Source organism: Octopus sinensis, linkage group LG3, assembly GCF_006345805.1.
Source record: "Octopus sinensis linkage group LG3, ASM634580v1, whole genome shotgun sequence".
NCBI classification, from domain to species: Eukaryota; Metazoa; Mollusca; class Cephalopoda; order Octopoda; family Octopodidae; genus Octopus; species Octopus sinensis.
The window spans coordinates 168,637,136-168,779,635 of NC_042999.1; the positions used below are offsets into that span (position 1 = coordinate 168,637,136).

Genomic DNA, 142,500 nt, shown 5'->3' on the forward strand with positions numbered 1-142,500 from the left:
GTTTATCATATTCTTCTTACCAACAGTCAAACTTTTCCTAACTGGCCAGAGTTTTTGTTCTCATTGCTTGTCTTACTTGGCTATCCCATAAACACAGATATTTTATATAACCTCCTTGTTGGCCAAGTAAAAAGTTGACCATTTTTAAATCCACACACGTGACCCATTTGTGTTCATCATACTTAAGTAAATTTAATACAACTTTTATGTGATCATAATTCTCTTTTAAGAGCACAGACTGACCAATAGAAAGTGTACCAAGCAAGTTTCCATTATAGAGTAATACACATATTAGACTCTTCTTTGAACTATCTATTTAACAGTCCTGCCACGTCACAACAGTAAACAAAATCTTTTCCAGTTGTAAAGAATGCCAAGAGATATTTTCCCTTGTTCTGATAAAAAGTCATGTTTGTTTCTTTCTGCAACAAATTCTTCTCTTTAAGCCTAGAAGCTAACAGTTCTGTTAACTCTTTTGACAGTCTTAGGTCTCTAACTAAATCATTAAGTTCTGCCTGGTTGAAGTTTTCACATTCTTTGGTTGATGTTTCTACAAAGTCTATACCACTGTCATGTTCATGATTTATATCTACTTCCTATATATCATCACTTTCACCTTGAAGTGAAGGCAGATCATTGAAAACGGGTACTGGTATTTCATCTGAGTGAATCAGTGGATGAATTGCCGAATCCAGATTTGGGTAACTTATTTTCTGTCAAGTTTTCTTGCCATAACAAGAAATCTTTGAGAGACAAAAGTAGCAATCATTTACAGGGTTCTTTGGCTCCCACCATATCACAGGAATGACAAATGTTAGCTGTTTCCTTGTGCCCTTTGTCCATTGGCTTAGATTTTCAACATAGGATTTACATACATTGTGCAGGCCCACAAATTATCCTGATCACCAACTTTCATCTTTTAAATAAGCCAAGTAGGATCTTTTTACAATGTCACTAATGTTTATTCTTTGACTTGGTACAGTAAAACACCCACATATAAAACAAAAAAAAGCCGGGGGAATTCAAACATTTCAAACATGGAGCTATAGGTGGAGCCAATATGGGCCAACCCATAGACAACTAACTAAACATGATAGAAAAAAACTATTGCCATTTTAAAACTTATTGACCCCAAATTACCCCAAAACAAGCCTCAAACTTAGGTCAGTAGAAAAAAAGTTAAAATTTATTGGTCAATATCATAAAAGTCATTAAATATGACTAAGGTGTTAGAAAACCTACATGTGCTTTAATTAGAGCATTTTAGCTCTTATTTCTAGCAATGTAGTTGTTCTAACACCCTTGTCATACACACACACACACACACACACCACACACACACACACACACACATATAAAGTTAATCCAAAACAAGAAAACAAAAAAATAACAACGCAAGGACGTGGAACAAATAAAGTATTATTGGACGCTCAGGAAAGAAGGAAAGAAGGAGGGTTTGACGTTTCGAGCGGAGCTCTTCATCGGAAACATAGGAGAAGGAAAGATCCCGAGAAGGGAAGACAGGGGGAAAAAAATCGCTAGTGATACAGATATATATATACACTCACAATTGTCACTGACAGTGACTGAGTGTGCAGGGTAGCACTTACACTGCTAGAAATAAGAGTTAAAAACACTTAGAGCAACAAGAAAGCACATTTTCATTCACTGACAAGGAAGATACTGCTCCACAGTGAACAAAATCACTATACAATAGTTCTAGTTTGCTTTGAACCAAGCTGGTTGAAAGACCCTGAATGAAGTTGCACAGAAGAGTATGCCTGGTTCCATATGCAACTGCTCATACTTTGTGGATCGGAAACACATATAAGTTGTCATAACTATCAAAATATGCTGTATGATGTTGTGAAATAAAAGGAAATCAATTTTGACAATGTACCAGTCTCCATATTTTCTATCATTATAATTATTGCATATTACATATATATATATATATTATATATATATATATATATATATATATATATTCTTTTACGTTTTTCAATCATGTTACTAGCCATGCTGGAACATACATCATTCATGGGATAACCAAAATACCATTGGTTTCATGTTGAGAGAGATATCTTTCAATAACACTAAAGACTGCCACATGACACGTTGGTGTTCATTTCCATCTTCTATAAAAACAAAATCACAAGAGATCATACGAGATTTGAGTAAACAAATACATGTCTCAAGTGGGAACAACTCCCAAATTATTATCTCCCTTCTGTTAAGTTTGAGTTTAAATTTTATAAATATGTTCATACACACACATAACCATACCACCATTATGCATATTTAATATGTGCACTAAGTAGTCCATATTTACATGCACGTGTGTACCCGATTGCGAAGTTTCACATTTTTCACATATCATTGTAAATTCATAAGATTGTATGTTTATTTATCCAGAAGTTTGTGCAATATTCATTCTGTAAATCATTTGGTGTTATACGCTTACGCAGACATATACATCTATGTACATGCACACACAAACACACAAAAATATGCACACATGTTTATACACCCTTCTTTGCATCTGAATGTTGTTCATGTTTGGATGTGTACTCATAAATGTGTAGTTTCACATTCCTTTCACATATTTTAACATCCAGCTTGCTTCCTGGGATTGTAAGCTCGTAGAGTTGTAGGTTCATAAATCTACGTACATTGTGTGGTGTCATGGATATGTGATTCCCATATATTTAAACCCTATCATAAACCAAATAAGGATATATCATACATCAACATAGGCTCCAATTATCCACCCTCAATCATAAAAACATGTTGATAACATTAGCAGGTGTGGTCCCAACCTATCCTCTGATACAGCCTCTTTTGAAAAAGCTACCCCATCCTACAACATCGCTTTAGAAAGAATAACAAACTATATTGATAGAGCAAGAAGAAGCAGGCAGAGGAAAACTTTATGGTACACTGCCCCATATAGAATGTAGCCACTAACATAGCTAGAAAATTCCTAAAATCAATAGATAACCACTTCTCACACTCACATAAATACTATAAAATCTTCAATAGAAATAGGGTCAATTATATTCAACCACAGTAAAAATAATATTAGGAATATCCCCCAAAGAGTATGTAATTGTAGATCTCTGCATGGCTGTCCCCTGAACACCAGGTGCCAGGAGAAAGATTACAGATCTGAATGGAGTAACTAAAACAGGAATGACCCTCAAAGAAAGGTATATGCAACATTTGGCTTTGTTCAGAGACAAAAATAAACAACACGCAACATCCCAATCTAATATGGTATGGATACTGAAAGACAGGAAATGAATAAACTAGAGCATTATTACTAAGGCCAACAAATACAGGGGACAGGTTAGCAAATGTAAATTTTACATCACAGATAAGTTCAACATTATTACGTCAAATGCAAATATTTTAAATATTAGAGATAAGATCTCTCCTCCATGCATAAGTAACAGTTTGCAATCTAAAATTTCAAGCAGGACACACCACCAACTTTACCACTGCCCCATCTGCAACCTGGATAAGTTTTTTTACTCTGAAAAGCAATTATATGAACTTTATGCATAAAAGATACATGCTCCCATAAACTTGTGCTGAGTGTCCTTCATTACACAAATATATAGGCATCACACATATCCATGACACCACACAATATGCACAAATTTATGAACCCACAACTCCATGAGTTTAAAACCCCAGGAATAATCCCAGGAACCAAGTTGGATGTCAGAACATATGAAAGGAATGTGAAACTCCCCAAATATGAGTACATATTCAAACACTAACAAAATGCATAATGCAGATGCAAAGATGTGTGTGTGTGTGTGTATAAAAGTATAAATATAGGCATAGATGGGATGGATGCAGATGCCTTCAAAAGAGAACTAAATCCTGCTATCAAGAATCCCAAATAAACCAACTTCAAGAACTGCAAATGAGGCCAGCAACATCATTCCTTCATTCACCAAATACCAACTATTAAAGGAGGATTAATGAAAATGTAGCTGAAAGAAATAGAAGAGAAAATACACACACACACACACGTGTGTGTGTGTGCATCAAAATGCCCAATAGGTAGGACAATTCAAGAGTTATAGAAGGTGCATGACCTGGGAAGACACATAAGTAATGATTCAGCATTCCATGTGCATATTACTAAAATGGCAACAATGTCGGTGGCACGTAAAAAGCACCATCCGAATCGTGGCCGAAGCCAATGCCGCCTCGACTGGCTTCCGTGCAGGTGGCACGTAAAATGCACCAATCCGACCGTGGCCGATGCCAGCCTCGCCTGGCACCAGTGCAGGTGGCACGTAAAAAGCACCCACTACACTCACGGAGTGGTTGGCGTTAGGAAGGGCATCCAACTGTAGAAACATTGCCAGATAAGACCGGAGCCTGGTGCAGCCTTCTAGCTTCCCAGATCCCCGGTCGAACCGTCCAACCCATGCCAGCATGGAAAAGCGGACGTTAAACGATGATGATGATGATGATGATGTGCAGCTGAGTGGCTGGCTGGGTTTTGAGGTCATTCAGAACCAAGAAAAAGGATACCATGCTACTCTTATAGAAAAAAAGTTCCCTCAGCTGCCAACTGTAGTTGCCACAAAGTGTTGGTCTAACTGTGGAACTCAAGGCAATCCAATACCACTACACCAAGAAGATTGATTTGCTCTAACAGACAAGCCACTAGGCGAGGCAAGAACTGGAAGACTGTTTCATCAAGAGAGGGCACACATATATTTGGAAGATCTGGAAGGTCTAGCTCCCAACCATACCAACCTACCTTTGAACCAGACTCCACTGCATTGTATCAAAGACATTGTTCTCTCTATCAAGAGTAAGGACACAGTATTGTAAAAGCTTGGGTTTCAAAGGCCCACAACTTTCCAACATTCTGCCAAACAACCTCAGAGATCTCTGAGGTGAATATGTGGCTGTTTCAAAAAATATTTGGACAAATTTTTATCTGAGGAACAAGATGAACCCACATTACAGCAGGGAACACAAGGAAGAGCAACTCTATTTAACTCACTTCTCTACCAGGACCAATTCCAGAAAGCCAGGAAGCATACACTAGAATGGATGCAGCCTTTGGTTGAAATCAACAAAAACAAACACACATTAAAATATATATATCAATACACAGACAGACAAGTACCAATATGCATGAAATTTGTTGAAGCAGATTGTCAGGTGCCAAGGCTTTTGATAAAGTTGATTGCAGAATTATATGTCAGAAACTTCATGGCTTTGACATAGAAGACTAGGAGAGTAGCTGCATGTCTTTTAGAAGATGATAGTCAGACAGTTACAGCCACATGTGCTCTTTTCAAGGGAACATCATTTCAGAGTGGATACCCTTAGAAAACAACTGTACCAGAAACACTACTGTTCGTAGTGACTCTCAGATATGCAGTCAGTTATTCAGCTAGACACTCTCACCAGCTCAGCTGGCAATACAAAAGTATCATAAGCAGTCAAGAGCCTTGATCAATACACAAAACTACAGAAAGACCTGAATGCAATTTGCAAATGAAATTGCCAGAAACTTGACAACCTTTCTATTGCTGGTGTCATAAGAAAATACATTGAGAACACTCTACAAAATGGTTGGTGTTAGGAAGGTATCCAGCAATAAAAATCAAGCCAGAACTGTGATGTGCGATGAGCAGAAGTAGAAACCTTGCCTACCCCAGTATGATGACAGTAACTCAGAACAAGAACTGACTCAGATCATAATGAAATCCAACCTGTGCTAGTATTGAAAATGGACTGAAATGATGTACGAGTGTGTGTGCGTGTGAGAGAGAGAGAGTGTGTGTGTGTGTGTGTGTACACACACACACATCTACATCACAAGCATTTCAAAAATCATTCATATCAAAGGGAATTTTATTAAATGGACATGTTGAAGACACAAATACGAAAAAAGCCATTTACAAACACCAGTGGTCATGCATAGAGGAAGGTGACCTTACTTGCCATGATAAATGAGGGATAAATTTGCTACAGGAAATAGGAAATAAAGCCTCTTGTATGCTACTCAATTACTCCGAATGTATCTATATTTTGTATGAGTGTATTTGTACATAATTAGATGTTCACTGAAAGGTGAATACTCAAACCTGAAAATATAAAAGAAATACCTTGCAATATTAGATACATATTCATAAATATATTTAAAAAAATAACGTTACATATCAATGTATGATGTACACTAAAATAACTATTTGGTTGTCCTAATTTTTTAAATTTTATTTTAATCCTCATTTTGCATTTAATATTTTTTTTAGTCAGTCATTCTTCTTGATTGTTTATGACTCCCTGCCAACGTTTCCCAAGCTTTTCAATGCCTTGATGATAGAAGTTGCCAGATCTTGACTCAATTCATCACACCATGTTTTAAGCTCCATCATTATTGAATAATACTCATAGACTGCTGGAGAGTAACTGGAATAGGTGATAATCTGAAAGCATTATATCAAGAGATTATGGTGGTGTGGTAGAACTTCCCAACCGAGCTCTTGAACAGCATCTTTGATCAAATTAGCAATATCATAGTGGTCATTGCTACATTGAAGAAGCACATTGAAGAAGCCAGCTAGGCTGTTTCAGCTAGACATGAAACTTTGCATTGATTGTGTTGTTGTTGCTAAGCAGTTTGTAGTGGATTAGCATTTCTCAACCCCATCAAATATAGGAGGCAGCTCTGGCTTGGCTTGAGGAGCTGCTTGCTTGTTGGGACTCGGCTATTCTCTCTGTTTCATTATTGAAGTAAAGACACTATTTTTCATTGCCAGTGATGATGTGATCTGTGTCCACAAGTAGCTTGGTGTCAAGTGAGCAAACAGGCAGCAATAGAGGAGTGCTGGAATTTGTATTTTGTTCAGTGTGTAGCTCCATGCACTGAGTTTTTGGACCTTACTCCATGAGTGAAGGTAACAGGCAGCAGTATCAGGAGCACATCCATCTGCTGGGTCAATTCCCAAAGGGACTGGTGCAGATCCTCATGGATGAGCTTGCTTAATCAATCCTCATTGAACTGTGTAGGTCAGCCAGAACATGGAGCCTGTGAGGGTGAATTTCTCCCCACTTGGAGCATGCAAACCATTTCAGTGCAGTTCTTTCAATAACAGCCACTTCCCCATACACAGCACAAATGTCATAGGCAACTTTGGTACTCTGATTGAAAGCAAAGAAAAGCAGATATCAAAAATGCTAATTTTTTTTCTACTTAACACTCCATTGTTATATATCTGACAAGAGATAAAATTTATACAAATTTTGAAAACATTCAACAAAAGCTGCAGAGGAAGAATAAAACTAGAAAACAAAAACATAAAACACCATGATAAAAAATATTTTTGAATTAATTCAAATGACATTGGAAAGAAATGAATGAATTTGTTTGACAAGCCGTTATTTGCAATACTTATGTTCAAATGAGACTAAAATTTCCTTCATTAGTGTACTATCCTACAATTTTGTTATAGTATCTTGTGGAAGTATAAAGAAATAGCATGAAAAGAAACTTTGAAACATTCATTTTTTTTTAGCATGTGTAAAATAACAATGAACAACGGTGGCAAACTTATAAATATATACATTTGAAATTAGTTATTACATAGAACATTTTGGATTTTCAAGATTATTAAATTAATCTTTCTCGGGTTATTTTAAATTTCTAAATCATTGTTTCAACTGTCTTCAGTTTTTATTTTTACATTCATTATCTAAACTTTACAATTTTATCTTTGAAAATGGTTTATAAATTCACTAATTTTCTATATATTAGGCACAGGAGTGGCTGTGTGGTAAGTAGCTTGCTAACCAACCACATGGTTCCGGGTTCAGTCCCACTGCATGGCACCTTGGCCAAGTGTCTTCTACTATAGCCTCGGGCCGACCAAAGCCTTGTGAGTGGATTTGGTAGACGGAAACTGAAAGAAGCCCGTCGTATATATGTATATATATGTATGTGTGTGTATGTGTTTGTGTGTCTGTGTTTGTCCCCTTAGCATTGCTTGACAGCCAATGCTGGTGTGTTTATGTCCCCGTTACTTAGCGGTTCAGCAAAAGAGACCGATAGAATAAGTTCTGGGCTTACAAAAGAATAAGTCCTGGGGGTCGATTTGCTCAACTAAAGGCGGTGCTCCAGCATGGCTGCAGTCAAATGACTGAAACAAGTAAAAGAGTAAAAAAGAGTATATATTCTTTATCTAAGTTTAGACTCAGAACTTTGATTTTTAATGAAGTTCTTCAACATACTTATTCGCTATACAACACTGCAACATCACAGTAAACAATACTAACCTGTTATAAAATGAGTAAACAGCTAGTGTATATTACATTTACTCATACAAAGTAATCAGTCTGAAACATGAATTATAACTGGTATTGCGTTGGACAAAGCATATCTCTAAAATTGTCAAGAAGGCCGAGGGTGTCTTGGCATCACTCAGCAAGACTTTTGTTAGCCGCTCTCCAGCCATCTATTTAAAACTGTATACAGCTATGGTACGACCACACTTGGAATTCGCATCATCAGTTTGGAATCCCTATCTTGCTCAGAACATTGACCTCCTGGAATCTGTCCAGAGACGTGCAACCAAACGCATACCCTCCATCAGACACCTACCATATTCTGAGCGCCTTGTTTCCCTGGGCATGGATTCACTGAAGCTCCGGCGTCTGGCGACGGACCAACCACCTCACCAACAACAACACTGAACACCTTTTTGATCTCCATGTGTCTAACACACGTGGACATGCCTACAAAGTCAGAAAACAGCACAGCTCCCATGACTTTCGGAAACATTTTTTCACGCTCAGGGTTGCTGAAGCGTGGAATAAACTGCCTGCATCAGTTGTTGACTGCCATGACACTGCATCCTTTAAGGCCCTCATGCTTCCCGAAATCCGTCGAAACTACACCTGATTATATATACACTTTAGATGAGTTGTAGTGCACCTGAGCACTGTACACAATTATTATTATTATTATTGCTGACTTCTCATATGCTTTGGATTGTAAAATGGGATTGTTTAGGACATGTTTCAGTAAATATTTTGAGTTACTATTTGAAATTATATACTCTTACTCTCTTTTACTCTTTTACTTGTTTCAGTCATTTGACTGCGGCCATGCTGGAGCACCGCCTTTAGTCGAGCAAATCGACCCCGGGACTTATTCTTTTTGTAAGCCCAGTACTTATTCTATCGGTCTCTTTTTGGTTATCAAGCAATGCTAGGGGAACAAACATAGACACACAACACACACACACACAACACACACACACACACATACATATATATATATATATATATACATATATACGACAGGCTTCTTTCAGTTTCCGTCTACCAAATCCACTCATAAGGCATTGGTCGGCCGGGGCTATAGCAGAAGACACTTGCCCAAGATGCCACGCAGTGGGACTGAACCCGGAACCATGTGGTTGGTTAGCAAGCTACTTACCACACAGCCACTCCTGCGCCTGTTGCAAATAGAAGTAACTCCTTTGAGAATGTTATGAAGTAGAAGAAATGACATGTAAATAAAAGAAAACTGTCACACACACACACAAATAAAATGGATAAATTTTCAAATAAATGACTTTATTAGCAATTATTTAATTTGGTATCTTAGGTGAAGAGAAACAATTATTCAAAAGACAATCTGCATATATACCAGAATAACTATGATGTACCTGAACTGTTGGAGGATTATAATTGTAGTGAGGATTATAATTATACAGCTAATGTATGTCAATAATGAGATTACTAAAAAAAATGATAGATTAGCTATTCATGGTTTGGAACTTTTAGAAAATCTGATGAGAAGTAATCTTCTCTCTCTATATAAACGGCAGTTTGTCTGTCTGTGTGTCTGTCAGGTTGTACCCTCACCCTGACCACAGCTTTCAACCGATTCTGATGAAACTTGACACACACATAGCCCAATGTCATAATTCAAAACTAACACAGCGAAAATTTTGAAAAGTTCCCCCAGTTCTGAAAAAAATCGATAAATTCGACATGGGGTCGAGAATCAGAAACACAAACCACAGACTGTCTAGGGGACGCAACTCGACCTTTTTAACTCTCAAAAAAATTTACCATAATTTTTTTCCCATTTTTTTCTATTTTTTGGCTATAACTCTCTAAAAATGCTTTATAGTTATTTCCCTTACAAACCCGAGCAACGCTGGGCAATACTGCTAGTTGTGGTTAAAGAAAGGAATGAGAGGATTGGATGAAATTTAAAATGTTTAATATATTACAAAACTACTTGACCAATTGCACACCTAGGAACAATTAAAGAATTGGTAGAAAATGTCATAAAAAATGGAAATAACTTCAATACCAGTACAGGCACAGTACTTAATCTGCATAATGATAGTTGCTTGTCATGTGATTAATGACAAGCAACTATCATTACTGAATTATTACTGACCTCGGTTGTAAGAATTCATGTTCAAATATATAACTAGTAAAATGTACTATGAATAGGTGTAGTTTATTGGTGGATAAAGTAAAGAGAATCAAGTCTTTATCAGTATCTTAGCAAGCTGAATTATTAACTTGCTAGCCTAAAATTAATTTTTTTTCAATTTTGTTACTCGTACCGCTGTGAGTCATATTTCACAGACAAGTAAATCTTCAGTGAAAAGCATGGTTGGTGTTGAAAAGCATGGGTTCTTTGTCAGTCGAATAAACCTTACTACACACCATGAAGACAGGAATGGCAAAGTCTAATGTAGCAATAAAACTAAACATTGTAAGACATTTATTCTGAGTCTTCAAGTTTTCAAATTTCCCTTCTATGTACAATTGAAAAGGGTTTTGTTAATTTGCAGTGAGAAGCTAACCTTTTCAAATGACAATTGACTTCAATAAGTTTGTATTCTATGTATTCTACCCAAAGGAAATGATGTCTCTCATCTTGCTAGATGATTTATAAAACTGAGATAAGATTCAATACTATCAGCTGTCTAGTAATTGTTATGAATGATATGGTAATAAAAGGAAATAAGTCGTCGTTTAAGTGATTGTTCAAACAAAACTGAATATCTTACTGATATTTGAATCAGTGAGTCATAGGCAGTTACTCATAAAGACACAGGTACCATATTAAATATATGAAAACAGAATTCATATTCCTTGCAATTTTGCTTTGTATGTACAAACTAGCAGTATCGCCCGGCGTTGCTCGGGTTTGTAAGGGAAATAACTATAAAGCATTTTTAGAGAGTTATAGCCAAAAGATGTAACAAAAATGATGGTAAATTTTTTTTTAGTTAAAAAGGTCGAGTTGCGTCCCCTAGACAGTCTGTGGTTTGTGTTTCTGATTCTCGACCCCATGTCGAATTTATCGATTTTTTTCAGAACTGGGGGAACTTTTCAAAATTTTCGCTGCGTTAGTTTTGAATTATGACATTGGGCTATGTGTGTGTTAAGTTTCATCAGAATCGGTTGAAAGCCATGGTCAGGGTGAGGGTACAACCTAACAGACACACAGAAACACACACAGACAAACTGCCGTTTATATATAGAGAGATATACATAATATCTATATCAAAAGGTTTGATTGATTTAGATTTATCACTTCTTTCATAAATTTGTCAATACAGTTAAGGGTTAACAAGCTATTTCTGTAGAGAATCTGTAAAAGCATACGGCTTGCTTTTCTTAAGTGTTGTTGACTACTTTTTAACCTTTTATTTGTATTGTGTTACTTTGTAATGTAAAGCATTCGGTGTATGTAGGTGATTTTGTCCTCATTTTTTAATCCTTCTCATTAAAGGTTGACTGACTTTAAACAGGACATTCTACTAAGGATGATTGTGGTTTTAAATACGATATTTCAATAAACACAAAGAGCATAAAAAATACAACAAAGAGCACAACAGATCTTCCTCATTTTTTCACCAGGATAAAGCAATATATTTGAACTGATGGCCCTGAACCTATATGTTATCTTGCAAATTTTATTGCCACTAGCCTTTCTTTTAATTGCAGCTCTCCTGCTCTGAAAGCAGAAAATACTCTCATTTAACAGAAAGTGATTAAGCAAACTCAAGTCCTTCGGGAGGATATTGAAGAGCTGTGGACCTCTGAAGTCCAGGCTATCACAGTATCTTGTCCTACATCTTGATGGCAAATTTGGAGTCCTTGGCACTATGCAGTGACGCCCAGTTCTAGTATTTGTGTAACTCTCGATGCCAAAGTTTGGGACAAGTCCTTCCAGGATCTTCCAGATGTATATTATGTCATATCTTTCTCAACTACACTCTAAGGAATAGAGTCTTAATCTCTTGAGTCTTTCCCAATAGCTTATATGCTGCACAGAGGCTATCTTCGTGTAACTTTGTTGGATCGCCTCCAGTTTTGAGATTAATTTGACACTGGTTGGTGACCATAACTGAGAGCAATAGTCAAAGTGGCTTAGGACAAGTGTCCTCCAGAGGACCATCATGGTTTCCTGGTCTCTTGTTCTAAAAGCTCTAAGAATCCATCCGGTCAGCCGCCTACATTTCATTGCCAATTTAACAACATGCACCTGAAAGTTTGCATCATCACTCATGTAAATACCCAGGTCTCGCACTGATTGTACCTCCGGGATTGCAATCCCTCCAGGTCCAGTGCATTTATTGGGTAATGCATTTACTTTTGCATGCTGATAGCATAAAGCTTGAAACTTTTCAGCATTGAACTGCATGCTATTCTTTTCAGCCCACTTGTATATTTCTTCCAGCTCACATTGCAGGTGCTTAGTGTCTTCAGGGTTCTGTATTGCCTGTGAAACTTTTGCATCATCTGCATAACTTGTGATCATGGCTCTTTACGTGGCTGAGGGCATGCCTGAGAGGGCCATTATGAACAGTAGTGGTCCCAAAACAGTGTCTTGCGGAACGCCGCTCACTATTTGCGTGTTATTGGAGGTGACCCCATTGGCTACTACCACCTGACTTCTATCCTTCAGAAAGTCATGAAACCATTCTCCCAATTTTCCAACTATGCCAAAATCACACAGTTTGTGACATATCATTCCATGATCGACTTTATCAAAGGCCTTTGCAAAGTTGAGATATATCACTTCCACATTTGAGTGGTTGAGCAGTTGTTTCAGCACCCAGTCATAGTGTTGTAGGAGCTGAGTTAGGCAGCTTCTTCCTTGTCGGAAACCATGTTGGGTGTCAGGCAGCAAGTTATTTTCTTCAAGGAAGGCGATTAGTTTCCTTCTGACTATTCGTTCCATGACCTTGCTGATGTGTGAGGTCAGAGAGATTGGTCTGTAGTTCTTGGCCTCCGCTCTGCTACCTCCTTTATGAATAGGGCATATTTTACCCTCCTTCAGTTTTCTTGGAAGTTTGCCAGCTGCAAGGAAGCTCTGAAAGAGGAACTGCAGTGGTCTTGCTAGGACTCTCTTACTTACTTTTAGAAGGATTGATGGGAATTCATCTGGGCCAGTAGCTGAGTTTGTTTTCATTTCATCAATAGCCTTTATTACATCGTCTTCCTTTATATTGATGTAATCAATCATCGCTGCCTCTGATTTTACATCTGCAGTGGTAAAGAAGTCAGTTGGGTTGCTGACTTGAAAATGCCCTAGGGGTGGAGTGAAAATACTCTTGAATTGCTCATTTAGTATTTCACTTATCTTCGTTGGATTTCCTGTGAGTGTGCCTTCTTTTTCAAGGAGTGGCCCTATCCTACAGTGCACCATAGCTGTTTCTTTGGCAAACTTGTAGAAAGCTCTGGGGTTAGATTTTATGTTGTCTATAGCCCAGGCTTCTTTGTCTGCTCTTTCTTTTCATGGGAGAGTTGCAGACATTTTTCAATTTCCAACAGTTTTATCTTTAGGCGGGACATTTTACTGCTTTCAATTTGTTTGTTTAGGCAATTTGAAACTTTTGTATGCCGTCTCATAAGAATTTTCCTCTCTCTGGGGATTTTGTTCTTGTGTACAGTGGCCTTTCTCTCTGGGACACATTTGTAGCATATGGCTTGCATTACAGACATGAATTGTTGAAGTTTCATGTCGATGTCTGGCGAGGAGAGACATTTAGGCCAGTTATCTTTGAGGATTTCTTTCTCAATTTGTTTCCAGTTTGCCTTATGGAAGTTCAAGCTGGAAAGATTCTGAGAGTTTCATGTAGACTGCATGTCCATGCTTTCCTTTAGCCTGTACATGGTCAACTCTACCATGTTGTGATCCGAGAGTAGTGTCGGTGTCACTTTCACATTATGGATGAGATCCATATTATTTGTGAAGCAGAGATCCAGTATGTTACCTGCCCTGGTTGGTTGGAGTATTATTTGCTCCATGTATAGAGTGTTGATAAGGTTCAGGAGGGACCTCGCCTGTCCTCATTCGCATCGTGTCATTCCTGGGAGAGAAAGGCCCTCGGGCCATCTGACATTGGGCAGATTGAAGTCTCCCATAAGAAGTACACTTATGTGTTATTGTAACGTGACTAGAACTTCTATTTTTGTAAGGCAGTCTTCAAACTTGCCTACATGGCTTGGAGCATCTGGAGGACGATATGTAGTACATATAACTACACCGAGTTGCCTTATATGTACAATTAGTGTGTCACACACTGAATTTGAGTATGACAAAAGGACCTGGGGTGTGAGGTCCTCGCAGATATACATAGCAGCTCCACCATGACTCCTTTCTTTTCTGTCGGTCCGTAGTACAACATACTGTGGTATGTGTATTTCTGCATTTGCTATGTCCGGTTTCAGGTGTGTTTCCATAAGTGCTATGCATAAGGCTTGATTGCATGCAACAAGGTCTCTCAAGGGATTTTTGTCCTGTTACTGAGTGTTAGCAGTCCTCTGATGTTCAGTAGGAGCATCGAGGTGATGTGTGTGTTGTTGCCAGTGGTGTCCACTTTGGGGCTATTTGCTGTGGCGGTCTTGTGTATTGTGGATAGTCCCATCTGTGAGTTTGAGTTTGATGGAGCCAGGTTAGCTGCTGTACAATCTTTTGTGCCATGCACAAAAAAGATTCTTCTTCAGCAGCTGCCCTTTCAATAACATGTTGATGGTTTGTAACACGCACTACATCTGCGTACTTCCGTTTTAGGGCAGGTGGTGCGTAGTCCTTTCCTTTTCCTTTTGGCAGTTAGTTTCTGCCTGTTTCATGTTTATGTGACAGGGTCTTTGGTGTGCAAAACGGCAGCCTGCACCTTCCTCTCCATGCCAGCAGACACCTTTCATGTAGAATTTACACATTCGTGTGTGCTGTCTCTTTCTATCCTTTTTGGTACATGGATAGTCAGGTTTGCTTCTATCCTTGGCTTCTATCCTTGGTTTTGTTTGAGTTTTAGTTTTGCCTTCTTTGGCTGTTTCATCTTTTGTTTTTCTTTTAGTTTTTCTTTCTTTTACTTCTTTTTTGGCTCTTTCATCTCCATGGTTTTGGCTTTTGATGCTGGTAGGGGCACTTGCACTTAGGTTTACTTCCCGGGCAGGTTTCTCACTTGAATCTCCTTTGTTTTCCTGGGTGTTTACCAAGGGGGGTGGGCATCTTTCATCTGCACCCGTGCCTCCATCCTTGCCATCTTTGTTTTGTTCGATGTGAAAGATAGCATCAATATATATACGTACGTACGTACATACGTATGTATGTATGTATATATGTATATGTATGTATGTATGTATGTATATATGTATATATTTATGTATATATATATATGTATATGTATACATATATATGTATATATATATATATATGTATGTATATATATGTATATATATATATATATATATATATATATATATATATATATAATATATATATATATATATGTATGTATGTATGTATATATATGTGTATATATATATATATATATATATATATATATATATATATATGTACGTATATGTATACCTATGTATATGTGTATATATGTATGTATATATGTATGTATGTATATATATGTATGTATATATATATGTATATGTATATATATAAGATTTGGAGGCTTATATCAGAAACTAAGAAATCTTGAGTGTAATTGTTAAAGTTACATTATTTTCTTTTGAAAAGGGAATAAATATCATTGATAGGGGTAACAAATCACCTCTAATTAACATCATGGAAAGGAAGAGGAGAAAAGATTTGGACAATAAGGCAGACATGTTGCTCAGTTGATTGTTTTACAAGTAACATCAGAGCTCTATCTGAAAATATTATTTGTTATTTAATAGTCTGGTTCAAAATAATGACACAAAAAATAGCAATGAAAGCAATAGAGAGAGAAATAGTAATCGTAACTGAAGAATGAGAAGTCAGCAAAAATACACTTTTGCACTTGAAAAGTTCTAAACAAGTTACAAAGGTTTTGGCAATTTGCATGAAATATCCCGCTTCACAAAAGCTACACAAATGAATAGCCTTTGTGAACTGGGTATGCTATGTGATTATTCACTCTAAAATGTTAACACTTATATATGAAAATGTTTTCAAAAGCTTTCTTCCATTTTAATTATTTAAATTGTTATTACTATTTCAGATTTTTATTGAATCAATGATGTTTATATGAAAACAATAATTCCAGTACCATGAGAACAAAAACAATGCCAACAATTGCAGCCTCATAGAGAGACATACTCCTGCTTTTCACAAGTATTCCAGTAATTGGAATTCATTTGCTTTTCTGTGTCATTAAATAGCACTTATGAAGGAAAAGGACAGTATTCAAGTGGGATAGTAGCTCCACATACAATCTGTATCAGTCTATCTGAAATACTACCATATTTTCCAATCTTTTTAAACTTACAAATTACATTTTTCTCAAAAAAGTCAAATGAAAATAATGTTTTTTTTTGACACATTCTACCAGTATACGAAGTTTCAAATTGTTTAGGTAACTAGAAATTCCGTCCATCAAAAGGAAAAGATCCCAGTGTTATTTATTTTTTACATTAATCTTAATCTTATTTCGGCCAGAGTTCTTTCGTCACACTCTTGTGACCGCATCAGTGGTCCTTTGCTTTCTTCTTTCTTACTAACGGCCAGTCATTTTGTATTTTGTATTTCTATTGTATATGTCTTCATTTGTGCATGCGTATACCTCAATGTGTGTCTATGTTTAGTTAGTGTGTGTGTGTGTGGAAGTGCCTGTAATATTTGTATCTCCTGTTTCATGTAAAAAGCACCCACTACACTCACGGAGGGGTTGGCGTCAGGAAGGGCATCCAGCTGTAGAAACACTGCCAGATAAGACTGGAGCCTGGTGCAGCCTTCTGGCTTCCCAGATCCCCGGTCGAACCGTCCAACCCATGCTAGCATGGAGAACGGACGTTAAACGATGATGATGATGATGATGTGCTTGAGGACACCTATTGAGTCAAGTACATCAACATCAAAACTCAAATGGAAATTGTAGCAGTGATACCTGTGCCAGCCCCACCTTGACTGGCTTACGTGCCAGTGGCACATAATAAGCACCAACCAATCATGGCCGTTGCCAGCCTCGCCTGGACCTGTGCCGGTGGCACATAAAAAGCACCCACTACACTCACAGAGTAGTTGGCGTTAGGAAGGGCATCCAGCTGTAGAAACACTGCCAGATCAGACTGGAGCCTGGTGCAGCCTCCTGGCTTCCCAGACCCCGGTCGAACTGTCCAACCCATGCTAGCATGGAAAACGGACGTTAAACGATGATGATGAGGATGATGACATACTCTTTGGACTAAACTTTTACACGTTAGGCCACTGGAAATGAAAATTTTAATTAATTTCCATTTCCCTTTGATATGATTATATATATATAGGCTACCAAATAAACTATGTTTTGGGCACAACAACTCTTTGTTACTACTAAAATAACCTCAGAAATGAGGTTGGGTCACACAATTTTAAGGTCAATTTTAAGCCAGGAAGTGGAAAGCAGAAGCAGAAACTGACGACATCTTGTCTTCTCTTATACACAGAGAAAGGACTTGGTTTTGGCGCAGATCAGTTCTGACCGTTTGCAAGCATGATGCGGAGTGAACGCAGATCTGTTGTTAGCAACAGCGTCAAAACAAGAGAAGCAGAGATAAGAGAGCTTCATTTGATCCGATGTGTTCATCAAGGTCAGATGACGAGATGGGAAGAAAATGCTGCTAAGAGGAAGATAAGTTGGGATGAGATGTGGAAGTGGATGACATCTCGGCTGAGTTTCCTGATTCGTTCATCTTATGTTTTGCCATCACCTATGAATCTAGTAAGATGGAACGTCTTAGAGAATGACATCTGCAAATGTGGAAGGGTCGGTACACTGAAACATATTCTTTCCAACTGCTCACTAGCATTGAACGGGTTTACATGGAGACACAACTTGGTCGTTAAGGTTATCTTCAATGCTATAAAGAACCAAATTCATCTCAACAACACTGAAGAAAAATGATTAAAAGTACCATCAAGAGATTTCATTACCTTCGTGCGACCAGGTCAGCAGATCCGTTTCAAGAAGATCAAGAAACTTTCTGAGAGAAATGAAAAGTGGAACGGCTATTGGGAGGTAACTGCAGATTTACCTGGGTGCCAGGTTTTCTTTCCCATCCCAATTACAAAAAAACCAGATATTTTGATGTGGTGTGAAAGAAAGAAAGTTGTAAATATAGTCAAGTTAACGGTTCTTCATGAAGATAATATGGACGCCGCTCGGGCTCGAAAATTGAACCGTTATAAAAACCTCCTCGAGGAATGTGAAGATGTAGGCTGGAAAGCGGAACATTTTGCTATCAAAGTCAGATGTAGAGGGTTTGTTGGACACAGCGTGAGACGACTGTTGTTATCGCTAGGCCTAACTCATCGTAAAGTCAATACCACCATGACTGATATCCAATCTACAGTGGAGAAGGCTAGCCACTTGATTTGGTTAAAAAGAGATGATGAGCGATGGCTAGAAGTATATTGAGTTCTTCATAACCAGCTGATCTAGCAAGTGGGGCCTCATATCAGTGAGGGGGGCCAGTGCGCATTGATGCCGCTGAGAGGTAGGCCCCGAAACAGCGCGCATTCTCTCCTGATGACCCCATACACTTGCTAGCTTCCAGTATACAGAGCTTTTAACTGGTAGCACTTGCATGTGCAAGTTGTTTGCAAGACAAAATAACCTCAGAAATGAGGTTGGGTCACACAATTTTAAGGTCATTTTCGAGCAATATTTCAATTTGCTTTTAATGTTTCACTTTTGTCTGGTGTTTCACACATGTGTAGAATTCAAATCAACAAACATTTATGAAAATGTATACATAAATATTGTATTAAAATAAGCCACAACCAAAAAAATTTCCTTAAAAGATATCCATTTCTCTATATGTTATATGGACATACGGTCACTCACTCTCTCTCTCTCTCTCACATGCACACATACATACAAAAAAGATGTATGCATATGTATTTATGTATGTGTATATGAAATGAATATCACTTATACAGGCAAAAAATACATACACAACAAACCCCTTCACTCCCTCAGTCTCTCTCATGCACACATGTCCATTTCATATACATGTACATACATCTTTCATTTTCTCTTTCTTTCACTGTCTGCTCTGACTTTAAAGCAAACATTGCTTTTTCACTTTCTCCTGTCTTCAAAGCATAAAATTTTTTTTTAAATGTTATGGAAATTAATGACCAATCATATGAACTCATATGATCAAGTTGACAACTTTGCTGCTTCAAACGTAAGAATGCCATAAAATAACTTCCTTTGGCACACACACACACACACACACACACACACACACACACACACACTATGGTTAAAATTTCTGTGAAATTGTTATTTCTTGCTGTGTGCATGCGCAAAATTACAGCTCAAATCCAATTGAAATTACCTTTTGCTATTCTGTAATTTATGTTTGTGATGAGTGTATTTAAAAACCTGGTCTTCGATATAAACTTAAAAGGAAAATTTCCTTGAAATCCTGTCCTTTACCTGTTATTTCTAGCATGTCCAAGATTACTGGCTTAATGGAAGTTATTGTTTGTTTAAAAGTGAAGTGGGGAAGGTACAATTTGCATGAAAGTACTTTCTGCTCTTAAGAAGGATTACAAACTATTTCATCATAGAAACTATATCATCATTTGCGCTCCCTTTTATTTTTTTTCTAAATTTCTTCATATTCCTATGCTTTCGATACAAGAGATAGGGATTTCACCCAAAAAACATTAATTTTTTAAATTTTCTCCCTCCACACTCCAATTTCTTCATTTTTTTTTTTTTTACTTTTCTCCCAAATTTTGTTCAAGAGGAAAAAAATGGAGTACAAATCTTTAATAATTTTCTTCTTCCTTTTTTTCTTAAAGAAATCCCAAAATCTCCTTCCCAAACATCCAACCATCACCTCACCACTTTCAAAAACCTACAAACTCCTAATGTTTCACAATTAGCTTTTTGGAAAGCGGGGTAGTTTATTCATAAATAATGTTGTTTACCTGTTGTTTCTAGCATGTCGGGTTTTCTGGTATTTTTTACGTCTGCTATTTCAGTACAATTCTATGCATGCATGAAATATCAGATGAAAGTGAAACATTGGGAGGTTTTAGCTTTTTGAAAGTGAGTAGGTGATGGGTAGGTGAGGTGAGGGAAGGGGCATTGAGTGTTTCTTTAAGAAAAATTAAACTCTCAAAAAAATATATATTTCCCAGATTTGTAATCTCTATTTTTCAGAGAATAAAAAAAATATTCAAAAAAGTTACAAATTAAGAAATTGCGGTGGAGACGGATGGTGGGGGAGCTAAAATTTTGAAAACGTGATTTCTGGGCAAAATCATATTAACCCCCTTTTATATGATGAAATAGTTTGTAATCCTTTATGCAAATTGTACCTTCCTCACTTCACTTTTAAACAAACAATAACATCCATTAAGCCAGTACTCCAGTTCACTATATACCAGCTGTACCGCTTCTGTCCATGAGAAACAAACAACTAATGCAATGTGGATGTCGGGCATAACACCCGGGCAACGCCGAGATGCATTTCTAGTGTGTTATAAAATGGCCGTTTAATTGAATCTACAAGATATTTTTGCTTTTGTTAAGTAGAATTACAGAGTAAATTTTCAATGCATAGACACTAATGTTTTTATGGTGTTTCTTGCGATAATGGTAGAAAACAGGTCAACTTTGAAAAAAATTTTTAATGCTTGTTTACTAGAATTTTTGTTCAAAGATAGTTTTCTTACAAATTATCAATGTTTATAAATTTTTAGAAATAAATTTCATGATTATAAAACTAATTTAAAACAATATTTAAAAGTTCATTATAATTTAATAAATGTCACAATTTTTATTTAAATCAAAGACACCGTTTTTGTTTTGTTTTTTTTTCAAACTCGACCTTTTTCTACTATCAACTATTTATTTCAAAAGTGGAGAATATTTTTCACTAATAAAGTCCGGGGAGGGAGGCACAGAAATATTAAAGATTGCAAAGAAACGGGGTATGAGCTAAAAAAAAAAAAAAAGGTTGGAAACCACTCATCGAATGTATCCTTTCATGTTTTTAAATGGTATAGCGATTCGGATGCTAAAACTAGCAGATATACTACTATAGTAGATTACAGGAATTATACACACATGGGTTTCATAAATAGTTGCTCAAACTAAATACTATAATTTCTTTCTAAGCCGAAGGGTCGGTTCGATACACTATATTCTTTGACGTCTCGCAGCAATTGAACCTACTGAACATATTCAAAAGATACCATCACCAATATCAATAGGATCAGTTTCATTACTAACGTTCTCCTAAATACCATGAACGTCAAAAAACCCTTGCTCTTTCTCGTAGCTTTTGTGAAAAGAAAAATCAGACAAATGGTTCTATATGCTGTTTTCTATATTTCACTTTCCTTATATTGATTTAAAGAGTACGTTTCTATTTTTTTCTCCAATAAATCAAATGTTCATTTATTTCTACAATAAATTTAATGTTCTGAGTTAGATGTAGTTTTCACTTCTAATCCCGCAAACCCGCAGCGGTTGTGTTTGCTTTCTATTTCTCCAAATCCAATAAACCAAGTACCAATAATTTACTTTAGTTTAATTCCAACGGAGAATAGCAAAATCAAACTAAATATGAGTTATTAAATAGGAAAATTGTTACGTTCAACATGTCAACCAACTTGAAATCTCAGTTTTTCATTTCAATTATATACATACACAGAACACTATGCATATGACACTTTGGATGGGCCTCAGTCACCTATCTCCGGACTCATTTCTACGTACAACACATGCTAATCAAGAATCTTGATCATATTCGACAAAGAACGAAGAATTAACAAGATATGAGCATATGTATTGTGCGTGTATTTGGAGTATGCAAATAACCCAGAATAAGCATGGGTGTGGCTCATTTCTTACATCTGATTTTTTAAAAAAAAGCTTGGGGTAAAGAAACAGGGCATTCTTTCGATATAACTCGACAAAATTGAAACATTTCACTTTGGGTATTTCCGTTGAAGCAAATGACAGTTCTATTCTGTTTTCTGCTTGGAAATTTGCGGATTTTACCTACACACATGAAACAGGTAAGAAGAAATACGCAAGGCTTTTTTTCCCTTCAAGTTTAAAATGAGACATTGCTGGCATAATTTTGGAAATAGCCCAAGTGAAATGTTTTGATTTTGTCGAGTTATATCGAAAGAATGTCAGAAACAGATATCCAAATGCACCTATTTTTCTCTTTAATTAAAAGAGGATGACAGTTTACGTTCTACGGGATAGAAATGAGCTTAATGTCAATTAGGGAGAGCAAATTGTTACGTTCGAGTATTCAAGTTTAGCAAGCAGTAGTTAACAGGTAGCAATGTTTTTCGACTGCAATGTAAATATATGATGAGCAAGGTGATTGCAGTTTGCACCTGTAGTATCGATGTAAATCATGCGAGCTGATTAAAAAGGTATAATTTTCGAGATACGAAAATAATAAGTGTTGAATGAAAGAGAATGAACTGCTACTCGTCTCTGAGAACGGGAAAAGTAATAAGCGAAGGGGGAGGTTACCTTTAAGTGACATTCCTGAAATTATAAACAAATGCATATGACTAAATACATGTCATTTCTTCCTTAATACAACTGTGTATATAATAGATATTTCTATCAATATTTAGCATTAAAATGTGATTTTTTTTCTTTTCTTATGATATGAAAACGGAAAACATCTGATTAATCTGGTTTCCAGAAAATAGAATAAGAAATTGAAGTTTCTCACATTTTGTTTTTTAGATGAATTAATATTCATTTCATTAAACAATACCAGGGTGGCGTGAAAATGGACTGAATTACTATTTTTAGGACTTATTTTAGAATAATGTTCACTGTTGAAGTGAGAAGACGGCACAGGAAATATTTTTTTAAAAAATCGAATCGAAATTAATAGATGATTCATGCAAGACTCTAAAGGAAACTCTGATTTTTGATAAACAGTTATTTCGTAATCGAGGTTTTCTATATCAAAATACATTCTTTTATTCTTTTACTTGTTTCAGTCATTAGACTGCGGTCATGTTGGAGCACCGCCGTGAATTTTTAGTCGAATGAATCGACCCCCAGATATATATATATATGTATATATATCTTCATATCTTTCATTCATCAAGTAAACCACGACAAAAATATTTGGCAAATTTCTTAAAAGAATCAAGACTAATTTACATCATGCATATGTCGAAGAAAAATTCCAACACTCAATTAGTTATTATTATTGAAAATCTGCATTATATAAAGTAGAGAAAAACCTCACATGATTTTAAAAAAATATTTCTTTGCTTTAAAATGCTAGTCGCCTGGTGGGGAAATGAAATTAAAATAGAGCGTGTTAATGTATAATGATAATTATATCTGCTAATTGAAAATGGGATTAGCTGAAGATGATTTGCGGAATGCAGAATTCAATGAATGACAATTGACGGCAAACAAAAATCTGTAAAAGCGAAAGTGTTGTTTAAGGGTCGTTTTTTTTTTTTGCTTATGGCATTCAAAAAAAATTGTTACTGCTGATAAGGGAGAGGAAAATCTTTACTAGAAGAATACATGAAGAATTTCTAGAAAACAGAAATAAAAGCCTGTTTTATGCAACATTCAGGGAACGAGTGATAATTTTTTTACATGTTACAAACCTAGTGGACAGTCCATCTTTGTAGGTTTTTTTTTTTAAATTTAAATGTAATCACTCATATTTTCTTATAATAATTTCTTTTAATTTTAATTCGTCAACCAGAAGATTATTTCTGCTTTGTCAAGGCTAATTTCAAACGAAAAAAATGCCTATTAATATATGTTTGTGAATGCATTAATGTTGTTTAATCTTCCATCAGCTTTGGTCGAGCAAAACCTACGATCAAAGTAGATTCCATAAGAAATTCTATGTCGTGTTTAGAGTTTCGGGGTTAATGCACTGAAATCAGTAGTTCCCTTTTTTTAAGAAAGTAGGGCCTGACTCGAACAAGGTTTGGCAACTATTGCTACTAGATTGAACGAAGATGTCGAGGTTCTGCCAATGGCGCGTGTGAATGCATTAATACGGGTGGATTAATAGGATGAGGAGTGGAAACTGAAAGAACGAGAAGAGATTTGTTGAAAAGACTACTTTCAAGCTAGATACCGTAAAGAATGGCATTAAAACAATGATGGTCACTGCTGAGATCATATCGAGTTCACTAGAAACTGGCCACCAATCAGCTCAAAAGCAATACAGAAAACGCGTGAACAAAAAATTCAGGGTTGCAAAATCAATCAGTTCGTTAAACATTGATAATTAATTGTATGGCTTTTGGAGAAAGTAATTATGGGACAGCTAAAACGAAACGATAGACATGACATAGTCGTCGTATGAGTACACTGCTTAGTTCTCATTTAACTTAGTGATATACTGAAATATTGAACATAAAGAATAATGATAAATCAATAAAATATTCCTACCTTATTTCAAGAAGTACAAGTCAATAATTATTTTCTTGTTTGTATTTTCTTTGAATAAATACTGAAGTCAGTGAATATATTCCTTTTCTTATAACGTGGAGGGAGCTCGCCTTCTTTGTAGGATAGCAATCCGCGAAAAAGCACTGGAGACGTAAAAGGATGTGATTATATAGAAAGGTGGAAGAGAGTATCGAAAGTCAGGTGCGCGCTGCTGACTGCAAGGGAACAGAGGAGACGAGCAACGTTACTGCTTCGCAATGTATGGGTAACCATAGCGTAATAAATTATATATGGATCATCAAAAGCGTTAGAAATTATGTATGGATCATCAAAAGGAACACTATTAAACGAATTTCTTACTCTTTTACTTGTTTCAGTCATTTGACTGCGGCCATGCTGGAGCACCTCCTTTAATCGAGCAAATCGACCCCGGGACTTATTCTTTGTAAGCCCAGTACTTATTCTATCGGTCTCTTTTTGCCGAACCGCTAAGTGACGGGGACATAAACACACCAGCATCGGTTGTCAAGCAATGCTAGGGGGACAAACACAGACACACAAACACATACGCACATATATATATATATATATATATATAATATATATATATATATATATATATATATATACATATATACGACGGGCTTCTTTCAGTTTCCGTCTACCAAATCCACTCACAAGGCTTTGGTCGGCCCGAGGCTATAGTAGAAGACACTTGCCCAAGGTGCCACGCAGTGGGACTGAACCTGGAACCATGTGGTTCATAAGCAAGCTACTTACCACACAGCCACTACAAAAGGAATCTTTTAATTTTTCATGTCATCTGCAAGAGCTACAATTTTTTGCTATGATATCCAATAAGGCTTCCTACCTAAATATGTAAATATAGACATGAAACTGGAAAGATGTACAATGACTTTGTCATTTATTGATGCTTGCATTGATATTCTGGAAGTTGAAGGCTTCCTTTGACTTTGGTAGTCAGAAGCCAAGAGAGGGATGAAGACAGCACTGTTAACCGTGAACCATTGAGTCTTTAATGGTTGGGAAGCATTTTCAGAATATCATTTTTTTTTTTAGATAACAGGCGCAGGAGTGGCTGTGTGGTAAGTAGCTTGCTAACCAACCACATGGTTCTGGGTTCAGTCCCACTGTGTGGCACCTTGGGCAAGTGTCTTCTGCTATAGCCCTGGGCCAACCAATGCCTTGTGAGTGGATTTGGTAGACGGAAACTGAAAGAAGCCTGTCGTATATATGTATATATATATATGTGTATGTGTGTGTGTTTGTGTGTCTGTGTTTGTCCCCCTAGCATTGCTTGACAACCGATGCTGGTGTGTTTACGTCCCCGTCACTTAGCGGTTCGGCAAAAGAGACCGATAGAATAAGTACTGGGCTTACAAAGAATAAGTCCCGGGGTCGATTAGATCGACTAAAGGCGATGCTCCAGCATGGCCGCAGTCAAATGACTGAAACAAGTAAAAGAGAAAGAGAAAGATGTGTAGATTGTAAACGGGAGCAGGGAGTTGGTTGATGAAAGTTATAGTGGGCAGTGATCAGTCCAGCAGTGAGAATTTAGTCCTGAGTTGGAACCTATTGGTCATTATTGCATTATATCTATTTAGTCCTGAGTTGGAACCTTTACTGATTTGGGTAGGGGGTGATGTGGGATCAAATTACATTATAGTGACTCTCTTCACCTTTAATTCTAATAATTGAAATGATAAGGAATCGAGAATTTATCTATCAGCATACTATACATCTCACGTGGAGGTGCAATGGCCCAGTGGTTAGGGCAGCGGACTCGCGGTCATAGGATCGTGGTTTCGATTCCCAGACCGGGCGTTGTGAGTGTTTATTGAGCGAAAACACCTAAAGCTCCACAAGGCTCCGGCAGGGGATGGTGGTGATCCCTGCTGTACTCTTTCACCACAACTTTCTCTCACTCCACTCTTACTTCCTGTTTCTGTTGTACCTGTATTTCAAGGAACCGGCCTTATCCCCGAGAACTACGTTAAGGGTACACGTGTCTGTGGAGTGCTCAGCCACTTACACGTTAATTTCACGAGCAGGCTGTTCCGTTGATTCGGATCAACCGGAACCCTCATCGTCGTAACCGACGGAGTGCTTCCATCCATCACTTCTGTCCTTATCTCTAACTATTTAACACTCCTCTCACACCCTTGTGAACTTATCCACCCACACTTCTCAATTTTCTGTCACTATTCTCTCTTCTACTCACTTTCTTACACCTTGTGGGTACATCCAGATACCTCATCATCACCATATTTATCCATCTTTACAGTTGCTCTTACCCACCCTTATATAATGCAGTGTAGGCAACAAATTTCAATTAAAAAAAAATATTTTTTTTGTTACATACACATAAACTACTGATTCCTGCCAAATTTCTGATGCTAACTTCAGATCTGATATCTGAATTTTTCGATCACATCCAGATTTTGTATAACTGAAAACCCCTATTTATCATTTTTTTTCTCACCTGGTTCTATTACAAAAGCCATATAAGCTACTTTTCTGTGCACCGTTTTATGCATATATGTATATACATATTTAAATAATTAGTGAATAAAGATATCTTTCCTCCTTTATTCTGGCTGAAGACAGACAGCGGAATTCTGATGGCAGAGTTACCAGCCCTGTGCCCAACCATCCACCCAAAGCACATTAGTATTTTGTTGTTACTACTGAAAGGCAATTTCCTGTTCTCTTTAGTCACTTGTAGGATGACACGCTTTCCTTCTGCAGGGACCCACAATAATCTCTCATCATATTTGGGTTGAAATTACCTTGGTATCTGTTTTCCATAATTGAGATCTGTTGGTGGAAGTACTTACCATGCTCATCACTCACAGCCCCAAGGTTGACCAGGAAGAAGCCAAGATGACAATGTAAAAAAATGCATTTTTAAAGACAATCTGCATCACATATTTTCGTAGGATTTAAGCATGTTTTCTACGAGTTCATGGTGGTTTGTGGCTTCCAAGAAAATTTTTGACAGCTTCAACAAAAGATGTCCATGCTCCTAGTTCATTCTCATTTAGATCAGATGGAACCAATGAGTCATAGATGACACTGCATGTCTGTGGTCCAGTGAAAACTCCAGCTTCTAGCTTAGCATTTGTCAATATTCCTTTGAATTTATCCTTTAAATAATCAGAAGCCACTACCTTGATGATCCATACCCATCACAAAATTTTTCATAAATCCAGGTTTAATGTGAAGTGGTGGAAAATGTACTTTCTGAGGGTCAATGAGTGCTGGGTGTTTCACATTGTGTTTACCAACAACATATTCAGTTCTAGGTTGCGTCATGTCTTTTGCACTGGTCCTTGTTGTCACTGCAGTCACATAGACACGAAAAGCACCTATGCTTTGTGAAGCCCAACTGTATTCCAAGAAGTAATGATACAACTTTAGGGTCCCCACAAACATTTGGTCCTTATATTTGATGAGTCTTAGCAGCAGTTCCATTGATTCATAAGTCTCATTAAGGCCAGTGGCATGTGCTACAGTATTGAAGGATTTTCATTATCATTGTGTAAGTATTATAGCTTTAATTGTTGTTGTTAGGCCTAGTGGTTAGGGCAGTGGACTCGCGGTCGCAGGATCGCGGTTTCGATTCCCAGACTGGGCGTTGTGTGTGTTTATTGAGCGAAAACACCTAAAAGCTCCACGAGGCTAGAGATAATTTACAGTCTCCATTCTTTAGGATCATAGCAAAAGCCAATCCTTTCCATCAGGTCACTGATATCATGGCAGAAACAAACATTTTCCTCCTGTAAGTAAAATTATAAAATGGTGATGGCAGAAATGGGAAACTTTGGCTGGAGAAAATTCCATTCTTGAAGTCTGGAACCAAGCAACTCTGCCTTACCTTTTGGTAATTCCAAATCACACACTAAGTCATCTAACTTCGTTTGACTTAACAGATGTGGGTAAATAGTTGCATCTGGAAAATATATGCATTTTCCCCTATTTCTATATCTCTAGCAGAATCATCAGATCAACAGCTGTCTGTTGTCACTGGTGATGGATTTGTTTCATCATGTGGCACTAGTTTTATTGCTGATTCAGTTTGGGTACTCTTTTACTCTTTACTCTTTTACTTGTTTCAGTCATTTGACTGCGGCCATGCTGGAGCACCGCCTTCAGTCGAGCAACTCGAACCTGGGACTTATTCTTTTGTAAGCCCAGTACTTATTCTATCGGTCTCTTTTGCCGAACCGCTAAGTAACGGGGACATAAGCACACCAGCATCGGTTGTCAAGCAATGCTAGGGGGACAAACACAGACACACAAACACACACACACACATATATATATATATACATACATATATACGACAGGCTTCTTTCAGTTTCCGTCTACCAAATCCACTCACAAGGCTTTGGTCGGCCCGAGGCTATAATAGAAGACACTTACCCAAGGTGCCACACAGTGGGACTGAACCCGGAACCATGTGGTTGGTAAACAAGCTACTTACCACACAGCCATGATTTTTTTTTTTTGTTTTTCTTTGTGAAACCAGCAATCTTGGTCCAACAAAAATAACAATCACTGAAATGATTTTCTAGCCCACACTAAACTATAGGGACTGAGAACAGCATGGCTTTTTTTTTTTTTTACTATTCGTCTAAGCTATTAACATTGCATTGCAATAGGCACAGCAAATATGTGCTGTCCAGTCCTGCTTTTGCTCTCCTAACTCCCAGTTAAAATAATACTTGTAGCCAAGTTTAATCTTTGTTGTTATGTCTTTACATTGTGTCTTAAGTGTATATTGTCCTTAGATACAGCAACGGTTGTCTGGTTGATTTACACAAGTATGTCTATTTGATTGCATTTTAATTACCTTACAATATACTCTTTTACTCTTTTACTTGTTTCAGTCATTTGACTGCGGCCATGCTGGAGCACCACCTTTAGTCGAGCAAATCGACCCCGGGACTTATTCTTTGCAAGCCCAGTACTTATTCTATCGGTCTCCTTTGCCGAACCGCTAAGTGACGGGGACGTAAACACACCAGCATCGGTTGTCAAGCAATGCTAGGGGGACAAACACAGACACACAAACACACACACATACACATATATATATATACATATATACGACAGGCTTCTTTCAGTTTCCGTCTACCAAATCCACTCACAAGGCATTGGTCGGCCCGGGGCTATAGCAGAAGACACTTGCCCAAGGTGCCACGTAGTGGGACTGAACCCGGAACCATGTGGTTGGTTAGCAAGCTACTTACCACACAGCCACTCCTGCGCCTATCTGGAAAAAAAAAAAACATAGTAATAATTATGGTGTACAAAATAAAAAGAAATATACACGATAGTACAAAACAAATGCTATAAAATCACAAGTTAGCACAGCCTGTTACTTACTTACCAGCAGAGAGTTTCAACAACCACACTATTTGACTGTCACACGTAGGCAACCTTAGTTGAGTCAATGTTTTAATATGGGTCATCTAGATTTTCCTCCCCTGGCCACATCGTTAACAACGAGGTGGCACCCATGAGATAGGGACAACCAAGACGCGCACAACCAAGAACGGCCTCTTTAGCACCTCCTACACAGCCTGATGCTAACTGCATCGTCTTCCTCTCTGTTCCTGTTACTGGACGAGCCTGCCGCGTTGATTTGAATTTAGCTGAATCCACTATAGCAGTCATGGAAGGCGGCAAGACAAAAACCTTTTCTTATTCAACTTCCATTCTGTTCTGTTAAATGTTAATCTACAAGCTGTGTATAAATGCTCTCATCCTGGATTGGAATAAATACACCAGGTACATGAAGGCTTCGAAAACTCATAGGAATTGTTGTTGTTTCTCACTGGATCAATTCCTACAGCTATCGAAGGATGACCGGACATTATATTAAATTAGGGGGCTAAAAGCTCGCTAAAGAAACTATCCCCCGGATAGTTTCTTTAAAAAAAAAAACAACCAAAAAAGAAAACAAAAAGGCAGGAGATACGTGTTGAAACAAGCAAAAAAAAGAAAAGTATTTTAAATACCTTGTTCTCCTTTTTGACATCCACGTGTGTGAAGATTCTGTTGTTGACAACATGGTGAGTGGTTTTCGTCCGCATTCCTTGACCATGTGCCTCATGCATGCATCCTAATGCTTTGCTTCGTTTTCACCTGGATTTTACCTGCTCGCTGCCATCACTCAACATTCTTCGATTTCGTCACCGTTACCAGCCTTTAGTGGTGATGTGTGGCTCTGGTTTTCCCAGTCAGACTCCTACTTCATGGCAAGCGACATTTCGTCTGAGCGGCAGCAACTGCATATCCTACTGAGTTCCACCCCTCCATCACTGGCAAATAGTCTCAAGGATATCATCATTGACACCCCTAAAGATGCCACATATGCATCCGTCAAGAGTGAGATCATTTACAGGATGGCTGTACCCGAGAGTAAGCGTTTCCGCACGTTAATTTGTGACCAGCATTTGGATGGCAGGATGCTGACTCAACAGCTCCTTGCTAAAACAGCTTTTCTCCCGTTTGCCTTTGCATGTGCAGGGGATTCTCGCCCCTAGCATGGACGCCACTCCTATTGACCAGTTGGCCTTATCTGCTGATAGAATTTTGGAGTACACTGGAAATGGAACTGCAGACAACAAATTGGCTGCTGTGTCTCCTTCTCCCTCAACAGTCGCAGCTTCATTTCAGCAGCCTGATTCTACTCAGGCGGACACTCTACAGGCTATTAGGGAACTTACCAAGCAGGTGAAGAGCCTATGTGCCACTCAGAATTCGCCACGACGGCGAATGTTCAGCTGGTCACCTTCCTCCAGGCGACGTGCTTTACCTCCTGCCCTCTCGTCAGACTTATACTAGTATCATCGTCGTTTTGGACGGAATGCTAGGAAGTGAATTCAACCGTGCTCTTATTTGAGCCAGGGAAACTCCACTACTGGATACTAAGCACGGCGGCTGCTCCTAGTACACATCCCCAGAGCCGTGCATTTTTCGTTAAAGATCATTCATCAAGCAAATATTTCCTGGTAGATTCCGGTGCAGCTTGTTGTATTTGGCCACTGAAATTCAAGGACAAGCCTCCTCTATCAGATGTTACCCTGCAAGCTGTCAACCGCTCACCCATTTCAACATACGGTTAGGTTTCTCTTTCTCTGGATTTGGCCCTTCAATGAGACTTCAAGTGGATTTTTATCATCGCTGATCTGCCCTATCCAATCCTAGGTGCAGATTTTCTCCATCATTTTTTCCCTCATGGTTGATATACGTAAGCAGAGACTGGTAGACAGCACCACTGATCTCCATATTCCTGGACGAATGGCGAATACTCCTGCAGCCAGCCCAGTTTTCTTCAAAGCCGCAGCTGGTGATCAGTATCAGGCTATTTTGGCCTCTTTCCCAGAAATGACCAAACTAAACTTCCAGGTGGATAACCCTGCTCACTCGACAAGGCATTTTATTGCTACAGCTGGGCCTCCTGTTTTTTCTCGACCTTGTCGCCTATCTCCAGAGACGCTTAAGGCAGTCAAGACGGAGTTTGAACACATGCTCCAGCTAGGGATTATCCGCCCCTCCACCTGCCAATGGGCCTCACCATTGCACATGGTCCCCAAAGGATCAGGCAACTGGTGCCCTACTGGAGATTTCCGACACCTTAATGCTATGACTGTCCCGGATCATTATGCAATCCCTCCTCTCCAGGACTTTGCTTCATCTTTACAGGGGTCTACAGTGTGTCTCTAAGCTCGATCTGGTTCAGGCCTATCATCAGATACCTGTGTACCCGGAAGACATACCGAAAACTGCTGTGACAACACCGTTTGGCACTTCTGAATTTTTGTCAATGCCGTTCGGGCTGCGGAATGCTGCTAGTACATTCCAGCGCTTTATAGATGAGGTCATTCATGGGCTGGACTTCATCTATGCTTATATCGATGATCTGTTGATTGCCAGTTCTAGTACTGATGAGCATGTACAACATTTAAAGCTGCTTTTCCAGCGCCTGACACAATTCAGAGTTAGAATAAATCCAGCTAAATGTGTTTTTGGATCCTCTTCCCTTGGCCACCTCATCGATGAAGTGGGTATTAGGCCTCTTCTTGAAAAAGTCCGGGTCATCTAAGAACTTCCTCCTCCTACCTCACTCCGGCAGCTCAGTCATTGCCTGGGATTATTGAACTTTTACAGATGATTTATCCCTCACTGTGCGGAGCACCTTGCTCCTCTTACTGAGCTTTTAAAGGATCGCAAGAACAAAAATGAAGCTATTTCATTCTCACCTTCCCAAATGGATGCTTTTCAAACGGTAAAGCGTGAACTTGCACAAGCCTCACTGTTAGCGCACCCTGTTTATGGTGCAAAGCTTTCGCTTGTGGGAGACGCATCAAATACAGCTGTCGGCGCTGTGTTGCAACAGTTCCATCAAGAGCATATGCAACCTTTGGCATTTTCCTCTCGGCAGCTGCAACCCGCCGAGACCCATTATAGTACTTTTGGACGTGAATTATTGGCAATTTACCTGGCAGTAAAACACTTCCGTCATTATCTTGAAGGGGGACAGTTTACCTTCTACACGGACCATAAACCCCTTACATTTGCCTTACGGTCTAAGCCTGAAAAATATTCGCTGAGGGAAACAAGACATCTCGATTTTGTTGCCCAGTTTACCAGCGACATTCAGCATATCTCGGGAACCCAGAACACTCCTGCTGGGGCCTTGTCCCGTTTGCCAATCAACTAATTCGCACCCACTTCTGCAATTGACTTAACGGTTTTAGCCTCAGACCAGCCTTCTTTGGACTCATTTGATACCACATCTGCTGAATTTGCAACATGTAAATTCAAGTACCTGCCTATACCAACTGCCGACAGGAGCATCTTGTGCGACATATCGACGGAGTCACCTCGCCCCTTCATTCCGGAGAAGCACCACAAGGTTGTCTTCTATGCTTTGCATAGGCTGGCTCATCCTGGCATCGCGGCCTCGGTAAAACTCATTACAGCTAGATTTCTCTGGCCAAACATGAGACCAAATGGTCTCACGCTTGTCTTCAATGCCAAAAATCTAAAGTGCACAAGTATATATGGGCACCTTTCGGCACTTTTAACTCTCAGGACACCTGTTTCTCTCATGTGCATATTGATATTGTGGGACCGTGGAATATCAGTCAGGGATTCACATATATCTTGACTTGTATTGATCACTTCAGCCGATTGCCTAAAGTGATTCCGTTAACAGATGTTACTGCTGAATCGGTAGCGCGAGCTCTAGTATCAGGATGGATATTGCACTATAGTGTTCCCACCACCATCACTACATACCGTGGCAGGCAGTTCGAGTCACACCTCTTTTCCAAGTTGGCAAAAATCATCAGGGCTCAACGGATTAGGACTACCAGTTACCATCCAGCTTCGAACGGTATGGTGGAAAGCTGAAAGCTGCTTTACGAGCCTCTCTTGACACCCAGCATTGGACAGAGTATCTTCCTATTGTTTTCCTTGGTATCCAAACATCAGTTAAGGAAGACCTTGGTTTCTCTCCAGCTGAGCTGCTTTATGGTACCCCATTGTCCTTGCCGGGGCAGATGCTCGCACCAGTTGATCTTACTACTCAAGATCCGGCCCTTTATGTTAACCACCTGCGTGCATACTTTCAGGAGCTTCCACCAATAAACACTCAGCAGCAGACAATAAAATCTTTGGTCCCCAAGGATATTGCCTCGTGGACTCACGTTTTTGTACGTAAGGATGCAGTGAGAGGTCCCCTCACTCCTCCTTACTCAGGACCCTATCGCGTGTTGGCACGCAACGATAAACATTTCCCCATAAACTTGAATGGTTCCTGAGAAATAGTCTCGGTTGATAGACTTAAACAGGCCTAAACAGATGCGCTCACACCAGAGCCTCATACTCCCCCATCCTTCACTATACAACAGGAAAATGCTGCCCCACTGCATCCACCAACAGTTCAGTTACACGCATCTTCCCCACACCCACCAACATACGTCATACCCGCAGTGTGTGTCATGTTAATTGGTCTCAAAAACTTTGTAAAACTATTTTTATATGAAACTCAGATTCTGTTTGTTTTTTTCCTTTCCTGTTTAATGCATTTATTCTGTTTTTCCTTTTCATGTATATACTTGTTTACCTTGCCTTTGCATCCACTAATTTTGGCATGGCATTTGCAGCCTTGTACATTTCAAAGGCTTTTTCTTTCTGTGTATATTATATGTTGTTTCAATGTTCGTGCACACATACACCACACTCTAGGATTTTAGTTGTTTTCTCCTTGCTCCTACATGCTAGTACTTCCAGCCTCTGCAAGCGACCCACCGTTCTTGCACGCTTACGACACTAGCCTCTTGTAAGTGACCTCCCGCTCTTGCTAACTTAAAATACTTTGACTCTTGCATCCTATGATTTCCAGTTTCCTGGACAGTTGTTATCGTGTTTGCATGTCAGGCGTCTTCTGCCTCAGTCTTGCACTGGCTGGCACATCCTGCACACGACCTTAACATTGCATAACATACATTCATACAGATTCTGCAACTTTTCATTTACCTATTCTTGTGTTTGCATGCATTGTTCGCGTTTTGCCGTGTTCCATGATAGTCATTCGCATGCCCTCAGTATCTCCGCTCAGCCTTGTGAAACGCAAGGCAATTATCTCCTTCGGTGCCTACAGTTTTACTCCTTGTCTTTTTGACCTTTTCTCTTCTTTCGCTCTTGGAGAGGGTTATGTAGGCCACATTAGTTGAATCAATGTTTTAATATGGGTCATCTAGAGTTTCCTCCCCTCGTCCCATCCTTAACAACGAGGTGGCACCCATGAGATAGGGACAACCAAGACGCGCACAACCAAGAACGGCCTCTTTAGCACCTCCTACACAGCCTGATGCTAACTGCATCGTCTTCCTCTCTGTTCCTGTTACTGGACGAGCCCGCCGCGTTGATTTGAATTTAGCTGAATCCACTATAGCAGTCATGGAAGGCGGCAAGACAAAAACCTTTTCTTATTCAACTTCCATTCTGTTCTGTTAAATGTTAATCTACAAGCTGTGTATAAATGCTCTCATCCTGGATTGGAATAAATACACCAGGTACATGAAGGCTTCGAAAACTCATAGGAATTGTTGTTGTTTCTCACTGGATCAATTCCTACAGCTATCGAAGGATGACCGGACATTATATTAAATTATTATTATATTAATAAGGCGGCGTTGGCAGACTCGTTAGCGCGCCGGGCGAAATGATTAGCGGTATTTTGTCTGTCGTTACATTCTGAGTTCAAATTCCGCCGAGGTCGACTTTACCTTTCGTCCTTTCGGGGTCGATAAATAAAGTACCAGTTTCGCACTGGGGTCGATGTAATCGACTTAATACCTTTGTCTGTCCTTGTTTAGCCCCTTGTGGGCAATAAAGAAATTTATGTTAAATTAGTGGGCTAAAAGCTCGCTAAACACGTAATGACTGACTGTTGATCTGTTACTCAGTGTTGCCAACTCAAGATAAATTTTATTGATCAAAATCATTAGAACCTGTATATAGTTGGCAAACAAAAATTGCTCTAACCTTGAAAAGCAAGTTTCATATTACAGGCACTAACCCTATTAAAACCAAAGTCTGGATGTGGTAGAAATTTTAGTTAATGATTTGCATTTTACACAAAATCTAGACATGCTAGAAAAAAATCTAATTATAGATTTGAAATTAGCTAGGAACACCCATTTGGTCTTCTGTAACAAAATCTTTGTTGCTTTGTGTTATATAAGGGTGAGTTGAGAATAATGATCATACGTTAACCTACCAATACCTGGCATAAAGCCACAATGTCTACTGCACCGTCATTCAATAGAGGAATTTTTTTGTCTTGTGAGTTACATAGTGACCTCAGTAGCACCAGTTCCATGCCACTGGCACAGGTGCCAGACGGGGCACATATATATATATATATATATGCACTCAGTACTCCCTGTAAAGTGATTAGCATTAGGAAGGGCATCCAACCAGAGAAACCATGCCAAAGAGGTTTGTCAAATCCTACTGAATCATCCAACTCATGCCAACATGAAAGATGGATGTTAAGTTGACAATGACATGTGCATGTGCGTAAACTGTTTGAAAAATATGAACTAAAGTTCATATAGGCGCAGGAGTGGCTGTGTGGTAAGTAGCTTGCTGACCAACCACATGGTTCCGGGTTCAGTGCCACTGCGTGGCATCTTGGGCAAGTGTCTTCTGCTATAGCCCCGGGCCGACCAATGCCTTGTGAGTGTATTTGGTAGACGGAAACTGAAAGAAACCTGTCGTATATATGTGTATGTGTGTGTGTGTGTTTGTGTGTCTGTGTTTGTCCCCCTAGCATTGCTTGACAACCGATGCTGGTGTGTTTACGTCCCCGTCACTTAGCAGTTCGACAAAAGAGACCGATAGAATAAGTATTGGGCTTACAAAGAATAAGTCTCGGGGTCGATTTGCTCGACTAAAGGCGGTGCTCCAGCATGGCCGCAGTCAAATGACTGAAACAAGTAAAAGAGTAAGAGTAAAGAGTATAGTCATATGATATTGTAATTGTTTTTATAATTTGTTCAAGAACTATACAGGGAAATAGCATTATCACTGGTATATAGAACCCCTTGATTTGTAACTGGCTTGATAAGTCTAACATATGAAACTCTCAGCCTTTGAGTCACTCTGTTGCTTCTACTAAATAATATATATACATATATATATATGCCCCGGCTAGCACCTGTGCTGGTGGCACGTAAAAAGCACCCACTGTGGTTGGCGTTAGGAAGGGCATCCAGCCGTAGAAACACTGCCAGATCAGACTGGTCCTGGTGCAGCCTTCTGGCTTCCCAGACCCCAGTTGAACCGTCCAACCCATGCTAGCATGGAAAGCGTATGCTAAATGGTGATGATGATGATATATAGGCATAGGAGTGGCTGTGTGGTAAGTAGCTTGCTTACGAACCACATGGTTCTGGGTTCAGTCCCACTGCATGGCACCTTGAGCAAGTGTCTTCTAGTATAGCCTTGGGCCAACCAAAGCCTTGTGAGTGGATTTGGTAGATGGAAACTGAAAGAAGCCCATCGTATATATGTATATATATGTATGTGTGTGTATGTTTGTGTGTCTGTGTTTGCCCCACCAACATCGTTTGACAACCAATGCTGGCGTGTTTACGTCCCCCGTAACTTAGCAGTTCAGCAAAAGAGACTGATAGAATAAGTACTAGGCTTACAAAGAATAAGATCGAGTTGCTTGACTAAAGGTGGTGCTCCAGCATGGCCACAGTTAAATGACTATATACAAGTAAAAGAGTAATGTATATATATATATATATAGATGCACATATACAAACGCACATATACACACACACGGCACCATGACAAATACCAATCACACACCATGACAAATACATGCGAGCAAACACATACACACACTAACAAACATTAACCATACACAAACGTGCACACATATATATACACACACCATCCTACCAAATATAAAACACACAGAGACGCATTTACTTACACCACAATAAACCCTGGGACCAATCAAAAACGGCCCACAAACACAAACACGTATATATATATATATATATATATATATATATATATACACACACACACACACTCACACCATTCTGACCTCCATACAGACGCACATATACACCCACATGCGCACACACAGCACCATGACAAATACCAATCACATACATACACACACACAACACCAAGACAATCACACACACACATCTCAGACACAACATGCACTCTCCCATACACACATAACATCCCCACCAACACAAGAATACACACGCACCCACAGATCACACATACAAACAAACACATACACTAGCGCACACACAACACTAACAAACATTAACCATACACACACACACACAAACGGGCACACATATACACACACCATCCTACCAAATTTTAAAAACACACGCAGACACATCTATTTACACCACAATAAACCCTGGGACCAATCAAAAATGGCCCACACACACAAACACATGTATATATATATATATATATATAAACACACTCACACCATCCTGACCTCTAAAGCCAATCCCCCAAATCGTTGCTACTTGAAAGGGAAACAAAAAACTTCTTTTCAATTCCACATTACTCCCCCACAAAAAAAACACACCTACATTGTCCCTTGAAATAAAAAATAGTCTTTTACGATAACATGGTGGACTAGGTCAGTTTGAGCTTCCCTACTACTAAAATGTAAACTTTTTTGAACTTATAATATTCTGTTTTTTGTATGTATATACAGATACAATACTAATATTCCACTGAACTTTTTAATAATTCCTTCTGGAAACTGTCTTTAACATTTTCTTAAGAATGTATATATATATTGTAATCTTTTGTGCCCAATATTTTAATGAACTTGTTCGACTTTTTTATATTTTCCGAAGATTTTCCCTTGTAAACATGTTCTTATTATCAAAGAATGTATATGTATATTGTAATATTTTGTGACAACCAGTACCTAACACAACCAAGCTTTTACATGTTACTTTTGACAATCTTTTTTTAAAAAAGTGAAACCGGTAAAGTAAATAAACATCTTTTAAAATTGCATTTTCAAACCTTCTTTCATATATAATTCCACTTGTGCAGTACCTTACAACTCCACTTTGTTATATATATATATTTATATATATAAAACTCAACTTGTGTGTCTGTGTGTTTAACTTCCCGGCACATCTCCTCCTAGCCAACAAATCATAGAACCACCAACAATGGGTCACTTAAAGTTTAGGCGAATGAAAATTGAACTGCGCTATTTCTGTTCCGAAATTCATCTCGCAAGTGCAAAAAACGATAATGTGTTTGTTTAGGCCTTATCCCATGCATTGAATTGTGAACTTTACTCAGTCAGCTGTTTGACGTGAACTGTGTTCACCACGCGTGCAAGCATGAGTAAATTGCATGAAAAATAAAAAAATCAAGATATAAAAAAGAATCGCCGTAAACATTGTAGAAATTCGGCCAAGAAATGAATTTTCGGGATGTAGACTGGAGGGTTTTTTTGTATTAATCGTTTGGACTTTGTGAACACATACCAATTGTTTTCATAACATTTTTAACGCTTTAAATTAAATGTGACCATTTTGTGTTGAGTCTGCAGTTTGAATCACTTTAACCAAATTTTAGCAGGCCAAATTTTTGTTCATCACGATACATCGCCAGCAACTCCCTGAAACTCTCCCCTGAAATCCCTGTTGAGAAATCTATATATATAAAACTCAACTTGTGTGTCTTTGTGTTTAACTTTTGGATTTACCAAGTTTCATTATTAAGGATGGAAAGTAGTGTGTAGCAAATCTATCTCTATATATAAAACTGAAATGCGTTTTTACCGCTTGGATCGCTTTCAATGCCACTACGTCCTGTCCGATACGCTCCAAAATTTACAGGGACATGTAGAATGAGGTGACAATGCCCGTGGGCTACCTTAGAAATCCCTATCTTAAAAGGTGTGGTTGCTAGGGGCCATCTTCCTCACTCACGCTATTTCCTACATTCCCGCCTAACTCTCCTTCATTTATAACTTTGACATTTCCACTCCCATTATTTAATGTAAGAATATTTTCACTCACTCTATCTCTTAGCTTCCCATAACTTTTACTCATGTATCTGTCTGCATTCATACAGAGAAACAAATATTCCATCGCCATCGCCACCGCATTCTATTGTCTACCTGTCAACGTGCCCATCGACCAAATACAAACAGAACACACCGAGCGTTTATATATATGTGTGTGTGTTCTATATATAAATATGTATATATACAAAGTGTATATGTCTGTATTTATGTATATTAAACTTTTTAATACTTTTTGATAGTTACGTAAAGGGAACTGGTTGCTTTTCTACACTTTTTGGGTGCAACTTGGGTGCGAGACAGATAATTTTCTCTGTTAATTACGTGACCAACAGGGGTCTAACAGGGGGAAATTATGCCTAAACATGAGCGCAGCGCATGTGAACATCCAACGTGCTTTGAGTCGGGAGAAGAATTGAGCTGACGCAGACGTGTTGCAAAACAAGGGAGTACATGTGCAGAACAGAGGTGCATGAGTGCAATAGGGCTTGCTAGGCTGAAATACAGTGTACAGTATTGAATATCCCAGTGATTAATGCAGTAAGGCTGAGGCTGCCAGCCAGTGCTTGAGCTATTATATGCCTCGGTCGTGCAGGAACAAAAGTATGGCATGCTGGCGCGTTGTAAGGGACAAACAACTTTCTCTATGTATACGTGACCGACCTAGGGTCTTACAGAGATGAGTTGTGTTTACAAGGGCACATTGAGCATGGAAAACAAGCAAGAAAGGCATGTGTGGCGTATGAATGTGACAGAGATAGCATTTGTGTGTGTATTAACTATGTGTGTTCGTGTGTGCGACAGAAGTACAAACAAGGTGTATGTGGGCAAAACAAAATACAGTGCATAGGAAAAGTCTCTCAGGGTATTTCAGACAAGATGGAGTTAATTTCCCAGTTCGTAGTAAAGTACATAATAGCAGTTCGTTCTGTAACAGGATGTTCGGATCACAAGTGCAGATGCCGGTTGAACACATGTTGTGTAGTGGTTGTGGCTTCAATGCTGTGCCAGGTTACATTGGTACAGAAGATCTCGCAGGTAGTGCTGTGCTGTTAACCTCGGTGAAAATCATAACAGCGTGAAAGCTAAACCTGAATGAGTGCTATGTACATATTAGTGTTGCTGGAGATGAAGGCGACGGAGATGGAGACGACGTGAAGGTGAAGGACGACGATGGTGATGGCGACGTTGAGATGAAGGCGTCAGTGGCGTTGCTGGAGTATGTTAGCGTCGTCATTGGCTGGAGCAGGAACATGACTGGCTGGTCTGGTCGTCTGTCGCTGGAACTGGAACATGGTTGAGTAAGCTCTGTGTGGATGAAGACTGCGGCGGATTGATTGGTTCAGACTAGGTAGAAACTAGATTTTAGCTAAGTGTTCTATGGTCTATGACCAGAACTCGGGAAACTTGGTTGAGTGTTCTATGGTCTATAACCAGAACTCAGGAAACTTGGTTGAGTGTTCTATGGTCTATGACTAGAACTCGGGAAACTTGCTTGACTGTTCTATGGTCTATGACCAGAACTCGGGAAACTTGGTTGAGTGTTCTATGGTCTATGACCAGAACTCGGGAAACTTGGTTGAGTCCTCATCTTATAAAATGTGGCCCCAGTAGACCCAAATGAAATCGGGTTATATTAACCAAAATGTGAAAAGGGGTCTAAATGGGGCTGGAAGGGGATTAAAATTTAAAGGAGCGGGTGTTTAGCAATTCTCTGTTACATCAAGCTAAAAAATTTGTGGCAGCCTTTTAATCGTCAATGTGTTGCCGTCCATGATGAAGAAGTTTTGAATGCTTGCCATGGTGAGTCTACTGTCATGAGAAAGAATCGATTCAAAACTTGGTTTTTAGGGATTTTCTTTTACATCAAGTTCAAAATTTTACGCCAGCCGTTGAACTGTCAATACGTTGCTGTCCGTCGTTAAGAAATGCCAGCCATGGTGACTCTACTTTCCTCAGATTCTATCCTTTCAAACTTTGGTTTCCAATATTTTATTATTTTCATTCAGCTCGCAAGTTCGTCTGTCCCTTTTAAATGTTAGTGTTTTGCTGTCTGCCTTGAAGCAGACCTTTCCGTTGTTACTGCCTGATATTTATGATTGATCTTTCTAAATATTTTATTTCTCAACTTACTCAAGATCTTTTGTTGTTTATAAATGGGAGAGAGATAGATAAAGATAGAGAGTAAGAGAAAGCGAGGGAGAGTCCGAGAGAAAGGAAGAGTAAGAGAGTGGGAAAAGTGAGAGAGAAAGGAGAGAGAAACAAAGAGGGAGAATCATCATCATCATCGTTTAACGTCCGTTTTCCGTGCTAGCACGGGTTGGACAGTTTGACCGGGATCTGGGAAGCCAGGAGGCTGCACCAGGCTCCAGTCTGATCTGGCAGTGTTTCTACAGGTGGATGCCCTTCCTAACACCAACCACTCTGTGAGTATAGTGGGTGCTTTTTTCGTGCCGCCGACACAGGTGCCAGGGGGGCTGGCAGCGGCAATGATCGGTTGGCGCTTTTTATGTGCCACCGGCACAGAAGCCAGTCAAGGCTGCGCTGCAATCGGCCACGTTCGGATGGTGCTTTTTACGTGCTGAAAGGAAGCAACAGAAAGTAACAACCACACTCTTACCCGCGCGTAGAGCTGGTCACCTTCAGTATATATATAAAACTTAAGTTGTCTATGTGTGGCAGGTTTGGTAGCCTTCAACTAACATAATCTCCTTCAAGACCCTGCAGCGTAAGTTGACCAAAATTGAGGATATGATAGAATTGGACCATATTAACACCAAAACTTATTTACATCAAAAAGGTGCTTTTTTTCTATGAAAATCCTTACTTTTTACAATTTTTTGACTGCTGTGTCGCCATTTTTCGGCGTATTTCAAACAGAAAAATGTGTCAAAACAAACCTCAGCAATGCCGGGCGATACCGCTAGTATACACACATATATATATATATATATATATATATATATATGTTAGAAGGTTTGGATGTGATGTACAGATATTATATATATATATATATATATTAGAAGATTAGTTTTGCAAAATAGAACAGCGACAATTATCTCTGCTTATGGCCCTGCAAGCGGATCTATCAAATGAACAAAAGGACTGCTTTTATGATATCCTTCCGCAGGCTATCTCAAAGAGGAATAACAATGATCTCATCTTCGTGGCTGGTGATTTCAGAAGACATGTTGGGCAGCAGCCAGGTATGTTCCATAGTGCACATGGGGACCATGGAATAGGTTCTCGAAATGAAGAGAGGACAAGGCTACTGGAGTTTTGTGATGTGAATAACCTATCGATTTGCAATACCAACTTGAGGAAGCTAGACAGCCACCTGATTACCTATCAATCAGATGACCACACTAGCCAGATCGATTGCATTCTCACCAGACAGTGAGATACATGGTTGCTCATAAATGCAAAGATCTTCTCTGGTGAAGAATGTACCCTGCAGCATAGACTAGTCGTAAATAACATTAGACCTCAGGCCAGAAGGGTACCACAAAAAAGACCGATCTAGAAGCTTAGGGATCCTCTATATGGTCATCAGAGATATAGAGAATACCAAACGAGTTCCCTATGGATACCGTATTTATTACAACGAGTGGCTTGTAAACGTATCTAACTCACTTTCGCTCGTTAGATACGTTTACAAGCCACTCGTTGTAATAAATACGGTATCCATAGGGAATGAGTTTGGTATTTTATTTATTACACACGAATAAACGACCATATTTTATAAACCCAATAACTAAATTCTTCACGTTTAGTTGTAACTTATGAATGACAAAAGTAGTGCTGTCACCGTGACCTCAGGTCATCACCATGGATTGACCAATCAGAAGCAGCGCTGTCACCGTGACCTCGGGTCATCACCATGGATTGACCAATCAGAAGCAGCGCTCGCAGTATCTGACATATGTTAGATACCAAAAATATCTCAAAGTGTTCTCACTCACATGTGTGTAATAATTAGGGATATCCAAGTTAATAAATTTGATAAGGAGGAGGAGACACTACAGACTTGTAACATAGAGGGCAACTGAGAATTCCTACGGGACAGCTTGCTAAGTGCCACAGACCAAATCTGTGAATGGTGTAAAGTCCCATCTAGACTAAAGGTGATGTGGTGGTGGAATGATGCTGTAGACAAGGCCATTAGGGCAAAGAAACAAGTCTGGAAGGACTGGAAGTAGCATGGAATTGTATTAGACAGCCAGAAGGGAAACTAGGAGGCAGGTGTATTTAGTCAGGGAAGTAGTAGAAAAAAAGATTGCCACTGCTCTGTGATGTGAAGACCAGAGACTTGAAGTGCTTTGGATTACAAGACAGTGTGCGAGAGAAAATTGTGATGTGGTAGGAGAGAAATGTGTCTGCATGGATGATGGTTCACTTGCATTTAATAATTCTGCAAGGAAAGGGGCTTGGAAATGCCATTATGAAAGGCTGCTAAATGAAGAGAATGAATGGGAGAGGGAGAGTCTGCCAAATGTTGACCCAACTGAGGGACCAGCTAACTGAATTGACAGTAGATAAAGCAATTAAGGATATGGAGGTAGGAAAAGTCCCTAGCCCAACAGGAATCACTGCTGAGATGCTTAGAATATATGGTGGTGTATGTTATGGCCTAGTCACCCATATAGTTAACCAGGTGGTACACAAAGGAGTCGTACATAATGTTGACATGGGGAAAGCCTTTGACAGTTCTCCAGCTCCCTTACCTGGAGGTCAGTGTGGAAACTAGGGATAGATCAGTGGATGGTGAGAGCTGAACAGACCATGTACAAGGATACTGTCAGTAAGGTGAGGGTTGGCAAAGAATCCAGAGTACAAGTAGGGGTTCACCAATGAACAGTCTGCATTCTCGTCTTGTTCCTCATAGTCCTCCAAGTAATGACAGGAATTTAAGACGGGCTACCCCTGGGAGCTCCTCTATGCTGAGACCTTGTTCTTATAGCTGAATCATTACCAGAACTAGAGAAGTTTCAGATATGGAAGCAAAGTCTAGAATCAAAGGGCCTTAGAGTTAACCTAGCAAAAACCAAAGTCCTAGTAAGTAGGAAAGCAGACAAATCACAAACCCCTCAGGTAGATGGCCCTACTCAATCTGTAGGAAAGGTGTAAGTAGAAATTCCATAAGATGTACCCAGTGTAAGCTATGGACACATAAGAGGTACAACAATATCAGAGGAAGGTTAGCAGGGTAACTAGTTCTTGTGTGTGGATGGTGCAGATACAATTAAAACTAAAAATGTGCAGAAGATAGACTCCATCAAATGCAAGGAGGAAAAACTAGAAGCAGTTGATAACTTCCATTACCTAGGTGACCAAGTCAGTAGTGGTGGTGGTGGATGCCTCTCCCTCAGAGTGAAAGTCAGATTGTATCGTACCTGTGTGCGAACAACCAAGCTACACAGCAATAAAACATGGGCTGTGACTGCAGAGGAGATGTGAAGGCTTGAAAGAAACGAAGCTGATTTGCTTATCTGGATGTATAATGTTACTCTTTACTCCTTTACTCTTTTACTTGTTTCAGTCATTTGACTGCGGCCATGCTGGAGCACCACCTTTAGTCGAGCAAATCGACCCCAGGACTTATTCTTTGTAAGCCCAGTACTTATTCTATCGGTCTCTTTTACTGAACCGCTAAGTGATGGGGACGTAAACACACCAGCATTGGTTGTCGAGCAATGCTAGGGGGACAAACACAGACACACAAACACATATACACACACATATATATATATATACATATATACGACGGGCTCCTTTCAGTTTCCGTCTACTAAATCCACTCACAAGGCATTGGTCGGCCCGGGGCTATAGCAGAAGACACTTGCCCAAGATGCCACGCAGTGGGACTGAACCCGGAACCATGTGGTTGGTTAGCAAGCTACTTACCACACAGCCACTTAGTGTGCATTTACAACAGAGTGTAAATATCTTGAGAGAAAAACTGGGCATAAGAGGCATCAAATGTAATGTACAAGAGAGACAAAATCTATACCATTGGAAGGAAGCTGTGGAAGAGGGAGACCTAGGAAGACATGGGACGAGGTGATGAAGCATGATCTTCGAACATTGGGCCTCACAGAGGTAATGACTAGTGATTGAGACCTTTGATGATATGCCATGTTTGAGAAGTCCTGACAAGCCACTGGTCTCTTTTGATCGTTGGGCATCACAGCGGCAATGCGGTCAATGTTGGTGTCACATAACTAGCACCTGTGCTTGCAGCACATAAGAAGCACCTTTTAAATGGTGGACCTCATGGAGGCAATGACAAATGACCAAGACCTTTGGCAATATGCTGTGCTTGAGAATAAGACCAATTGAGCCAAGTGAAATTGTAGTTGTGGTAGATACTGGTCTCATGCAACTGGCACATTAAAGCACTAATTACAGTCTCGGAGTGTTTGGCGTTATGAAGGGCATCCAGTTGTAGAAACCACGTCAAATTGGACTAGAGTCTAGTGAAGCCTCTTAGCTTACCAGTCCTGGTCAAACTGTCCAACCCATGCTGGCATGGACTATAGACATTAAATGATGATGATGATAGGTGAAGTGGTGGTGGAACAAGGAGGTGGACAGTGATATAAAAGCAAAGAGACAGGCCTGGAAGGACTGGGAAAATGGTGGAAGCAGAGCATTATAACAGGGAGCCAGAGGGAGGCTAGGCAATAGGTTTACATAGCAAAAGGAAAAGTGGAAGGTTAAAAGTTAACCAATGTTCTACAGTGTGAGGATCAGAAGCATGAGGTGTTCAAGATTGCAAAGCAGTGTATCAGAGAGAATAGAGATGTGGTGGGTGAGAAATGTGTGCAAATGGATAATATTGATAATATTAGCGGTTGGGAGGCAGTTGCCGGCAACCGTGGAGACTGGCGACGTACCGTAAGAGAGGGAATACAAAGGAGTGACAGAGAGAGAGAGGAGAAATGGAAAGACAAGAAAAGATGTCAATAAGAAACTATGGCATTACAACCAGCCAGGAACAGTCTTCGCTACATTTGCGGTACCTGCCAGAGGGAGTGTTTGTCCAGGATAGGACTACACAGCCACAGCAGGAAGTGTATCAGGACATGAAATGTAAAAGCCGGACTGGACTATTTTATGCGCAACTCCATTGTCTCCTGAGACAAAAAGGATGCCAACAATGGTGCTTAGTGACTCAGAGAAGAAAGATGCATGGAGATGCCATTATGAAAGGTTGCTAAATGTGAAGAATGATTGGGAGAAGGAGAGTCTTTCAAATATTGAACCAATTGAGGGACCAACCTCCAGAGTTGACAGCAGCACAATAGATAAGGCAATTAAGAAAATGAAGACTAGGAAAGTCCCTGGACCTTCAGGTATCACTACTGAGATGATTAAAATATCAGGTAGTGTGGGATACAGCCTAGTCACTTGCATAGTTAATCAGGTTATTCCTGCCCTCTACCCAGGTTTTCACTAGTCACTGCAATCCCCACTCCCTAGTTGCACCTTCTTGGTAATACCTGACTGCATATATTACGACCTTCATACCCCTCTTTTCTTTACCATCACATCTATGCTCTGATCTTATTACTTGTGAGTATACCCTGGCACTTCACCATCTCTCTCTTACAGTTTTGTGGGTTCCTACTATCTCTCTTCCCTCTGGCTGAGTAGCCATGTACCTCCTCTACAGCTGCATACCTATTTCTGCCTCTCTAATTTTCTGTCACACTCTAACCTTTCATCAATACCCCCTCTGTTATAGCAAGACACTCGTTTCTGCCCCTCTTTCCCTTTCATTATCTGACACAAGTTTCCCTCCTCAAATGCCCCTGCCTCTCAATTCCTTATCTTGCGAGTTACATGGAGATCTTGACAGTGCTGGTGCCACATAAAAAGCATCCAGTCCACACTGTAAAGCGGTTGACATTTGGAAGGGCATCCAGCTGTAAAAGCCTTGCCAAAAGTAACCTTGCCTGTGCTAGTGCCACATAAAAACCACTGAGTTCACTCTGCAGAGTGGCTGGTGTTAGGAAGGGCATCCAGTTGCACAAGGTAGTTTTTCTACCTGGCCAGCTCCTGTGAACCACTCTACTCATATATACATGGAAGATGGAAGTTAAATGATGATGATATATATATATAAGCACCCCGGTGTCATGCAAATAGCTCCTGCACCGGTGGCACGTAGAAGCACCCATTACACTCTCAGAGTGGTTGGCGTTAGGAAGGGCATCCAGCCAAATCAGACTGGAGTCTGGTGCAGCCTTCCAGTGTGCCAGCCCAGTCAAACTGTCCAACCCATGCCAACATGGACAAGGGACATTAAATGATGATGATATATTGGGTTATCCCATAAGTAATACAGTTTTTTTTATACTTCTTTTATTCTTCAAAACTAAGATAAAGTTCTTTTTTAATCTAAAATATACTTTCCTTCATTTTCTACAAAGCTCTTCCATCTATCTGGTAGACTTGCAAGGCCCCCCTCTTCCAAAATCCAGTTGTCTACAATGAAAAATACTCCTCCAGACCTTGTCTACAGAATTCGTATTTTTTCTGTCCCAATGATTTTGATTAGACATAGAAAGTTTGTGAGGAACCCATTGACCTAATTTGCCGACTTATCTGAAGGCACACAGATGTTGATGAATGGATAAATGACCAAATCGAAGCCTCTCTGCCAATTCCTCAACAGTTATGATGGATTTTGTTCCACCAGGGTTTTCAGGACATCCTAGCCAAGCTCTACAGATTTTCCAGTACAAGGCTCATGTTCTAGGTTGTAGTTTCCATCTCAAAATTTCTGGAACCACCATTGACACTGGCTTACGCTTATTGCCTGATCCCCAGATACTGCATTAATATTCCTTGCACTTTCCATTGTGTTGTTGCTTTCATTGAACTCATAAAGCAAAATATGCTCCTTTGTCACTTCCATTATAGCTTTGAAAAAATAACTGTTAAAATCGAACTGCACTCTTCAAAACTTGCACTAAGCATAAGGACATGGTAAAATTACTACCAGCTTTTATAGCAAGTTAACTTTTAGTTCATGCAATTGAAAAAACTGCATTATTATGGGATGACCCAATATATATATATATTATATCGATCGTGGCCGTGCCAGCCTCGCCTCGCCTCCGTGCCGGTGGCACGTAACAAACACCATCCGAGCGTGGCCGTTTGCCAGCCTCGTCTGGCACCTGTGTCGGTGGCACATAAAAAACACCATCCGAGCGTGGCCGTTTGCCAGCCTCGTCTGGCACCTGTGTCGGTGGCACATAAAAAACACCATCCGAGCGTGGCCGTTCGCCAGCCTCGTCTGGCACCTGTGTCGGTGGCACATAAAAAGCACCCACTACACTCACGGAGTGGTTGGCGTTAGGAAGGGCATCCAGCTGTAGAAACACTGCCAGATCTGACTGGCCTGGTGCAGCCTTCGGGCTCCGCAGACCCCAGTTGAACCGTCCAACCCATGCTAGCATGGAAAGCGGACGCTAAATGATGATGATGATGATGATGATGTGTGTGTGTAAAATTAATATAAACAGCTAGGTGCAATATAAAACCATAAAGGAAACATTTTATCATCACTAATTGTGAATGAGGGTTGCTGAAATACCTATATTGCAAGAAATAGGAGTTAAAAACTCTCAATACAGAAAGAAGCACACAATATATAAACAGGAGAGATAACAGTCAGCTTTAGCCAAACCATCAAGCAATCGAGTAGTCACCACTGATGAACCTATGGCTGATAGGAGAAACTAGTCCAGTCTAGTGATCCTACAGACACTCATAGAGTGGTCATCTCCCATCAGTCTATATACTTTGCATGCTTTTTACAACATCCAGAGTTTTTAACTCTTATTTATTGCAATACAGGTCTTTAGCATTGTCAGTCGCAATAGTAACAATAAAACGTTTCCATTGTGATATTATATTGTGCCTAGCTGTTTATATTAATTTTTAATATATGTATTAGCATTTTGCTAACTCTCATAAATTTTTATGGTAAAAATATATATACTGGTAAGTAGCTTGCTTACCAACAACATGGTTCCATCGCTTGGAATTACTGTTATGCTTTTGTCAAAAGCATAACTGTCACAATTGAGGACAATGAAAGAAACTTGGGTAATTTAAGAATTAAGGAAGCTATTCTCATAGACAGACTAGGGCCCCAAATCAACAACAGGCTGGAGCTTAGCAGTCAATATATTCTCTAGCTACATTTGGATGCATGTAGGTTTTTTTTTATGACATGCTCATGTATTATTCATAAAAAAAAAGGAAAGAGAAAAGGAAGGAAAAAAGGAAACTTCATGTATAATACATAACTTAGAAGCAGCGCTATGGATGTGCCGGCACACATGAGCCTGAAACACGGCCGCCTCATGCACTTCTCATGAGGAATTCCGGAAGGAGTTTCATAAAACCAGTGCAGAGGAGACACTTCCGGGGGACAAAAAAAAAAAAAAAAAGGAAAAATGGAAGAAGGAAGAAAGGGGAAAAAAGCTGTTAGAAAATCAATTATGTGACTCGATCAATCCCTAGGGATATCTGAAGAAGGAACTTTTATATTCCAAAATATTATATCAGACTATGGATGATTAAATCATAACAGTTATTTTAGTGCATTGTTGTGCCATTCAGAACACATTATTACTATTTATTATTATTGTTTATCACGTAATCACGTGACCAACCAGTCCATCAGATGTAGTTACACATCGCTGGTCACAATGCGTTCGCATTGTTTTAGCCTTCGAATGACGCCACCCCGCTGGCTAAGCGAGCAGGCCAACAGAAGAAAGAGTGAGAGAAAGAGTGGTGAAAGAGTACAGCAGGGATCACCACCCCCTGCTGGAGCCTCGTGGAGCTTTTAGGTGCTTTTGCTCAATTAACACACAACGCTCGGTCTGGGATCGAAACCGCAATCCTACGACCGCGAGTCCGCTGCCCTAACCACTGGGGCATTGCGCCTCCACATATATATATATATATATATATTGCATGCTTCTTACCGGATCAAGTGTTTTTAACTCTTATTCCACAATGAAGGTGCTTCAGCGCCCTCAGTCACAATTAGTAACAATAAGATATATATATATATATATATACACACACATAAGTGAAAGCATGGCTGTGTGGTAAGAAGCTTACTTCTCAACTATATGGTTTCAGGTTCAGTTCCATTGCTCAGTACCTTGGGCAAGTGTTTTCTGTCACCCCAGGCCAACCAAAGCCTGTGAGTGGATTTGGTAGACAGAAACTGAAAGAAGCTCTTCCCATGTATATATAAATAAATGTATATGCATTGATATTACACGATAGTTGTAAATAAGTGCTATCGTCATGCTAGCAGTGTCCTTTGTTTCCAACATTCTGTGAAAACCCACCTGGTCATGCAGAAATATTACTTTACTTGGGAGAAGGTGAGGGCTGACAACAAGAAGGGCACACAGCATAAGAAATCTACCAAATCCATGCAAGCATGGAAAATGGACGTGAAAATGATTATGAGATATAAGTTGGCGTTAGGAAGGGCATCCAGCCGTAGAAACACTGCCAGATCTGACTGGGCCTGATGAAGCCTTCCAGCTTCACAGATCCCAGTTGAACCGTCCAACCCATGCTAGCATGGAGAACGGACGCTAAATGATGATGATGATGATGATGATGATGTATATATCATCATCATTTAATGTCCACTTTTCCATGCATGTGATGATGATGGCAATCCCTCAAGGTCGAGGATGATGGTCTTCGCGCAAATTTACTGGTGAGTCCATAGGTGACCGATAAGACCAATTCTTGCTTGAAAAGATCGGTCGCAGTGCGGACATCTAGTGCCAGAAGGGAGAGTCGCACGTGGTTGTTGTTGGCGCTCCTTCCATCGTCGTCTTTTCTCCTCCGGCTCTGCCGACCTTTTCGACTCGAAAGTCACCGTTCCCTCATGGATGGTGGTTTTCCAGAGTGGTCTGTTTTTTGCCGTTTCCTCCCAGTTGGTGAAGTTAATGTCACACTTTTTGAGGTTCGTTTTCAGGGAGTCCTTGTAGCGTTTCTTCTGGCCTCCTTTTGTACGCTTGCCGTCTTTGAGTTGGGAGTAGAAGATCTGTTTGGGAAGTTGTTCGTCAGTCATTCTAACCATGTACAGATTGGATAGACTTTGCTGAGTTGGACTGTCTATGGCCAAATGCAACTCTAACCTGCTTCCATGTAAGGTAATATTTCCCATGAGTGACATATTTTCATACTTGACAGGAAATGGACAATAAACTTACTTAGAACTATCATGCACACACACAAACAACAAGCTTCTTTCAGTTTCCATTCACTAAATCTACTCACAAGTCTTTGGTTGACCTAATGCTGAGCTAAAAGACACTTGCCCTAGATGCTGTACTAAGGGATTGAACTCATGATGGGAAGGAAGCTTCTTAACCACACGGCCATGCCTGTGTCTATTTATAGGGCAGATAGAAAGAGGCATAACTCCATTTTGGTATCTCACCATCTATTCTAATTCTTGTAACTTTTGAAAAATACACATTTTTTTCAGAAACTTTGCAGAGATAAGTTTTCAACAATGCAGATTGTGATGAAGTTGATAAAATTGAGAAAAATATTTTGGGGAGGAACTTTAGAACATCTGCCTCATTCCAGATTCTGTTACCACCAATTTCTGTAGCTTAAGCATTTTTCAATCACTTTTCAGGTTTATTTAACCATTATGTAATCTACATTCTTAAAAACACATTTCACAAAAATCATCATCATCATCATCGTTTAACGCCCGCTTTCCATGCTAGCATGGGTTGGACGGTTCAACTGGGGTCTCGGAAGCCCGAAGGCTGCACCAGGCTCCAGTCAGATCTGGCAGTGTTTCTACAGCTGGATGCCCTTCCTAACGCCAACCACTCCGTGAGTGTAGTGGGTGCTTTTTCTGTGCCACCGACACAGGTGCCAGACAAGGTTGGCGAACGGCCACGCTCGGATGGTGTTTTTTATGTGCCACCGACACAGGTGCCAGATGAGGCTGGTGAACAGCCATGCTCGGATGGTGTTTGTTACGTGCCACCGGCACGGAGGCCAGGCGAGGCTGGCACGGCCACGATCGGATGGTGTTTGTTACGTGCCCACCATCCAATGTTATTTAAAAATATGCACGTTAATAAGAATTATATGGAGAGAAAATCAGGAAGGCAGGGAAAATGATTTGAAACTTCACAGAAAAAAAAAGTTAATGTTATCAATTATAATCCTAATGTACACTGTAGAAAATGTACCAATGCAAAATTTCAATTAAAGAAATAAGCTTTTTTTTTTTAGGAAAGTTACGAGGAAATAAAGTTGATAGGGCATCAAACTGTAGATATTTCGTTTTATAAACATATAAGATCAGTAAAGTACAGCCCCCCCCCCAAAAAAAAACTTGGATTTTTTAAAAAGACATTTGGGGATTCCACACACATAGTGTATACGTGTACTGAGGTTAATTAAACCAGCTTAATTATCATTTTCTAGTATATTTTACATTCAATAGCAATAAAACACTATACATTTGAATTTTTCAAAACATTCCAGAATTCCAGAAAGTTCCCATGTGGTCCGTGTGTAACAACTAGTTGGCCAATCATAGTAGAAGTGGAAGCATCACATGACTTGAAGAGCATTGTTACAGTATGTGACACTTTTCAATTGTTGAAAACTGAACAAGAAAAATAGCAGAAAACATCCCTCATAAACATTTTATCATTCTTTCAAAATTTGCTTTCCTTTTCAATTAACCCTTTTGATACCAACCCGGCCAAAACCGACTCTGGCTCTGTGGTACAAATTTCTTGTTTTCATAAGTTTTGAATTAAAATCTTCCACCAAACCTTAGTCACAATTTATGTTCCTAACACTAGCTTAATGATAACTAAGTTATTTTACTAAGTTCTTTGTTATATTTAAAATTAATGGAAAGAAACACAGAGCATTTCAAAATAAATACAGTAACAAAAGGGTTAAAAGGAATTTTGGTTTTGTGAACAACTAAAAGAAAATCTAAACAGCTCATATATAAACTGTAAACAAACACATCGTATTTACAATATTTGAGCCAGATTATTTGATTGAAAGAAACATCACTCAACTGCATGTGTAAAGTCTTTTTCAATTGTTTCATGAATCTACAAAATGGAATAATCTAAGCAAGAAAAGGGTAAAAAGAACAGAAAACTTGAGAAAAGTTACATTATAACTATTGGGTGTATGGAATGATATTAAACACAGTGGCAAAAGGATACTTCTAAAGTGACCCTTCATGTAACAGATAACACTCTGCTATATATAATACTTAAAAGATTCTTGATTAACAATGAAGAAAATTGTGTTTATCTTCCATCCTTTCTACCCCTCACTGCCCACTTAGCAGATTTAAACACTGTAAAACAGCCAACAAATCAGTGTACCATAACAATATAATTGTAACAGGTTTCACTCTGTAGTACTAACACAAGAATCAAAAAGAAAGTGATTAAAAGAAACAAAACCAAAAATCCAGTTAAAATTGTTTAAATAATGGTCTTTTAATTTCACAATGTGTGACAGTATATTTGTTTTAATCACCTCATTTTGAAAATATTGAAGGCAATTTGATATTAAATATTCCTTTTTTTAAATATATCTTTTGTTTTTGATGATGATACTGTTGTAAATAAAGGTAGTAGTGATACTTTATGTTCCATTTATGCTGTGACTTTGATTTTCTTTGTTTAGATAAAAAGATTGAAAGGTATCATTTTTCATTCATTTAAAACCTAATATTAACCAATATGATGAATAAAATAAACGTAACATGTGTTTCATGATGTCTTCTTAGAATGACTCTAGCAGACTTCACTCCTGACGTTTGTGGTTAGAAGTTACTCCAGAAATTGACCCTCTCTTCTTTGAACATACTTACAAAAGGAAAGTCACAGCATTTACAAGTTTCATTTCCCCATGCATATAATGTTTATAGTTTAAGTTGGTGATTTAAAAAAATCCTAATATTTCAGAAATCTCAGTTTTTCAGTAAGAATCAGCTTGTAGAGTTAAGACATCAAAATCTGCTTGTGATAGGATGAATTTGATGCCCTAAGAGAGTGGAGAAGAAAGTAGTAGTAGTAAGGACATTTTAAATATTTTGTTTCCCTGCAAGAAAAAATATTTGCATTAAAACCTAATTTTCATAAATTAACTACAAGAAATCAAAATATGAAGAAAAAAAATCTAACAGAAAAACCCACGATAAAATATTCAATATTGTTTACATCAAAAGATATTATAGCACTTAGCTAGTTGGGAATTTACACAACATAATCAAAATTTAAGGTGTCAGAGATAAAATTGACAATTTTTTTATAATTCAAGCTCTAATTTCATGAAAACAACTTAGTACTATATATATGCACATGATTATCAAAACCATGACACATCTTGAATGAAAACTATGACACATCTCTATGCAAAGGCAATTATGTGGCTAAGTCTTCATTTAAGTGATTGCCTAAAATTGAAAAAGAGCCCCACAACAGTTTTATGTTGTAAGAATAATACCAGAGGATTATGGCTTAACTTAGTCTATTCAAAGAACTTATTTCTCTCCCAAATTCTACTCTTAGTTGTATGCTCAACTCTGCAAGCTAACATTGAGGATTCTCATTGGGAAAGTTAAGTCATGATAGCTCAACGAGATGAATTATATCAACTAGTTCAGTAGTTTCTGAATTCAAATACAATTACGACTGAGTATTATTTTCTAACCCACCCAGATTAATAAAATATCCAGGAATAAAAAAATAGTAGGATTAGGCCTACATTAATTTTACTAAAATAGTCTTAGGTCTACAAATATAAATTAATATCATCATCATACCTTCCTTATTCTTATATTTTACAATACATTTTAGATTGCAAAAATACAAAGATAATTAAATAATATAAATATATCAAATTATATACACTTTGTATTTTACATATACATATATTAAAAAAAGGCAACGAAAAATATGACATTATTGTAAAAAAAGTTTATTAAAATTGAAATAATCTGCCATTTTCAGGACACCTTTTCATTGACAAATACATTTCTTTAAATGGGCTTTTAGATATGAAATTTGATTCTAATAAGAAAAACAAAACTGTACAACGTGAAGTAAGTTGTCACTATCTCTATGCCTCTATTTTTTATATATATATATACATATATATATATAAAGGGATCTGGCCAGCAGATGGGGACACCGCCTTCACTTACATCTCAAGATTTTCATAACAAGTTGGAATCCATATCTGACAAAGAAAACAGTTTAATATGTTACATTATTTTTGTAAAGATCACCATCAATGGATGATAGGGGCTACATTGGTTATTTTATTTTTGTAACACATACACACTTTCCTATAGAAGGAGGGATCTAGGACTTATAGGTTAGATTTCAAAACAATATAATAAATAACATAAAACAAATCTAAAAGATTTATTTTTTATCAACTCTAAACATGTAACTGTGTCTTTTAAAAAATGCATCACTTTCCTCAATTTAAGGAAAGAAAATAAAGATAAATTAGTCTAAAAACAAGAAAATCAAAGAAAGATAAAATATAACTGAAGGTGGAAATGTATCTAATATTAAAATAGAAGTAACTTTTGATAAGTACAATAATATAGCCACAATGTATGAAGTAGTAGTTACAGTAGAGGTGGTTGTTATTTGACCCTAAGTCAGAGTGCTGATCATGAAAAAGCATTTTAGCCACAAGATCCCGCCATCCCTTTCTTTTAGGTATTGTAAAACTCAGATCAGGTTATCCAATCAGTCTTTTTTTAACCCTTTAGTGTTCAGATTATTCTATCAAACATAATGCCTATTGATTCCCATTGATTTGAATTAATCATACATTATCTCATATCTTCAAGATCTTGATGGTGTAATTACTTAATGTAGAATAACATTGTAGGGTAGGTGTGAGAGCCTGGATCTGGTCAGTTTGAACATAAAGCAGATGAAATATTCTGGCCGGATATGGCCGGTTGAAATACTAAGGGGTTAAAGATGGTGATGGTTAAGAGAAATACGGTCATTTTTACAGAGCAAATATGTAGAAGGTTGCTTCATTGGAAATAGTTGAGCATTGTGGAATTGTAACAGATTTATTGATAGATTATGATTGCAATATACTTTTGTACATTAATGACTGAAATTAACTTGACATTTTGATATAGTTTAGCAGGAATAACACAAACTAAGTGTATTTAAGATGATGTTTTCAATCAGTACTAATTTAAATAGTTGCTAATGCAGTATATACAATGCATTAGCAACTATACATTATGACAATTAAACAGAGTTGGATATGCTTCTAGCAGTTTCTTGATAAAATTTGTATAAGTATCCTATATTATAGAATAGATACACTGCAGCCCAGTATGATGCAAGAGGGAACAAATTATTAGGAAGGGCATCCAATGATAATACACTACTGCAAAAAGTCCTGTCAATATAGAAAAAGGGCCATAAAACCAATGACGATAATGACAGAAAAATGCTTTACATTATATACATTAAGAACAAGAGTTTTATTCACAAAAGAACCATTTCCCTTTTTCTCTTTGAACTGGTACAGCCTAAAATTACTGCTTTCTGGTACCACTAAAGTAGTTTCCAATTACCATTCATAATTCCAAGGTCTTAAATTAAGTAACTTAGACAATAATTATGTATCTGTTGATACTATAGAGATGAGAGGAGACTAATAAAAATGATATTCTGGTTTCATATTAAAACCTCAACATAATGCCTTCATCATCAAAATGTATTCCTGAGAAGGTTTAAGCTTCGGAGGATGTTCTAATTATCCAGACAGGTGGCAGCTAATGTCTTATTTCAATGCACAAAGAAAGAAGTTCAAATTAACTCTTTAGTTGTTGCACAACTGATTTAGTTTTATTGAAGTAGTAAATTACAATTTTCTGGGTAACTAACCCCATCTTTAGAGTTTATATCTTCACTATATTTCAATTAGTTTTTATCTTAGTTGCCACCAGGTGGCTTGTTCTGAAATGTGTATGGGGTATTTGAAATAAGAACTTTTATTTCTAAACTAAACAATCCAAAAGGCCAAGTGTAAATAAGGTAATTTACTGAATGAGGAGTTCAACTGGCTGCAAGAATACCATTTCTATTATGGCTATTTAGTTTTAAGACTTTAAGCACGGAATCCTCATTTAGAAAATGAAAGTTTCTTTGAAGATATGTAGTTTCAGACAACCAATTGTTAGGTCAGTGGTTCATATTTTGTCAACAGCACTCACTGTATCACACCAGTATAAGCAACAATAATGTTTAATGGCTTGAAGTGTAGAACTGAATTCCTCCAAGCATGTCCAAGATGATATTATACATTTCTCATTTAATGCATGTTGCAGAAGAAAACTAAAGTAAGCAGATAAGCATTTCTCAACCAAGATTCCCCAGAATCCTAGGGTTTCACAAAAGGTTCCTAGGGATTTTGAGAGAAAGAGTGAGATAAGCTAATACTAATTTTATGATTGTAATATTACTATACAGGCACAACATATTATTGGTTATTGTAATTTTGTAATATAGACATCATTTTATCTAACCTATTATGCTATCAAAAAAATATAACAACCATATATATATAAAACATTTTTCGTGCAGGGTTCCTTGAGACATGTAATTTATTTTAAGGGTAAAAAGGGTTGAGAAACACTGTCATAGTAGCTTTTTAATTATTTGCTAAATTTCACCACTGACTAATATCTCTATCCAGTCAAGAGAGAAATACAAACATTTCATGTTTGACTACATGTCTTCAGGCAATAAAGAACTAAGTCTAAGAGGAATATAATTACACTGACATGACTAAACAATGTGACTACATTCAATGGGAAGGTATTGAAAGGTAAAGTGGGAAAAGACATTTATTGGTAGTGTTAAGTGAAGCCAATGAACAATGACATGAAATAAGACAGCTTTCATAGACAAGAAAGTACCACATAAGATAATATATAACTATTTCTTTACTACCCACAAGGGGCTAAACACAGAAGGGACAAACAAGGACAGACAAACGGATTAAGTCAATTACATCGACCCCAGTGCGTAACTGGTACTTAATTTATCGACCCCGAAAGGATGAAAGGCAAAGTCAACCTCGACGGAATTTGAACTCAGAACGTAACGGCAGACGAAACACGGCTATGCATTTCGCCCGACGTGCTAACGTTTCTGCCAGCTCGCTGCCTTATATAAGATAATATATAACAGTGACTCTTTGGAGCTGTATAATGTTGTAAACGTATTCAATCCAGTAAAGCATAAATAAAATAATCGAGTGGTTAGTGATAGGAAAGACATTCAATAACTACTGATCAAAGTAAATGTTAATTACTACAAACTTACACCTGCTAGTCAAGTCACAAAGCAGATATTTAACTTACCTGAATCAAATTCTAATTTTTTTGAAGCAGAGCTTTCTCCTAAACCTTCAATATCAACATCACTCTCGGGTGCATTGAGGGCACTTAAAGTGACTTCAGCTGGAAAACCAAAGAAATTAAATTACAATATTTGTAATTAAATTTAGAATAACAATTACTGTATATTTAATCTTTTTGCAATGAAAGTAGTGAAATTCAAATACCATAAGATAGTAATATTTGTTCAAAGCAGTCATATCAAATTTGGTGGAAACATTAACATAGCAGAAATGTCTTCATCAAGAGACTCAAGTCATATTTTCATCATCATCATCATCGTTTAACATCCGCTTTCCATGCTAGCATGGGTTGGACGATTTTGACTGAGGGCTGGCGAACCAGACGGCCGCACCAGGCTCCAATCTTGATCTGGCAAAGTTTCCACAGCTGGATGCCCTTCCTAACGCCAACCACTCTGAGAGTGTAGTGGGTGCTTTTACGTGCCACCGGTGGTACTGGCAAGTTTATATAGGGTTGGCACACTGAAAGGTAGGTCTAGTGAGATTGTTGAGATGCTTGAACGGAGATGAGTTGATATATACTGAATCCAAGAAGTAAGGTGGAGAGGAGGTTCTGCTAGGTTCCTCACAGGCAAAGAATTTTCTGGGCAGGGAACACTGACGGGGTCGGGGGCGTTGGTATACTTCTCGCTGAAAAACGGGTAGATAAGGTAATTGAGGCAGTCAGAGTATGCAACAGAATACTTCAGATTAGATTAGTGCTTCATCATGGGTTAGCAACCATTATCTCAGCCTATGCCCCTCAGCTGGGGCTACCTGATGGACAGAAAGACCGATTCTATGACACCCTACTGCAGACTACCTCGTTGCCAAACGACAGGGACCTTCTTTTTGTGGCTGGTGACTTCAATGGACATGTTGGACAGCATACGGGGGCTTCCATGGTGTACATGGAGGCTACGGCTATGGTTCCCGGAATGAGGAGGGAACCAGGCTGCTGGAGTTCTGAGACGCAAATGATCTTATGGTTTGCATTACAAACTTCAGGAAACCTACCAGTCACCTACCGATCGGGCCGACATACTAGCCAAATTGACTACATCCTTGCCAGAAAAAGGGAAAGATGGTTGCTTATAAATGCCAAAACCTTCCCAGGTGAAGAATGTACCCCACAACATAGACTGGTAGTGAGTGACTTTAGGATCAAGACTAAGAGGATGACCAGAAGACGACCAACATGGAAAAGAAGGGTCTGGAAGCTTAAAGACCTTGCAAATGGACAGAGATTTAGAGACATATTACTCGAAGCCTTTGACGAAATAGATGAGGATATAGATTCACATAATGTCGAAGACAACTAGAGGTTTCTACAAGACAACCTGCTGAGAGTCACTGACCAGATCTGTGGATGGTGCAAAGTCCCCTCTCGACCCAAAATAACGTGGTGGTGGAACAATGTTGTAGACAGGGCTATTAGAGAAAAGAGACAGGCTTGGAAGGACTGGAAGAATGGTGGTAGCAGGGAATTGTATCAGACTGCCAAAAGAGAAGCTAGGAGACAGGTTTATTTAGCCAGAGGGGAAGCAGATAAGAAAAAATTTGCCAATGTTATGCGCCGTGAGGACCAAAGACTTGGGGTATTTTGTGTTGCAAGACAGTGTGTGAGAGAGAATCGTGATGTGGTAAGAGAGAAATGTGTTTGCATGGATGATGGTACACTTGCGCTAAATGAGGATGCAAAGAGAGAGGTTTGGAGACGCCACTATGAAAGGTTGCTGAATAAAGAAAATGAATGGGAGAAAGAGAGTCTGCCGAATATCGACCCAACAGAGGGACCAGCTATCCAAATTGACAGTTCCTTGGTAGTTAAGGCAATTAGAAGCATGAAGACAGGGAAAGCCCCAGGCCCATCAGGAATTACTGCAGAGATGCTCAAAACATCTGGTAGTGTCGGCTATAGCTTAGTCACCCGTATAGTTAACCAGGTGATACACGAAGGAGTCATACCCAATGACTGGTGTAGCAGCATAATAGTCAACTGCTAGAAAGGTAAAGGTGACGCCCTAGTTACAAATAATTACAGAGGTATCAAGTTGTTGGATCAGGTAATAAAGATCACGGAGAGGGTCATAGCCCAACTAATTAGAGAGAGAATTAGTTTAGATGAGATGCAGTTTGGTTTCGTGCCCGGGAAAAGTACCACTGATGTTATATTTCTGGTAAGACAGCTGCAGGAGAAATACCTAGCCAAAGATAAGCCCCTGTACCTGGCTTTCATTGACATGGAGAAAGCCTTCGACAGGGTCCCCTGATCCCTTATCTGGTGGTCAATGAGGAAACTAGGGATAGATGAATGGTCAGTGAGAGCTGTGCGGGCCATGTATAGGGACGTTGCTAGTAAGGTGAGGGTTGGCAATGAGTACAGTGAAGAATTCCGGGTGGAGGTAGGGGTCCACCAAGGTTCAGTCCTCAGCCCCCTCCTATTTATCATAGTCCTACAGGCAATAACGGAGGAATTCAAGACAGGATGCCCCTGGGAGCTCCTCTATGCTGACGACCTTGCTCTAATTGCAGAGTCACTATCAGAACTGGAGGAGAAGTTCCAGGTGTGGAAGCAAGGATTAGAATCGAAGGGCCTTAGAGTCAACCTAGCTAAAACCAAAGTCCTAATAAGTAGGAAGGTAGACAAGTCACAAACGCCTTCAGGTAGATGGCCCTGCTCGATCTGTAGAAAAGGCGTAGGTAGAAACTCTATAAGATGCACCAAGTGTAAGCTATGGACACATAAGAGGTGCAGCAATGTCAAAGGAAGGCTAACTAGGAAGATAGTTTTTGTCTGTGGCAGATGCTCAGGAGCAATAAACACTGAAAATGTGCAGAGACCAACTTCCGCCACATTCCAGGGAGAAAAACTAGAAATAGTTGATAGCTTCCGTTATCTAGGTGACCAAGTCAGTAGCGGGGGCGGGTGTGCTGAAAGTGTAACTGCTAGAATAAGAATAGCCTGGGCAAAGTTCAGAGAGCTCTTACTTCTGCTGGTGACAAAAGGCCTCTCGCTCAGAGTAAAAGGCTGACTGTATGACGCATGTGTACGAACAACCATGCTACATGGCAGTAAAACATGGGCCGTGACTGCTGAGGATATGCGTAAGCTCACAAGGAATGAAGCCAGTATGCTCCGATGAATGTGTAATGTCAGTGTTCATACTCGACAGAGTGTAAGTACCTTGAGAGAAAAGTTGGACCTAAGAAGCATCAGATGTGTGTAGTGTGCAAGAGAGGCGTCTACGCTGGTATGGACACGTAGTAAGAATAGATGAAGATAGTTGTGTGAAAAAGTGCCACACCCTAGCGGTTGAGGGAACCTGTGGAAGAGGTAGACCCAGGAAAACCTGGGACGAGGTGGTGAAGAACGACCTTCGCGCTTTAGGTCTCACCAAGGAAATGACCAGAGACCGAGACCTTTCGAAGTATGCTGTGCGCGAGAAGACCCGGCAGGACACGTGAGGCCATAACCCATGGCCCCTACCTGGGATGTAGCCAGCCCACTTATGCATACCTTTCCTTCTTGGGAAACAAAACCCTACTTGTGAAGACCTGTTGAGGCAAATGAAAATCAAAATCGAAATCAATCGACATCAATGGAAATTGTAGCTGTGATACCAGTGCTGGTGGCACGTAAGAGACCCATTCGAACATGGCCATTGCCAGCGCCGCTCCGACTGGCCTCCGTGCCGGTGGCATGAAAAAAGTACCATCCGATCGTGGCCGTTGCCAGCCTTGTGTGGAACCCATGCTGGTGGCACGTAAAAAGCACCCACTACACTCACGGAGTGGTTGGCATTAGGAAGGGCATCCAGCAGTAGAAACACTGCCAAATCAGACTGGCCTGGTGCAGCCTTCTGGCTTCCCAGACTCTAGTTGAGCCATCCAACCCATGCTAGCATGGAAAGCGGACGCTAAACGATGATGATGATGATGATGATATATATGCATATACAGATATATATGTATATATCGCGTCACATCACGTGACCGACCAGTCCATCAGATGTAGTTACACATCGCTGGTCACAATGCGTTTGCATTGTTTTAGCCTTCGAATGACGCCACCCCGCTGGCTAAGCGAGCAGGCCAACAGAAGAAAGAGTGGTGAAAGAGTACAGCAGGGATCACCCCTGATTTTTTTGTTATATATACATGGATACACACACACACCTATATATGTATATTAGACCCCAGTTGAACCGTCCAACCCATGCTAGCATGGAAAGCGGACGTTGAACGATGATGATGATGATGATGATGATGAATATAAATACATGAAAGTACATGAAGTTTGTTAAAAAAAAGGGGATCATGTATATTCCTCCTGGCTGTTGAGATTATAACACCTCGTTGTAAACAATGTTCCTTGTTTTTCCTTGTGGAGCATATACAAAAAGGTTTCTTTTGGTTCCTACTCTTGAGCAGCCAACATACAGTTGCCCATGCGAGAAGCAGGGCTCTTCCAAGAGAAGACAAGCTACAGAGAGGGTTTGACCCTGAGATTTGTTAATGGACATGGCAAAGCTGACACGAAGGGGGAATTGCAGTCTTCTGAATGTTAATGGAATTTCTGCTCCTGATGGAGTAAGAGGAATTCTTGGAATAAAGACGTCATCACCTTTTCCACATCCAGAAAGAATGATTGCCTCGATAACGTGTGACATCATTTCCTTTATCACCAGTCGTGTTCCATTGCAAAGTCTTGGTGGTTCCAGATTGTGGAGTAGCATTACAGGAGTTCCAACTTTAAGTGCTAATATGTGTGGAGGTAGTCCAGGAGGCTCTAGTGAATTGAGAAATTATATATATACACTACCGTCAGAAATTAATTTGCACCCTTGATTTGCTCTTCACTCAAGGTATGTGCTGTCACCTAGTGGCCATATCTCGAACTATTGCTTTGTTGCGAGTTCACTGTTGCGCAGAACGATGACGTAACTTTGTTTGCAGAGCGGTTTGAGTCTACAGCCTAATGATGTTGACATAGCAGTGCAACAACAACTTGGAGTGCGGATGCAGACAAATCTTCCTTTGTTTAATAGATATAGGTAGCGCCTCGCAAGGACCGAAATCACACCGTACTAAGTTTTCTCATCGCGTAAGACGTTTTGAACAGCTTGTAGGTTAATTGATTTGTGTATTTGCAAGATTTTTTTTCCTCACAAATTCTCCTACACTCTGCTTTGTGACGTCACTTCCGGTTCACAAAACTTTCTGTTATACATCAAATAAAGTGAGAAATTCTGCTTTCTTTCTTTTTTGTTTAATGAATAATAACTCATAGTAGTTTTGTTATAGCATAACATTATTCAAATGAATAGTTTTAATGAAAATAACTGGTTTTTGTCGTTCATTCCTAGATGGGCCCAAGACCTCGCATGACCTTGGAGAGACGGTACGAGGCTCTCTCGTGGCGTGGGAAGCTGTCGGAGGCTGCAATAGCCAGAAAACTTGGTGTAGCCAGGCGCACAATTCAGTGCTTATTTAAGAAATACGAAGAAACCGGATCAGCAGCTGACAAAAAGGGTAGGGGACAGAAGAGGCTGACGACCCAGCGGGAGGACCGGATGCTGATCCGAAAGTCGCTGAACAACCGAAGGGCAACGAGCCGGCAACTGGCGGAGGAGATGCAAAAGGTGACAGGGAAGCAGTTGTCTACAACCACCGTCAAGACCAGATTACTGGAAGCTGGTCTAAAATCCTGTAGGGCCGCCCGTAAGCCACTCCTTACAGCCCAAAACCGGAAGAGGCGGCTGCTCTGGGCCCGTGCCCACAAGACATGGACCGTGCAGCAGTGGCGGACAGTGATGTTCACTGACCAGTCGCGCTTCAGTCTCGTCAGTGACAAGCCTGTCCATGTGCGACGCCGCAGGGGTGAGCGCTTCAACAAAGACTGCATTGCTCCCACCATGAAGCATGGTGGGGGTGGTCTGATGGTGTGGGGGGCGTTCAGCTACAGTGGTGTTGGGCGGCTCTATGCCATCGAAGGCAACATCAACGCAGCAAAGTACGTTGAGATAGTACGGAATGCTGCCCTACCCTCTGCGGGATAACTCTTTGGTGGCGAGGAGTACGTGCTCCAGCAGGACAACGTGCCTCCCCACACAGCCAAGCTCACAACCGGTTTCTTCAAGGACCATAGGGTGACGGTCATGGACTGGCCTGGCCTGGCCAGTCACCTGACCTGAACCCTATTGAGAACCTCTGGAGTCGATTGGGTAGGGATTTGAATGTGCAGCAATACAGGAACCGACACGAGCTGTTTGGGGCACTTCTTGCTGCATGGAGGGCCATCCCTGCACAGTACCTGTGCAACAAGATATTGACTATTATGTGGTATGGTGGGATATGTTTTAATAAATTTTTGATTAAAAACGGGTTCGTTTCTGATAATAAGTTAATTAAATTAAAAAAATGTAAGAAAATGTAGAAATTTGAGAAGTGCTAATTAATTTCTGACGCAAGTGTATATACACACACACACACATAAACCTAAGGTTTATATATATATATATAAACCTTAGGCAGGACACTAAGGAAGGACACAATTTTATATGAATCTTGATTTTGTGTCCAATTTCCAAGCTGGCATGGGGTGGACAGATTATTAGTGTGAGTCAGTTTTTGTTTGGAGTTATGACTTTTCTAAATGGATTAGAGGATCACGTCTCACCACTATGTTTTATTTTTAGCTTGGATGTAAAGAGAAAGTGATGACAAGAGTCAGGAATGGTAAGTGAAGACTGCAAGAATATTGAGAGGGGAGTGAAGAACAGTAATAGAGGTGAAGATGGGCAATGAATTCAATGAATTATCTACAAAAATATGGAAAAGAAATTCCTTTTATATGCAGAGACAGTGGAACATTGTATTTTAGTTGCATCCCTTTTATGTTCCAGTTTCAAATACCTTTGGGTATCAAAATTGTTTCTTTACATTAAGAACTGAGGATGATACTGCCTATGTAGATGCAAGCTCCACAAACCACAGAAAACCTGTCTGGAAGAGCAGTAACTCTGAATAAAAACTCTGGTCCCTTACTAAACATTAGCTCTACTGCAGATGAAACTCTAGAGTGCCAGCAGTATGATGACATGTACTGGGTACATGTCATCATACTGCTGGTACCTGCTGTAAAGTGGTTGCATTCAGCTATAAAATCAAACCAAACACATGAATGGCAGTTTGTTATGTTGCACAGTTTGTCAGATAAAGAAGGGGAAGTGCCAAGATCTGTCTTACCCATATTAGGATGGCAAAATGGGTATAAAACCACAGAAAACCTGTCTGGAAGAGCAGTAACTCTGAATAAAAACTCTGGTCCCTTACTAAACATTAGCTCTACTGCAGATGAAACTCTAGAGTGCCAGCAGTATGATGACATGTACTGGGTACATGTCATCATACTGCTGGTACCTGCTGTAAAGTGGTTGCATTCAGCTATAAAATCAAACCAAACACATGAATGGCAGTTTGTTATGTTGCACAGTTTGTCAGATAAAGAAGGGGAAGTGCCAAGATCTGTCTTACCCATATTAGGATGGCAAAATGGGTATAAAATGATAGTGATTCTTCCCTCAACTTTTTAAAAATTTCTATAAATCATCATTGAAGTGCGAGGTCGGCATAATTTTAAGAGCATCAAAAAAGTGTCCCTGGCTCTTTACTCTCTGTCTTCAAAACCACACCAAGGTCAATTTCGTCTGTCATTCTTTTGGTATCAATAATATCAGTACCATTCAAGCACTAGGGTCAACAGTATTGCCTAACCCCTCATTTCGAAAGTTCTGGGATTTTAAAAATTCAATTTAGAAACAGTTATTGTTATTATTACCTGAAGATCTCTGTTTTTTAGGCTGTGGTTGTTCTGAGATTGTGGGTTTCTGTGAAACTTGTTTCTTTGGTGATGCATCAGTTGGTGGCTGTAAACCAGCATCTTCATATGCCTTCCTCTTCAGTTGGGCTTTAATCTGTGATCTAATAATAGTCAATAATTATGATATAACAAACAGACTCAATTTTCCCTCACTTCACATAACTATTTCTAGATATTTCTAAAACACATTATCTTTCAATCAATCAATAGTTATTTATCTCATACAAATGTTATTTACTTCTCAATAAGAAATTAGACCTGTTTTGTTCATGCCACCTGCAAGGAAAATAAATATATTTAAGAATTGAAATTATGTCAGATGTGTAAAAATGTCAATACAATGGTTGCAAAAAATTTGGTAAAAAAAAAAAGTGTTCTGCACTTCCTAACATTCTACCAAGCTGAAACAAACAGTTATCGTGTGCCTTGGACATGGATAACTGTGATAAAGTTTAAACTCAAGACCATGTGATAAAATACTGTTTACAACTAAAATATTTCACTAATTTTAATTCACACATGCTTCAATACTGGTAGTACATCATAACATCAAGAATAATTACTAACATGTTAGTTACTTTGCAATTGAACTGGCATTTGTGTAAATCAGTGTATGTGATTTAACAAAGTCAATAATAATAATAGTGACTATAAACACAATGTTACCACTGGTTGTAAGAGAAGAATAGTTGGTTGTTGAGGAAATTACAATGATTGAAACCAATTTAGTCAGTCAGTTTTTTCTGTCCATGGTTAGATTGTACAGAGGGAGAATTCACAAAAAAAAAACAAACAAACCAAAAGACAGGTGGTGTAGACAACAAACAGATGCATTAGTTTAACGCTTGAGAAGTGAACAAGTCTTTAACATTTCGAGCCTACGCTTTTCCACAGAAAGAAACAAGGAGAGAAAATAAAGAATGTGAACTGTGGCTAGCGATCTATCATGGCGAATGCCGGACAGAAGGGTCACACAGGAGAGCTAGGAAGAAGGGGAGATAATAAAGTAGTGGTGATCCCAAAACGAAGGTGCGCGTGCATGTATATAAGAGAGTATGTATGTGAATGTGGAAAAGAGCTTGACGTGTGATTGTGTGTGTATGTGTAGGTGTGAAGATGTGGGGCTGGGAAGTGGTCAGTGCTAGTGTGTGCGTGGTTGTGTGATGTGATGTGTTGTGTGGTATGGTGGTGTGTGGTGTAGTGTGGTGTGATGGTGGTGCAAGGTGGGAGAGGCGAGAGTGGGAAAGCAAGGGTGGGATGCAGGTTAGGCTGAGGGTAGGTATAGAGGTGGGGTATGTGGGTAGGTAGGTGGGGTTAGAGGCAGGGTATGTGGGAGGGGGTGGGGAGGATAGGGAAGGTGGGGTTGGAATGTGTAGGGGTGGGGTTACAAGGGAGGTGTGACAATGAAAGGGAAGGAGATGGTGGATAGGAGTGAAGAGAAGAGAGAAAGCGAGTAGGAGTCGGAGCAAGAGAGGAGAGGTGGGAAGGAGTAGGTGTGAGGTGGAGAGGCGAGGGGAGGAGGTTAGATAAAGAGGGGAGGGGAGTTGAGCCCATGTGGTGCAAAGGAATGAAGAGAGAAGATTAATCTCTGTTCATGGTGCAAACGGGAATTCATATGCCCCTGTGCAAGGACAATCCGAAGTCGGACAGGTGTTGCAAAGAGTGACTGGTAGAGCAGAAATGACGCAAGACCAGGGTGTCAATGCTAAGTCGGAGGTGTTCCGCGAACCAGTCAACCAAGCAGCGTCTTGTTTGTCCAATGTATAGAGAAGGGCAGAGAGAGCAGGAGATGCAGTAGATGACATTGGTAGAAGTGCAGGTGAAGGAGTCAGTGATGTGATAGAGTCAATGATGGATGCCGTGTTCAATGTTGAGAAAGAAAGCAAATCTTATTTACTTCATGATCTCGAGAAATAGGCAAAACTCAGCAAAATATAATCTATTGAAACATTTCATCTTAATATAGACTACAATAAAATCCTTGATCACATTTATCCAGAGTATCATAGATCTGTAGAAAAGGTGTAGGTAGAAACTCTATAAGATGCACCAAGTGTAAGCTATGGACACATAAGAGGTGCAGCAATGTCATAGGAAGGCTAACTAGGAAGATGGTTTTTGTATGTGGCAGATGCTCGGGAGCATTAACCTCTGAAAATCTGCAGAAAACAACTTCCGTCACTTTCCAGGGGGAAAAACTAGAAGTAGTTGATAGCTTCCGTTATCTTGGTGACCAAGTCAGTAGTGGGGGTGGGTGTGCTGAAAGTGTAACGGCTAGAGTAAGAATAGCCTGGGCAAAGTTTAGGGAGCTCTTACCTCTGTTGGTGACTAAAGGCCTCTCGCTCAGAGTAAAAGGCAGACTGTATGATGCATGTGTACGAACAGCCATGCTACATGGCAGTGAAACATGGGCCGTGACTGCTGAGGACATGCGTAAGCTCGCGAGAAATGAAGCTAGTATGCTCCGTTGGATGTGTAATGTCAGTGTTCATAGTCGACAGAGTGTAAGTACCTTGAGAGAAAAGTTGGACCTAAGAGGAATCAGATGTTGTGTGCAAGAGAGACGATTGCGCTGGTATGGTCATGTGGTGAGAATGGATGAAGATAGGTGTGTGAAAAAGTGCCACACCCTGGCAGTTGAGGGGACCTGTGGAAGAGATAGACCCAGGAAAACCTGGGTCGAGGTGGTGAAGCACGACCTTCGAACTCTAGGTCTCACCAAGGAAATGACCAGAGACCGAGACCTATGGAAGTATGCTGTGCGTGAGAAGACCCGGCAAGACCAGTGAGAACAATCAAAATCAAATCATATATCAGAAAGCAGGGGTTAAGTGACCCATCCGTTCGTGTCCGCTGTCAGCCTCGTCTGGCACCCGTGCCGGTGACACGTAAAAGCACCATTCGCTCGTGGCCGTTTGCCAGCTCTGCCTGGCCCTGTGTCGGTGGCACGTAAAAGCACCATCCGTTCGTGTTCGTTGCCAGCCTCGCCTGGCCCCGTGCCGGTGACACGTAAAAGCACCGTCCGTTCGTGGCCGTTTGCCAGCTCTGTCTGGCCCCGTGTCGGTGGCACGTAAAAGCACCATCCGTTCGTGTCCGTTGCCAGCCTCGGCTGGCCCCCGTGCCGGTGACACGTAAAAGCACCGTCCGCTCATGGCCGTTTGCCAGCTCTGTCTGGCAACCGTGTCGGTGGCACGTAAAAGCACCATCTGTTCATGTCCGTTGCCAGCATCGCCTGGCCCCGTGCCGGTGACACGTAAAAGCACCATCCGTTCGTGGCCGTTCGCCAGCTCTGTCTGGCACCTGTGTAGGTGGCACGTAAAAAACACCCACTACACTTGCGGAGTGGTTGGCGTTAGGAAGGGCATCCAGCCGTAGAAACACTGCCAGATCTGACTGGGCCTGACGAAGCCTTCCAGCTTCACAGACCCCAGTTGACCCGTCCAACCCATGCTAGCATGGAAAGCGGACGCTAAACGATGATGATGATGATGATGAATTCTGTTTTACATTGGTAGAAAATCCCTCATAAGAATTAAGAACATGTAAGGTTAATACTTCACTCAAGATATCATCAATGTCATTGAAGTGCAATGACCAGCAAAGGATCCTATTTCAAACAAACATTGCTCGAAATCAAAAATGAACACAAATACTCCCATGGAAAGGGGAGGGCAGAGAAAGAAGTCAGGGCTGTTAAAAATATGGAGACAAACCCTAAAGCCTTCTATATATTTGCAAAAGAGTCTGCTTCAGAATGGTACAAGTTAGGGCCAATGTTTGAAGAAAATGGCTCACTGACTGTAGATCCCCAGAGGATCAGTGAAATACTCAATGTGCAATGCAAGATTACTTTTCACAACTTCAATGTGGCACTTGAAAATAGGTGTACCTAATGAGTTCTTTGGCACCACAGCTCTACACAAAAAGATGGCAATTATTGATAATATCGAAATAGAGGAAACTGATATGTATCCTCAGGTGACTTTTCAAAAGGTACCATGCTCAATAATCTGCTTTTTTGGGGGTTGATCATAATACATGTCAGCATTTGCTTGCAGCTGGTTGCATACAGGTTTTACAGTTTGTCATTCCACGTTTGAAAAGTCACCTGACACTTTTACACTGAGGGATGCACCACAACCAGTTGTATAGTATGTCACCCAACTGGGATCGATGCCAGATGGGTCGAAACAATTGTTGTGATTACTAAAGAATCTTGTGAATTCCTGAGGTAGATCCAGTGGCATTTATATCCATACAGTTGATGACATCAAGTAGCCGTAGAATAGTGAAAGTACTTTAATTGGCATACTATTAGATGTATACCCAAGTTTTAAATAATTACTTATAAATATACATATATATATACAATAAAAGTTTTGAATGTTAAAAAAAACAACGTTCATATTGCAAAAACATTCTGCATTGATAGACATTGTTTTGTTTTATTTTCTTATTGCTGGAAGTGAAAACAGAAGCTAAGTTTTTAAAAATTGGTCTTAGTTTATTTCATGCAATCATGTTTAATGTTTCTCTCCCATACAGCATCCTTACCAGCCATTTTCTCATATATTATATAGACTAGTTTAGCATGAAATCTCTGATGTTTTACGTTAGAATAGGACAGTATAGTTTTTCATATGCCCTTTCATTTATATGATACCGTTACCTAGGTGACCAAGTCAGTAGTGGAGGAGGGTGCACTGAAAGTGTAACTGCTAGAATAAGAATAGCTTGGGCAAAGTTCAGAGAGCTCTTACTTCTGCTGGTGACGAAGGGCCTCTCGCTCAGAGTAAAAGGTAGACTGTATGATGCATGTGTATGAACAGCCATGCTACATAGCAGTGAAACATGGGCCATGACAGCTGAGGACAGGTGTAAGCTCGCAAGAAATGAAGCCAGTGTGCTCCGATGGATGTGTAATGTCAGTGTGCACACTCAACAGAGTGTAAGTACCTTGCAAGAAAAGTTGGACCTAAGAAGCATCAGTTGTGGTGTGCAAGAGAGACGTTTGCACTGGTATGGTCATGTGATGAGAATGGATGAGGATAGCTGTGTGAAAAGTGCCACACCCTAGCGGTTGAGGGAACCTGTTGAAGAGGTAAACCCAGGAAGACCTGGGATGAGGTGGTGAAGCACGACCTTTAAATATTAGGCCTCACTGAGGCAATGACTAGTGACCGAGACCTTTGGAAATATGCTGTGCTTGAGAAGACCCGGCAAGCCAAGTGAGACCATAATCTCATGGCCTATGCCAGGAGTGTAACCAGCCCACTTATGTGTACCTTTCCTTCATTGGACACTAAACTCTGCTTGTGAGGACCTGTTGAAGCAAGTGAAATCGAAATCAAATTCGATGACTGGCATCTGTGCTAGTGGAGCGCTAAGAGCACCATGCAAGTGTGATCATTGCCAGAGCAGCTGACTTGCTTCTGTGCCGGTGGCACGTAAAAAGCACCATTTGAGCATGATCGTTACCAGTGTGGCCTTACTGGCACTTGTTTCAGTGGCATGTGAAAAAACATTCAAGTGAGGTCGTTGCCAGTGCCACTGGACTGGCTCCTGTGCAGGTGGCATGTAAAAAACACCATTTGAGTGTGGCCGTTGCCGGGACTGCCTGACTGGCCGTGCCGGTGGCACGTAAAAGCACCCTCTACACTCTCAGAGTGGTTTGCATTAGGAAGGGCATCCAGTCGTAGAAACTCTGCCAGATCAGATTGGAGCCTGGTGTAGCCATCTGGTTCGCCAGTCCTCAGTCAAATCGTCCAACCCATGCTAGCATGGAAAGCTGGCTCCTGTGCAGGTGGCATGTAAAAAACACCATTTGAGCGTGTCCGTTGCCGGTACTGCCCGACTGGCCCTGTGCCGGTGGCACGTAAAAGCACCCTCTACACTCTCAGAGTGGTTTGCATTAGGAAGGGCATCCAGTCGTAGAAACTCTGCCAGATCAGATTGGAGCCTGGTGTAGCCATCTGGTTCGCCAGTCCTCAGTCAAATCGTCCAACCCATGCTAGCATGGAAAGCTGGCTCCTGTGCAGGTGGCATGTAAAAAACACCATTTGAGCGTGTCCGTTGCCGGTACTGCCCGACTGGCCCTGTGCCGGTGGCACGTAAAAGCACCCTCTACACTCTCAGAGTGGTTTGCATTAGGAAGGGCATCCAGTCGTAGAAACTCTGCCAGATCAGATTGGAGCCTGGTGTAGCCATCTGGTTCGCCAGTCCTCAGTCAAATCGTCCAACCCATGCTAGCATGGAAAATGGACGTTAAATGATGATGATGATGATGATGATTGGGTTGGCAAGAAAGTAATTTCCTTTTTCAGAAATAGAGTTACGATTTTTTTGAATAACTTTTGTCATTGTTACGATTTTCTCCTTTTAACATTTGATAGCATTACGCTTAACTTATTTGTAATAGGCGCAGCAGTGGCTGTGTGGTAAGTAGCTTGCTAACCAACCACATGGTTCTGGGTTCAATCCCACTGCGTGGCATCTTGGGCAAGTGTCTTCTGCTATAGCCCCGGGCTGACCAATGCCTTGTGAGTGGATTTGGTAGACGGAAACTGAAAGAAGCCTGTCGTATATACATATATGTATGTGTATGTGTGTGTGTTTGTGTGTGTGTGTTTGTCCCCCTAGCATTGCTTGACAACCGATGCTGGTGTGTGTTTATGTCCCCGTTACTTAGCGGTTCGGCAAAAGGGACCGATAGAATAAGTACTGGGCTTACAAAAGAATAAGTCCCGGGATCGATTTGCTCGATTAAAGGCGGTGCTCCAGCATGGCCACAGTCAAATGACTGAAACAAGTAAAAGAGTAAAGAGTAAAAGAGCTATTAATTTAGTGTCAATTTTAACATTTTCGCCCTATTTTAATCACATTAATATGTTGATAGAATTTAATAGAAATAAAATCAGGTTAGAAATATAACAAAACGGTTTTAAAAAATACCAAATAGTAAAATGGTTTGACTTACGTAGTTCTGTTTTTTATGACATCACTGATTTTATTCAGATCTTCTCCAAACCGTTTCACTGATGATTTTAGTAGTTCTATTTCTTGCTCTGTCCATTTACCACTGAAATTTAACAAATTACAAACATATATATCTATATGTGGAAGCGCAATGGCCCAGTGGTTAGGGCAGCAGACTCGCGGTCGGAGGATCGCGGTTTCGATTTCAGACCGGGCGTTGTGTGTGTTTATTGAGCGAAAAACACCTAAAATAGCTCCCCGAAGCTCCGGCAGGGGGTGGTGATCCCTGCTGTACTCTTTCACCACCCTTTCTCCCACTCTTTCTTCTGTTGGCCTGCTCGCTTAGCCAGCGGGGTGGTGTCATTCGAGGGCTAAAACAATGCGGACGCATTGTGACCAGCGATGTGTAACAACATCTGATGGACTGGTCGGTCACATGATCACGTGATATATCTATATATTGGTTTCTTTACATCTCTTAAATCTAGCAGTTCAGCAAATGACACCAATAAAATAAGTACCAGACTTCGGAAAATAAGTACTGGGATTGATTTGTTTAGCTAACCCCTTCATGGTCATGACCCTCATGGCTGCAGTCGAATGACTGAAACACGATAGAAGATATACTATCTATACTATAATGGAGAAAGCTGCTAATTAATTAGGTATGTGACAATTACTAAAAGTACTTAAAGAAAGCAATTATTAAAGAGTTGACTGTCTGGAAATATTTCATGTTAAATTCATGTTCAAAGAAATTTTCTATAATTTCGATTTCTCAAGTTCATTGAATTTTTTAAACTCCAATTTCTCGCAAATTTAAATATTCACTGCGTCCAATTAATCACAAATTTAAATATTCATTGCATTCACTGCAAAGTATTCTATTTTCATTTGCGAAGTCTCTCACTTTCTCTTTTAAGTTTTAATTTGCTGTTAATGTATACATAATGTAAAAACATTATTTATTGAATGAAAATTTTAAAAAAATATCCATATAATTTTTGAGTGTGGGATAGCTGTGAGAAGAGCCTGGAAAATTGGATAATTACTATTAGAAGACGAGAAGAAAAAAAACAAAAAGTTACTAACAACTGCTTGAAACTTGCATCTTATTCAGTTTCCAAACACAACTTTAACAGTGACACATACACTCGCAAACACATAGATACACATACATGCAAATGAAAGGCAATGTGTATGTGTGTGTGTGTGTGTGTGTGTATGTGCATGCGTGTGCTGTTCACTGATAAAACTTTGCTGCATCGCGTTTGTGAAGTTTTGTCACTGAACAGGTCGCAGTTTCAAAGCAACGAAAATATTTTGACACAAATGAATGGTATTTGTGCATTCTTGAATGGTTTTCAAACATCTTCCATGCTGCAATTGTTTTTGTTTCAGCACATGATCTCAGATCAAGTCTCTTGCTATGCAAAGTACATTCCCGAAATTTTTTTAAAATCACTGTGGATAAAGCCAGCAATGACCTTCTCAGGCTCTTCAATATTTTAATTTCTAAACAGAAATAATTGGTGTCAGGGAGTAGGCTTGCAACAAATTCATAATTTCTCACATTTTCTTTTTTATAGCATATAAATGTATTTATGGGGGGGGGGGGATATTGAAAAACATCAATACATGCGAGAGTGATAAAGGAACAAGGAGGGTTGTCTTTGGGTGTGTTAGAAACAACAGCCAAATCACCCTTAAATCACTTTTCCCTCTGAAAATATTAATAGCTTAAAAAATTTTTTTTTTACCATAAATGCTCTTCCCATGGTTTTGAAGAGGAAAAAAATTGGCCTAAATAGGTCCAGAGTGGGATAATGAGGCGGGGAGGGATATAAAAAAGAAGTTTTCAAAATTTTTTTATACAAAGATGTCCCCCACCCCATCACTTTGAAGGTCGTGGTTTAAAAAATGGGGAAAATCCCCCACAAAATTCTTTTTAATCATAATCTATGCCATTTGAAAGGTATTTGTATAAATTTTCATCAAAAGGTACCTACCTTCCTGAAAGTTATGAGGGAAAAATGTCAGATCATGTGAATTTTCTGAAATCCTCTCTCCACCCCCTTGCAAAAATTCTTTCCTATAAATCCCTATAAATTTTGTAAAAAGTATCCATTTTTGTAGGAAATTTAAAATTGTAAAAAAGTATCCATTTTTCTGGATGATATGAGGCAACAAAGTGGTAGTGGTGGTGGTGGTGGTGGTGGGGCATATACATATAGTAATGCCCTTTTATTTATACAATTTTAAAATTTCATGTTTATTTCATTCATTGTTTGCCATGTGCTCTCTCTCTCTCTCTCATACACACACACAAAAGAACTGCTGAATTGAAATCTCTATGTTGCTTTGAGGTGAAGGTAAAACACAACAAACTGCTTCTCCCTCTGATTTTGGACTACAGTGATGTTTGCTTAAAAAAGAGAGATTATGACTGTTATAAAATAATGAAAGCAATATTTACTAGCAAGTGAGCACTGTTATACAAAGAAATAATTAGATGTAAAATATTAAAATTATTAGAAATTGGAATCAAATGTGAAAATATTATCAAGGGGCTAGCAGAAAACCGACCAGGGGCGAACTTTCTGCTAGTATATATTATGTATGTTTCATATAATGTATACATATTGTACCTTTCTATCTATCTATCTATCTATCTATCTATATATATATATATATATATATATAGATGAGTGTATTTTTACCTTGTTAACAATTAACATGGAAAAATAAATAAATAGTTACCAGGGCAGCAAAATTACACCTGCATTAACTCCATTTTTTATTCATATATATATATATATATATGTATGTATATATATTCCAAAATGTGACCGAGTGTGTGCCATTGGCGATTTTTTTCCTCTGTCTTCCCTTCTATGTTTCTGACGAAGAGCTCCGCTCATAACGTAAAACCCTCCTTCTTCCCTTGCATCCAATAATACTATATTTGTTCCACGTCCTCGCGTTGTTGTGTTTTCTCTTTGTGTTTTCATGTTTGGATTAACTTTATATATGTGTATATATATATATATATATATATATATGTCATCATCATTTGATGTCCTTTTCACACTGGCGTGGGTTGGATAGTTTGATAAGAATAGATGAGCCAGAAGGCTGCTCCAGATTCTATGTCTGCTTTGGCCTGGTTTCTACAGCTTGAAGCCTTTCCTAATGCTAACCACTTAACAGAGTGTACTGGGTGTTTGTTATATGACACCAGCAGAGCCACTTAAAAAGGTTGTCAAGTATCTGCAAAGTAAGGCCTCTCAATTGTGTTGGGTACAAAATGCAGGGATAAGAAACTATGATAGACAAGGACCAGGTGCCTTGCCTAAAAGGTGAATACATAGCTTGCCTACCAGGAAAGAGAAAGAGGTGAGATCTAGATGTAAGGTGAATAATAGTTAAATAATAATACCTGACCAACCAGACAGCTATTTGAAAACGAACCAAGCAGTCTGAATGGCCATGAAAATAATGCTCCAGGGCACATATATGGCAAGACAGCCAATCTAACCACCTTTGCTCCTAACAGACCAAACCAGAAACTCATCCAGCAGCCCCTACTCCCACCCAAATATGTAAAAACAGCATGTCAAAGAGAATGAACTAATTTGGAAGGCCATAGAAAGTGTTCCAAATCAATAACAACAAAGGCCATCCCACCAACACAGTCAACAACAAGAACGCAAACACAAAAGCAACAGAAACAATCAGAGACAGAAGAGCAATAATGGTAACAGAGCCACCAGGACTACAGGAAATAGTCAAAGAGAACAATAGTTTACACCAGTGCTACGACGACGACGACGACCACCACCACCACCACCACCACCACCACCACTAACAACACAAGCAAATGATGATAATACTAATGATAACACACCTTGAGTATGGCATGAAACTGCAACCAATTGTGGCATCAGGATGTGGGAAGAACAAAGTTACTCTTCAGGTCACCATTGGGCAAAGTGTAGTACCTATTTCTTTACTACCCACAAGGGGCTAAACACAGAGAGGACAAACACGGACAAACAAAGGGATTAAGTCGATTATATTGACCCCAGTGCGTCACTGGTACTTAATTTATCGACCCTGAAAGGATGAAAGGCAAAGTCGACCTCGACGGAATTTGAACTCAGAACGTAACGGCAGACGAAATACGGCTACGCATTTCGCCCGGCGTGCTAACGTATCTGCCAGCTCACCACCTTGGCAAAGTGTAGTACCTGTAAGCCTACCCAAAGATCTGGAAATACCACATTGACATCTGGCAGGGTTAAGCCTGTCTCAGGGGAGGAGGGGTCCCTTTAGCCTTGGTTGGCAACCCCTCTAGAGAAGGTGTCTCAATAAAAACACTGATGGATGTGCCACTTCAACACCAAAATTCTCAGGAATGAAAATGTCAAATACAAAGATATAAAACAATGGATAGAACAAGACTGGCACAAAAAACAGTGTACATGAAGGTAGATGTAGACTCTTGGAGCCTTGGCTAGCAACAAGCCTAGTGATGGTGTCACATTAAAAATACTGGTGATTGCACAACCTTACAAATGCTACCTCTAAATCATCATCATCATCGTTTAACGTCCGTTCTCCATGCTAGCATGGGTTGGACGGTTTGACCGGGGATCTGGGAAGCCAGAAGGCTGCACCAGGCTCCGGTCTTATCTGGCAATGTTTCTACAGCTGGATGCCCTTCCTAACGCCAACCACTCCGTGAGTGTAGTGGGTGCTTTTTATGTGCCACCTGCAGTGGTGCCAGGCGAGGCTGGCATCGGCCACGGTCGGATTGGTGCATTTTACGTGCCACCTGCACGGAAGCCAGTCGAGGCGGCGCTGGCTTCGGCCAAATGAGTGATGTTAAAATTAAATAATAACCACAACTGTGCTAATGGGAGTGGAGCTGTTAACAGTGAAGGTGTCGTGCATGGTAGGCAGGGAGTACCTGATGAAGTTCCAGCAGGTTGTCATCAAGCTATTGATCAGGACCAGAATTGCAGTCAAAAGTGCAGAAGAAAAAGAATAAAATGGGGAAAAGATGTAAACTAAATAGTAATAAAGTGCCAGCTGAGATGTAAGTCAAATAAAAGAGGTTTCATGAATCAAATGAAGAGAATATGGGATGAAAAAGGAGGTTTTGAAGCATCCACCCCAGTGACTGATAGAGCAAGCAAGAATAATCCATTGAGACAATTGGATAACGGGAGTAGAGATTGAAGAAATCGGAGAAACATAATAAAAAGAGAGCAGAAGGAGAGTGAAACAGCAGTAGTAATTAAAGTAGTAATTAAAGGGAAAGATACGAAGAACTTGAAACAGATGGAAACCAGAGTACCAGAGAATACTGATAAAGTAACTAATGAAGTGACAGTAAGTACCGCACAAAATTTAAGACAAAGAAATCTTAGAAATGTTGCAAGGTAAAATATCTGATGGCAACAATGAAGTACCACCAAATGTAAGATGTATGGACAGAAAACAAGTGAGGAATGTTATAAGCTTGAATGAAACAGAAAACATCAGTAAAACAAACCAGCTGCTGGTAATGTCATAGGTAACATTGTAGGTTACAAGTGAAAACCTGAAGATATAAAAGCAAATGAAAAGAAAGAACCAAAACTGGAGGAAGAGAATATGAATGAAGCTGGAAAAGACACAGAAAGAACTGGGGCAAGTGAATAGGAGAATGAGAGGAGAGCTGAAGAATAAGGTAGTAATCAGAAAATTGAATGGGCAGTATAGGTTAGAAGAAAGGGGTAAACGAACAGCACATGAAAAACTGAAACTTTTTGTGTCAATTTATATATACATCTCTCTCTCTCTCTCTCTATATATATATATATATATATATATATATTCTCTCTCTCTTTTACTCTTTTACTTGTATCAGTCATTTGACTGCGGCCATGCTGGAGCACCGCCTTTAATCGAGCAACTCGACCCCGGGACTTATTCTTTGTAAGCCCAGTACTTATTCTATCGGTCTCTTTTTTGCCAAACCGCTAAGTGACGGGGACGTAAACACACCAGCATCGGTTGTCAAGCAATGCTAGGGGAACAAACACAGACACGCAAACACACACATATATATATATATACATATATACGACGGGCTTCTTTCAGTTTCAGTCTACCAAATCCACTCACAAGGCTTTGGTCGGCCCGAGGCTATAGTAGAAGACACTTGCCCAAGATGCCACGCAGTGGGACTGAACCCGGAACCACACAGCCACTCCTATATATATATATATTATATATATATATATATTATATATATATATATATAATATATATATATATATATATATATATATATATAATAAGAGTAAATAATTTCTATAATGGTTTTTAAAAAAAGACCACAATTATTTACTGGTAGAGCCCCACTTGTGGAAAATAGAAATAAGCATTCTTGACTGCTATTTCTACTTTTTCGGTATGTGGTCAAGCAACCTGTTGCCTGTCCCCTTTTTTCTTATATATATATATATATAATCTATATACACATCTATACACACACACACATACATCTATAAAACATATACATCTATATACACATATACATCTATCTATCTATCTATCTATATATACACACACATCTATATACACATATACATCTATATATATATATATATATATATATATATATATATATATATATATATATATATATATATATATACATCTATACATATATTTATATACACACACACACATACACATATATACAAATATAGGAAAATTGAATAAGGAGAGGAATGCTTGGGATGTTAAACCATTTATACCCTGAAGTCTTCTACGTATGTTTTGACAGATGCACTCCAAAAATGTCCAACAGGATAAATCATGGCCAGCAATGCATCAATCTCATCAGAAAAGATATAAATAACAACACTCATCAAACAGACATGTTAATAGAAATAAATATATATATACCTACACACACACACACATATACATATATATATATATATATATATATATATATATACATACATATATACACACACAGATGTACATAAATATACACATATCTATACACATATGTATATATAGACACACACGTATACATAAATATACACATATCTATACACATATGTATATATAGACACACACGTATACATAAATATACATACATATATATATCTATATACATACGTATATATATCTATATATACATATCTATATATATACATATCTATATATACATATCTATAAACAAGCTATGGAAATAGATATACGAACATTAAGGGAAGTCAACTGAAATACTAAACCAGACTTAAAAATACTCCCGTACATCTCCACATATAACCTTAGAAGCAACGAAGCTTTCAATATTAGCACCCAAAATATTCCCATCTTCACAGGAGATAAAACAATGAACAAAATTTTAAGCTCATACAAAATTATCAAAAGCAAAATGCAACCTAAATCACTGAAGAAAATATTAACCAGCGCAAGACTATATCCATTAACAACAGAATCAAAAGCGAAAAAATGTGGTTGACCTAACTGTGGTACATGCCCCCCCCCCCTTTGGAGGGTTCAGAGTTCCACTTTAAACAAGGTGAAATATTTAAGATCAAATCAAATTTCTCCTGTGCCTCGGAAAATCTAATCTATGCCATTACATGTTTAGGGTGTGGTAATAATTATATTGGCCAAACAGGAATATCACTCCGTCGAAGAACCACTATCCACAAAGAACAAATCCGCCACCCACAATACAGACAGTTACAGGTCAGTGAACACATAGAAAGGTGTGATAGGAATCTTAATCCTAATTTCCCCTTTCTATCAATGTTCGCAGAACACCTCAGTACAACAAAGAATGAATAAAGAGGCAACTTTCATCAATAAATATCTTCCCCAACTCAATATGAACACATAACATAATACAGAACACTACTAACCTTTCAATTAATACCTATTTCTTTATTACCCACAAGGGGCTAAACAAGGACAGACATAGGTATTAAGTCGATTACATCGACCCCAGTGCGTAACTGGTACTTAATTTATTGACCCCGAAAGGATGAAAGGCAAAGTCGACCTCGGCGGAATTTGAACTCACAACGTAACACAGACGAAATACCGCTAAGCATTTCGCCCGGCGTGCTAACGTTTCTGCCAGCTCGCCACCTTTCAATTAATACCAATAACCCCCATACATCCCATACACAGTACAGATCTATATCTACCCTAATTGCACCAAATCCTGAACTACTTACCTCCCTTACACATAATCTTTTTACTCAGTGACTAGTAAAACTGACACAGTTCATTAATTGCTGTGTATTCAAAGCAATGAGTAGTAAATTTACGAAACCCGTATGCTTTTGAATCTCTTTAACAATTCACAATAATGACCTTTATTATTTTTATTCCTACCTCAGTTCAAGTAATTGTGTATATCTATCGTTACTTTTCATAAAAAGCCTTTACCTTTTTTTACTTCCAATGTGCATTTTCGCTTGTTTTTCTTCTTACTTTCCCCTTACATTTCCTTGTGTAGTTTCTATTTTCTTTTTGTAACATATTTCTATTACGTATCTATATATATATATACATATCTATACATACATATATATACACACTCACATATATATATCATCATCATCGTTTAACGTCCATTTTCCTTGCTAACATGGGTTGTACGGTTCAACCGGGGTCTGGGAAGCCAGGAGGTTGCACCAGGCTCCAGTCTTGATCTGGCAGAGTTTCTACAGCTGGATGCCCTTCCTAATGCCAACCACTCAGTGAGTGTAGTGGGTGCTTTTTATGTGCCATCGGCATAGGGACCAGAGGAGGCTGGCAAACATCCATGATCAGTTGGTGTCTTTTACGTGTCACTGACACGGATGCCAGTCAGGCAGCGCTGGTATCAGCCACGCTTGGACAGTGCATTTTACGTGCCACTGGCACGAGTATCATGACTACAATTTTCATGATTTTTATTTTGATGTTGATGTACTTGACTCAATAGGTCTCCTCAAACACAGCGGGTCACTCTACAATCCAAGGTTACCACAGCAGGCCGTCCGGCGAGCCATGAACTGACTTCAGCATATCTCAGATCTCGGTCTTTCATCATTTCCACTGTGAGGCCCAACGTGCCACGGGCACCACAACTACACTATCCATTTGATTTTTATTTTGATATTGATGTACTTGACTCAATAGGTTTCCCCAAGCACAGCAGGTCGCCCTACAATCCGAGGTCAGCACAGCAGGCCGTCCTGCGAGCCATGAACTCACTTCATTTGTCGGGTCTTCGCAGTCACAGCATATTTCCAGAGGTCTCGGTCTTTCGTTCAAAGGTCATGCTTGACCACCTCATCCCATGTCTTCCTGGGTCTACCTCTATCCCGGATTCCTTCAACACTTTGGGAGTGGCACTTCTTCACACACACACACACATCTCTCTCTCTCTCTCTATATATATATATACATATTCCTTTTGGGTTTTTTATTTCTCTCTCTCCATTCTGTCAACACCTCAAATGTAAAATTCCTCCCTGAAGATGGAGGCTGTCATTATCTGTTGATAGAATCAAGTTACAATCATTAATTTGCACCACCAAGCCCCCAGAAACAGCTGTTGAACTCATAAAACTACCACTCAACCCCTTTAATTCCTGATATCATTTCTATTCTGTGTAAGTCAGACTTTTTTATATGTACATTTTTTGTATTAAATATATTTAATATTTTTTGTGTGTCGACCAGCCTAAATTGCTTGTCCTTACATTTACTCCTCCTCTACCTGCTCAAGTTCAAATTTCTTGAGCACTACAAAGAGTATTCTATACAGAGAATATCTGCCTCTAATCTATATATACACACACATACCTATATATACACACATATATAGTCAAATTGAATTAAAACTTGAACAAACATTTGAGCATTAAAAATAACAAACGCACAAACACATGGAACGTATTAGTTTAACACTTAGGAAAGGTGGAAAGAATAGGTTTTGTGATTTACACATATATATTTATACATATATTCATATATATATATAGGAGATGTACTCGCATAGCAAGTAATTTGATCTGAGATCGTGTGCTGAAACGAAAACAATTGCAGCGTGGAAGGTGTTTATAAGCCATTTAAGAAACACACAAAAGCCGTTCAATTCACTTCAACATTTAAGTTTAATTTGTCAAAATATTTTCGCCGCTATAAGACCGCGACCTGTTCACTGACAAAAATCCGGATTTTTGTCAGTGAACAGGTCGCGGATTTTAGCGACGAAAATATTTTGACAAATTAAACTTAAATGTTGAAGTGAATCGAACGGCTTTTGTGTGTTTCTTAAATGGCTTATAAACACCTTCCACGCTGTAATTGCATATATATATATTCATACATATACACATATATTTACTATTTTTATCCAAGAATGTTGTTCACAGTGACTTTAAAGTTATGGCCAGCTAAGTCATCATCATACTGCAGTCCGATGAAGGCTTAACTTGCCTTAACTTCAAAGTCAGATAAAAACATCCTTTTATGAGAATGATAAATTTGTACTCTATGAAAATATAGAATAGCCCATCAGATTAATATAAAATTATTTTTATTATAACTGAACATAAAAACAAACATCAATGTATACATATATATACATCTTGTGTATATGTGTTTGTGTACATACACACACACACACACATTTGTACTGAAGATTATCCAACTAAAAGGACATAGCTCCAAATATATCAGATCATGATTTCTGGGTACTGACACTTTTCAGTCACTTGGATATCAGACTTGTGCAGTTAACCCTTTAGTGCTCAGTTTAATCTGTAAAATTTAATGCTTATTTGCTCATGTTATTCTGAATTATTCAGGTTCAAAGGGGGTGTCCAAAATATTTGCTTGTAACTTAGTTAATTTTTTACATGCAGGTTTATAGTTATGTAATTTTAGCTGATCTTGCTGATTGAATTTGACTTTTATGGGACGGTAAATTTAATCAACAGGTGTAAAAGCAATAATATTATGGATAAACACTAAAATTGAAATTCTTAATGCATCTTACCTGTTTGATTTGTAATTAAAATTTGTAATTAAAATTATTCGAAATCAGTGGCAGACGTCACTAGAAAAACTCTTATATATTTGCAAGGCGGCCTTCTCTTTCATCGTGACCTGGTGGTTACCGCCCGTTGACAAGGGACAAAAATCCCGAAACTAGTCCGAGCGTATCACTCAGGCTTGCGAGGAAGGGATGGCCTCCCTTTGCAAATACTTCAAGGGCACTGAAATGGTGTCTAAAGCCAGCTAGAGACGACGATCTCCTGGGGCTATAGAGCTACAGTAACACCCCCTCCCCTATGTGGTTAGCCATGTTAAGATGGCTTCTATACTTTACATAAAAAATATCTTCACAATATTTTTTATGTAAAGTATAGAAGCCATCTTAACATGGCTAACCACATAGGGGAGGGGGTGTTACTGTAGCTCTATAGCCCCAGGAGATCGTCGTCTCTAGCTGGCTTTAGACACCATTTCAGTATTGAGGTCGTTTTTGTTCCTCTTCAGCCAAATTTAGCTGGAAATTCTCTCTGCTGTCTCTGATATTGCCTTTAGGGCTTTTGTCTTGTTCTTCCTAGAGATTAAGATGATAAGCAGATTTAATCACAAAACTTCTGGCTCCAACCTCTATAGCAACAACCTTGACCTGAAAGTTTGCTTCCCCCAAGATGTTGGTCAGACTGGTGTGTTTTACAGGCTTGAACATATATTCTTCTAGTGCACTTTCAAACAGCAACGTGAGTTCAATCAAAATCAGTTGCTTTGATGAACTGGAATGGAATACAATATCTGAACTCACATCTCCGAATCGTGGCCGAAACCAGTGCCGCCTCGACTGGCTTCCGTGCCGGTGGCACGTAAAATGCACCAATCTGACAGTGGCCGATGCCAGCCTTGCCCGGCACCAGTGCAGGTGGCACGTAAAAAACACCCACTACACTCACGGAGTGGTTGGCGTTAGTAAGGGCATCCAGCTGTAGAAACATTGGCAGATAAGACCGGAGCCTGGTGCAGCCTTCTGGCTTCCCAGGTCCCCGGTTGAACCGTCCAACCCATGCTAGCATGGAAAACAGACATTAAACGATGATGATGACGATGACACCACCCTTTCTGGTGATTTCTGTTTGTTTTGTTGATCCTGGAAAGTCTGCTGAGCAATCCCAGTCATTCACACTACTCAGAAGGGTTCATTCTTGTGTCTCGTATGGCATGTGTTCCTGGTCATGATTTGCTACCTCCTGCCATGTAAAATGTTGAAAGAGATTCTGGTTCTACTCTTGCCATACTAATTATGTGAACAGTGCCTCCCAGTGTATCTTCTTTGGGTTAGTTCTACTCTTCCAGGAGCTTAGAACATGTTCCCTTGTCTATCTACTTCAACAGAGTGGGCACACAGGATTATCTGATTTGCCCTACTTCACTAGGTTCATGTTTGAAAGGAGATCAAAGACAAATCTGAAGATAAAAACTTATTCCAAGAGGTGTCGTTATGCCACAAGTATTTCCAGCTAAGACGATTCTGGAGTGCACCTTTCTACATCCTCCATTGGCCCTCTTCGTTCTACTGTACATGGCATTCTCTTCCCTTTTCATCTTCTGCAGAATCAGATCCCTCCTCAATTCTCTCCTGGCCTCTAACCACCATTGCAGTTCTGTTATGCACAGTCCTTGCCTATTGGCTTCAATATATCCCATTATTTCTCTGATTGTAAGGCTGCATCCCTCACCTCCTGGATTTTCCATATTTTCCATTTTCTGCCTGTCTTTCGAATCTTCAAGCATGGTTAAGAGCCTTGCTTTTCCAATCGAAATCGATCAATGGAAATTGCAGATGTGTTACCAGTGCCGGTAGCATGTAAGAGAACCTTCTGTTTCGCGACCGTTGCCAGCACCGCCCCGTTTCGTGTCCGTTGCCAGCCTCGCCTGGCCCTCGTGCCGGTGGCACATAAAAGGCACCATCCGTTCGTGGCCGTTTGCCAGCTCTGTCTGGCACCTGTGCGGGTGGCACGTAAAAAGCACCCACTACACTCTTGGAGTGGTTGGCGTTAGGAAGGGCATCCAGCCGTAGAAACACTGCCAGATTTGACTGGGCCTGATGAAGCCTTCTGGCTTCACAGACCCCAGTAGAACCGTCCAACCCATGCTAGCATGGAAAGCGGACGCTAAACGATGATGATGGACTTGAGAGGTAGCTTCAACTTGACCTGATATAGTGCAACATACATACATGACAGCCTGAAAATTAACAGCTTATGTTACAGTCACAGTGCAATAGTAGTTTCAAAACCAGTCATGTCTTCAACGAATATTTGAAAAGCTAAGAATAAAATGAGGTTTGAATTCCTTATCTCTGAATCAGTAGATTATCATAAGCACTAAGCCAACATTACTATCAAAATAATACAGTTACAACGAAACCCGGTCTGGTACTATCCAGGAATAAGATACCCAATGATGATCAGAAATTAAACAAACTGAAAAATATTAGACATAAATATTACAAAATATTTTATCTCTGAAGTTGAGGCTAATAGAAAAAGTTATCTTGTTTACAAATTATATTTTCTTTATCACACAAAAATATGAAATTAAAATTATTTCCAGCATCCCTCTTTCTGCAGAGTGAGAAATTTATAGCAGTAATGGTGGAAGCACTCCGTCGGTTATGACGATGAGGGTTCCGGTTGATCCGAATCAATGGAACAGCCTGCTCGTGAAATTAACGTGTAAGTGGCTGAGCACTCCACAGACACGTGTACCCTTAACGTAGTTCTCGGGGATATTCAGCGTGACACAGAGAGTGACAAGGCTGGCCCCTTGAAATACAGGTACAACAGAAACAGGAAGTAAGAGTGAGAGAAAGTTGTGGTGAAAGAGTACAGCAGGGATCACCACCATCCCCTGCCGGAGCGTCGTGGAGCTTTTAGGTGTTTTCGCTCAATAAACACTCACAACGCCCGGTCTGGGAATCGAAACCGCGATCCTATGACCGCGAGTCCGCTGCCCAAACCACTGGGCCATTGCGCCTCCAATAGCAGTAATAATTGTGTAGTATATGGGCAAAATATTGGACTACCACGAACTGGAACAAAAAGAAACCCTGCATACTGGATCTCATTCCTCATTGGGTAGTTAACATAATGCAAGTACATAATATTCTGCAAACTACCAGTTTCATGGAGACACCATTGCAAACTGTCTTCATAGAGTGATTTTGAGAAATGACACAGGAACACTTGTTATTTTTTCAACACTCTTATGAGTATACATTTACAATTAGATAGCATATACCTCACCATGGTATATTTATAGTTAGAAGCAGTGAATAATTAGGAGTTGAGAATTTACCAGAGACACTAACAAAATGAGATAACAACTCTTTGATGACGAGACCAATAACTTAACTCAACAAGTAAATGATTCACTAGTAAACAAGTTGAATTACATAATTTGTATCTAGTTTGATGACTGGGGGCTCTAAGTTCATATCTTATTTAGGTTAACTAAATCACTACCCATCCATCATTATGAAATAGGTAATAGTATTATCCTGAAATCTATTATTTATTAATGTAATTGTTATCTAAATACTTTTTTTCAGTTGTTTCAGTCATTAGACAGGGCCATGCTGGGGTACCACCTTGAATTTTTAGTCAAATGAATCAACACCAGAATTATAATTTTTTTTTTAGCCTGATACTTATTCTTTTGGTAAGTTATAGGGACATAAACACGGACACACACACATAATAGGTTTCAGTTTTCATTTACCGAATCCACTTACAAGGCTCTGGCCAGCCCAAGAGTGGCCTGCAGTGGCACAAACAGAACTATGTGGTTGGGAAGCAAACTAGTTACCATATAGCCAACTTGTGTCTTGTAATAAAAGTTTTCTACCATAATTCCCTTTACCTCTCCAATGCATTATAGGGATATAACTACTTAACTGCTGTTTTATTTTATCAACTATCTGGAAACAGGAAAGAGTACATTTATCACAAGCAACAAAATTAATGATTTCACTGATGTATGAGGACAAATTAACCCATTAGCATTTAAACCGGCCATATCCGGCCAAAAGTATTCTGCCTGTTTTATGTTCAAAATGGCCAGATCTGGTCTCTCACACCAACCCTACAATATCATTTTAAAAATTAACAGCTACCTCATCAAAATCTCAAAGCTACAAGATAATGCCTGATTAGTTCAAAACAATGTGAATGAAAAAGCATTAATTTTGGTAGAATAATGTGAACACTAAAGGGTTAAAGCTGTGCTAATATTTTATTAGTATTCTAGAATAACGTCCCTACTGAAATATTTATAACTTTTTAATGCAAATTTAAAGGATCACAATTACAAGATGTAAGACAAATACCAATCCAATGCTGTTTAATGACAAAGAATGAATGCTGATTATTTAATGATTCAAGTAAAAGTCACTATGATTAACACTCTAACATTCAGATTATTCGGTCAAATGCAATGCTTTCTCATTCACATTGTTTTTAATTAATCATGCATTATCTCAGAGCTTTGAGATTTTCATGATGTATTTATTTGTAGAATAACATTGTAGGGTAGGTGTGAGAAATATAACTTGTCCTTCTGAACATAAAATAGGTAAAATATCTATATATATAAAAGTGAAGTTGTGGGAGTGTCTGTCCCCTTCGATTTAGATTCCTAACTACTCCCACATTTTGCGGTGCAGTTTAACCAAATTCGGGTATCTTATAGTCGTGATTCATATCGAGCCCATCTGGGTATTAGCGCGCGTCTACGATGAGTCTACAATTTAAAAAATAATTTACCATAATTTTTTTCCATTTTAACGCATATTTTTTTCCCTCCCTCGTGAAGCTGTGGGGAAGGGAGTATAAGGAAATCAACGTCGTAAAGCGTTGTCAAGGAGACCAGCGTTCTTTTAGAACAACGACCTCATGGCTTGAAGACACCAAAACAGAAATGGCTAAGTAAGCCCGAAAGCAAATTCTACAAAATCGGGAAACACGCCACACAGGGAAGGTTTCCCGTGCAAATAATTTGCACAACCGAATGTTTTAGTTGTTGCACAAATCTTTATATATAAAATTGAAGTTGTGTGTCTGTCTCCTACGATTTAGATTCCTAACTACTCCCACATTTTGCGGTGCAGTTTAACCAAAACCGGGTATCTTATAGTCGTGATTCATATCGAGCCCTTCTGGGTATTAGCACGCGTCTACGATGAGTCTACGATTTAAAAAAAATTTACCATCATTTTTTCCATTTTAATGCATTTTTTCGCTATTATATAAGGGAAGTAACTCTCTAAAAATGTCTACGATGAGTCAACGATTTAAAAAAAATTACCATCATTTTTTATTCCATTTTTAATGCATTTTTTTGCTATTTTTGGGCTATAACTCTCTAAAAATGCTTATATAGTTATTTCCCTTACAAACCCGAGCAACGCCGGGCGATACTGCTAGTTAAAATATAAAAATGTTAAAAGGGTTAAGTCTCTTCCACACCAATTCAATAAAATAAAGATAAGATTTGTTAAAATCAGCTTTGAAGAGCAGAAATAATGTTATCATTCATCATAAAAGTAGTTACTAGCAGTAACCTTCAAAGTAAAAGTAGACTAACTTAACATAAATACTTTTATATAAAACTAGCAGTATCGCCCGGCATTGCTCGGGTTTGTAAGGGAAATAACTATATAAGTATTTTTAGAGAGTTATAGCCAAAAAATAGCAAAAAAATGCATTAAAAATGGAAAAAAAATTATGGTAAATTTTTTTTTAAATCGTTGACTCATCGTAGACATTTTCTGTTTTGGTGTCTTCAAGCCATGAAGTCGTTGTTCTAAAAGAACGCTGGTCTCCTTGACAACGCATTACGACGTTGATTTCCTTACACTCCCTTCCCCACAGCTTCACGAGGGAGGGAAGAAGGGGGAGAAGCAAACAGGTGCAGGTGTGACCATGGACGCCAACTCCGCCGCCATCGACACACGAAAAGTTATGCATTAAAATGGAATAAGAAATGATGTTAAATTATTTTTAAAATCGTAGACTCATCATAGACGCGCGCTAATACCCAGACGGGCTCGATATGAATCACGACTATAAGATACCCGAGTTTGGTTAAACTGCACCGCAAAATGTGGGAGTAGTTAGGAATCTAAATCGAAGGGGACAGACACTCACACAACTACAGTTTTATATATATAGATGATGCTAAAACTAACATTCAGCTCTCCGTAGATACTTTTAATTGCATCAGAGGAAGAGTATCATTTACCTAGCAAGTTATGAGTATGTTGTGGTGCCATGTCACTAAGTTCATTCTTTGTCAACTTTGGCTACCAACCCAAGAACGTTAGCAGGCCGGGCGAAATGCTTAGCGGTATTTCGTCTGCGTTACGTTGTGATTTCAAATTCCGCCGAGGTCGACTTTACCTTTCATCCTTTCGGGGTCGATAAATTAAGTACCAGTTAAGCACTGGGGTCGATGTAATCGACTTAATACCTATGTCTGTCCTTGTTTGTCCCCTCTGTGTTTAGCCCCTTGTGGGTAATAAAGAAATAGGTATCTTAGAATACTTCTGTCAGTAAAAGAAAGTCATGCTAAATTGAATAAATGATAGGTTGAAGAGAAATAGAAGAGCTCAATGGCATGAATATAGACAAACACTATTGATTTGAAGTATAAAAAGAATTCATTTGAAAAATTATATAACAAAATGATGACATAATAGCTTGATGAATGTTACCAGGTGGTGGATAAGGAATAGATCAGACGATAATGATAACAATAGCAATGATGATGATCACGGTAATTAAGACAATAATAATTACAATAACAGACCTGGCAGGGTTTGGTTCAGCTGTTGGATGGAGAGACATGGTCAGCTCTCCTAACCTACTGAATGCCGCCCCAGCAGCAGTGAAAATCTCCCCAACCTGAAAATAAAAAATAAAAAGAGAATCTTCAATACACAACAGAAAATGTAGAGTGAGCTAATTCAAACAGTAATTAAAGTTAAGACATTAGGCCTCTGATCATTAAGATCAAACTCTGCTACAGCCATTGCATTGTACACATCACTCAGCTTGACCAGATTATGATAGGTGTTTACACCATTCTTTTGGAAGCACTCCGTCGGTTACGACGATGAGGGTTCCGGTTGATCCGATCCACGGAACAGCCTGCTCGTGAAATTAACGTGTAAGTGGCTGAGCACTCCACAGACACGTGTACCCTTAACGTAGTTCTCGGGGATATTCAGCGTGACACAGAGTGTGACAAGGCCGGCCCCTTGATATACAGGTACAACAGAAACAGGAAGTAAGAGTGAGAGAAAGTTGTGGTGAAAGAGTACAGCAGGGATCTCCACCATCCCCTGCCGGAGCCTCGTGGAGCTTTAGGTGTTTTCGCTCAATAAACACTCACAACGCCCGGTCTGGGAATCGAAACCGCGATCCTACGACCGCGAGTCTGCTGCCCTAACCACTGGGCCATTGTACTTTATGTGTGGGACTCTGTTCGACATGTGTTGGATATATTTTGCAGTTTGGGTCTCATCAGGTACATCAGTAAAGTTGTGTCTCATTAAAGATCTTGAGTGTTGGCTGCAATGTTGTTATATGCCTGTCTAGTTAGGGAATGAATAAAATGCAAACAAGACTGCAGAAACACAAAAATTCAAAATGTGAATGTGGAAATCTTGCTTTCCTGTTTAGATAAAACGACCCGGATCAGTTTTCGCTTTCATAACTGCTTTGATGAAAAAGAAAGTCGAAGAAGAAGAAAAGTTAGAGGGAAAACATACTCAGTCAAAGAGTTTTGTGTACATACAGTCCGACACATGCATATTCCTAGCTAGCAGCATAGCCCGGCATTGCCCGGGTATGTAAGAGCCCCTGGAGCAGACATGATGCTCGCTGTGAATTTTTAAAAAATTCCTGCCAATTTATTAAAGATATTGTCGAAAATATGTCATCTTGAATCTGAACGCGATTTTCCAAAATGGCATGATTTTATCGATTTTTTCTGATGGTAAGGTATTGCATGGAAAACTAACGTCAGAATTAAGTTTCTTAGGGTAACATTAAGCTTCACCATGGTGAAAATCGATTGCAAGTTGTGAAAACTACAACAGAAAATGTGTTGCAAATAAAAAGCTTAGATTCTCAACTCCATGTCGAATTTATCAATTTTTTCCAGAACTGGGGGAACTATTCAAAATTTTCGCTGCGTTAGTTTTGAATTATGACATTGGGCTATGTGTGAGTCAAGTTTCATCAGAATCAGTTGAAAGCCGTGGTCAGGATGAGGGTACAACCTGACAGACACACAGACAGACAAACTGCCATTTATATAGAGAGAGATCACACACTTGTATGTATATTTATGTGTATGTATATGTGTATTGTAGAGGTAGGGGTCCACCAAGGTTCAGTCCTCAGCCCCCTCCTATTTATCATAGTCCTCCAGGCAATAACGGAGGAATTCAAGACAGGATGCCCCTGGGAGCTCCTATATGCTGATGACCTTGCTCTAATTACTGAGTCACTATCAGAACTAGAGGCAAAGTTTCAAGTGTGGAGACAAGGATTAGAATCAAAGGGCCTTAAAATCAACCTAGCTAAAACCAAAGTCCTAATATGTAGGAAGGCAGGCAAATCACAAGAAAAAGAGTATATATATATATATATACATGGCCCTGCTCAATCAATGCCTTGTCAGTGGATTGCTCACTCAGTTGTATCTATCAATTTATCTTTGTGTGTGTGTGTGTGTGTGTGTGTGTGTGTGTGTGTGTGTGTAGATTTTATAGACAAGAACTGAAACAAATCAATCGTATATATATGCATGTATATATGTAAGTGTATGTGTTTTGGTATTGGCAACATGAATGACAATGGTCAGAGACTACTTGAATTTTGCACATAACATAACTTGTGCATCACCAACACATTCTTTACCAACAAGACATACCACAAGGCATCTTGGAGACATCCAAGATCTCACCACTGCCATCAGCTGGATCTCATCATTACACGAAGATCCTTTCTGAATTCTGTTCAACTGACCCATAGTTACCACAGCGCGGATTGACACAGATCATTCACTAATAAGAAGCAGGGTGAGGATTCTGCCTAAAAAAGTCCATCACTCTCAGAAAATGGGCTGACCACGTATTAACACTGCCAGAACCTCGGACCCTACACTGCGACAATGTTTTGCATTTTCTATCAAGGTTGCCTTCAGTAGCTGCTCAACCTCCTCTGCTGAAAGTAGGGTGGAATTATATCAGGGAAGCTTTCTATACCACATCAATAGATACTTTCGGCATGAGAGAAAGGCAAAACCCAGATTGGTTCAGTGCTGGGCTCTCAGAGCTAGAAACAGTTATCAAAGCAAAGCGTGCAGCTCTGATGCAATACAAGAGTGATTCTTCTACAAAGTCACTCGAAGAACTCAGAAAGGCAAGAAATAAAACCCAACTGACTGCCAGACGCTGTGCAAATAGGTATTGGCAGGAAATCTGTCAGAGTATCCAGTCAGCTGCTGACAGTGGCGACACATGAGGGATGTATGCCGGTTTGAAGAAGGCCCTCGGTCCATCCGCAATCAAGTCAGCTCCTCTGGAATCAACTACTGGAGATCTCATCAAGGACCAAAGCAAGCAAATGGATAGATGGGTGGAGTACTACCAGGATCTCTACTCACGGGAGACCACGGTAGCTGAGGCTGCAATCGAGGGTGTCAAGATCTTGCCAGTCATGTGCAAACTTGACAGTCTGCCATCTAAAGCAGAGCTCACCAAGGTTATTGACCCCCTAGCAAGTAACAAGGCTCTGGGAAAAGACGGGCATCCCCTTAGAGATCATCAAAACCGGCAAAAACACCATCCTGCTTCGGCACCTTCATGAGCTTCTGTGTCAGTACTGGAAAGAGGGTACAGTCCCTCAGGATATACGGGATGCAAACATCATTACGCTTTACAAAAACAAAGGTGACCATGGTGATTGTAACAATTACCGTGGAATATCTCTTCTAAGCACTGTTGGAAAGATCTCTGCTCGCGTTATCCTGTCCAGGTTACAACTGCTTGCTTCTCGAATTTATCCAGAATCGCAGTGTGGCTTTAGAAGCAAATCAACTATTGACATGATATTCTCCATACGCCAACTTCAGGAGAAGTCCAGAGAGCAGAAAATGCCATTATATATGGCCTTCATTGATCTGACAAAGGCCTTTGACTTGGTAAGTAGAAAAGGCCTCTTCATCCTGCTCTAAAAAATCGGATGTCCACCAAAGCTGCTGAGGATCATCAAATCTTTCCATGATGATATGCAAGGCACCATACAGCACAATGGTTCAACATCAGCCGCCTTCCAAATAAAAAATGGGGTAAAGCAAGGTTGTGTCCTTGCTCCTACATTATTTGGCATCGTCTTCTCGCTGCTGCTGTCACATGCCTTTGAGACAGCAGATGATGGAGTGTTTCTGCACAGTAGCAGTGATGGGAAACTGTTCAATCTCTCGCGTCTGCATGCCAAGACCAAAATCAGAAGCGTCCTGATCAAGGAGAAGCTATTTGCTGATGATGCCGCTCTGGTATCACACACAGAAGAAGCCCTACAAAGGTTCTTCAACTGTTTTGAGCAAGCATGTGGCAACTTTGGCTTAGTTATCAGCTTCAAGAATATCAACATCATGGGTCAGGCTACATCGGACATCCCAAACATACATATTGGAGACCACAGACTACAGGAGGTGGAGAAGTTTACCTATCTTGGCTCTGCCGTCACCTACAACCTATCCCTTGACGCTGAGCTCAATATACGCATTGGCAAGGCAGCTGCTGCGATGGCCCAACTCTCCAAACGGGCATGGGACAACAATAAACTGACCAAGACCACAAAAATGAAGATTTACTAGGCATGTGCACTTAGCACTCTACTGTATGGAAGTGAGACTTGGACGCTATACACACGCCAAGAGCGTCGCCTAAATATCTTTCACCTGCGCTGCCTCCAGAAAATCCTTCGCATCAAATGGCAGAATCATGTCCCCAACAAAGATGTCCTCAAGCAAGCAGGAATACCAAGCATGTTTGCACTCTTCACACAAAGACATATGAGATGGCTTGGACATGTTAGCCGTATGGAAGATGGCAGAATCCCCAAGAATACTCAACGGAAAGCTTGCTAGGGGCACTAGGTCTGTGGGAAGACCGTTCTTACGTTGCAAGGATGTTTGCAAAAGGGACATGAAGGCCTCCAACATCAATATTAGCAAGTGGGAAGCAGTTGCCAGCAACCGTGGAGATTGGCGACGTACCGTAAAAGAGGGAACACAAAGGATGACATAGAGAGAGAGGAGAAATGGAAAGACAAGAAACTATGGCATTACAACCAGCCAGGCAAAGTCTTCGCTACATTTGCGGCACCTGCCAGAGGGAGTGTTTGTCCAGGATAGGATTACACAGCCACAGCAGGAGATTTATTAGGACATGAAATGTAAAAGCTGGACTAGATTATTTTATGCGCAACTCCAAAGTCTCCCGAGACAAAAAGGATGCCAACAACAATATATATAGATTTCGTAGACAGGAACTGAAACAAATCAATGGTATATATATATATGTAAGTCTATGTGTGTGTCTTTGTGTTTCTCCCTCATCACTGCTTCACAACTGCTGTTCATTTATTTACATCCACATAACTTACTGGTTTCACAAGAACAAACTAATAGAATAACTACCAGGTTTATCAACATAAAAAAAGCACTAGGCTGTGTCTCGTATTTTTGTTTGCCCACTCAGTTGTATCTATCAATTTATCTTTGTATGTGTGTGTGTGTGTGTGTGTGTGTGTGTGTATATATCTATATCTATCTATCTATCTAAATATATATGTATATGTATATATATATATATATAATATATATATATATATATACACACAACACCCTAATGGGAGCCTTAACTCCCAAATTTTAGTAATTTCTTTTATGATCCAAAACTAGGTCAAAAGTACTGAATGGATCTTTATGAAATTTAGAAATTATATTCTATGCATAAGGGCCATAACCCCCATGACAATTCATATATTTTTGCTGTTGATGAAATTTTAACCATAGATATTAGACACAAATGAAGTAATATTTATAAAATTTCATCTTCTTACAAAAGAAAGACCCCTCCATGGGACTTAACACCCACAATTTTGTCATTTTATCTAAGCAAAAACGAATACAGTTGTGCTCTTGGAAGCTGTAGGGTTACCCGAGCATAAAAGTTGGGCATTATTTCTAATTCAATGGTACAACAGTGTAACAGTTTGCTTTGACATACACTTACATTGTGATTTCTGCAATGTGGTGCATAAATTGTCAAGTAAATGAGAGGCATCTTTGCCTCCACTGATTCAGTTGCAAAGTGTTGAGTAAAGTTATTTGATTGCAGACCTCCTTTCAGTCTTTTTTATTATCACTGGGTCACACATAGTCCCCAGATGGTAACATTGATTTCAAGGCCTTCCCAGATGAGTGACTGGTTATTCAAAGACACTTATAGATTGTAAATTTATTCTGCACAGTTACGTATCAGTATAGTGGTCATTTGCAAACTCCAGAGGAGACACTTTCATTTCTCCTTAGCCCCCACGTCACACAGTTGTTAACGTTTATTTCAGTTGGGTCATGCCCTTCCAATTGCTATAGATTCTTAATGCATCTTACGGCTGTGCCTGTCACCTGGATGGTGAGGAATCCTACATTGGGAGTTCTTAATGACTAGGGTAGGGTAGCTGACTGCTTATTGTGATCATTCATCTTTTGGTTTCCTGTAGCTTTGTTCTCTTTTACAAACCCAGTGAACATATATTTCCTATTTCAAAGAAATTCAAACAATAGATATAAGACCCAAGTTAAACAGATTCTCAACAATTCCACTTCTCTGGTTGACATTAAGGCACCCACCCCCAACAGGGGTCTTAACTCTCACATTTTAGAGCTCCATGACCTCCATTTTTCAAGTGCAAAATCTTTTTAACAGGTTCAATAAAACTGGAATTTTGGAATATGCGCATAAAAATCAGTAGTAAGGGATACATGTGGCATGATTACAATTTTTTTGGGGTGTGTAAAGAGGGAAATAACCCTCATCTGCAATTTTGATGAAATTCGAAACATAGATATCCCAGTTCATTACAGAAAATATAACAGAAAAGTCGAATTGTTCAATTGAATGTAACCGGGCAACGCTGGGTATCTCTGCTAGTAACATATAAGATAAAGTAACCCTAGATATATTATGTGAAAGAGACAGGGGTTACTGGTGAAACTCCCTCGATCATACATTTGCTCAATGTATTTTTAGATTTTACAGAGAGAAATCACAATCCTGTTTTTATTTGCACTTTTTCCTAGATCCAGAAAATCCCTAAAATACGAAGAACAGACTGGTTAATAGTGGTGTGACAACGAACATGCTACTTTTATCACTGAGTTTTCAAGACCCAGTCAGGATCAAAGGGCATGTTTTAAGATATGTAGAATATATGTGTGTGTGCGTATATATATATATATATTTCTTTACTACCCACAAGGGGCTAAACATAGAGGGGACAAACAAGGACAGACAAAGGGAGTAAGTCGATTACATCGACCCCAGTGCGAAACTGGTACTTTATTTATCGACCCCGAAAGGATGAAAGGTAGAGTCGACCTCAGCGGAATTTGAAGGGCATCCAGCTGTAGAAACATTGCCAGATAAGACTGGAGCCTGGTGCAGCCTCCTGGCTTCCCAGACCCCGGTTGAACCGTCCAACCCATGCTAGCATGGAGAACGGACGTTAAACGATGATGATGATGATGATGAACGTAACGACAGACGAAAAACCGCAAAGCATTTCGCCCGGCGCGCTAACGTTTCTGCCAGCCCGTGCGTATATATATATATTATACACACACACACACACGAATGGGAACATGAAACTTTGAGTAGCAGTTTTTGTGATATTTTGTGATGTTTTTGCAGCTTTAATAATAAAGCATATTACTCTACCTCCGGTATTCGAGTACTATTTTCCTCACCTTGTTTCACATTTATGTGCTTACTCTGGTGTATATATAAATCACAATAGGGTGAAAAAAAATTTAATATTAATTCATCATCATCATCATCATCATTTAGCGTCCGCTTTCCATGCTAGCATGGGTTGGACGGTTCAACTGGGGTCTGTAAAGCTGGAAGGCTTTGTCAGGCCCAGTCAGATCTGGCAGTGTTTCTACGGCTGGATGCCCTTCCTAACGCCAACCACAACACCAAGTGGCCTAGCGAAAAAAACTGCGATACAGTAAAAATTATTAATACAAGTAATAAGAGAGAGACCACATGTAGTCACTCTAACGCTAGAAATAGATCCGCAAAGGGAATCCACCACTAAAGAATTATTCTCAAGCATTAATTCAACATGCCAAGAATGCCCGCTTACATTCCTGGCGTGTTGAATTAATGCTTGAGAACAATTCTTTAGTGGTGGATTCCCTTTGTGGATCTATTTCTAGCGTTAGAGTGACCACATGTGGTATCTCTCTTATTACTTGTAAATATATATATATATATATATAAAATATTATTAGAGACAAAACCACTATTTTGCAAAACAAACAAGGAAAGACTTAATCAATACATAAAATTTTAATAAATAGTCAAAAAAACCGCCACTACAATCGTTTCTTGTCTTGATCGACAATCTTCAGGTGGACTTCCAATAAGTCAGTTTCATAATTTGAAACTGACTTATTGGAAGTCCACCTGAAGATTGTCGATCAAGACAAGAAACGATTGTAGTGGCGGTTTTTTTGACTATTATTAAAATTTATGTATTGATTAAGTCTTTCCTTGTTTGTTTTGCAAAATAGTGGTTTTGTCTCTAATAATATTTTATAATATTTTACTATAAAATTGGATTTAATCCTAAATCTGATTTTTTTCCCTGTAAATTTGGATTTATTCCCTAATATTTATTATTATATATATATATATATACTATTTATTTCCAAGAAAGTTAAAGGTTGTGAATCCAACCAACTAAGGGATAATATCTGTCCAATATACTGCGCTGGTAGAATACCCAATTACTAAATGGGTGAAGGTAAAGAGATATTTTACCATTAATTTATAGAGCAATAAGAAAATGGAGGGGATCAACAGGTGGTTCATCAACTGACAATTACAAGAATATACATACATGCATAACATATTATGCTTAAGTTATATATATATATATATATATGCATGGCATCTTGGGCAAGTGTCTTCCACTATACCCTTGGGCTGACCAAAGCCTTGCGAGTGGATTTGGTAGATGGAAACTGAAAAAAAGCCTGTCGTATATATGTATATGTTTGTGTGTCTGTGTTTGTCTTCACGCAACATTGCTTGACAACCGATGCTGGTGTGTTTACATCCCCGTAACTTAGCGGTTTGGCAAAAGAGACCGATAGAATAAGTACTAGACTTACAAAGAATGAGTCCTGGGGTCGATTTGCTCGACTAAAGGTAGTGCTCCAGCATGGCCACAGTCAAATGACTGAAACAAGTAAAAGAGTATATACCAGAGTATACACTCAAAAGTATTCATAAAACATTTTATCCTTTTGATATAATTCTTCTTCTTAATAATCCTTTGAATAACCCTAAACTTTAACTTTATACAATATAGCAGTATTGCTTATAATATTTAACTATAGTACTACATGATAAGACTTCCCCTGTTTCATTATCAATGGTCTGCTAGTGAGCAGCCCCCTTAATTGTCAGCTAAAATCTTGATTTAAGTTTTCCATTACCAAATCCCACGATATTGCTTCAAATAAATCTTGATTTTTATGACTATACCCACTATGATTTCTGTTGACTCCCTCAGCCCGACCCCTAACAGACTCAGCCTTAGATATACAAGGATTTGATAGAACTAGTCTATAAATTAAAACTGGCTCCATATAAAAGTGACAAGCAAAATCTGTAACAAGTCTTTCTTCCTGATAACTTAGTAGCATCTAAATGGAAGGAAGGGCAATTTCTTGGAGATTTTAGGCAAAATTATACTAATGTGTCCATCTGTTTTATTTTAATTAAATTCTACGTCTTTGTGCAGCTGAGGATTGCTCTGCATTTAAATTGATGTATTAGTTGCATGTTCAATAAAATGGAGTTGCGTGAAACGATCGTACTGCATTACCTCTGGATATCCTTGTTGCTTATTTTGATGTATGTATGTATGTATGTGTGTGTGTGTATATATATACGTGAGTGAGAGAATAAAGAGTCTTTTAAGGGAAATCAGGTTGTTATTACTAGCTAACTGGATCACTTCGTAGGTCCTCTTTGTGGCTACCACTAGAAACAATGATAGCGGAGGAACCAAATTGCAAACCACGATAAAGCGCTGCCTATGGGAATGAGCAGAGTTTTAAACATCTTTATATCACCCTTGGTTTCGTTTCAAAATTAACTGTATATGATAAGCTCATTATTATTTTAAAGCCTTCGATCAAAAGTCCGTTCCAAACATCAGCTCCATAACGATAACTTTGTTGAAGTGTATTTCAACAGAAATATGGGGTTAATCAGACAAAGGATATGGTATGGGGTCTTATCAAAGATCACCGACACTATACAACAGGAAACATACCAGGCAGCAAAATTAGATGTCAAGTAACAACTACATCTTAGTCTAACGGAATAGCTAGCAGATTAGGGTACTAGTAGCATCCTACGAGCTGACTGGCGCATGCACGATATATACTTGTATCGCACGTCCCCGACTGCCTACGTCTGGCCGGCACGTACGCGCGTCTGCGCAAACCGGGTCCAGTCTACGCTACTAGTACCGCAGATTAGTTTTCCTAATGCGACGTCGGTTACCTTAATTGGGATCAGGGGAGATAACTGCTGACGGGAGCCAAAATGCAATTAGGCGACAATTAAGGTTTTTAAATATTTTCTAAAACAAATCTTAATTAGTCCGACATAATATTTGCATGTTAATATTTAGCAATATGCAAGTAGAAGTGAAGGAATACAAGGAAAAATATATAGACAGTGTTACAAATTAGTCGAAAACGTGAGCATTGTAAAAGGCGGGATTTTGTAGCATGTTTTGTGATGTCTTTATAAAGAGAACAGCCTAAAATATAAATATAGAAATGATTTTTAATTTCTTGAAAAACTCCAACAAAAAATATATATAATCAAAGCATGACCTTAAAATATAAATAAAACCAGGCATGTATTTTTTCTCGTGACCGAATTAGCATTTTAAATAAATTTCTGTTGTCTAAATATTGTCGGGAAGAGGAAAGAAAGTGGAGTTTCTCAAATGCAACATTTCAAAGTATTTATTTGAAAGCGACGAGTGAGGAATATTTATCGTACAAGACCAATTAAAAATTATTTAATTAAGGCTGATTTGATCGATTTGATCAATAGCAAATCACCCTTAATTATATAATTTTTTTCAAGAGTGGAACTAACATAAAAGAATTACATATATTCGGATTTAATTCATAAATTCTCTTACCTTACTTGCAGAACTCATTGTATGTTTACATAAAGTTGATTCAAAAATAAAGACGATCGGTGTTGAGATTAATACTCTCAAACCCAAAGGCCGCCAGTTGCCTTTAGGTCTGTTTGTTCTTCATCCGCTTCATAATACATTTTTTAAATATAAATAAATGAGGATTTAGAATTGTATTATTTCGTAATTAATTATACACTAAACAAATTAAATTTTTAAATTTTACACACACACACATATATGGAGATTTTTTAAAAATTATTTTTACACTGATGTAGTTTTGCGTGCTGCTGACGAAAAATACATCCAATTCATTTTGTTTTTTTAAAGAAATTAATAATAAAAATATCACAAGCATTTAAATAAGGCGATCTTACGGTATACCGTAAGATCGCCTAAAATAATGTAAATTTAGCTAATTGAAAGACTCTTTTGCTGACATACAGGAAGTTGCAACAGTTTCCATGGAGATAGCAAGACATTGAAGACGAAACTTTTACGTAGACTCTCGACCTACTGGAAATAGCAGCCAAATCTTTCTTAAACAATACGATAACGTCTAAAAAAAAACCCACAAAGAACAAGTACCTATTTCTTTACTACCCATAAGGGGCTAAACGCAGAGACGACAAACAAGGACAGACACACGGATTAAGTCGATTAAATCGATCCCAGTGCGTAACTGGTACTTAATTTATCGACCCCGAAAGGATGAAAGGTAAAGTCGACCTCGGCGGAATTTGAACTCAGAACGTAACGGCAGACGAAATACCGCTAAGCATTTCGCCCGGCGTGCTAACCACTCTGCCAGCTCGCCGTTTATTTCCTCGCTTAAGGACCTGCCTTAAGCGAGGAAATAAACGAACTTTATTTATGGAGAAATAATTGGTTTTTCTTTATTCTTTTTCTTGTTTCAGTCATTTGACTGCAGCCATGCTGGAGCACCGCCTTGAAGGGTTTTAGTCGAACAAGTCAACCCCAGGACTTATTTTAAGCGTAGTACTATCGGTCGCTTTTTCTGAACTGCAAAGTTGTGGGGACGTAAATACACCAGCATCAGTTGTCAGGCAATGATGAGGGCGAAAACACAGACACAAAGACACACATACAGATATACAAATCCACTCTCAAAGCATTGGTCGGTCAATGCGAGGCAGAGGGAGTCATCTATGAGCGTGTGGTGATACCCAGACCTAACAACCATAGTAATTGCAGCAACAGATCATCCAACATCATCGACGGTATCAGAAGCAGCAGAAACACTGCACTGACGCCAACGACACCAGCACCAGCAGAATGGCCGGAGATGATGACCAGGCACACACCAGCGAGGTCACCAATATCACCAATGATGGCACTCACATCACCATTGGCAACAGTAGTGCCAACGCCACAGGCAGGGATGACCACTACAATGACAACAGCTGCAGCAATATCGCCAGACACCTACCCAACAGACTTTTTTCCACACCCACCCCAATATAAACTCCCACACATATTGTACCTCTACACACACACCATATGCATGTATCAAGACTCCACAAATTTATCCACTACATAAAAGAAAGAAAGCATACAAACAAACAGATGTGTATGCTCACACCCATTGCAAAGGTTATACATTCAGTATTACTACACACATTCCATTTCCACACAAACATAAACCTTAAGGAGACACACATTTCCTACAAACTTTTCCAGAAAACTCTTACCGACTTACAGCATAACCAGTGGCGATGTTTTGGTACTTAACTGAACTCCTTTCTCATTTCATTTCATCAGCAACCACGAACCAGATGTATCTATTCACCTACAGCAATAGAGAGCAGTCGCCATATTTTATTCCATAATGGCTAACTCTGATGAGTGCAGAGTTACATAATTGGATTGTTACTTAATACTCTGTTGAATACTTAGTGTGAAACTGATTGGTAAGATTGACTGTAATGGATATATAATACTGTACATTATCACATTATGTTGTTGTAATACGCAAAATAAACTTGCTTCTATCTTGAGCTGGAATCGGTGACAATCCCTCCAAGTGTCGGATCATGGGAAAATCAGTCAGACCTCAAAGTTGTAATCACATGTAAGCTTTCCCAACCACTCGCCAGCAAAGACTACTACACAACGACTGCTCCCAGCACACGACTTGTCCTAGCCACAGACCCCATAAGAGAGAGGCTGTCTTCAACCTGTTGCTTCCTAATGTGACGTCATATCATCCCTCTTCTCATTCCTTCATGATGTCACTCCCTCACCTTTCCAGTCACTCATCCTTCCTCCACACACAACCCTGATCACTGCCCTACTATTCTGTTTTGTAATTGGTCATCCACTTGATCGGGGGGCAACGTTCCCTTTGAAATCTCCATAAAGTCTCAGGGCTGGCCTCTCTTTGTCATCAAAAGAGCTAATCACCCTTCGAATATCCAAGATGTAATGGGGCATTCCATCCACTGATACATTATTCATTGTACTGATTGTGGCTACTGTTCCTTTTCCCCACTGTGTTGTGCACCGAGCATTTGGGAGCTTCACCCAAACTTCGTCTCCGACCTGTACAGATGCAGCCCCTTAACCTCTAGTTGCTGTGGTACCATGGGTGTCTCCATTTGTATCAGAATGTGGCCTTTTGCGGGATTCCCTCACCTTTCCGGTCACTTATCCTTCCTCCACATATAAAGTATTTTCTATTTACAGTTAGAAGAATATTTTTAAAAATGAAAGCTAACAAACAAATTGAGTGCAAAATGTAGAAATGACTCCCTAGCTTTTAAAAAAATTGGGGATTTTTAAATTTCCACAATATGATTTTTAAAAAATATAAGGCACTAAATTTGTAATATTAAATTTTTAATGTGTAAACTTGGCAGAAATTAGTCTTTCACTAAAACTGAAAATAAATTGCTTAAGTGTTTTTCCTCCATGTCCTGTACTTTTCCAGGTTCAATACTTGAAAATATTCTAGTATTCTACACCCGCATTTTTCATTCTAGCCCACCTTTTTTCCCCCAGGCAACACTTATTATTTTAATTAATTATATTTACTTTTATATTTTTCATTATAGTAATACTAAAAAGAAGACAGAAATCTTTTAAATTCAAACAGGAACAAAAATGGGCAGTATACCACTATGGAGAATCAAACCATGTATCTCATTGTACCATAGGCACTCTCTTTTATAATGCCAAGTATCTTAAAATGATAAAAATGTTTTGATTTGTTAAAGTTATAACCTTTTTTTTTCATCACTTAAAGCCACACCAATTTTTTTGTAGCAAATATTTTTTGACGAGATTTTCACCATAAGATTCTTCTGAAAGAGCTTTTTCATTTGACTATAACTATTGTATAGTTTTCTTTTCCAATAGCTGAGGTATTTTGATTCAAAGTCAATTTTGGTGGTTGCTAACCATTTTATTTGTCATTGAAATCCAAACTACTTTTTTCATAACAAATATATTTTAACTGGGTTTTCGCCAAAAGAGTATTCTCACTGAGCACATTTTTTAAACCCAATTAATTTATACTTTTCTTTTAAAATAACAGATATTTTGATTCAAAGTCAATTTTCTCCTTAATCTCCCATTTTTTTACCTAACTTTTTTTTTGCTAATGAACTAAATTTCAATTATTTTATTTCCAAATGTAGCTTAATACTGGACCACCATTGTTGAAAAATCACATTCAGTTTGGTTGAGAACTGAATTAGAGATGAAGGCTAGAACTGCTCACGAATGACTATGGGATGGAAGTGTTTTTGGAGTATTCTGAATAATAACTTGGCAGTTGATTTGGAGACTTCTATGCTGAAGTGGGGAATGAACCAAATAATTTTCCTTTTTCTACTTTTATATTTTTTATCTATGGGTAGTGTGTTGTTTATGTATTGCACTTTTTCCTTCTAACCGCTGATATTGAGGGCTTTGTTATATGACATTGCTATTTTGTTGAGTATTTTTAGTTGAAAGATAAAAAAGAAAGTGTTAGAGATATGTTTCCCACTAAGTTTTTTAATTATACTTTTTGGATGGTTAGATTGCCTATGTGTATACTAGATATTTTTTCTTATCTTTCCTGCAAGTTTTATAAATACTAGATTTTAAGCCGAGAGTAACAACAAAAAAGTTGTTAATTTTAGATGTGTTACTACTATAATGGAGAAGCCTAAATTTTTAAAGGTGTGGTGTAGTCCTTTTCCAAATTCATCGGTCTTTATGGGTAATAATTTTCTGAGAGGAGTAGACCGGTGACCCAGTAGAGACCACTTGAGAAGGAAATTTGTTGTGTAAGTTTTCTAATATGTAAAGGCCAATGATGTCACTTAGCTCTGCTGAGTCCTTTGATTCCATGCTTATATTGAATGGTTCTTTTGTGTTTTTCTTAATCCAGAAAGTATTGTGGTGCAAAAGGAAGGATTTCCTATTGTTGCTGTTTCAGTATCATTTACGGAAGGTTTATTATTGCCATGTTCAAAGCAGCCATAAGTATTATTTATGTCATTGACGTGTAATAGTCTCTAATGTCAAACTGGAAAATATAGCATTTAATTTTGTTGGAGGAGTTTGCATTTCAATGTTGGTGAGAATTTATCTCTGATTCTTTTAAAAACTTACCAGAGACTATATAAAACCAAGGTGAACTCAAATTTACCACATTCTGATGAAGGCTAAACAGGCCAAAACTTGAAAGTCACTCTCAACACTATTCTTGTAAAGGTATAATATATATAATAAGGTATAATATAATATATATGTGTGTGTATGAATATGTATGTACGTAATTGCTGCAGTAGTGATTTTGCACTGCTGCAGTGAACAAGTGCTAGATTTCGCTGCACAGCTGAAAGTCCTCTGTGCATCAGTACGTTGTGGGCCATGGTGCTTTACAACCAATAATCACTGAACTTCAGCATCATTTTCATCAAAACAGTCTCTGCGTCCCAGTACATTGAAAAACCTGGTCTTGAAAATTTTCCCATACTAGACAAGCAAGTCTGAATACTGGACAAACGAGTCTGAAGCTCTTTCCTCAACACAGCATCACAATGTATTGCTGCAGAGAGGACTTTCAGTTGTGCAGCGAAATCTAGCACTTGCCCACTATAGCAGTGTAAAATAACTACTGCAGTGATCTCTCAGGAAGATGCAGAACACTTGTTGGGAAGGTGTCTTCTACTGTATTTACCAAATCAACAGAAATCACAGGTCGCTGGATTAAACACTTCTCTGAACTCCTGAACCTTGAATCAGTTGTGGATGAAGCAGTGATTGATACTATGCAACAAAAACCTATCATTGGCTCCTTAAATTCCATGCTTCTGATAGATGAGGTAATCTTTGTAGGGCATCTGGATGGGATGGAATTTGTGCTGAGATCTTGCGATTTGCATGAGCTTATTAGTGTTGTCTGGAGGGATGGCACAATACCTAAGGACTGGAAGGATGCAATTATTCTTTCTCTCTTTAAAGGAAATGGAGCCAGAGTAATGTGTGGTAACTACAGAGGTATTGCTCTACTATCAGCTGCTGGCAAGGTTCTGGCAAATGTTCTTACCTGCCTGAATGGGTCTCTCATAAATGATGTCCTATCTGAATCTCAATGTGTCTTGCTGTGAAATGATTTTCACAGCAAGACAGATGTAGAAGTTCTATGAGCAGAATATGGATCTTGTCCAGGTAGTCATTGATTTAACCAAGGTCTTTGATATAGTTAATAGGGCCTTGCTATGGAAAATACTCAGCAAACTTGGACGTCCAGATCACAGTGTATCTATAATTAAATCATTTCATGATGGGATGGAGACTTGGATCGATGTTGGTGGTGGCATGGCGGGACCCATTCCTGTAGAGAATGGTGTCAAGCAGGATGACATCTTTGCCCTAACTCTCTTTTCTTTGTAATTTGCTGCTACTTTCACTTGTACTTTTGCTAAAGTTAGCTCTCTGGGTATATGTCAGATATCGATTAAATGGCCACCTCTTTAATCTACACCGATTTGCTGCCAATTCGAAAGTTTTCCAGTCTCTTATTCTTGACCTCCTTTATGCAGATGACTTAGTCACTCATACAGTGGATGACATGCAGATACTTATGAATTGTATTTCTGTTGTTTTTTGGTTTTTCTAAGGCATTTGGACTCAGCGTTAGCCTGGACAAGACTGTTGTAATGTTCCAGCCTGCACCAGGAAACCCATATGTGGAACCAGCTATCTTGGTTGAAGGAACAATTCTGAAAGCGGTAGACAAGTTTGTCGACCTGAGCAGCACACTCAACCGTTTTTACTCCTTGGGTAATGAAATATCTTTCAAGCTGCAGAGAGCAACTGATTCCTTCCGGTCTCTTCAGTCTCATGTCTAGTCCCAGCATGGCATCACAAGGCAAACAAAAATTGCTGTGTACCGTGCATGTATACTGACATCGCTCCTTTATTCATGTGAGACATGAACCCTTTACAAACATCATGTAAGGGTCTTTGAAAGCTTTCATCAGAGATGTCTGAGACACATTCTGAATGTTGGCTAGACCTTAAAAACTCCAGACACATAGGTCCTGAGGAAAGCTGATATCTTGAGTATTGAAGCGATGGTGCACAAGCACTAGTTACATTGGACTAGATACCTTATTAGTGAAGGATAGTAGGATCCCTTAACAGATGCTATAAGGGGAACTTGTGAATGGAAAGAGGCCCCGTCAGAAACCAAAGATGCGATTTAAGGACTCTGTCAAGTCCTCATTAAAGGCATGTGATAGGCAGGAGACTGACTGGGAGAGCAATGCCTGTCATCACCACAGATGGAGGAAGCAGGTTAAGGAAGGGGTCAACACCTTTGTGAGAGTACATATTCTGCATGAAGAATTTAAACATGCTGCTTGAAAGCACACTGCTAGTGCAGTGAATGGGGAAAGCTTGGTTTGTAAATGTTTGCAGTCATGTATGCTTGTCAAGAGCAGGGCTCATTAGCGACCAACGGAACCGCAAATGCAAAATATTAGTCCTAGAGCGCACAGTGTTCCTAAAGGTCAGCAATGACCTTCCTCAGTCATGAATGGACGGTCATCATGTATGTATGCATACACATATGCATGAATGTATGTATGTATGAATGAATGTATGCATGTGTAGAAGTATATATACATGTGCTTGCGGATGAAATGTGTATCAGTCCTGTTTAATATTTACAAATATTTGATACATATTCATCATCATCATCATCATCATCGTTTAGCGTCCGCTTTCCATGCTAGCATGGGTTGGACGGGTCAACTGGGGTCTGTGAAGCTGGAAGGCTTCGTCAGGCCCAGTCAGATCTGGCAGTGTTTCTACGGCTGGATGCCCTTCCTAACGCCAACGCATTTAAATTTTAATAGTTGAGTTGATGTTGTCTGCAACCCACTGTAGACTAGTGAAGAAAAGCTCTACTTTATCAAATGTCTGCACTTGCGATTTATTTCTAGTCATTGCATATGACAGGTGAACTGGAAACTGGTTTCTTTTTAAAGTCACGGGCAAGCTTGGGATACGCATGCATCACTATGCATCGCCACCGAAACCACCACTACCATCATGTCATTCTCTCTCTCTCTTCCTTTCTTTAATCTCACCATCAGAACATCACCCCTCTGCTAAAATTATATTCTAACTCTCCTCTATATCACTACCTTCAACTAACTTTTTTAACCATGTAATAAATTTTACGTTTCCCTGGTCACATGTGATGGACGCTTCTCTCTCCATCTTTCCCCACTCCCTCTTTCTCTCTAATCATATGAAAACGTTGCCAACAGGCTAAGTATTGTAATGACAAGCAGCATTATTATAAGATGTCCACATACTCACACTCCTATATATATATATATATATATATATATATATCTTATCTCTTATGATAAACGGCAGATTTTCTCTGCCTCCCAAACCGTTCGTTTTTTATACAATTGTACAATATAGAATTTCTTCAATTGGAATTTACCTATCATTTTTCCAAGTAGATTCCATTGGGTCATGGCATGTAAAGTTTTTTCAATTTCACCCCCAATTAAGCAAAAATTCGAGAAAACTCAATATTTTACGATTTCCCTCTTTCATTTCAAGTGCTTCACTCCTACCATTACCACTACACTTTCTCCTCCTTTCTCTTTGCAAGTGTGCAGCAATTAAAGTGAAAGTATTTATATAAAAGGGATGAGCAATTAATACTGGTCATCCTTTTTGCTAGAGGAAGATCCGCTATTGTCTTATATGCTACACCACTGGTTTTCAATTCATATTAATCAAATTAATATTCAATATTTCACCCTTATTGTGTGTGTGTGTGTGTATTAGCAATTCGTATAAAATTGCATCAATGACTTGAACTTGAATAAGTGGTTTCACATAAATGGGGATACATTAAAAAGGTTTGTTATTATTATTACTGTTTGACTATTGTAATCACGTTTGTTGGTTCCTCGTCAGGGAAACGTTGTTGTGTTGCATTTGTTAAATAATTGTAAACCGTAACCCTCCCCCTTTCGGAGAAGGGGCTTTGGTTATTGTTTTAAAATTGAATTGTGTCCCTGTTTGGGGAAATTGACAATATTTTCACCGTCTTTACGGAAGCATTTTTGTTAAAATGCCTTCGATAGAAGAAAGTCCAAAAATGAATTTCGCTGCAGCCGTACACTTCTATACAAGATCCAATTGATCGAAATTGCAAGAGACTGGCCTACAATTCCAGTCTGTTATATATTTTGAGTATTGTTATCACTAGCGATATCAAGATATAACTTTCTATTTTGTATTTTATGTGTAGATGTATATATATATAGATGTACATGTAATATGTACACATATATATATATATACACATATATACATGCATAATATATCTACCCATACGCACACACGTACACACACACACATACATAGGGGCAGGTGTGGCTGTGTGGTAACAAACTACGTTCGAAGATACTGTACTTGATATGGGTGGTAGTGCCTTGCCGGTCTATGGCCTACCTTCAACAAACCGGGAAGGCACAAACACTCTGTCTTCACATTTGCTGCGTGAGACATGTTTTAATGTTGACAAGCTTGCCGAGTACATAGCCGACAATGAGCCAAAGCTCCTTCCAGAACAGAAGTTCGCTTACAACTCCGTTGTTAATTTAGTCCGGGACAAAGCTAGGGGAATTTTTTTCCTGGACGCTCCTGGGGGTACTGGGAAAACTTTTCTCAACAAATTAATATTGGCTGAGATTAGGCGAACACAAGGCATTGCCCTAGCTGTGGCATTATCTGGAATTGCGGCTACTTTGTTGCCAGGCGGCAGGACAGCTCACTCCACTTTCAAGCTTCCGCTTGACTTAGCGAAGACTGAGGCACCAACTTGCAACATCAGTAACAGCTCCGATCAGGCAGAAGTCTTCAGACGATGCAAGCTTATTGTTTGGGATGAATGCACGATGGCCCACAGAGGTGCTCTTGAGGCACTAGATAGATCTCTCAGAGACATCAAACACTCTTCAGCTCCCATGGGAGGCATAACACTTCTTCTTTCAGGGAACTTCCGACAAACACTTCCCGTTATTCCCAAAGGGACTAGAACTGATGCAGTAAGTGCGTGTCTTAAGTCATCCACATTGTGGCCACTGGTGAAGACTCTCAAACTTCACACCAATATGTGTGCTCATATGCGACGTAATATCACATCAGCAGCATTTTCACACACCCTCCTTGCACTTGGCGAAGGCAAAATACCAGGGGATGAAAATGGTAATATTGCCATCGATTCCATTTGTACCATTGTTAAAACGCCTTATGATCTCAGAGATGCAGTGTTCCCAGATCTACAAGCTAATTATCAGAATATGGATTGGATTGGCCAAAGGGCTATTCTGGCCCCGAGGAATAAAACTGTTCACCATATTAATGATTCCAGGGGATGTCTATGTATATAGGTCTATCGATACAACTCCTGACCCAGAGGACGTCATCAACTATCCAATAGAGGTATTCAATTCCTTTGAGCCCACCGGACTACCACCACACTTTCTCAAACTTAAAGTTGGTGCCCCTATAATGCTCATCAGAAATTTGGTTCCCCCAAAACAATGCAATGGCACACGTTTGATCGTTAAGTCCTTATCTCCCACCGTAAACTTATATCAATATTTGCCTGAATAATCATCATAATTCAGTGCAATCATTAACAGTACTTTCAAGCAATTCAGCCCCGAGCATCGTCGGGCAATTCTGCTAGTATATATATATATACATACATATATATATTTACATATAGATATACATATATATATGTGTGTGTGTGTGGTACCTTGGGCAAGTGTTTTTCTACTTTATCCACAGCTAGGGCAATGCCTTGTGAGTGGATTTGGTAGACAGAAACTGAAAGAAGCCCGCAGTACATGTTTTTCTCCTTACGAGGTCAGTGAATGTCAGTCACTTCAATAAGTATATACAAGTGTTTCTCAGCCTTTTTACCCTTCAGTAACCCTTAAAATAAATTACATGTCTCAAGGAGCTGCTGCACAAAAAAAATTATATACTATATCATCCTCATATTTTTCATCATAGTTCACGTGGTAAATATCATATATGTGTGTATATATATATATATATATATATATATATATATATGTATATGTATATATATATATATATATATATATATATATACATATATGTATATACATATATATATATAATATATATATATATATATATATATATATATAAATATATATATATATATATATATAAATATATATATATATATGTATAAATTTATGCTAATACATAAATGCTAAGAATTGCGATGCAATTAATTCATTTATTGTATTATATAGGCGAAGGTAAAATGTTTTACCTCAAATTCATAATACAAAATAAGAAAATAGAGGAATACACTTTAATCAATCATCAACTACAAGATAATACCCATTCACATAATTTATTAACCAACTACATTGGAACATCAAGATCAAACACAATAATACAGAACAAAACAGTACACATCAATGAGTAATATGATACCATAAGTACCATACGTATAAATAAATATAAATATAAACTATATCTTACAGCTGTTTCGGCCATGTAGATAGGACTATCTCATTATGCTCATATTAGCCAGGTGTGTTAAGGTAATATGTGGTTATAAATGAGATACTTACATATATATCCCAAGGCCTCTTCTGAGATTATAAAGTACAGTTCAAATATGAATATTAGAGAAGGTACACATATACAAGAATAAGTACATATACATAATATACACATACACATAAGTGTATATACACATGCACCTACATATATATAAGTATATACATAATAATATACATACATATAAGGTTACAGTTAGTCAAATCAATATATTAGAATATACATACATACACACATCCACATGAAAGTGTACATATACAAAGTCCAGAGTTCATTGTATTAAGTTACAAAAGGCTATTATTATTATTATTATTATTATTATTATTATTATTATTATTATTATTATTAATAATAATAATAATAACACCAGTAAAAGAATATGTGCATTCCACCATTCACAATACATAGTAGATGATAACAACTGCAGCATTTCTATAGTCAGGGATATTGCCGGCGATAGTACAATTAATAATAATAACAATAATAGGAATAGTATAGTGGTCAGTGCTAACAATAATATTAACAGCAATCATAACAATAAAAACTCCGTCTTAGTCTCGGTGGCAAACCCTAACAGATTAAAGTTTTTGTCCAGTAATTCCAAAATTAGAAATTCCATTTACCAGTGTAAAATTTCTTCTGGTACCAGTGTCTTATTCTATATTGGGGCGACTACTTCTAAATTATCCCAGAGGATTTCCAATCATTATTCAACTTTCCGAGATAAGAGAAAGCAACAAAGTACAGGACTAAGTAAATTAGTTTGGTGTCTTAAGGACAGCAATATAACTTTCAAGCTGGAATGGTCCATATTGTCTGTATCCTTTCCGTTTGATAAGGGCAGAAAATTTTGTGGCGTCTGTAATTCCGAGCTTTTCCATATACTTTTCGCCAAATTCCCTTTGGTAAACACAATGGTAGAAAAATCCTATAGGTGCTTGCACTGGCAGAAACACACCTTCCACTCATATGAATGATGATTAATATAGATAACCTCCTTGAATTTAATAATTTGGTTCCACTTCTACAACACCACCATAGACAAATTTTTATACTCCGTTTCTTGAAGGACTACTACCAAATTCGTTGGGGCATGTTTTACCTTTGTCTCTCTACCTCTCCCCCTCTCTCTCTCTCCCTCTCTCTATCATAAGCACAATCAAACACACAGACACAAACCTGTCACTTCACCACTAGTTGTATTTGGCATTTATCCCCCCACACACACAATCACGCACACACATACATACACATAGACACGAATGCAGTTATATACATACACACACATAGGCACTCAATCTCATTAGCAAAAGCAAACAACAACACATCACCATACATACGACTTGCACCCTGTCACCTTCCTATTCTTAGAACTCTCCCCTTCCAACCTTTTTTGAACTCTTGAACTTTCTAGAATCTTCTCCATTCAACCAATTTTGACGTCACTGCTTATAACGGAATATTTTAAAGAAACACTCAGTATCACTATGGACTCCGTGTGGGCAGTCATCTAAAAGTTTTTGTTCGTCATGATACTGACACAAGTTCCTTGTCTTTCCTGATGAGAAGGCGGCATAATGCACCCCTTATTCCTTCGGAATTAGAAATATGCAGTCTTCGAAACATATGTCGAGAATAAAGGAATTTTGTTAAATCGTCGTTCAACTCCATTTTTTAATTTATTTATATATATATGTATATATATATATATGTATGTATATATATATATATATATATATATATATATATATATATATATATATATATATATTATATATATATATATATATATATATATAAATACCTGGTAAAAGTTAGATAAATTGTGTTGATCATAGAATTTAGTTTAAATTTGATATAGTTTATGGGAAAGGGATAAATAAGTTAATATATAAGATATACATGAATATTAATGCAAGGGCAAGATATATATGAATATTAATACAAGGGTAAATATATATCCATACATAAAGCAGGGGTTAAAAGTATGTTGATTATAAATAAGAGCTTAATGTAGTAAAGGGGGTAAAAGATTAAATATGTAGTCAAAAGGGTTAGACATGGATGCAAATGCAAGTTATAAAATATATAAGTAATTAAATATTATATCAGTATTTTGAGAATACAAATTTTGTCCTATGAATACAGGAGACGTTGTGTTCATCCTGAAGGTTAAGAATAGGGTATCTTGCCAAGAGAATAAAAAATTTTTCATTTAGGCACAAATGACATTTACTCATATTTATTTGATAAGAGGTTAGTATTTGCCATTTTAAATCGTACTGTATATTCTTATCTTTTAGCTCCCAAATGAATTTACTCAGTGGAACCAGATCGACGTCTATTTCTGAAGGAATAGATGTGAGAGGCTAAACGTTTCTTAATCTCATTCCGTGTTGAACCTTTATAACAACTCTTCATTCCCTGTACCGTTAGACTACATTGATCTACTACACTTTTACGCTTACATGCATTTCTAAGTAAGCAGTTACTTTTAATTCTACAATCACAGTTATTAGGTATAATATTGGCTTCAGGGATATTAGATGAATGGACCATATTATGAGTAGATGTACTGCTCTGTAAAAATGTGTTATTGGCATTAAAATTTGCACTAGGGTTATCTATAGGGGGTTAACAGTATTACAGATATTTACATTCTATTTGTATAGAATAAGTCCAATTTCTTATTATCTACAACAGAGATAATAGTAGCCAGATTCTGGGTTAAACTATACCCTATTTTGATAGTTTTAATATTAATAATTTCATGATATTTATTGTTATTATTAAAAGGCTTATAATTAAAAGGATAGATTTTACTAGATTACTCTTAATTGTGTAACGCCATATATTCAGTATCAACCATATATTCTTCTTCTTCTTCTTCTTCTTCTTCTTCTTCTCTTCTTCTTCTTCTCCTCCTCCTCATCCTTCTTCTTCTTCTTCTTCTCCTCCTCCTCCTCCTCCTCCTTCTTCTTCTTCTTCTTCTTCTCCTTCTCTCTTCTTCTTCTTCTTCTTCTTCTTCTTCTTCTTCTTCTATGTTTCAACTCCTCCTAGTAGAGTGTGTGTGGGGGGTATTGTAGTTTGCTCTATATCTGTCTGATCTATTTTTGCTTCTGTTATAATTTTTATTTCTATTTTCAACTTTATGCTTATTCACACTTTCCTTTATATTTTGTCACTAACATTATTTTTGATTTTATAACTATTATATTTGTTTCTGATGTTTTTATTGATGCTGGGTGGTTGCTTTGGGAGTGCATCTACTTAATATTGGAGTCAGGCTTTTTAAAAGGCTCATGGAGCCCTGTTACTAAATTAACATTTGCATCCTAAAAAGTTTATAGAATTATACTCTCTTTCAATTGGGATGGTAAAACCAAATCTCTTAAAGAATTTCTATAGTCATTTCTTAATTAGTTCCATGTGTCTATTGGAGAGTTTTTTTACGATGAATAATACTTCATCTCTATATAATCCACCCTCAATCTCAGGGAATTCATCATGTAGCATGGGAAGAAGATAGATTCCCACTAAGTCTGTTGAGCCGAGTTAGGGGACCCCATAGTTACATCAAAACTATCAGGGGTATCCTTTCTGAGCCATAGTTTGTTGTCAAATTCTATAATTGATCTACATACTATTAAGTATTACATTTATTTCCTTCATTGTAATCTCTATATATATAAACGGCAAAATGTCTGTGTATCCTTTATACAAATCCAGTTTTTCACGTAAAAGGCTCGCATATTCTATAGGCTTTCAAAACTGTCTGAGGGTGGTTGTGAAGATCTTTTCATTTCCCCAGTCACCCCAGAAAGCCATTTAAAAAATCGATAAACCGACCCCTTACGCCCATAAGTTATTTCACAGCAAAATTCGAGTTTTTCGCTTTCTTCTGCCTCCTTTTTTGTCTGACTAATGGCATGTGCACAGTCCCATTAATTTTCCATGATTATGCCGTTCCAGATATGAAAACCGAACTCCAATGAATATTAATTACTCTCATAAACAGCTCCAACTAGCTCATAAACAACAAAACTGAAAAGGAAATGTGATAAGAAACTTAGATCTTGATTTAATGAGAAATTTTTACTGCGACCCAGCAACGAACAACAAGCACTAACACTAGACCTGGCAACGCTAGTGCTAGTGCTTGCAAACAAGAGGGTGTTGTTTAATATAGTGGAATTTTCTGTGTATTTGACCATAATTCTAGGGCTATTTTATTTTTAAGTGTGGGTATGTATTTATCTAAGATGATTTTACTAAGCTTACCTAAAAGTGATTTAGCTGGGCAAATAAGTCTGACCTTAGGATCAGTTAAGAAATTCTCTTTATGGTCTTTAAGCAGGACCTAACCGGTACAAAGAGCTCAGTTTTGTCTTGAATATTATAATCAAACATAATTTTCCTAACTTCTATATTAATTAATCTAAGAGCATTTTGCTTACAACTTTACATTATTTTGTAATTCCTTTGTGTTGTAAATTATGATAAGTTTCAGTATTTAGGTTGTATGTGTTTTGTGTTTTATCTGAGTGTACAAAAATTCCATCCTTAGATCTGAGTTCATGTATAAGGCTCTTAAGTTTTCGTTGATGCCCATGTTCCTAAGAGGGTATTTTTAAAATTTCAAGTTTTTAATGGTATTCCTTGCGTCCCGCTCAAACTTATCCAGATAACTATTTGGTATAGAGGAATTTTCTTCATTTTAAATATCCTTGAAAGAGTTTCACTATTTGAGTTATTTTCAGAGTCTTGTATTTCCTGTTTTTTGTCAAAATAAAAAGTCTTCCATCTGAGTCTACAGGTAAAGTCATTCATTTTGGAAATGAGTTCCTTTATGTATATATTCCTTGGAGGGGTGGGGACATCCTTAAGAGAGGAGTCAATTTTTGCCATCTCCATTTTACCAGTATTATTCATATCTGGTTAATATTATTATTGTAGAAGTAATAATAAACCAAGTTAAAAACCATTAAAAGAATCAGGTAAAGGTAATAAACCTCATAAAGGAATCATAAATCCCATGAAAATAAATCCAATGAAAATACTGGTTAGTTACCAATCTAAAGAAAGTTCAACTATAAGGTAACCATATAAACCGTGATTCATATATTTATATATTTAAAGAATAAGGAGAAAATGGAGAGGTAATTAATAAAATTATTTATTAATTATAAAATATGACAACATCTCTGACAACTGTTTTGATTCAGAAATCTTTATAAGCCTTTATCTCAAAATGTATTTCTAATCAGTATATCTTTACTACCTCTGAAGAGATTCATCTTATAATGATTTTATTTTTATAAATTAATTATCTAAAGATTTCTGAAACAAAACAGTTGTCAGAGATGTCATATTTTATAATTAATAAATAATTTTATTAGACACCTCTCTATTTTCTCCTTATTCTTTAAATATATAAATATATGAATCACGGTTTATATGGTTACCTTATAGTTGAACTTTCTTTAGATGGTAACTAACCAGTATTTTCATTGGATTTCTGATCCTTTGATGAAGTTTATTACCTTTACTTGATTTTAGACACACACACACACACACACACATATATATATATATATATATATATATATATATATATATATATATATATATATATATATATATATATACAATAATATGTTACATTACTCGATAGTCAAGATAAAACTCAGAGTTTTATCTTGACTATTGAGTAATGTAACATATTATTGTATAGATAAATTTCTTCTATTTACATAATATTGAGGTCTCTTTCTTTCTTTTGTTATCTTACCGTTTTACCAATATATATATATATATATATATATATATATAATATATATATATATATACATATATTTCGCTCTTGTATTTGGTTGCAAGATTCTTTATGTGAATTCAAGTGTTGATGCATATCTCATTATGTCTTGGGAGAGTCATTCTGTTTTAATGCCTTACCGTTTAATCACATCCATTTCCCCTCATTTACTCACTCATTTTTTCTAAAATTTTTGTTGCTTTTTGCAAACTCTTCAATAGTTGTTGACTGTCCATTATCAGAACTGCATTCTTTTTTGTGTGCATCAGGGTGCATGTGTATACACATATGTATGCATGCATGTATGTATGTATGTATATGTGTATATATATGCATGTGTGTGTGTATGCATATATATATATATTTATGCATCTGTGTACGTTTGTGTGTAAGTATTCTGCCTATACATGTGTTTGTGTCCATATTTGTGCGTTTGTATGTGTTTCTGTGTGTATTTGTGTGTGTACCTCTCTATCTCCTTTTGTGTGCATGTTTAAATGTGTCTATGTGTATGGGTTTGTGTGACTATGTACGTGCATCTGTTATGTATGGATGTGTGTTTCCATGCGTCTTTGTGTTTGTGTGTGTGTATGTGTGAAGTGTGTGTATATGGTCATGCGTTTCAGCCTTGTGCGTGTGTGTGCGTATCCGTCCATACTACCTATGTACCTATCTATCTACTTATCTATTTGTTTACTTACATATACTCTTTTGCTCTTTAACTTGTTTCAGTCATTTGACTGCGGCCATGCTGGAGCACCGCCTTTAATCGAGCAACTCGACCCAGGGACTTATTCTTTGTAAGCCCAGTACTTATTCTATCGGTCTCTTTTGCCGAACCGCTAAGTGACGGGGACGTAAACACACCAGCATCAGTTGTCAAGCAATGCTAGAATGACAAACACAGACACACAAACACACACAGACACACACACACATATATATATATACATATATACGACAGGCTTCTCTCAGTTTCCGTCTACCAAATCCACTCACAAGGCTTTGGTCGGCCCGAGGCTATAGCAGAAGACACTTGCCCAAGATGCCACGCAGTGGAATTGAACCCGGAATCATGTGGTTGGTTAGCAAGCTACTTACCACACAGCCACTCCTGCGCCTATACATATAATGTTATCTTTGGTCTTTCTAGCTCCTAGCTAGAAAGAAGTCAGATAGCATTATATGTAATGAAACCAGTGGTGCCTTCCCTAGATACGAAGTAAAGACTGGAATAGGAAACAGAGTTTGTGACAAAGGAAACAGGATGAACAGGATGGTACAAGGCCGACAAATATCAAGGAGTAATGTTTCAAGAGGCCACAGCCCATGGAGAATTAGCCCAAAGATTTAGGAAAGCTCTGAAAATTAGCCGAAAAATTTAGGAAAGGAGGCCAAACTCAACATTAAGTTCATTTCTAATTTTGATACGTACCGAAGCAATTAGTTGACTCCTGATTATAATTACATATATAATTATAGAATATATTGTATAGTTCACCTAAAAAGGTTATTTTAACGTACTGACAACTTTGTAGAATTATTAATTATTAACCAATCAATTAATTAATTGATTAATTAATTAATTAATCTTCCCCTATATATATATATATATATATATGTGTGTGTGTGTGTGTGTGTGTATAAATTGAGAAATTGAGTCAAACTCAGGTGTTGTTCAAATCTTTATACTTCCGACATATGTTTCGAAGAAAACATTGATATTCTTCAAAACACTGACACTCTTTGAAACATGTCGAAGTATGAAGATTGAAATAACCTCCATTTCTTAATTTATCTCTGTTATACAAAAACATTTCACTTAACCCTGGAATTTCTACCTTTATAAGTAGGCTGTAATATCCTTGACACTTAAGTGAATTTTTGCTACCCTGATAACTATTTATTTATTTTTCCGTGTTTTTTTGTACACATTGGAAAAAAGGCATACATTATATATCTGTGTGTATATATATATATATATATATATATACATATCGCCATGTTGATTCGCTAGCCTCTGCACACATTTTTTTTCTCTCCTTGTTTCTTTCTGTGTTTCTTTTCTGTGTATCTTTCTGTTGAAGAGCGTCGGCTCGAAACGTAAAAGACTTGTTTTATTTATATTCCTGAGCGCCATACTAATACAATTGTTTGTTTGTACTCCACCTGCCTTCGTCTTTTGTTTATTTTTCATAAAGCTTCCCGTTATATAAAAATATATATATGCAACAAGAAATATTTGTCTCTTTTTATAGAAACAAATTTAATGTTGACCCAAACTTAATGTTTAATGCTTATATATATATATATATATATATATATAGATAGATAGATAGATAGATAGATAAATAGATATATATATATATACTTTTACTTGTTTCAGTCATTTGAATGCGGCCATGCTGGAGCACCGCGTTTAGTCGAGCAAATCAACCCCAGGACTTATTCTTTGAAAGCCTAGTACTTATTCTATCAGTGTCTTTTGTCAAACCACTAAGTTACGGGGATGTAAACACACTAGCATCGGTTGCCAAGCGATGTTGGGGACAAACACAGACACAGAAACACACACACACACAGACTCACGCACGCGCGCGCGTGCACACACACATATTGCAATTAATCAAAGAACATACTAAGTATGTCTACCTGCTGGAAATAACAGTCAAATCTCTTATTTAAATCGCCAAAATACGAGTTTTGAGTGTTATTTCCAGCAGGTAGACATACTTAGTTTGTCCTTTGATTAATTTTAATCCTTCAGTTATTTAATGCTTTTTGGGGGGCATGCAATCGCAAATTATTTATTCGTGAATTATTTTTCTTGCGAATTAATTGCTCTGTATATATATATATATATATATATATAATATATATATATATAATTTAAAAATAGGATAAAATCTTTAAAAGAATTCATCAAGTAAAACCTCATGAGAGAAAAATCCATCAATTTTTCTCTTGAATACATTTATTTATATTGAGGGCATTACAATACATAAATGCCACACACTAGGAGGGACTCTTAAAGTTTAAACTACCAAAATAAATAAATACATAGTACCGAATGTGAAGGAATGTAACTCTTGAGGCCAGCCTCTTAAAAACAGAATTCAGCTGCATATCATATGATTTCATAATTAGTGCACAAATCCACTTTTTAATCCTCAGTGCAAGCATAATTCAAGATTTATAAAAAATGAACAAAAAACAACATACCAGACGAACGCCCAATGTATCCAGCGTAACTATATATATATATATTATATATATATATATATATATATATATATATATATATATACATACATACATACACACACACACCACACACACACACACACACACAAACATATATATATATATAAACATATATATATATATGTAGAGAGAGAGACCTAAGTGTACGTACACAGCTATATGTATATATGTATATATATGTATATATATATAATACAAAATGGGACAAGAACGCAAAACATCCAGATAGACGAGACAAAGAAAACAAGGACAGGTCATGGGTCATTTGAAGTTTTCTGTCTTCAGTCAAGTACCAGAGTATCTTTGCGATTTCAGCTGATTATACTTGAGATTGCTCCAATCTGGCCAGCCCTAAGGAAAAACTAAGCTAAGTGCATTAGATTCCTTGGAAGAAAGCGGCGAATGTATACAACACAACCGAATAATTGTCACTTATTATATTTACAGATAAATTCCTCTATTTACATTATATCGAGGTCTTTTTCATTCGTTTGTTGTCTTACCATTTCTATCAATATATATATATATGTGTGTGTGTGTGTGTGTTTGTGTAGACCACTTTCAGTTTCTATCTACCAAATCCATTCACAAGGCTTTGGTCGGCCCGAGGTTATAGTAGAAGACACTTGCCCAAGGTGCCACACAGTGGGACTGAACCCGGAACCAAGTGGTTGGTAAGCAAGCTACTTACTACACAGCCACTCCTTCGCCTAGAAACATGGAACGCTTCACGAATTTGCGTGTCATCCTTGTGCAGGGCCCATGCTTATCTTTTCTGTATCGTTCCAATTTTAGAATATGTATTGCCGAAGCATATTTTATGTTTGCACGCATATATGTGTGAGTGTATGCGCGCGCGCGTGTATACGTATATACATGCGTATGTAACTAGAAGAAGAAAGAAAAGAAAACAAGGAAAGTTTTATATTATTTTATTTATTTATTGTATATATAAACGTGTAAAAGTTTTATATATATGTAGATGCATCTATGCGTACATATTTGTTAATAGGCGGCGAGTTGGCAGAAACGTTAGCACGCCGGGCGAAATGCGTTGCCGTATTTCGTCTGCCGTTACGTTCCGAGTCCAAATTCCGCCGAGGTCGACTTTGCCTTTCATCCTTCCGGGGTCGATAAATTAAGCACTAGTTACGCACTGGGGTCGATGTAATCGACTTAATCTCTTTGTCTGTCCTTGTTTGTCTCCTCTGTGTTTAGCCCCCTTGTGGGTAGTAAAGAAATATATATGCATGTGTGTGTACGCACGCGCGTATGTGTGTATACATATGTATATGTACGTTTGTGTTTGTATGTGTATACGTGTATACTCTCTTTTTACTCTTTTACTTGTTTCAGTCATTTGACTGCGGCCATGCTGGAGCACCGCCATTAGTCGAGCAACTCGACCCCGGGACTTATTCTTTTTTTGTAAGCCCAGTACTTATTCTATCGGTCTCTTTTTGCCGAACCGCTAAGTAACGGGGACGTAAACAAACCAGCATCGGTTGTCAAGCAATGCTAGGGGGACAAACACAGACACACAAACAAACACACATACATATATATATATACATATATACGACAGGCTTCTTTCAGTTTCCGTCTACCAAATCAACTCACAAGGCATTGGTCGGCCCGGGGCTATAGCAGAAGACACTTGCCCAAGATGCCACGCAGTGGGACTGAACCCGGAACCATGTGGTTGGTTAGCAAGCTACTTACCACACAGCCACTCCTGCGCCTATTTGAAAAATATGAATTACCCACGTGTCATTGATAAGTGCCAACACACGAAACTTTGTGACCTTGAGTCACTCCGTTGCTTCGGCCAAATATTAACGCGCGCGCGTGATATGTATGTGTATATATATATATATGTGTGTGTGTGTGTGTGTGTGTAGGCCACTTTCAGTTTCTGTCAACCAAATCCATTCACAAGGCTTTGGTCGGCCCGAGGTTATAGTAGAAGACATTTGCCCAAGGTGCCACACAGTGGGACTGAACCCGGAACGAAGTGGTTGGTAAGCAAGCTACTTACTACACAGCCACTCCTGCGCCTAGAAACATGGAACGCTTCACACACACATATTCATGCCCCTGCATCTACAGACATCTAATAAATGTTTGTTTGAGTGATTGTGGAGGGTAAATTGGAGTCCTCACGTACATCCGGGTAGACTGCGTTATCCTTACAACAACGAGAGCACATGCAACAGGAGAAATTCTTTTTTAGCTGACGTAAGAACCCGTCCAAGTGTCCTGAGTATATGATGACATTCATGAAACTGTTGCTGTTTGCCAACCAAGCCACTGTGAATTCAACTTCTTCGGGTACATCTGTAAACACATTAAAGGCCTTCAAGTAGGCAATTAGTGTATAAGGACCCCAGGCAGCAATGTAACATATTGTGCTTATTTTTAGCATCCTGATAGCTTTCAAATCTCTGGAACATTTTACCTGTCCTCGGCGATTAGTTTTCGCTTGTTGAATTGCTAGAAGGGCCTTTGAAACTTTGTACGAAGAAAAAAAGATTACGGCAGCACTTAAAATAGGAATATAGAGACCTGTAGCAATGCAAAAAATTACTGATTTCCACTTCATTCCACACATAACGATAGTCTCTTGATATCCGTAATATTTTGAATCGAAAATATGTGGGGAAAGAAAAGTTATCAAAGAAAACAACCAAACTGCTATCAAAATGCCAATTGAATAGTACATCTTTTTAGCGTTTCGATATCGGACTGGGAAGTTAATAGCGATATATCTGTCTAAACTAACGATAGCTAAGCACCAAATCGATACTGTACACGTGATGCCATGCAAAATACATGACACTGTGCAATATGTAGTACCTAATAACCACCTGTCACAGGCGGAAGCTAAGACAGCAGGCAAACAAACAAAGAAACCATTTATAAAATCAGCAACGCTCAAATTAATGAGAAGAACCTTTCCTAAGGTCTGAAGTTCCCTGACTTTTCTAAGAATCCACATGTTAATAATGTTGCTAAAAATAATGGCTACAGTGATGAGTCCAAGCAATATTGTACGCAAAATGACTATAGTTCCTGAATGACGGATTAGTTTGTCTTCTGTCCGATTCTGCAGCGAAAAATTGGCATACATCCTCATTTTCTTTACAAATTAGAAATTAAGTAAATTCTGGTTTATTTTAAAAAATATTTTTCGATAAGTGTGAGTGTAATAAATTAAAATCACAAAATATTGCAATTGCAGTGAACTTCTTAAATGGAAAACATGCGTCTTTCCTTCCTTTTCTTCTCTTTCTTTCCTTCTTGAAATGTTTTTGCATTTGCTTCTGCTTCCAACCTTAGGTATGTGAGCTTTTATTCTTTCTTTATCGAAAATATTCCGTCATTTTCTTCTTTGTAATAAATTTCTGGAAGAGAAATATAATGAAGAATAAGTTATGAAATTTATAAAATGCAATCAGTACTACAGTACTCAGCGAAAATATACTTTTTTTCATTTTTACAAAATAAAATTTAATTTCAGACATCCCTTGATAAGTGAGAAGTAGGCTGTCCCCTTTGTGTTATGGCCTAGGTAATAAAGAATTACAGTCGGCGAGGTATTTTTGTTGATTTTTTAATCATTTTTGATCCCGGTTAGACGTGAGTCGCATTGTTATATAGTTGTTGAAGGTCTCCCCGCGCAAGGTGCCCCCAGAAAGGAAATAAAGGTGAAGAGGAACAGAAGCAACATACTACCGAACAAGAGCAGAGTGCCGAAGTGGCGGTACTAGAAGGTGAGAAGAACACGGAGGGAGCAGAGGAAGCATTCAAGTGAGAGGTGGGCTGTTCCACTGTTGATAAATGGTGGACGGACACAGCAAGCAGTACCAGTCGGTGAGGTACGCCGTTCGAGTCAGTCACGCAGACAACGAAGTTACGTCGTCATAATGCGGAACATATAACTTGAATAAATGTATTTAGTTCTGATTCTATTTCAAAGCAGTAAAGGAATACCTAATAATATTTATAACTGTCAAGATATATCCTAATTCAAACATAACTATGCTTTTCCACTGGATATTTCTTTAAAACTTCCTTACATCCATGACTTATTTGGAGTTTGAATTACTTATCTACTTACTCTTTTATTGAGGGAACGTCTCATAAAACCTTTTCTACTTATATTTTCAAATAACCGTTAGTTATTATGATGCTCGTAATTTGCATAAGGATAAATATGGATATCCGAAAATATTCTCTGTTATTTCCTGTATCAAGTCCTCTGGGATGATAATTTTTTGTTTATACTTTTTGCACTGAGGAGAACAGTGATATATAATTAATTTAATTTAATCAAATTAATTTAATTATTCTACTATGAATTCGCATGTTTTAATATCGTTGTTTGAAACGATCGTATGCATGTATTAAAATTCTTTCAAATTTTAACATCTTCTCTTCTCCATTTTTAACAAAATTGTTGGTTCTATGGGATACCTTTCCACAAATTCACATAACACACTATATACAAATATTATTTTCATATTTGCAAACTTATGCCAGTAAGTTACCAGCAAAATATGAAGAATTTCTATTAGAAATCGTTTTTTGGAACCCTCCAAATTAAAAGACGAAATATAATTCAACCTTTTCACTCACACGCACATGACGTCGGCACTAGCTCGTATCCGAGCATTCGGTTCGTCAGTTTCTATTCAGTCTCCTCGGCCGATGTTTGTGCCGAATGTGACTTCGGAGTCGAAGTCGGTGGTGAAAGAGTCGTGGGAAGAATATGCGCAGAATGGTCGGTGTGAGTAGAGGATGCTGAAGACGCTCCTTTCTTCTGTGTTACACCTCTTCATTCTGTTGTCTGTTCTGCTCGAAGGAGCTGGCTCCATTGCAGATAGCAGTCCCCCAGGCTGTCCTGTCCATGGTAATCTGTTTCCATGAGGATGGCTGGAAGTTAGTTTGAACCAAATTCCGTTTGAGCTGGTCTTTAAAACGGAATTTCGGACCTCCTCTTGGTCTTGTTCTGATTGCAAGTATTCCGGACAAAGGTTGTTGGTAATGTGATCTTCCCATCGAATATTGAGGATCTGTCGTAGCTTGGATTGCTGGAAGCATTTAAGGTGTTTGAAGTCACGGCGGTACAGCGTCCAAGTCTCAAGTGTAGAGATGAGTTGACAATACAATGGCACGGAAGACCATGATCTTTGTCCGGATGGTCAGCGCGTGGTTGAAGAATACCCGTTGGCTGAGTCTACTGAAGGCGGAGTAGGCAGCCCTGATCCGGTCTCCACGTTCTTTTCACACGTAGGTGTCTTCGAAACGATACTTCCTAGGTATGAGGAGTGTTCAACTTCTTCTAGGGGTTGGCCGTTGATGCTAATGTTCGTGGGTGGACTGTCATGGCCTGGTGCAGATTGGATCAGGGTCTTGGTCTTTAATGTGTTTACCTGCATCCCGAAGCGTTCGCAAGCCACGTTGTAAAGATCGGCCGTCGTTTGTAGGCCATCTGCGGTTTGGCTCGGGTTGGCATTGTTGTCGGCATACTGAAACTCACGGACTGAGATGGCGGAGATCCTTGTCTTTGCGCGGAGACGTGCGAGATTGAAGAATCCACCATCCAAGCAATAGCGCATGTTGATGGAAGGCGAGCCTGGTGGGATTTCGTTGAATATGGCGGCCATGTACAAAGAGAAACAGGTTGGTGCCAGGACGCATCCTTGCTTAAGACACCGTGATGGGAAATGGGTCTGTGAGGAAATTTTGATGGTATATCTATTTCTTTATTACCCACAAGGGGCTAAACATAGAGGGGACGAACAAGGACAGACATAGGTATTAAGTCGATTACATCGACTCCAGTGCGTAACTGGTACTTAATTTATCGACCCTGAAAGGATGAAAGGTAAAGTCGACCTCAGCGGAATTTGAACTCAGAACGCAGCGGCGGACGAAATACTGCAAAGCATTTCGCCCGGCGTGCTAACGATTCTGCCAGCTCGCCGCCTTATTTTTGATGGTATATCCTACCCACCATGCTGCCGCGAAGGGAGCGGACCAGGGCAATGAAGTCCTTCGGACATGCAAACCGAGCAAGGACGGCCCACATTGCAGGACGGGGGACCTTGTCAAAGGGTTTCGTCAGATCCCAGAAGATGAACATTGTTGTTCTTGACACTTCTCCTGAAGTTGGCGGGAACAAAAGATCATGTCGATTGTGCCTCGAGAGGGTCGAAAGCCATACTGGGACTCAGGGAGGACGTCTTCCGCGAGGATGAGGAGACGACAGAGTAGGATACAGGCGAAGATTTTGCTTGCAATACTCAGGAGTGAGATGCCCCGATAGTCGCATCGCGGAAGTCGTTCTGGAGGGTCTTGCTTTCCCAGATCTTAAGGATAAGGAGCATCAGATGATTTCTCAGCTCAGGACCTCCGTGCGTGAAAAACTCAAACGGGATGAGCTTCATGCGCTCGAATACCTTGTTGAACTCATAGGGCAAAGGCGGCAGGGACATCCAATGGCGGATGGAGATCTGTGGGGTGCTTTGGAGGAGATTGTCAGGAGTGCGTGAGTGGTTGTTTAGTAGGCTCTAGAAATGGGTCTTCCAGCAATCGAGGATTCCCTGGGTGTCGGTTATCGTAGAGCCAGCTGCGTTTTTCAAGCCATCCACTGATGGCCTTGTGGGGCCGAAGATGATTGCGACATAAAAGCGGTACAAGTCTCGTTGGTCTGCATAGTTTTGCATCTCCCCTGATTTCCTCTGTCATCAGATGTTCTGAGCTTCTCAAATTCCTCGCTGGTATTCCACTAATGCTTGCTAGAGTTTTCGTTTGTTTTCTGCAGTGGCATGGTTCTCGAAGGTGAGGCGCGTCCGGACTTTGGCTTCGATAAGACTGGAAATGGTTTCATCATTCTCGTCAAACCGGTCTTGGTTCTTCTGAGTAAAACCGATCGTCTCCTCGGCGGCAGCGGTTATGGCTTCACGAAGTTTGGTCCAGCGACCCCCAATGGAGGTCGGCTCTGGGAGGTCCATCAGGTGTCTCTCAATGGATTTCCTGAAGTCTTGGGATGCCTGTGAGTTCCGGAGTATGGCGCAGTCGAAGCGTCGGTAAGGAATGTTTACTGAGACCCGCATTATTGGGCGGCGGACCTTGATGTCAAGGCGAGAAATAATAAGACGGTGATCCATCCAGCAGCTATCTGCACCAGGCATGGAGCGGGTGATGCATACATCTCGCCCGTCCTTGCATCTTGTCAGAAAGTAGTCGAGGATGTGCTAGTGTTTAGAGCGTTGGTGTTTCCAGGTCGCATTTTGTTTGCTAAGGAGACGAAATGGGGAGTTGGTGATGACGAGTTCATGCGCGGAGCAAAGGCCGAGGAAGAGCTGGCCGTTGGCATTGCATTCCCCAATGCCGTGATGACCAAGAATGCAGTTCCACAGACAATGGTCACTGCTGACTCTACCGTTAGAGTCCCCCAACACCACGAGTTTGCATGTGCGGGGACTGTTTGGATAGTTCGGTCCAGCAGGTTGTAGAGTGAAGCTTTGATGTCGTCTTCAGATGTGAGGGTAGGAGCGTACACAAAGATCAGCGTAAAGGATCTGTCTCGAATGAGCGGGATCCGAACTGTCATCAGGCCCTCGCTGACAGCAGTTGGGACGAGTCTGTGTTGGTCTACGAGTTTCGTTTTGATGACAAGGCCAACTGTTGATGCGTGGTTCGTAGGATTCTTCCCCTTTAAAAAAAATGGTGTATTTGGAGTCAGCTTCTCTGATGCTGCCATCTCCGGGAAGTCTAGTCTCGCTCAAGGCTGCCACGTCGATGTTAAAGTGGACAAGCTCCTTGCAGTCGAGGGCTGTATGTCGCTCCGTGCGATCAATGTAACTCTTGTTCTGGAGAGTGCGGATATTCCAGACCCCGAAAGTGAAGTGAGAGTTTGTGAAACAAAGAATTTAGTAGTCGATGATGAGTGAGTAGAAGTAGAGTTCCGACCACTGAGTGGGAGGTCTGCCAGCCGCAGTATGCTGACCAGATCGAGTTGCCGTGTCCGATGTTTACCCCCACTTTTTCTAGGGACTCCTCCTTAAAGGATGGGCTGTGGTAATTCTAAAGAAGCCAGCCCAGTCACGAGTCCAGCTGCTGAACTCCAATGTCACGGCTATTCATTGGAGAGCGACCATCTAAAATTTGCCGCTAATGTGTGGTCACGGACTGGAGGCTTCCAGCTTTCCAGACCTGCCTCCAGCACCCGCGATACCATTGGTATTGGGCTTTTTTTTTTGAGACTCAAAGAGTAGAAAGACGAATCCAGTCGCTGAGTAACTTGTTTGAGGTGATCGTGGCTGCGCAACGGCCACGCGCACGCACTTGGCCAGGAAGTCTCCGCTGCGGCTCAAGAATTGAGTGCAGTCTTGTGGCTGGTTGCAGCGAGCTGCCAGAGTCTATCCGCCTTTGTAACGCCTGCCCACCAAGCGTTGCACTCTTCCGCCGGAGTCAATCCTTGGGGTTTTGAGATTGCCCTCCCCTGCTTGCTTCGCCGTTGGGATCTTGATCTTGGTGTTTGGTCGTGTTTAGGCTGGGACCTCATCCTCAACCTTCCTGCTATGGGTAGCCCTACCAGGAGTCTAAGACTCCAGACGGCATCGCTCTTGGAATCATTGGAACACACAAGCACTTCCAACACGGTAAGGGATTGTTTGTGTGTTGTGTGTGTGAGTGTGCGTTCGTGTGTGTGTGTGTATACATACATACACACACACATGCATGCACGCGCGCACACATACATACCTACATACATACACTTACACACACTTACACATATACACACATACATACACACACATACACACATACACATACATACATACACACACATACACACATACACATACATACATACACAAGACATACATACATACAGACATACACCTATACACTCACACATAAATACATACACACCCACATACACACGCACACACATACATACATGCATTACATACGTACACACACATACTTACATACATTCATACCTTCACTCATACATACATACATACACACACACACAAACATACACAGACACACACCCATACATACACACATACATACACACATACACTTATACACACATACATACATACATGCATACACACACACTTCCTCACATACACACATACATACATACACACATACACACACATACATACATACATACATACACACATACACATACACATACACATATACACACACGCATACTTACATACACTCATACGGACATACATACACACAGACATACACACATACACACTCACACATACATACATACACACACACATACCTACACATGCACTCGCATGCACGCGCACACACATGCATGCGCGCGCGCGAGCACACATACATACATGCATGCACGCATGCCTGTGGGGTCTGGCTTTATCTCGGGTTCGCGTCTGGGCCAGTGCGTTGTGCCTGGGGTTTCTCATGCGCCTGTCACCGCAAGAGTATTTTCCATCATTCTTTCAGTTGCGAAGTGTGTCCTTGCATGCATATATATACACACATATAAACATATAAACACACATATAATACCCCTACGTTTTGTACACACACGCACATACATACATACATTCACTCCCACGCACTTACACACACACATTTACATATATATATGCAATACACGCACACACACTTACACACGTACAAACACACACGAATTCACATACACACCGACACATATACATACACACAACATATGCCTCCACGCGCACGCACACATACACATACGTACATACATATAAGCACAGACACACACATACATACGCACACCAAAACATGCGCACACATACGCACGCACACATACATACATGCACACAATTATACATATACGCACACACACACACCCACACATACACTTAGTTAAGCACAGTTACTCGCCATACACACAAAAAAACGCACACGTACACACACACGAGACATATACACGCACACACACATGCCTCCCTGTTTCTGACCTGCCTTCCTCACTCGCTAACTGCTGCTTGCCACTAGCCATTGCCCACCATACACACACATACACACACACGCACACACTCACACACACACCCTTGTCATCTCGCACACCTTTGTTTACCATTCCTTCTTTGATTCCGTTCTCCTGTTTTTGAAAACATCCTCCTTCTTTTTTACCACTTCCGCCTTTTCAGTATGTGACCTCGTGAAGACCACTTGCATTTTTTTCCCTCTGTCCTCCCACCTCGGGATCTTTCTTTCTCCTATGTTTCCGACAAAGAGCTCCGCTCGAAACGTCATACCCTCCTTCTTCCCTTCTTTCCTGAGCGCCCAATAATATTTTATTTGTTCCACATCCTTGCGTTGTTGTCTTTTTGTTTTCTTGTTTGGATTAACTTTATATATATATATATATATATATATATATATATATATATATATATATATATATATATATATATATATATATATATATATATATATATATATATATATGATCGTTAGCCACTATACACATTTTTTTCTCTCCTTGTTTTTTCTGTGTCCCTTTCCGTAGAAGAGCGTAGGCTCGAAACGTAAAAGAATTTTTCTATTCCTGAGCGTTATACTAATACATCTGTTTGTTTTGTACACCACCTGTCTTCGTCTTTTGTTTTTTTTCGTAAACTCTCCCTAAATATATATATATATGTTATGGGGATAATAATAATAATAATAATAATAATAATAATAATAATAATAATAATAATGGAACACCCCCTCCCAACATGACGAGTGGTATGTGCTACAAAAATCGTAAAATTAGGGAAGATTTGTTGGGCAGTTTTCTCGAGTTGCAAAAACAGCAACTGCACGAACAACAGCAACAACAACAACAGCTGCAGAAGCAGCACCAACAACTGCAGGAACAATAGCAGGAACAGCAACAACAACAACAATTACTATTACAGCAACAACAGCTGCATGAACAACAACAATTACTATTACAACGAATGCTGCAATTAATGAATAGTAAGTCACCCAAAAATGCTGAAAAGACGTTCTTGTCAGATTATGTTGTAAACTCAATAATCTAATTTAAGTAAGAACCAGACGAAGGAGCTACCTTCGGGACGTACTTTAGAAGATACGAATAAATCTTCTGTAAAGAGTGTAAAGATTGGGACGATGCTATGAAAACGTGTCTAATCATAAGAAAACTGGCAGGAGAAGAACATGAGCGTTGCAGAAATTACGTACTCCCGAAGAGACTTTTTGACATAAACTTTAGAAATACAACAGACATACTGTGTAGAATTTTTAGCGAGAAAAGCTCGTTGTTCAATACACGCTGGAAGTGTTTGAACCTAGAAACGATCAACGAGGAGGACTACATTACATATGCTGGTAGAGTTAACAGAGAATGTGAAACCTTCAAACGGGACGAATTAACGCCACATGTGTTCAAGTACCTGATATTTACTCAGGGACTAACTGCAAAAAAAAGAAAAAAGACGTTGAAGTAAGAACAAGAATTCTCGCTAAGCTGGAACAAAACTAAACTGTATCCTTACAACAAGTGTCAGAATGTGCGAAAGAATAGTAAATTTAAGACACGACACTGAGAAAATTGAACATAAAGATTACTCCCAAGTGAAACAAGTGAGAAGCAGTCAGAATAGAAAGCAAGTGTGTTCTAAAATACAGTACAAACAGGACAAAAATCAGGAAACAAACCTATGTTTTGCACGTGGAGGTCTACACCTGAGAAAAACTGCCCATTTAAGAAAGTGGAGTGTTTCCGTCGTAGAAAAATTGGACACGTAAAAGCACAGTGTAAAACCAAGATGACAAAACGTTGGAACAAAGGAAAAAGAGTAGAGTAAACAAGATGTCAATGGAAGAAAATGGTAATGTGATAAAGAGAAAATTAGTAAATGGGAAAATTGAAAATATACGAGTGAAAATGCAGTTAGACACTGGAAGTGATTTTACCATTGTGAATGAAGAAACTTGGAAGTATATCGGTAAACCGAAATTAAGGAAATCTCCAAAAGTAACACACGGTGTTACGGGTAAAAGATTGCATTTTGTAGGTGAATTTGTGTGTAATGTGACATTTCGTGACCAAATGAAAACGGCAAACGTATAAGTGTTAAAAATTCAGTTAATCTATTCGGCACAGAGTGGATGGAACTGTTCAAATTGTGGAATACGGCCATAAGTCGGTCCAGTCGAAGGGATTGAAACGAAAAATAAAACATTCATTTCAAGATATTTGCACGAAAACGAAGGCAAAAACTGTAGTGAAACAAACGTTTGTATTTTAGCCAAAACGAAATGTACCGTTCGCGGTGCTAGAATAGGTAAATAAGGAACTTGAAAGACTTGAAAGCCCATGAATAGTCGAGAAGACTGACCACTCAGATTGGACAGCACCTGTGGTCTAAGTAAAAAAGAAAAATAATACGAGTTTGTGCAAATTTTTCAACGGGGTTGAATGATTGCTTAATGTCACATTGCCGAGTCCTGAGGCTGTGTTTGCAAAATTGAATGGAAGGAAATACTCAAAATTAAGACCTTTCAGAGACATATTTACAAATCCAAGTAGAAGAAGAATACTCACACTTATTAGCCATTAATACACACCGTGGCTTATTTTAATTCAAGCGGCTTCCCTTCGGTGTAAAAGTGGTCCCTTCCATATTTCAACAAGTAATGGATACAATACTGGCGGACAGTGATTTTACTATCGCATTTTTATACGATATCCTAATAAAAAGCGAATCACACGAACAACGTGTAGAACACGTAAAAAGGGTATTCGAGAAGGATAAACGAAAAGATATGAAAATATAAGTGAAGAAAAATGGGAGTTCTTTCCGAAAGAATTAAACACTCGGGCCAGATAACAGATAAAAACGGACGGAAACCGAATCCATCCAAAGCAACTGCAGTAAAAAATATGCCCACGCCGAATTATGTGACTATGCAACATGCATTCTTGGGATTAGTAAATTACTACCAAAATTATATTCTCAATATACACAATGTAGGCGCAGGAGTGGCTGTGTGGTAAGTAGCTTGCTAACCAACCACATGGTTTTGGGTTCAGTCCCACTGTGTGGCATCTTGGGCAAGTGTCTTCTGCTATAGCCCCGGGCCGACCAATGCCTTGTGAGTGGATTTGGTAGACGGAAACTGAAAGAAGCCTGTCGTATATATGTATGTATATATATATATATGTGTGTGTGTATATGTTTGTGTGTCTGTGTTTGTCTCCATAGCATTGCTTGACAACCGATGCTGGTGTGTTTACGTCCCCGTCACTTAACGGTTCGGCAAAAGAGGCCGATAGAATAAGTACTGGGCTTACAAAGAATAAGTCCCGGGGTCGATTTGCTCGACAAAAGGCGGTGCTCCAGCATGGCGGCAGTCAAATGACTGAAACAAGTAAAAGAGTAAAAGAGTAAAGAGTAATGTAAGGTCATCGCTCAATGATTTGTTAAAGAAAAATGCAAAATGGTGCTGGACTGGTAAGTGCTAGAAGGCATTTGACGAATAAAAAACATTTTAACATCGAACTTATCTTTAACGCATCTTGATCCGAAGCTGAATATCATATTGGCTACAGATGCGACTGATTACGATGCAGGAGGAGTAATTCTGCACAAATATGACGATAGGAGTTAAAAAGCTACAGCCCATACGTCACGATCGTTATTACCAGCAGAAAGGAACTTATAGTCAAATAAAAAGGGAAGCGTTATCAATCATATTCAGTGTGAAAAAATTCCGTAGATTTATTAATGGAAGAAGTTTCTATCTACAAACGGATCATTACCCACTACTCTCAATATACGGTTCTAAAAAAGGAATACCGACACACACAGCGAATAGACTACAGCGATGGGGCACTACATTATTGAATTATGATTACAAAATGGACTATTTACCGTCAAAAAACTAGAGCATGCCGATAGTTTGTCCAGACTGATACCGAAATACTGCAAGCCATTTGAAGATGCGGTAATTGCGACATTAAGATCAGAAGGAGAAATAAAAGCAAAATGTAATGTAGAATGTGGTACGCGAATTACCGGTGACCCTGGAAGACAAAACGAAATGCGAAAAAGAACAAATTCGTAGCAGAAATGAAATAAATGCTGTGGACAAGAAAAGTAAATCAGAACAGGATTGGTTCAAAACGACATGAACCTATATTCAAGACATGAACCTATATTCAATTTATGATGGCGTATGCACAGAGAGTAGTAATACCTGAAGCACCGCAAAAGAAAATGTTGAGGGAATTCCATGATGGCCATCCTGGTAGTTCGAGGGTGAAAGCTTTAATGTGTAGCTACGTGTACTGACCAAAAATGGATAGAGAAATCGAAAATTTAGTGAAAGGCTGCAGACGATGTGCTCTAGCGGCAAAACTACCGCCGATAAGAAGTGACCCTTGGCCAAAAGCAGGTGTTCCGTGGTCGAGACTACACATCGAATTCGCTGCTCCCTTAAATGGTTCATATTACATAGTGGTAGTAGATAGTTTCTCTAAATGGCCAGAAATGTGTAAGTGTAAAAAAAAACCTCCTCTACTACGACAAACTTTCTACACGAGCTGTTTGCGAGATTTGGCGTCCCAGACACAATAGTATCTGACAGTGGAACGCAGTTTGTGTGTTTAGAGTTTAAACAGTTTTGTAAAACGTTCACCGTAGAACATGTAACTACGGCGTCATACCATCCCAGATCTAACGGACAAGCAGAACGCTTTGTCAATACGTTCAAGAGAGTCCTAAGAATGTCGAATGAGGAAGTCACGGATGAGATAGCTCTACAACAATTCTTAAGAGTGACACCAAATCCAAACACACCAACAGGTATGCCACCACCGGAGCTGATGCTTGCGAGAGAAATAAAATCAGACTTCGACAAATTATTACCTGGTAAGAAAAGAAAAATTGCAATGGATAATACAGCAAGATATTCCAAAATTGGTGAAAATATATTTTTTAGGGCATATGAGAACCGGAAAACAAGGCTGGGAAGATGGCATGATTACCAAACGCATAGGAAAAACGCTATACGTGGTAAAAGGAAGAAGAGGGGTATACAAGAGACACATGAATCAATAAAAAAAAAGATTCGTTGAGAACGGACCCAAGAGAATGGAAGAACCAATGGAATGGTTATATGATAATTTTCAAGTATCAACACCACTACAAATAATTGAACCAAGAATCTTTTTTTTTTTGGTTGATTCTTGTATACCCCTCTTTTTCCTTTTACCACGTATAGTATTTTTCGCGAAAGAAAAAGAAAATGTACGGAGTTCCTGGAAGTGGATGCCAAACGAAAGAAATATTAAATTTGTAACTGTGTGAAAAAAAAAGAAAAGCTCAAAAAATGGAGGTGGCGTGATGTAAAAATTGTTGCTAATAAAAAGAAATAAAATTACACTCCCTAAGAAAAAAGAAAAACTTAAAAGGGGAGATGTTATGGGGATAATAATAATAATAATGTAACACCCCTCCCAAGTGACGAGTGGCATGTGTTGTCGTTACAAATACTGTAACATAGAAAAGTCGGCGGTAGTTGGTCATAGATAGTCGTGTCTTATCTAACTATACTGCTATACCGGAGTGGACGTAATAACAGTCCGACGTTGGAATACATCAATATATATTAATATTGAAAAAATGAATATATAATATATATATATATATATATATATATATATATATATATATATATATATATATATATATATATATATATATATATATATAGATATATATATCTGACACGAGGCTAAAAAGTCACAGGCAAGACTATATTTGAAAAAAAGTTACAATATTAAAATAAAAAATGTACATACATGCTGAGAAAAAAACCAGAGAGAACTTAACAAGGAAAATACATCGATCAGATAAGATCGGCCGGCGTCATTTTTCCCCTATTACCCCATTTGTATTCTCCCTTATTGTATCTTATTTTACTTTATTTTATTGAACCTTTTTTGATGTTCTTACAAAAATTCCTTACACTGATGAAAATGACAATGCATAAATTTAATTATAATTAGTATGGTTATAATATGTTTCTTATATATTTGTATTGTCCTTTGAAACAAGCGTATGTATTGAATCCTATTTTGTATCAAATCTAATTTTGATTCAACATCTTTTTCTCCTCCATTTTTCTATAATTGTTTATGGTATATTTATACCTATAACGATATTTTTCAACTACTATTTTCATATTCTTATTACGTGCTCTGGCTGTTTTTTTTTAATATGATGAATCTTTATTAGAAATCATTCTTTCTCTTTTTGAACCTCTCAAAAAGTTTGAATTGTTCTCTTTTGAATTTATTTTTCCCTATATATATATATGTATGTATGTATGTATGTATGTATGTATGTATGTATGTATGTATGTATGTATGTATGTATGTATGTATGTATGTATGTATGTACACTGACACGACAGAAGTAAATAGACATCCCATAAAACAGCGTTATATGTTTGTAATGGCTTATATATATACAGGTTCTATATGTGACTATTTAATCATGCCATGTGCAAAAAAGCCTTGGAACTGTCTTAATTTCAAAGAGGTCTATTGTGGGTCATTCTGAAGGTGGATATAGTCAGCGTAAAATCACAGAAAAACTTGGGATCCCGATTTCAACAGTTAATAGAATGATTGTGCAATTCACCAGAGAGGGGAAGGAATCCACATCACCTCACACAGATCAACCAGGGCCCTCTGACAGAGACATTCTCTTTGCTAAGAGAAGTGTGGAGGATAATCCTCGTTGCAAGGCCTCTGACATAGCAGAACAAGTTGATGTCAGTCCCAGAACAGCTCTCAGGCATCTCCACAAACTTGGTTATTATGGCAAAGCAGCAAGAAAGAAACCACTTATTCGACCAGCTAACATCAAGCGGAGAAAAGATTGGGCCGGTGAGATGGTGGAGAGACCACTAGCATTTTGGGACACTGTCATATTCTCTGATGATCCAAATTTGCTGTATTTCCTAACAGTGGTCGAGTGTGGGTCTGTGATCAAGAATTTGATGTGAAATGATTGCAGGCAGCAATGAAATACGGCAGCTATAATGTGATGGTCTGGAAAGCAATTTGGAGCAATGGTTGATCAGAGCTGCTGGAGTGTGAGGAAAATATTAACTCAGATAAATATGTGTCCAAATTTCAGAAAGGACTCCTTCCTATCTTTTCCAGTGGTGAAATTATTGAAGAAGACTTTATTTATGGAAGATGGGGCTCCTTGTCACACGGCTAAAATGACCCAAGAGTTGTTGGATGGGAATGGCATTAAAAATCTTCCATGCTCAAGCCAGTCACCAGTTATGAATCCTATTGAACACCCGTGGGACATAATGGACAGGACACTTCATAAAAAGAGTAAGAAGGCATCTTCAAAGCCATATCTTTTGAGATTACTACATGAAACTTGGCAGGAAATTCCGCAAGAGAATATTCGAAATCTGGTCAGTAACATGCCTAATGTATAATTTCAGATTTAAATAAATTTTAATGATTATAGGGGTGTCTATTTACTTCTGTCATGTGTGCGTGTGTGTGTATGTGTGTCCGCGCGCGTGTATGTGTGTGTATGTCTATATCTAAATATATTATAATAATGGACTCTCCAGTCGTTAGACGACGTATGACGATTCGATAATTTCTTACCGAACAACTACACATATGATTTGTTTATAGTGTATATGATTTGTTCGTGTAGACATAAGCTCACTTAATCCATCACATCGACATTACTTGTACATATGCAACGGGTGCCACATGTCAGATGTCGAAATCATCGTAGAGCAACGTGAAATGAAGTTCTTTGCTCAAGAACACAACGCAACGCCCGGTCTGGGAATTTAACCCGCGATCTCGCAATTGTGAGTGCAGCACCTTAACCACTAAGCCATGCACCCCACCTCTTGACAACTTGTATTGTTGTGTTTGCTTCCCCGTAAATTAGTGGTTTGGCAAAAGACACCTAATGAATAAGTACCAAGCTTTAAAAGAATAAGTACTGGGATCGATTCATTCTACTGAAAATTCTTCAAAGCGTTACTCCAACAGTACAAGAAAATTATGAATATACGTGTGTGTGTGTACATATATATATATTTCGGTGGAAGTTAGAGGTTGGGAAGCCAACCGACTAAGGGATGGTACCTATCCACTATACTGCTGGTAGAGTGCCCAATTATTAATACCTATTTCTTTACTACCCACAAGGGGCTAAACATAGAAGGGACAAACAAGGACAGACAAACGGATTAAGTCGATTACATCGACCCCAGTGCGAAACTGGTACTTGATTCATCGACCCCGAAAGGATGAAAGGCAAAGTCGACCTCGGCGGAATTTGAACTCAGAACGTAACGGCAGTCGAAATACGGATACGCATTTCGTCCGGCGTGCTAACGTTTCTGCCAGCTCGCCAATTATTAATACCAAAGTGCTGGTTATTGCGTGGCAATTTCGCAATCGAGTGTCATATATGGGTGGGGGTAAAAAGTGGTTTACTCTTAATTTATATGGCAAAAAGAAAATGGAGGGGATACAAAAATGA

The 142,500-nt window shown here is 38.8% G+C and overlaps 3 protein-coding genes and 1 non-coding gene across 8 annotated transcripts in view; all 4 read right to left on the bottom strand.

Moving 5' to 3' along the window:
* Positions 1 to 25,215, bottom strand: part of LOC115209251 (disheveled-associated activator of morphogenesis 1) — a 153,372-nt gene extending 128,157 nt beyond the window's left edge. The window contains exons 1-2 of one of the 3 annotated variants that reach the window (XM_029777541.2): positions 24,945 to 25,215; positions 5,982 to 6,128 (exon numbers count right to left, since the gene is read on the bottom strand). In XM_029777541.2, the coding sequence (XP_029633401.1) occupies positions 5,982 to 5,988 (7 nt within the window). In that variant the 5' untranslated portion in view covers positions 5,989 to 6,128; positions 24,945 to 25,215. Of the gene's footprint in view, positions 1 to 5,981; positions 6,129 to 23,027; positions 23,043 to 24,944 lie in introns of all 3 variants that reach the window. The other 2 variants (XM_036501611.1, XM_029777542.2) reach the window with 2 other exon arrangements.
* A 29,923-nt stretch (positions 25,216 to 55,138) lies between these two features.
* On the bottom strand, positions 55,139 to 103,872 carry LOC115209786 (chromatin complexes subunit BAP18). Of its 3 annotated transcripts, none has more exons than XM_029778312.2 (6): positions 103,651 to 103,872; positions 92,915 to 93,009; positions 74,985 to 75,086; positions 67,967 to 68,109; positions 60,086 to 60,184; positions 55,139 to 55,713 (listed from the first exon to the last, which is right to left on the bottom strand). In XM_029778312.2, exons 1-6 carry the CDS (start codon positions 103,666 to 103,668, stop codon positions 55,679 to 55,681), a joined length of 492 nt encoding a protein of 163 aa, XP_029634172.1. In that variant the 5' UTR covers positions 103,669 to 103,872; the 3' UTR covers positions 55,139 to 55,678. The 3 variants fall into 3 exon arrangements, with proteins under 3 accessions (XP_029634172.1, XP_036357507.1, XP_029634173.1); XM_036501614.1 differs by having other exon boundaries at positions 55,139 to 55,770; XM_029778313.2 differs by lacking the exon at positions 55,139 to 55,713 and adding an exon at positions 56,629 to 56,910 and having other exon boundaries at positions 103,651 to 103,869.
* Positions 103,873 to 124,610: 20,738 nt separating this feature from the next.
* On the bottom strand, positions 124,611 to 124,715 carry LOC115210021. The gene has a single exon (XR_003881382.1). It is a non-coding gene; the product is annotated as a U6 spliceosomal RNA (small nuclear RNA).
* Positions 124,716 to 125,904: 1,189 nt separating this feature from the next.
* On the bottom strand, positions 125,905 to 127,226 carry LOC115209591 (somatostatin receptor type 4-like). The gene has a single exon (XM_029778031.2). The coding sequence runs from the start codon at positions 127,032 to 127,034 to the stop codon at positions 126,012 to 126,014; it is 1,023 nt and encodes a 340-aa protein (XP_029633891.2). The 5' UTR covers positions 127,035 to 127,226; the 3' UTR covers positions 125,905 to 126,011.
* Between the last annotated feature and the right edge of the window lie 15,274 nt (positions 127,227 to 142,500).

Bases quoted from the DNA above. Each gene is read 5' to 3' on its own strand.
- LOC115209786 (XM_029778312.2), bottom strand. The intron at 68,110-74,984 runs GTAAGTCAAACC...GACTATTATTAG, and splicing joins GTCATAAAAAACAGAACTAC to ATCACAGATTAAAGCCCAAC. The intron at 60,185-67,966 runs GTAATAATAACA...TTGGTTTTCCAG, and splicing joins TAAAAAACAGAGATCTTCAG to CTGAAGTCACTTTAAGTGCC.
- LOC115209591 (XM_029778031.2), bottom strand. From the start codon at position 127,034: ATGAGGATGTATGCCAATTTTTCGCTGCAGAATCGGACAGAAGACAAA.